Source organism: Spea bombifrons, chromosome 2, assembly GCF_027358695.1.
Source record: "Spea bombifrons isolate aSpeBom1 chromosome 2, aSpeBom1.2.pri, whole genome shotgun sequence".
NCBI classification, from domain to species: Eukaryota; Metazoa; Chordata; class Amphibia; order Anura; family Pelobatidae; genus Spea; species Spea bombifrons.
Window position 1 is genome coordinate 113,976,991 of NC_071088.1, and position 140,226 is coordinate 114,117,216.

At 40.0% G+C, this 140,226-nt stretch overlaps 6 protein-coding genes across 11 annotated transcripts in view; 4 read left to right on the plus strand and 2 right to left on the minus strand.

Annotated features, from left to right (window-relative positions):
- The window catches only part of GLI1 (GLI family zinc finger 1), a 10,506-nt gene extending 1,451 nt beyond the window's left edge, over positions 1 to 9,055 (plus strand). The window contains exons 3-11 of the mRNA XM_053455737.1: positions 531 to 726; positions 1,548 to 1,701; positions 2,145 to 2,252; positions 2,953 to 3,093; positions 3,232 to 3,381; positions 3,630 to 3,794; positions 4,379 to 4,642; positions 4,995 to 5,277; positions 5,725 to 9,055. Coding sequence (XP_053311712.1) covers positions 531 to 726; positions 1,548 to 1,701; positions 2,145 to 2,252; positions 2,953 to 3,093; positions 3,232 to 3,381; positions 3,630 to 3,794; positions 4,379 to 4,642; positions 4,995 to 5,277; positions 5,725 to 8,135 — 3,872 coding nt within the window. The 3' untranslated portion in view covers positions 8,136 to 9,055. The remainder of the gene's footprint in view (positions 1 to 530; positions 727 to 1,547; positions 1,702 to 2,144; positions 2,253 to 2,952; positions 3,094 to 3,231; positions 3,382 to 3,629; positions 3,795 to 4,378; positions 4,643 to 4,994; positions 5,278 to 5,724) is intronic.
- A 14,068-nt stretch (positions 9,056 to 23,123) lies between these two features.
- LOC128475228 (uncharacterized) lies at positions 23,124 to 50,929 on the plus strand. The gene is made up of 5 exons (XM_053457698.1): positions 23,124 to 23,249; positions 45,648 to 45,770; positions 46,156 to 46,292; positions 47,437 to 47,548; positions 49,546 to 50,929. Exons 1-5 carry the CDS (start codon positions 23,192 to 23,194, stop codon positions 50,784 to 50,786), a joined length of 1,671 nt encoding a protein of 556 aa, XP_053313673.1. The 5' UTR covers positions 23,124 to 23,191; the 3' UTR covers positions 50,787 to 50,929.
- Positions 50,930 to 54,858: 3,929 nt separating this feature from the next.
- On the minus strand, positions 54,859 to 98,946 carry ARHGAP9 (Rho GTPase activating protein 9). 4 transcript variants are annotated; one of them, XM_053455738.1, is made up of 18 exons: positions 98,776 to 98,946; positions 92,600 to 92,892; positions 90,359 to 90,609; positions 82,648 to 82,875; positions 77,879 to 78,046; positions 77,074 to 77,184; positions 75,331 to 75,392; positions 74,497 to 74,584; positions 73,946 to 74,041; positions 72,139 to 72,237; positions 70,746 to 70,866; positions 69,642 to 69,761; positions 68,341 to 68,439; positions 66,963 to 67,040; positions 65,657 to 65,710; positions 65,280 to 65,414; positions 64,796 to 64,901; positions 54,859 to 55,945 (listed from the first exon to the last, which is right to left on the minus strand). In XM_053455738.1, the coding sequence occupies exons 2-18, from the start codon at positions 92,880 to 92,882 to the stop codon at positions 55,756 to 55,758; spliced, it is 2,289 nt and encodes a 762-aa protein (XP_053311713.1). In that variant the 5' UTR covers positions 92,883 to 92,892; positions 98,776 to 98,946; the 3' UTR covers positions 54,859 to 55,755. The 4 variants fall into 4 exon arrangements, with proteins under 4 accessions (XP_053311713.1, XP_053311714.1, XP_053311715.1 ...); XM_053455739.1 differs by lacking the exon at positions 65,657 to 65,710 and having other exon boundaries at positions 98,776 to 98,944; XM_053455740.1 differs by lacking the exons at positions 90,359 to 90,609; positions 92,600 to 92,892; positions 98,776 to 98,946 and adding an exon at positions 84,670 to 84,775.
- Positions 98,947 to 101,998: 3,052 nt separating this feature from the next.
- Positions 101,999 to 115,008, plus strand: MARS1 (methionyl-tRNA synthetase 1). 2 transcript variants are annotated; one of them, XM_053455742.1, is made up of 22 exons: positions 101,999 to 102,189; positions 102,502 to 102,592; positions 103,825 to 103,903; positions 104,023 to 104,157; positions 104,936 to 105,011; positions 105,580 to 105,752; positions 106,060 to 106,172; positions 106,565 to 106,681; positions 107,248 to 107,451; positions 107,885 to 108,086; positions 108,268 to 108,342; positions 108,430 to 108,600; positions 108,738 to 108,833; positions 108,971 to 109,088; positions 109,336 to 109,549; positions 110,095 to 110,226; positions 110,383 to 110,487; positions 111,288 to 111,471; positions 111,971 to 112,042; positions 112,361 to 112,387; positions 113,093 to 113,203; positions 114,777 to 115,008. In XM_053455742.1, the coding sequence occupies exons 1-22, from the start codon at positions 102,087 to 102,089 to the stop codon at positions 114,927 to 114,929; spliced, it is 2,751 nt and encodes a 916-aa protein (XP_053311717.1). In that variant the 5' UTR covers positions 101,999 to 102,086; the 3' UTR covers positions 114,930 to 115,008. The 2 variants fall into 2 exon arrangements, with proteins under 2 accessions (XP_053311717.1, XP_053311718.1); XM_053455743.1 differs by lacking the exon at positions 112,361 to 112,387.
- A 2,075-nt stretch (positions 115,009 to 117,083) lies between these two features.
- DDIT3 (DNA damage inducible transcript 3) lies at positions 117,084 to 120,749 on the minus strand. The gene is made up of 4 exons (XM_053457699.1): positions 120,633 to 120,749; positions 119,022 to 119,064; positions 118,334 to 118,508; positions 117,084 to 118,009 (listed from the first exon to the last, which is right to left on the minus strand). Exons 3-4 carry the CDS (start codon positions 118,475 to 118,477, stop codon positions 117,503 to 117,505), a joined length of 651 nt encoding a protein of 216 aa, XP_053313674.1. The 5' UTR covers positions 118,478 to 118,508; positions 119,022 to 119,064; positions 120,633 to 120,749; the 3' UTR covers positions 117,084 to 117,502.
- Positions 120,750 to 134,424: 13,675 nt separating this feature from the next.
- The window catches only part of MBD6 (methyl-CpG binding domain protein 6), a 21,881-nt gene continuing 16,079 nt past the window's right edge, over positions 134,425 to 140,226 (plus strand). Inside the window, exon 1 of one of the 2 annotated variants that reach the window (XM_053455758.1) lies at positions 134,425 to 134,986. The gene's annotated coding sequence lies outside the window, so the exon portion shown is untranslated. The remainder of the gene's footprint in view (positions 134,987 to 140,226) is intronic. The other variant, XM_053455759.1, reaches the window with a different exon arrangement.

The window sequence follows — 140,226 nt, forward strand, 5'->3', positions numbered from 1 at the left end:
CGTTTTCTTTTACATCACGTGGAAGGCCAGGTGCATCTGCCATCACTTACCTGGAGAACGCATGGCACCAGGATACATAAAGGATCTGCTGCAAATGGCTTGGTGCCAGATACCACAGCACACCTTTAGAGGTCTAGTGGAGTCCATGCCTAGATGGGTCAGAGCTGTTCTGGAAGCAAAAGGGAGACCTACACAATATTAGGCAGGTGGTCATAATGTTATGGCTGTTCAGTGTATTCCAGGTAGGTAAACAAAATTTAGATAATTTAAGTGTCTTTCATTGTAGATCCAATCCTGGATTGGATTTATTGTACTATCCAGCTGAAACATTATGTAACCCAAGTATGATCATATGGCACAAAAATCTGATTTTCATTCTGCGGGTTACATTGTATAGTAGTTTATTTAAACTTGTAATGACAATGAGCTGCTTCTATGTTTTTTAATACCTGGAACAATTCATTTGACTTCATATTGTCTTCCTATCTGCTATTTCTTCTTCTTTCGCTAATTTATTATTTTGCTGCCAGGGTCTCGCTTTTCCACCCCTCGAAGTTCTGTAAAACTGAGTAAAAAGAGGGCAATGTCCATCTCACCACTGTCAGATGCCAGCATCGATTTGCAAACCATGATCCGGACATCCCCCAATTCCTTGGTGGCTTTTATCAACTCCCGCTGTTCTTCAGCCACGGGTTCTTATGGTCATTTGTCTATAGGGACCATCAGGTATGTCCATTTTCTATACAAGTCTACTCTGAGTAAGAAATGATGGTATGATTTCCTTCTTTGGATCAGTTAAACATCAGTAAGACAATATAACTTTTAAGTTATACTCAGTTCAGCATTTCCGTATCCAGCTTGTTTTATGATGTTTCTAAAAATGAAATATTTGATCATTAGAACACCAGACTTTTGTTTTTAATCACAGTGCAACTCTGATCCGCTATTGTGTTTCAGAATGGATTATATGTATAACTTAGACAAGATTGTGTTAAATCAATCATTATCACAAAACTGGGCTTGGTTTGATTGTCTTTTTTACTTTTGAAAAATAAAGATATACTTTTCTTTAGACGTAATAGACTAGAGTTCTAAAGTTAACATCCAAAGTTAGTAAAAACGTACTCCAGGTGCAGGACAACAGGCCCAGTTATAGGCATGTAGAACTAATGCTTTCAGAGGTTGCTCAGCATACTCATTGTATAATTAATTTTACCTTTAATTCTACATGGCCAGTTAGCTGTGATATAAATGATTATTCCTACAATGTAATATGTTTAATTCACAGTGGGAGAGTTGCTTCTTTTAGCTGTTAAAGTTAGTAACCAAAAATACCCCTTTTCCCTGTGCAAAGGAGAGTTTTGCAATGACAGTTGAAGAGAATTGCACACACTGCCCAACTTCGGTGTGCATGGTGCATGAGTGAAATCACACAGCAATGTTATAGTAGCAGCCCTAGTCAGGGTAACTAGGCACCTGTAGCAAATCACCCCTCAGGTTAGCTAAATGCTTCACTTCAGTCAATAGGTATTTTCTTCTCTTTCCAGTCCTTCTTTTGGATACCAAAATTGCCTTAACCACCAGAGGCCACAAGGTTCATCTTATGCAAGTAACCCTTTAATGTCTTATAATTCTCACGAGCCAATGTCCTGCAGAGGGGTGGGTGTGCTTCCCTCCCGAAACTCTATCAAGCATTGCCAGGTAAGTCTTAGATATGGAGTTAAGTAATTCAAAGTGAGTATGAAAATATACACTGAATGCATCAATATCAATGTCTAGAACTATCTATAGAATAGTAAAAATTCTCCGAAGCATTCATGTACGTCTTGATTTCCCAGTTGTAGTGTACATACGTGCCACCGTCACACATTATTATTAATGCCATAATTGCTTTCCATTGCATGCACAATTTAGATTTCAAGCTTGCGAGTGAACATTTTTGGTGATCAGTAATTTATTTAATTCACTTTATTTAATGGCATAGTTGCATTTTTCTGTGTTCTCATTGCAAGATGTATGTTATCAAGTTACAACAGACAAATGACTCTTGATTAGGATATATAATTCTAAATCCTGCCATGTAAAAATGTATTTGTGACTTAAACTGTAGAATTTTCCTAAATCTGTCCTGTCCCTTTGCACAGCTGAAGTCCGAGCCTCTGTCAAGCACTAGCCTTGATCCCTTAAGCAGCAAACGACTTGAAGATGGATCTGAAGGTGACATATCTAGCCCGGCGTCTGCTGGGACACAGGTAAACTGTATTGATGTTAATGACCCATAAACATTGTAGTCTCCAGGAAGCATTGGTCCCATCAGCCTATGATGTTCTGGAGGTAAAGCTGACTTAGAAATGGCATTGATTAAATAATGTGGGCCATAGAAATGACTTTGAGTTAGTTATGCAAAGCCTAGCAAAGCAGTTCATTACTAATGGGGCACCAGATAATTCATTTAATTTTGAAATACCTAATGTAGGTTGTGATGTTTTTCTGTGATGCTATGAAGGAAATAAATATGAAATGAAGTACAATATCTATGAACTGAATAGTTCATTGGCTAATTACATGTCAAATACATCCTTAACATGAGTAGCATGTTTTCACACACCAGTACTTGGTGGTTTTAACTTGCTTAGAACTTTTCAGTAGAACACCTTTATTGTTTTGCTTCCCCATGTGTACAAATACAGAGAGGAGGCATCTGGTGCCCTGCTCAAGGTCTAACAAGCCACCAAGGTAGAGAATGGGAGTAATAAGGCAAACCAGGAGTGCAAACAAAATATACCAAAACAGAACACAGACCCAACAGTGACTAGTTACACTACATGAACTCTTTGTAATGCAATGCATAGGACACCATTGTGCCGCAAGAATGTTTAAAAGCAGTTCAGTGACAATTTTCTTTGAGTCTAGTAACACTCATCCATGTCGGCTCTTTTAATGTTTTTTTAGGATCCATTATTGGGTTTACTGGATGGACGCGATGACTTAGAAAAAGAAGATGGAAAACATGAACCTGAAACTGTGTATGAAACTAATTGTCATTGGGAAAGCTGCACAAAAGAGTTTGATACTCAAGAACACCTTGTTCATGTAAGACAAATGAATATTATTTTTTTTCATTGTATATGCAAGATTTATATATTATTATATATATATATTATATGCACCTGGTTGTATTTAAAAATGAGAAACATTCACTCATGCAGCATTTTGGTGTCTTCTCTCCAGCATATTAATAACGAACATATCCATGGGGAAAAAAAGGAGTTTGTATGTCACTGGAAGGACTGCTCACGGGAGCTGAGACCCTTCAAAGCTCAGTACATGCTTGTGGTTCATATGAGGAGACACACAGGGGAGAAACCCCATAAGTGCACAGTGAGTTTGGATAAAGATTGTTTGGTATCAGTATCATTTTATATAGTTATTTACCAACTGCGTCTAGGGATAATTGTATTTCAATGGAATTTTATATCAGATCACAGAGTATCTAGATAGATTGGTAATATCCTTATGCACCTCAATTATATTGATTATGCCACAGGCTGTAATAAAACATATTATATTGTATATATTTGATTAATATTTTGAAACAAAACGTTTGTGTTTGTTTTCTTTTGACGCAGTTTGAGGGATGTAACAAAGCCTACTCTCGGCTAGAGAACCTGAAGACACATTTAAGGTCCCACACAGGAGAGAAACCATATGTCTGCGAGCATGAAGGCTGCAACAAGGCTTTTTCCAATGCCTCAGACAGAGCCAAGCACCAGAACCGTACTCACTCTAATGAGGTATGACATCGCTGGGTGACAACAAGGTGGGCCGACAGCTGACCATTTTTGAGCATCTGAAACGCAATAGATATTAGGATTTTTAATACCTAAATATTCATGCAGCATACATATGTAAGAAAATGCAGTATTCTGTCCCATTTTACACCACTGTGTACTTCAGAAATCCTAACTAAATTGTGACTGCATATATCAGCCATTTGGTCTATGCAGTATGAACAGTTTTCCCATCAGGCTTTATTTGGCCCTTGGCCTTCTTTTACTTTTATTTCAGGTGCAGAAGCATGATGCTTATTCGCTACATATGACATTTGTCCACCACTCATGCATACATAGTTGTATAATAAAAGGTGTATGTCATTATGGAAATCCCTATGCTTAGCTTCATTGTGCTTTAGAGATCATGCATGGCTGACACTTGTTCACACAAGAAAACGACATAATAGTTTCTAAGGAATCTAACCCCCTACACACATACAGCATGAATATTTAAAGGACTCGTCTTTTCAATTTTGTTTTTAAGTCTTGGAAACTTTGCATATCTCTACTGGTCATTAAATTTTCTTTTAATTGTTTTTTTTCAGAAACCTTATGTGTGTAAGATTCCTGGTTGCACTAAGCGGTACACAGATCCCAGCTCTCTCAGGAAGCATGTAAAAACAGTTCATGGTCCAGAAGCTCATATCACCAAGAAGCACCGTGGAGATGGTATGCCCAGAAGTCATGTCACACACGAGGGAGCCAGTACTCAAGGAATTAAAGGTGAAATTCAGCAAGACTTGGAAGCCATTTCTTCTCGAGAAGCCCGGAAGGATGATGGGAGGCTTACTGTACCTGAATTAACCCTGGTAAAAGCACTTACATACTGGAAACAATTTTAATATTTAGAACAAGGCAAAAGGCCTTTGGAAGAGCTCATAGTTCCACAGTACAGTAATTTATTTGGTTCTACTGCAAGAAACATGAAGTTCAGTAGTGTCAAAAAGTCCTGGTAAAGATTAGTGTAGGTGTTATCCACTGATAATAATAAAATGTCCCTATAATTGTGTTTTCACAGTTATAAAATAATACTAAATTAAAATGATAAATAAATCATATGCATGATGATATGTTAGTATCTTTTTACATAGACCATTTGTTATCTACTTTGTTTTCATATCATATTAAGCATCATGATTTTTTCACATTCCTTTTGTCCAGAAGTCCCAGCCAAGTCCTGGTGGACAGTCTTCCTGTAGCAGTGAAAGGTCTCCAATGGGCAGTACCAACAACAATGACAGTGGAGTGGAAATGAATGCCACCACAGGAGGAAGCTTTGAGGATCTCACCAACCTGGAGGACATACCTTCAGTAGAGTCTATTGGTACTGCAGGGGCTTCTACTTTAAAGAAACTTGAAAATCTCAGGATTGACAAACTGAACCAGCTTCGCAAAGCTCCTTCTTCTGGAAGGACAGTCAAACTACCTTCCATTCATGGCACAGGTTTGTATTTGTACAACATCTTAGCTAATATTTGGGATTGCAAGGTAGTGAATATGGCAGTTTTAAGCGGACAAAACAATCAATGTAAGGGCAATGACAGCAACAACCCATGACAGAAATGAAGATTATGGTATGTTAAGTTATACAACACTATATAATATATTTTTAAATGAGTTTATTTCTTAATATATCAAAACACTTTTTAAATATATACAAAAATCTCATAAAGGTGTTTAAAATATGCTTTACAAATGTAGTTGAGGTTGGCTGCATATTATGAAGAAGCATTGAAGGGAATTAAAGCCTGATCAATGTAATAATGTGATACAATGGTATTTATGGGTTGTACAAAACAGCTAAACAATAATGTTTTGGATTTTTTATTTGGCCTATACAAGCTTACCAAACATAATAATTTAATAATAATTAATAATAATTTATTTTTAGGTCATCAAAGTGATTTGGCAAGTGTCTGTGGCACACTCGGAGGGAGTCATTCTCACCAAGCTATGGATCTGTCGGCCAGTGATCATATCAACCAGTTGAATGACAGGAGAAACAGCACTACCAGCACAATGAGCTCAGCCTATACAGTGAGCCGGAGATCTTCAGTTGTATCACCCTATCTTTCCAACCAGAGGCCTGGTGATGGTGGGAGTATGGTGGATACATATGACCAAAGTCCTTCAGAAATGTCAAGGCATTCTGGAGAAGTTGTTCGTGCTACTGGGCTCCCAGGCCTTACTCCAGCACAACAGTATAGGTTAAAGGCAAGATACGCTGCAGCAACTGGTGGACCACCACCTACACCACTTCCTAACATGGAAAGAATGACTGCAAACAATAGGATGGCATTTATTGGCAGTGATTACCGTGGGCTTTCGGCATCTTCTGTGTTAGCAAATAACACTCAAAGAAGGCATAGTAACAATGAATATCACAGCTACGGCACAGGCATAATTCACCCAGCTCAGGCACCAGGTGCCGGCATAAGACGAGCTAGTGATCCTGCAAGAACTGGCGGAGACTCTCAGGCAGTACCTAAAGTGCAGCGTTATAAAAGTATGACAAATATGAATGTATCCATGTTAGGTAGACAGGCAGGTGGGCTGCAGCAAGGGTATGGCGGGTCTGATGCCAACTTACAAAGGCATATTTTTTACCCCCGCCCCCCAAGCATCAGTGAGAATGTATACATGGAGACAACTGGCCAAGATGGAGTCCTTCAAAATAAAGAGCACAATATGATGGTTGGTAATGAGTATATGAACTATCAAGGACAGGGATCTCAACTGGGTACGCCCAATGACCAGCTGAATTTCAACCACCCATTTCAAGGTGTAGATGTACAAAATCAAAATGTCTACACTGGTTCTCAAAGAACAATGAGCAACATCCACTTAAATGCAAATAATAATTCAGGCCATAGCAATGTTTTGGGCCATGCAGATTATAACCAGTGTCAAATGTCAGCCCCCAACCAGCCTTTTCAGAACGCCAGGCAAATGGCCAACAATGCAAACTTACCTGTTCAGTGGAATGAAGTAAGTTCAGGGACAGTGGACATGCAGAGAATGCAACCAAATGTGCCACCTGGAAATCAGTGTCACAACCAGTACCCTAACCCAACAGTAACAGGGCCAACCAAACAAGTTTCTTCTGCAAGCAGTAATTCATGTCAACAGGGCATGTATGCAAATAGTCAAAGGTATAACAATTTGGGTCAGGTGCAGATAAAACCTGAACAACAATTCCACCAGTCTATGCCCTCCATGATGTCTTGTCAAAACATGAAAAATCCCACAATGCACCAGCATACTTTCAGCCAGTCAAACACAATGGCCATGTCCCCTGGAGAGGTCAACTGTGATTACCAGGGACAACAAGACAACCAGCAGAATTCTTCCTTCCACAATGGGCTCAACCCCAGCATGTTGAGCCCCCAGGGTCGTCGGTCTCAGACACCCATGATGCAAGTGAAGGAGATGATGGTTAGAAACTATGTGCAGTCTCAACAAGCACTGATGTGGGAGCAGCACCCAAAAAACGTGCCTATGATGAGCAACACTGGAGAAGATGTGGATACCGGGCAGAGTAGTCACCGGAATACTCCTCATTCCCAAGCATACATGAGCCCAAAGTACATGAATTATCAGAACAAGCCGGCACAGAGCAGCCTAATGAGCCCAAGCTCCCAAGATGGACAATCAAGTCATAGTAAAGTTATGAGAAGCCCGGGCAGTCATTGTTATAACTTAGATGTGGTACCCCATCCACCCTGTGGCCCCAAACCTTTAAACAGGCAGCACAGTATAACCAGCCAGTCAACCTACATGGGAAGTCCACCTCAACTCAGCCCATCTTACCATTCATCTGAATCCAGCCCAAGGAGATTGGTCTGTTTGCCTCCAGTCCAATCTCAACAAGAAACCATTGATAACCCTGGCGTGATGTATTTCTCAGGGCAAGTCGAGATGCATCATGGCAAAGCAGGAATTCACAAACTTGCTCCTCAACTAAGTCATAACCAGTCAAGTTGCGATGGACATCAGCATAGTCAATACAGTCCCAATGTAGGTTTCCTAAAGACAGATCCGTGTCAAACCTCCAATGCTTTAGACAGTCTTGATTTGGAAAATACACAGATTGACTTTGCTGCCATCATTGATGATGCCGATACTTCCCTGATGCCGAGTAACTTGAGTCACAGTGGTTTACCAAGCTCTTCTCAGGTTTCCTCTCATTTGAGTACACCTCACAATCCTGCAGGCTTGGTCCAAAACATGGCTGTAGGAGATTTGAATTCTATGTTGACGTCTTTGACTGATGAAAATAAGTTCCTCAATACAATCTCTTAAACAATAGAGAAATTATTAGGGACATGTATGACAACTGCCCAGGTCAAACTGATCTTACATGGTGCAGAGCTTGTTCACAGTTGTCCGTTTATAGTTAAATATGCTGACATTCAAGTTTTACAGGACCATTAAAAGCACATGTTCACCGTTAATATAGAACATTTATTTCTAGAATAATTATGTTTTCTTTTGTGTTATCATGTCATTTTCTGTTTTGATGATAATTACATTTTCTAGAATTACAGCCCTAAGAAATATTGACAGTTTGACTTCCGGTGGCCCTTTTGTTACATAATTTAGGAAATAAAAATCTTTAGTTTATCCAGTCTTAAGATTGCACAAGTTAATGGTTATTGAAAGGTTTATATAAAAAAGGGTATTACCATGTTATACAATATCCTAAAGGTATAACAGGAATTTAAGATTAACTTAGAGAGCACACTGCAAGAAAAGGCGAGCACTTTAAATCCCTAATCAACTCTAAAGCACCCTGGACAGATCCTAAATTTGGCACATCCCCCCACTTTAAAATACAAAGCACCCACAAAAAATGTAATGTTTACAAGAATATTTACTTACAAATTTGTAAACTTTATCCGAGGATAACTTTATGCAAGGATTTTTTCTCCCTTTCTGTACCCCCAGGACTTGATTACTTTTTTCCTGGTAATCTAGTGGGGTATTTTGATGAGGGGGCAACAAAATGACACTCTACAGAGTCCAGCTAGCTAGCAGTGCACTTGAAGGATAAGCTGAGCGCCGGCTCCTGATGTCATTAGTGCTCAGCGTTTTACCCAGAGTGCTCAGCGCTCCATAGCATCAGCACAGACTTGCCACACATATGGAGCTCAGCGATCCACAGTGGACACGCACAGACCTACGAGTCTGTGACGCAGTGGCATGACTGGAGGTCCCTGTCCTGAGGCTGAAGGCAGGGGCATAACTAGAAACCCCCTCAAGTACAAAAAAGTAAATGTTTTTTGAGCAGTTCATTGCTTCAATTGTAATGGTTATTCCTTTTTGCTTCAAAAAGGATACCTAAGGATGCTAAGTAATTAAAGCATTCTTACACTGCCACATATTTGTGTAGAGGCTGACGTTGTGCCATAAAAAGTATGTTCAAGCACCATATGTCTCAGTGAATCACTAATTCACAGCCTGCTTAACCATATGGTTCACTATCATTGGCCGTCCTACATCTCTCTCTAGATGGTGGTATCTCTAGATGGTGGTATCTGGACCACAAGACTGCCCATTGGACATTAAAGCACAACATAATGAATTTGCAATGATGGTGATAGGTACATCTGCTTGATATCTGCCACTGTATTTTTATCCCGTGTTGCCCCAATTAAGTAATGTTTAAAACCAAAGAACACATCTTTAAAAAGTCACACTTTTTATCTATGTTATATTTAGTTTATATTGTGCTGTAGTTTTGAAAAAGAGTATAAATAAATATATATATATGTATACAATGTAGAAAATATGACTGGTTCCGGAGTCTGAAATATCCTTTGTTTATTAACAATCCACATATGGAAAGTGTAAAAAAATGCCTATTTTTAAACAGCTCAAGGGAAGTTTGTAAATCATATTTTGTGTTTTGTACAGTGTGTATTTTTGTATCTGTAAATTCATTTTTGCTAGTATTTTTCATAATAAGACAATAAAAATAATGTGTCTCATGATTTGATGTTCACTTCAGCTTTATTTTGGAATTACACCAACTTTTGTTTTGAATAAATATGAAAGTCTCATTTGCCTTATAACATATTTATAAAACATTAAAAAACCTGATGATTGTAATGTTATTATATACAGTATATACATAGACTTGATCAAATCACAGGGTAGAATTGCATAAATCCAGGGCCGCCATCAGAAATTTTGAGGCCCCTTACAGAACAAATCGTCTGGGACCTATACCCCAAATAACCCACTCCAAACCACCAGGATTTTCGTTCCTATACATCTTTTTTAATGGCAAATATGGCACAGACAGGCTTTTTGGGGGCACTGACAAGCTGTTTGGGGGCAAAGATGGCACAGACAGGCTGGGCGCACAGGCAAGTTAGGGGACAAAGATGGCACTGACAACCTGTGGGCACAGATGGTACAGACAAGCTTTTTTGGCAGGCACATACTGTACAAGCTCTTTGGGGCAAAGATGGCACATACACGCCTAATGTTTCAGAACTAATATTTCTCAAAAACATGATTTTAGAGTCACATGATATGTAATATTTAATAATATTTAAGCTGAAGCAAAGTGTGTGATATTGTTTGAATATTAATAGCAGGGGATGTTGCATTGAAAGGGTTAAACTTTTGTAATGATTAAAGAACTTTAAAGAATACAGATTCTTTTTTTGAAAGGGTTAACTTTTCCATTGTTTTGTAAGAAGTAATGTTTGGGGCCTCGGAAGATAAAGCAAATATGGCACAGGAAAGCTGGTTGGGGCAAATGTGGCACAGGCAAGCTGGTTGGGGGAAAATGTGGCACAGACAAGCTGCTTGGGGACAAAGATGACCCTGACAAGCAGACATAACACACACACAGTCACACAAACAGACAAACACAGTCACATACACATAGTTACACACACATATCATACACACACAGTGGGTTTACCTGGTGTTGGCTGCATCCTGCACTGAACTCCATGTGAAGGAGGAACACAGCCAGTCTTCTGAATGCTCAATCAGGAGAGTTGAGAAGTATTTCCTGATTCGCTGAGACCTCCTGAATGCAGAGCTCTCATTTCAGAGTATGGCCAAGCTCTTTTTTTAAAAAAAAGAAGGGAGACTTTGCCTAAGCCGGGCTCCCAGGACAACCTGAATGGTTGTACATTTGTTATGGTGGCCCTGCATAAATAAGAGGATCCCACCTGTTCATTCTTGTTAGAATATCTTTGACTAGTACATCAGGCCATATATTCAGTACAATATATGATGAGCAAAAAAGTTAAAAAAAACAACCTCCACTGTACAGCGAGCAAAATGATCACATTTTATTTCTATAGCACCAACAATTTACACAGCACATTTTACAGTACATACATCAAAAGATATGATAAAACTAGAATTTAATCACTAAGATAAACAGATAGATGACTTGAAGAGGGCCCTGCTCGCAAGCTTACATAATAAAATACATTAATGTCACTAGGAGCGTGTCCAAAACCAATGCTTCCCTAAATTCAAAAACATGCAGTTTCCAATGCACTTTAACAATTCTAATGAGAGACATGCAAATTAGGAGAAGTATGTCACGTTTTAGTTCCTAACAAAACAATACATTTGCATACGCCTACTACTTCATACATAGCTTCAAGCACTGCCCAGAATAGAAGTGCATGTGGCAGATATTTTTTTTGTTTTTTATTTCCATTTCAAAAGAATCCATTTACATAAATCACACAATGTACTGACACCGGGCAATTCATGCAGAATACAAACACTACGTCATACAATATGCACATGACAAAATTACAATTACCATGCCAAAGCACACAGAACATAGTTTTTTGATACATCAAGGAAACACCTGGGTAAATTGGAGTATTGGAGTGGTCTAGTGACAGAGTAGATCTTGGGTTGAGGGTGAAGTTCAGTGAATAGAGGTCCTCGTGGACCATAGGAGAATCATCCCAGTGCTACAGTTCCCTTCTCAATACCGAGTGATTCCTGGCAGAACATGTCTAGGGTCTTACACTTGATAGTAATTCCCATAGGTGCCCAGTAGGTACACATACACACCTATGTTGGGGAAACGGTTATACATGACCGCCTCCTTCAGTCCTTCAGTCACATCCATTGCCAAAACCCGCCAGAACTGGTTTTTGTCCTTCAGCCATGTGTTTTGTGGTGGAATGAGAGACATGCTTGTGTCAATGCTACCCTCTACTTCCTACTTTGACAGATGTAAGAGCAAAACAAGACTGCCATCCAGGGTTACTGTCCACTACCCAGCCTCTGGAGGGATCATGGGGCCTCATCCCTAACTTGAATAATACATTCTGGTGCATTGTTTTCATGCTAGGGACTTGTAACATGGGAGCAAGGGGGAATGTACTTTTGTTTTAACATGGGGGGGGCAGGTGGGATATTTTCTTAACCTGTAGGCTGCGCACAGAAAAAAGATATACACAGTTTTCAAATTTTCCAATACACAGTATCTTCCAATAGTTGGGTACATAAAAAACAAAGACAAAAGAAAAGGGAATAGTGTGGTATTGTTAATTTATATAACACATATGGAAGTTTCATATAGATGGACTCTTGCCTTTAGGTAGAGGCAACTTGTAGCCTTCATATAAGGTGGTGCTCCCTTGTGGTGCAGTGTTGTTACTGCATTTAATCCCCAGATATGAAGAGGCTTTGGCACTCATTCAGTTAAGAATGGATTCCCATCCAGTTAAAAGATAAAGATAAAATCAATACATATTTTAATTCTTCAAATAAAGTATAAAAAATCCACTTAGATAGAAGATTCAGTCCATAAGGGTCCATTCTAATGGCTCAAAGCCACTCCCAGCAGTTCAGGACATGCATGCGCACTACGCATTTCGCTGTAGATAGCTTCTTCAAGGTACATTCAACTTGAAGAAGCCTTGTTTGTGTGCCATCTCCAGTTTTAGTTTAAGATAAAATTCTATAAAAACAATAACTACAATAAACAATAAATAGACAGTAAAGCCAGCTAATTATTCTATGCTATCCAGCAGAAAAGTCAGTGGTGACGATAAAGCTAGGCTGTTTGCCCCAGCTTCTTCAATTTTCAAAATTTACACTGGCTAATAGTTCAGACATTTTACCATTTGTGATTTAGCTTTTGCAATCACATCGTTATACGTTTTTGGGATGAACATTAGGTGGCAGGATTGGAATATAAGTATGCTGTAGATGCAACCTATGACATTTGGCGTCCACAGGATTTTTTTTCCTTCCCCTCTCCCACCCCAGTACCTCCTTACCTCATCCCCGTTGCCTACCTTTGTTGGCTCAGGAGAGGGGTTTCCTGGTGGGCAGCAAATGTTAGTTACCCATTAATAGGAAAAATTATATTGCTTGTTATGTCCTGTCCACCCATTGTACAGCGCTACGGAATTTGATGGCGCTATATAAAACAATAAATAATAATAATAATAATATTGCAATCGTAGTAATAGCTAAAAAACCATCACGTACCCGCACAACATTCGTTTGCTGGGTAGTAAAGATTAGCCACAACTACCCCAGCCTAGATTGCAAGTTTACAGGAGCCAGACCCTCTTCTTTTGCACCAGTTTGTGAATGTGTGTGATTTTAAATTATTTTGCTACAGAATCTGCTAGCGCTATATAAATAAAGTAGTAGTGGCGACTCAACTAAATGGATAGCTAAGTATCATGGGATGTGCATTTCACAGCAGCTGCAGTGCTAACCCATAATGATATAAAAAATAACGTTTGACACTCAAGTTGTACTCACTTTCCCATGATGCTTAAAATACCAGATTGGGTGAGAGTCATGGGAGCTGGAGTATTAACTAATCCTAGCTGTAATACATGTTTGAAGTAAAACTACCTTGTGTCTGCAGCCTGCAAACTGTGTCTCTGCTCAGGTAGGGACTACTACTACTATGAAGAAGCAGCTACCAGAGTGATGTGGAGGGACCAGCGTTTTTCCCGACCAGGTGTTTTTTCTGCCTCTATGTCTCTAGTTAACCCACTCTAGACAGCCTACTGTTTCTGCCTCTCCTGCTGCTGCTCCAGTGGGCCTTTTGAATTTGTGGGGCGGGTGAGCAAGTGCCCACTCTTGCCCCCTCAGACGCCCATGACTTTGTTCAGATGACAACAAATAATGGGGACCATGGTGTTTGTGAGAAAACATATCCAATTAGAGAATGACTGTATCTACAGGAAAAGCCTGCAAACAAATCTATATTCTGACTATCCTTCAGCAGAAATGACAGAGGGGTTTCTTAAAAGATGTATCTGTTTTGAAGAGAAATGGTTTCTTGGGCCTTAGGTAAATTGTATATACCGTATTTGCTCGATTATAAGACGAGGTTTTTTTCAGAGCAAATGCTCTGAAAAATACCCCTCGTCTTCTAATCGGGGTCGTCTTCTAATCAGACCTCAAATAGAGGTCTGATTAGGAGACTAAGATCCAGATCCCCCGCACCGCTGCAGGGGACCTGGATCCTCCTGTCTCACCCCCCCCATACACACTTACCGGTGCTTCCTGCTGTGTTGCCGGGGCAGCGGGTTGACGTCTACGCGATCCGCGTAGACAACGTCCGCAGCAGCCGGAAGGAGGTGTGGCTAGCAGCGGGGGTTGTCTGCGTCCGTTGCGTAGACCTTCCCCGACTGTCAGAGATCAGAGCTCCCCGCATCGGTGCGGGGAACTCTGATCTCCGACAGCCGGGGAAAGTATACGCGACGGACGCATACAAACCCCCGCTGCCAACTCCACCTCCTTTCGGCTGCAGCGGAAGGCGACGTCAACCCGCTGCCTCGGCTGGAAGCACCGGTAAGAGAGGGGTGAGAGGGGAGAGAGGGGTGAGAGAGAGAGAGAGTGTGTGTGTGTTAGTTAAATGGGGGTATAGGGTGTGTGTGTGTGTTAAATGGGGGCATAGGGCATTTCTGGAGTGGCGTTAAGGGGGCATTTAATAGAGCACTCTGCCTCCTGAAATGCCTTATACCTCCCTATATGGCACTCTGCCCCATAATATGCCTTTTAACCCCCTAAATGCCAGAATGGCATATAGGGGTATAAGGCATTTCTGGAGGCAGAGTGCTCTATACAATGCCTTTTAACTCCCTTAATGCCACTCTGCCTCCTGAAATGCCTTATACCTCCCTATATGCCACTCTGCCCCATAATATGCATTTTAACCCCCTAAATGCCAGAATGGGATATAGGGGTATAAGGCATTTCTGGAGGCAGAGTGGCACATAGGGGGTCAAAAGGCATACCATGGGGCACAGTGGCATATAGAGGGTTAAAAGGCATATCATGGGCCACAGTGCCATATTGGAGTGGCAAGCCTGGGGGCAGATGTGCGTAACTGGGGGACAGGTTGGAAAATACAAGAAATAAAAACAAAAAAAATATTTTTCTCAATCATAGCTTTTATTACAAAAAATAGTTTACATGAATTAACATTTACTGGTAAAACTTTTTACCGGTAATGCTAAAAATTCTAGGACTGGCCTTAAAAGTGAACCCTCGCCCTGCTTCTTCAAGGTGCTTGTAAACAAATAAAGAAATCCATAATCTTCTCTTGTTAATCATCTATGAAGTATTAGTTATCCTGAGGTTATTTGTATTTTGAGTTATGCTATATTTAAAGAGTAGTTTCAAAATTACTTGGATTTGTTTCAAACATCTTTTTTTTTTGTACATTAAGCAATTTGGCCACTGGGTGGAGACAGAATACCGTGCAATCTCATTCTTAGCATTTACCTACATTTTCCTAGTTATTTTTTCAAATTTATTCGATTTACTGAAGTTGAGGTAGACCATAAATATATATATATATATATATATATATATATATATATATATATATATATATATATATATATATATATAGCTCTAACCTTGATTTTGTAAAGTATTGTTCTGAGGTTTCCCCAATCTTTTGCTCTATACCCACCCTAATGATGTACCTAAAATATGACTAGGTTATTGAATTATGAGGTACTGCTAACTCTAGATATGCTCGGAAAAGGTACAAAATGATGCTACATATATAGATTCATACATATTCCATGAAAGTGGCCTCTCTGGAAGCTCAGATTGGCGCTCTGGTGAAATATTTACAATACTGAGGGATATTGACGGATCTTGAGAGGAGTCTCTGAGCAGAGATTAGGGACACCTACTGTAGCAATGAGGGAGGAGATCAGTCAGAAGGGAACCAGACACATAGTTAGGAGAAGACTTGCACATTCATTTTCATACACATACATTTTCCTGTGGAATTTTATCATTTCATCCATTTGTCCGAATAACGAATGCAACTTTGGACGAAAACAAAATTGTTGGATGAATTTCTTCCGAACAGAAGGCGGAGATAGACGAATTTCGTCATATACGAAGAAAATTTTTCCCCCCAAAAACAAACACAGACTTTCTGCCAGGGCCCAAGTCTTGTTAGGAGATGGTTAGACGTGGTTACAGCAAGGGAGTGAAGAGGAAAAGGGCAGCCAGTCTTACATTTTTCCATCCCAACATGTTTGCTTATTTAAGTGAAGATGTTGAGGAGACTAAGATGTTGGATTGCTGGAGAAAACTATTCGCCCTAACAGCTCATCTAGTGTAGAGGGCAGTAGCGTTCCTAAGGGGGGGAGAGTCCGCCCTGGGTGCCACTCGTCAAGGGGTATATAGCTCAGTATATAGTGATAGGTGTCATGCTGTACCATATCAGTAACTATTGGTAAATGTTATTTAATTAAACTTAAATGTATTTTATTTATAAGTTAATATTTTTTTTTTTCAGATTTCTAGTTTTTTTCCAGTTGACATATAGTTTACAAATTTGTGAAATAAATATTCTTGCCAGCATTATTTTTTTGTGTGTGGGGAGGTGCCACATACAGGACCCAGGTGTCAAATACTCTAGGTATAGCAACACCCGAATACATAGAAAAGACAGAGAAGGCACAAAAGGGGTGGCCCTGTATTGGGAAGATGGCATAAAATCTAACTTAACACAAGTTAGTGATGCAAACATAGAGTCAGTTAGAATTTGGTAATCATACAGTAACTCATGTGGGTGCGATTTATGGACTCCCTGGACAAGCAGAAGTGTTAGATAATCTGCTAATTGAGGCAACAGCTAAAATGTAATTGAAGGGTGAAGCTATAATCATGGATGAAGTTCATCTTCCTGATGCGAACTGGAAAACCTACTAGGATTATTTTTAAAACAAGTAGCTGAGGAGCCAACTTGTAAGGAGGCCATATTAGATTTAGAATTAACATGATAAAGGAGAGTATATTTAAAAGAAGAAAAACTATCACAATATATGGGCATAGTCTTAAATTAGAGGGGCAAATGTTTATTAATAATATTAAGAAAATATTACCGTATTTGCTCGATTATAAGACGACCCTATAGGAAAAAAGTTTTACCAGTAAATAATAATTCATGTCTATTTTTTGTTTTTGTTTTTAATTTCCTTTTATTTACCAACCTGTCCCCCGTTATAATCATCTGCCGCCAGTTATGCACATCTGCCCCCAGGCATGCCTTATACCCTCCTATATGCCACTCTGCCCCATGTTATGCCTTTTAACCCCCTATATGCCACTCTGGCATATAGGGGGTTAAAAGGCATATCATGGGACAGAGTGGCATATAGGGGGACACTTACATACCCAGACACTAATATACCCACTGAGACACTTACCTACCCACTGAGACACTTACCTACCCACTGAGACACTTGCTGAGACACTTACCTACCCACTGAGACACTTCCCACCGAGACACTTACCTACCCACCAAGACACTTACCTACCCACCGAGACACTTACCTACCTACCCAGACACTAATATACTCAGGCACTTCACTCACCGTGATGCCTCAGCAGGCGCTTGCTGCAGCTCCCACGGGATTTCAGCATGACGCTGTGTGACCCCGCTAGGCCCCGCCTCCTCCCGAAAATTGAAGAGGTCTACCGGATCTGGTTTGGGACGGCACAGTGCCGCCGGGTCCCGGTCCTGCAGCAATCTCCACAACCGGCTCTGCTTCCCCGCAGTGGGCAGGCTATCCCGGGAGCAGGAAGGTACGTGTGTATGCAACCTCGGCTGCTGCCGGCACTTTCGCCGGCGCTCGGTGATAGACGCCGGCAGCAGCTGAGGTTACCGCACAGGAGGATCCAGGTCCCCTGCAGCGATGCGGGGGATCTGGATCTTAGTCTAATAGTCAGACCTCATTTGAGGTCTGATTAGAAGACGACCCTGATTACAAGACGAGGGGTATTTTTCAGAGCATTTGCTCTGAAAAAAACCTCGTCTTATAATCGAGCAAATACGGTAATTTACTGAGTGGGTAGTAGATACATGCAATAGCCTTCTAGCAGACGTGTTAGAGGTTAATACAGTGATGGAGGCATTGGAGTATCTACAAGGATCGTAGCCCTTGTTCTTGGCTCCTCATACCGGTTCAAAATAGTTTTGAAAGGGCCCTTCCTACCTGAATCTCACCAGTCCAGGTCGGAAGGGTCCTTTATAAACTATTTTGAACCGGCACGGGGAGACAGGAACGAATGGGGGTCATGTTATGTCACGTGACCCCACGGTAAAACCGAGAGCCCCATCCGTCAGCCAACAGCCTCCACAGTGGAGAAGGAGACCCCCTCCGTCAGGCAACAGCCGCTACAGAGGAGAGGAAGACCCCCGTCCGCCTCCACCCGCCTCTGGTGGTGAATCCTAGAACTGCAGGTGCCTATACTTTTTTTATCCCCATATTTTTTTAATCCATTTTATCACTTGTGTTTCTGATATAAAAATGATGGTCTCAGTGGAAGAGGTAATAGTGGATGAGGACTTTCTACTTCAATGTAACTCTAGTCAGACTCCATCTGGGCCTTTTTTATATTCTAAATATTTTCGGAACCGAGCTTCCTAAAAACATACTGAGTGTATCCAGAATTGGTTAATTTGAGTATTTTGATAAATGTCATTTATAATGAGACTTCACAAGATCCTGAAAATTCCTCTTTAGTCTGTGTACATATGATTGTGTACATTTAAAAGACTGGAAAATAATCTAGTCACAAAACTATTTAAAACAAATAGCCACAATCTGCATTATATTATCAATGGCCTTTAAAAAGGTTAATAGTTGGTAGTGTTTGTTCCTTCTTGCAAATATCTTTATTATAAAGTTGGTAGCTATCGCTAGCCTTGCTAATCTTATGCAACCCTGTCAGGACCCGGGTAGAAGCCCAATCGCATCTGAGGCTCTGTCTGTAATTGGAAGCCCACTGGCAGGGTAGACGGCTTGGAAGCCCACTGGCAGGACACACAGCCTGGAAGCCCACTGGCAGGGCACATAGCTTGGAAGCCCTCAGGCAGGGCACACAGCTTGGAAGATAGGTAAGTTTGGGACACACCAGTGTCTGGCACACAAATCAAGATCGAGAACATAGCCAAGGTCATACATGGGAAATCAGAACAGGAAACAAGATCTTTAGCTGCAGGCAGACTAATAGGGACCCAAGCCACACAAATGCAAAGGCCCATGCTGAATGGCAGAGCAGGTATCTAAAGGCAGGTAACAAGGCTCAGCTGTCCCAAGCAATTGGTTATGGATGCTCCAGAGGTGAAAGGGTGGCCACTAGTGGCTGCAGGTAGACATGACTGGAAATAATTGTTGCATAGTGGACCCTGACAACCCCCTCCCATAACTCACTGGAGTAGGTGGGCTTTTAAATCTTGAGTAGAGCTGAGTGAAACATTCAAAATTGAATCCACAGGTGTCAAAGCAAAGCTGCCTTTTCTGTCTGCTTTCGCAAAAAAATTCAGAAGTAATGTTTATAGATGAAATTAGTTCTATGTAATGTAATGATATTGTATTGTACTGTAAAGAAATGTTAATTTATTGAAATGGTGATAGATAAATGGAACAGCCTCTCATCAGAAGTGGTAGAGGCTAATAGAGTGAAGGAATTTAAACATGCATGGTAGGCATGAGGCTATACTGAATCCAGGACAAGACCAAGGAATGATTAAGGTCTGAGTCTTTACTACAGGAATATTGGCAGACTAGATGGGTCAGAAAATCTTTAAAACTGCAAATTGCTCAAATTACTGAAAAAGTTAATGCTGGATCTGATAGAAAGGTGTCAGAACACACAGTGCATCGCAGTTTGTTGTGTATGGGGCTGCATAGCTGCAGACCAGTCTGGGTGCACATGCTGACCCCTGTCCATTGCCAAAAGCACCTACAATGGGCACGTGAGCATAAGAACTGGACCACAGAGCAATGGAAGAAAGTGGCCTGGTCTGATGACTCACATTTTCTTTTACATCGTGTGGATGGCCGGGTGTATGGCACCCGGATGCGAAAATGGTTCAGGGATGCTTTGAGGAACACAACAATGTGTTCAAGGTGTTGCTAACATCTTGGTATCAGATACCACAACACACCTTCAGAGGTCTAGTGGAGCCCATGCCTCGATGTGTCAGGGCTGTTTTGGCAGCAAAAGGGGGGCCTATACAATATTTGCAGGTGGTCACATTGTTATGGCTCATTGATATTTTTTTATATATATATATATATATATATATATATATCACAACACAAGTACAGAGTACTTCCACTCTACATACCAACCTAAATTTCAAATGGCCAATGAGGTGTGGTTAGGAAGCAGGACCTCTGTAACTGAGTAGTCCATAGTAATACTACTCATCCCAGGCAAAAAATGGAACACCTACAAAAAAGGTACATTGAAGGAGAGAAATGTCTGGCTTATTATATAGTGATAATGGTTATGCTGCACTACCGTTAATGTCTGGCTCAGTGTATATTGATAGTTACACTGTACCACTATTAGTGTCTGGCTCTGTATATAGTGATAGGAGTTATGCTGTACCATATCTGTTCAGTAAATGTTATTTATTTAAACTTAAACTTATAGAGACTTGTTGTGATCACTTGCCTTTGTTGAAAGGCTTTGCCACATTTCCATCTTTTGAGACCTGGTTTGAAAGTGCTTAGAAGTTATCTATACATTGAACTGATGCAAAAAAGCAAATTGTTCTGAGACTTACAATAGCCTTCTTTATATAGTAATTGTGGTTGGTGATCTATTCCTTTGTGAAATATTTAGGTTTATTATTTCTGTTTATCCAAGGGGCACAAAAGTGATTAATGCTGCAACTGTTACATGAAACATAATAGGTAGCAAGTTTAAAATAGTAATGTCTGTAACAGAAACACAGCTGGGTGTTTGTGATATGGGAGAGGTGTTATCTTCTTAGAATGAGCTTAGCATTTATTTGCACAGAAATATAAGTTAAAGCTATAAGACATAAGCGGCCATGGAGGTCTGTCATGGGCCACTTGGGTCATACATGTGTGATTACCAGTATCATTTATGTCCTGCATACTGGTTAATGTAGTGGGTTGTCTCTATGGCTCAATTTGTAGTGCTTTGTGTGACGATGAATAAGAAATGTTCAAACATAAAGCTAGAAGACATAACTTCACTCACTACCATTTTGTGATATTTTAACCCTTTTAGGCCAAAGCATTTTCATAAGCAAAGGACCAAAGTGTCTTTTTTTGGTCCTTTTTTTTTACGGTGTGTTTTATAAACCATGATTCCATTTTTCCTGCACAAATTATACATCGTTTTGTTCAGGAGAACTAAGGCCTAGAAATCGAAATACACAAAACATAATAATTTTTAGATAAAATTGATAAACTAGATTTAAAAAAAACATACAAAAGTTGAAAAAAATTAAATGTTTGCAACCTTACTTACATTTTCTTCTATACTGTAAGTGCCACAGCTAAACAATGCCCAAATTTATGTTCAGCAACATCTCCTGATTACAGTCATACCCCACTTACATACATATATTTTATGTTCTAGACGCCCACATCCATGCTTTACAAATTACCATATATTACATATTTATTAATACTATTGGTTTGGGGGTAGTAATCTTTTTATATAGTTTTTATTTATTTTGTTGATCTTATTATTTAAATTTTTTGCACTGTTCCCAATGTAGTATGGCAGGATCCTTTGGGGATCTCTCATACATTTTTTATGTCAGTGATGTCATGGTTACATTATTGGGTTCCCAATCAATTATATAATTTTTTTTTTTAATCCTTTCATTTATATATTTTTTTCATTTTTGGGGTATTTTGGTCAATTGAACTAGTTTAGAGACAATTATTATAGTCAAATATTTTTAAAAGAATTTTTATTTTTCAAATCATTTCAATATTTTAATGTATTATTCATACTAAATGTTGGACTATACATCTAAAAATGTCTTTGAAAAAAACAATATATTATCTGTGTTGGTGCATAAAATATTACACTTACCTGATTCCAAGCTAGGCTCAAGACAACAAAAGGTCTGCTTTTAATGTGACACAATATATAAATTCGGATGTTAGAATCTATTGATTTATGTAGTGCGTCTATTTGGACTCGTCAAAAAATGCATGACTAGTTAGCAGGAATTTCTTTTTTATGATACTTTGTGACCAATTGACAGCTAATTACGCTGCGTACCCTAGGCCTAGATTGGCACATGGGCCCCTGACAGTGCCCCATACCCTGCAGTGTGCAGAAAACAGCTGGATATGAATGGCAGTGTGCTCTGTGACTATAACACCGTAACGTCTCGCCTCATGTATCCAGCCGGCGGCCGCACGTACATCATTCAGTAGCCGCTGATCTTAAAGTGCCACGGCTGCTTAGTCATGCCCAGTTCAGCCCTGGAGTAAGTCATTTAATAAATAAACAATACGTCTTATTTACGCAATTTATAAACACACTTTCTGGTGTTTATATGGTATTTTGACTTTTAGGACTGCAGGGCATTGTGATAAATTTATACGCACCAAATAGCCTTAGATCAAAGAAAAGATTTTCAGTCCTTTAAAAAGTGACATTTAGGGAGGTATGATTTGTGCTGTCTCACAGCTGAGGAGGTGAGTGGAAAATCTCATACAATAGCTAGCAGAATACACTTTTTAACATTCATTCTTGCAATGTGCATAGTGATGACATATTTTGTTATGTGAACAAGGTTTAATTAAATATCCACTTCTATTAGATTATTTTAAGCAAGACCACTCATCATACTTGCTGGGGGATGCTTTTTAAGTGCAGCAATGCAAGGGGTTAATATGTGTTGGAAAGTACTTTTTAAGTCTACATGTGTGGCTGTGACATCATTCTTAGAGGGAGTTGTGTGGTGCTCATCAGCATGCGTGTGTCAGAGACAGAAAGCCTGACTGCTTCACAAACTATTAGAAGTCAGTGTTACCAGCAGATCAACAGGAGCCTTGAACTTCACTATGTCTGACGACCTCAAGGAGAAGCGCAGAAAGCAGGCACAGCCCAAACGGAGTCATGGTGAGCCCTAGCACCTCATGTATTATTCATAAAGACAAAAAGGGGACACACGGCTGCTGAAAGTGAATACTGAAAGTGAATAGTGATCGTGAGCCTTAATTCAGTTTCTTATTCTTCTTTAACAATCTGAGTGCTGGAGTGACACGAAACCCACGACAGCTCTTATGACTTAAGAATGAAAGGGTTAACAATGTTTGGTGTTGACGGCGACAATGCCAAAGCATAGTGCAGAGCACTGTACTGGGGCAATAACAATTGTGTGAGGTTATCCTAGGTAGTGATTTAAAGTTTTTTAATGTTATTTGGTTAACCGTCACAGGACCTCATATTTGAGCTACATATTTTTAAAAATGTATATCTCATTACATTGCATTGGCATTTCCTAATATACATTTTATTTTGTTCCGCAAAGAAAGTCTATAGAACATGACAGTGCCTTAGTTTGGTATTCCATAGGACTGGCAAAAACATCATACCCATAAGATTATTATTTCTTTTCTTTTTTTTTTTTAAGTCAGAAGAGTTTGATTATAATATACAGTGTTTTATCTGGACAAGACCAAAATGAGGGTAAAATTAGACGTGTACGTTTTGACACAGATGAGTTAAAAGAAAGTACATACGTAAGAAATTTATAGATTAATGATGTATTTCCAGTGCTTATTTGAATCTGTAGGCCTGTCCTAGGAAGACCTTATTTAAGTCGTACAAAGCTGATAATGCAAATACAGATTTGCCTTCATTAAAACAATAATGAAAATATTTGAAATTCATATGTTGACTTGTGAAATTTCTTAAAATTAATTCTGTGCATTTTCATTTTACGCATGTGATAGATATTAAGTATTAATTTATTTTCTTTCATTTGGGGACCACAGGGGTAAAATCTCATAAAAATATTGTTAATGTTTTGGGGGGGGTCACTTTTTTACTAAATAACTATACATGAGAATAAATGCCAATAAACAGCGCCAAAGTGGCATTCTCTTTAAATGTTATCGGGAAGTTCAGTTCCAGAGTAAGTGTTTCTTTGTATTCCCAAATAATAATGCCCTGCAGGTGCAGCGTATGTGAGTTCAACAAGTTAAAAAGTAGCAATTTCTAAACGATACACAAATTGTATCGCCCTGATTACTGAATTCTTACAAACAGTGACTTATTGCAAGTGTAGTAAGCAAATATGCAAATATGAATAATGTAACTTAATAAAACCCACATTTTCAGACAAATATCTAAAAAAGGCAAATACGTTCATGAAATTATGTTATTCAGGTGAATAAAAGCACTTTCAATATTTTATATATGTATCAAACGGTTTTAGATCACCAGGTTTGTAATTGTATTTCTAAATTAAGATTTTACAATAAGATAAAAATGCAAAATTACATATTTCTATAGAGAGAAGGTGTGGGAAAATTTTAAATATATTTATTTAGTTTCATCTTTCCATGAGTATTGGAAAAAATTATATCTGCTTTACTAATCTCCTCAAATCAACCGTTAAACAGTTAAGAATTATTACCGAGACCTTGAATTTCTAAAATGTACAGAGTACGGCCATTCTCCCAATGTTTAACCCTTTAGGCCTGGACAGGAAAAGGCTTAATAAATGTTCAGTAAGAATTGCCGTCAGGCAATAAGATAATTCATGTACATTGTACACTAGAAATAGAAGCCACGCAAACATTTTGAGAGAATCTATTTGTTAATAATTCATTAGTAGCTATGAATACAGATGCAGCGGAGCTGGTAGATAAGCATATAGAGTATTTCATTTTACCAAGAGGGTGGTTGGTAAATGGAATAGCCTCCCACCAGAATTCATTGAGGCTAATACAGTGAGGGAATATAAACATGCATGGGACTATCTCGAATCTAAGACAAAACCAAGGCCTGATTAAGTTTTCAGCCTTATATCAGGAAAAATGGACAGACAAGATGGGCCAAATGGTTGTTATCTGTCCTCAAATTCTATATGTCTATGTAAACTACTGGGTGGTCACCTTATCTCCATCCATTCTACACCCACCTACTTACGGTATTATCATCAGAACATTGCAGGTTGGTGCAGGTACACTGTTTGTGGAAAGACGTATTTAGAGAAGGTGTATGAGACTCTCAGAGAAGATCCAAACTGATTTAATATGAAAATAACATTTAACATACATGCCTGATTGCAGTCTGCATGAGTCCGTGTTTATTAGGAGAAAATGTCTTATTATGTAAATTTCACTATAAACCCAGCTGTCTGCACCTGGAAAGGGATACTGAATTTCCATACAAGTTGCGCTGGACAACCTTAATGGAGACCCCAAGGTCAGATATGGCCCATAAAGTCCCTGTTACCCATTTGTGGGATTTTCCTGGAGAGACTTTTAGTGTGCTGTATTATTCTATTAGACTAAAATGTTTATTAAAATTGTAAAAGCATATTATATATTTATTATTTAAAGGTTTGTATGTCAGTATTGAGGTTTGACGCTTTTTGTTGCAGTTATTCTCGCTCGGTACTTGATGACATAATTAACCCCTTAAGGACAATAGGGGTTTTTACTCGTAGTATATTGTGGGACAATGGCTATTTTAACATTTTTCGGTGTTCCTGTTTAGCTGTGATTTTCTTCTTTCTCATTTCGTGCTCCCACACATATTATATATTGTTTTTTTCAGGACAAACAGGGCTTTCTTTAGATACCATTAATTTTATCATATCATCTAATTTACTATAAAAAAAATGATAAAATATGGGGATTTTTTGTTAAAAAATTACTTTTTCTCACTTTTTAAACAAAAAACTTTTACTCATCTGCAAAAACGAATGAAAAAACCTGCTAAATAGATTCTACTATTTGTCCTGAGTTTAGAAATACCCAATGTTTTTATGTTTTTTTGCTTTTTTCTGCACGTTATGGGGCAATAAGTACAGGTAGCGTTTTGCTATTTCAAAACCTTTTTTTCCAAATCTGGTAATTCTTCCCCCCATGTGCCATTTCGGGTATCTTTGAAGCCGGCCAATGCAATTTACCCCATCAAGTCATATATTTTTAAAAACTAGACACCCCAAGGTATTTCACATGCTGGTAATTTAACCCTTTCCATGCACTAATTTTACCACCAGCCTTTGTGAAACTTTATGATAGTAAATTTTTTTGTATTTTTTTCACACACGTTGTACTTCAGGTATAAATTTATCGCTCCTGGTATATGTCCCTGTTAAACAACACCCCAATATGTGTTCAGTAACATCTCCTGAGCGCAGTGATACCCCACATGCATGGGTTTGTTGGGTTATTTGGGAGGTAAAAGGCCGCCTTTGTGAGGTGTGTATTTTTTGGCCATTTAGACATCTGGTCCTACTGCCCCCATGTCCCATATTTGGGACACCTTTGAACCCGGCCAATTCAATTTATCCCATCCACTCATGCATTTTTTAATACGAGACACCCTATGGGCATTTGTAATGCCAATATTTTTAACTCTTTCCATGCTGGAATTTTTGTAAAGATAAATAATTTTAGGACTTGCTTATTAATTTTTTTTTAATTTTTTTTGGTGACAGTGGGGATTTTTATATGTTACCATATTATTTTTATTTTTTTAAACATTTTTTTTAATTTTTTTTTAATTTTTAATTTTTTTTTTTTTTTTACTAATCACTCATTAGTGAGCTGGGCTCCATTGACCTTGCATGGTTGGATGCAGTACCTGCATTCAACCTGCAGGAGGAGCTCGAGAGTTCACAAGAGGGTCTGGATAGACCCTCTATGAACTAATTTCTATTGTTGATGCCATCCTGTGAATGACGGCAACGTCATTCACAGGATGGCACTTGTGGTTGCTCTTCGGAGCAATCACAAGGTGATCGGGGTAGGGGGGTAGTGTTGCTGATATGCCTCGATATCGAGGCATGTCAGTAACACCATTTATGCTTAGGAAGCGATTCAGATCGCTTCCTAAGCAGTTTTAGCCGGGCGCCGCCGCGATCTTTCATGATCGGTGCGGCGGCGGCCATTTTTCTTCCGGGGAGGGCTGCCAAGGGCTGCCCTCCCCGAATCCACGGTCAGCCTCACTTGTGAGGCTTCCGTGGATGCTGCAAAGCCGCCGATCGCGGCGAAAACGCCGCGATCGCGGCGATGCAGCTATTTAACGGCAGCCCGTACATGTACGGGCGTTGTCGTTAACCCGTTGCACGGCAACCCCGTACATGTACGGGGATTGTCGTTAAGGGGTTAAAGCTCATAGTGTTCATTGACCATGCAGTATTGTGAGCTTTTTCTCCACCTGTTGGCTTTTTTGTAGGTTATATGGAAAGGAGAGGGTTGTCCGCTTTCAGCCAAATGGGGCCAATACTAGCTAAACTTACTTGCAGTGATACGGTCAACGCAGCCACTGCTCATCATCCAGATCTGTCTGACAAACACTAACCATACAAGCCTGCTAAAAAAAAGCATAAAATATGGCATAATGCTGTCTCAAATCATTCATCCTTTTATACCTAAAAATTAACTGATTATGGCCCGAATCTTCAAACCAAATAAGCACCTATGTTTTGCGGGTTAAATAATTAAAAACTACAAATGTTAATGTGTACATTTAATTGATTCTAGATATTCCGCTGCACTGTTTAACACATTTGCTATAATTAGATATATTGCAATACAGTCATTTTACTTTAATTATAACTAACAAAGAGACGTATGAGGTCTTCAAAGCTAAAGTTAACCAACATGCAGTGTAGGAATCGAGAGGGCCATTATGAAATATCCCATATATAGTGATTTTAACATACAATTGTAGTGAGATATGTATATGTCTCTCCCTAAATCATTATCATGCTACGTGACTGTTGCAGTGCTTTATTATTTAGTGACCCAGGCACTTAATTCACTTAACTCATTTAGCAATTTATTAGATCTCAGGCTACAAGATGAAGCAACTAAGGGCTTGGTTAACTTACTGAGCTGTATCAAAAATTCCACTGTGTGGTCAGTGTAATGTCAGCATCTTTATAACACCCACCTTAAAGATCCCCTTGCTTTCAGTAAAGCTCCACTCCCACTCAGTGCAAAAGGTTCCCTTACTTCTATGACTAATCAGGTCCACTGCACATATTATTACATTTCTAGTGATGATTTGCTTATAAGGGACTTTATCATATTGCATAATATTTAATCCTAAGTAAAACCAGCTTCTTCTAAAATTCGAACTGTGCCCTAAGAGGGTTAACCAAGCCAAAAGGCCGCTACCTGGGAATGCCTTGCCGTGGGCCATAGCATGAACCAGAGCTTCATTCCTTCACTGTTGGCCAGGTATACTGTGTAATAATTGTAAGGAGTGCGCCTGATTTGGTATGTTGTCTATGGGGTTGAGTATTATGGGGTTCATATGCCAAGTGACATAATATAACCTATACTTGTATAGGTATAATATTTTGCATTTGAAGCATGATTTATTTCTGTGTATATCCCTGTTTTACATCCTACACTCTTTTAAACAAAATATGAAAACAGATGTATGAATATGGCAAAGAGACGGGCAACAGTTGGAAGTAGCATAACTACAGCTCCCATGATAGTTAGCTGGACACCGGGTTTTACTGCTTGGAGTTCAACAGCTGGTGAGCTACCTCGTGGCTAACCCTGAATTAGTATTCATATCCTGTTAATCCATGAAATGTAGAGATGAGAATGCAATACATTCTATTACAACATACTGCAGACTCTCCTGGAACACAAATTGTGTAACATTTATGCAGACACTTAAAAATGTATCACATATCTGTAATTGTTCTGATACAGCTACAATACTAATACTATAAGCATCCCTCATTACAGGACAAACCTTAAGTGGTCTCTAGAGAAATGACTGGACATCTACTTGGTTAAAGAAATGTTCATAAGACTAGCAAACCTGCAATAAAAAAAACGTTTATCTTGATTATCCTACACAAATATGCACAATTATCTTAAGTACCGGGAAATGAGGTCACTATGCTGCATCAGATCTTGGGATTTTCTTAAATGTGTCTCTGCTGTGAATACATTCCCAACTTGGGCCGGTCCCTGCACTTTCCAGAGCGCGGTATTCATAGCCAGAGGGAACGCATTTCCCCTGATCCAAGAAGGAGTCAAGGAGTCAAAGAGTGGGGACAAGAGAGAAAATGTGATCAAAGAAAAGTGTATAAAAATATACAAATCAAGGTTAATTGCATACCCTGCAAGATTGCATAATATGTCAAAAAGCAAAACACGGTAGGTGTCCACAAAAAGTTAGAACCACCAACAAATCCCAAATAGTAGAGCATTCTTACTAAGAAACTCATTAGAATGGTGGTAATCCATGGTTATCCATGGGTCATATAGATATTCCTTACTATAAGCACAGTTTGAGTGCTTGTTCCAAAGTATGTAAGTGTTTTATACATTGCTATCATTTTCCACAGTGCTGGACAATGGGCAAACAGGACAAAACAAGCAGTGCATCACATGGCAATTTGGACTCACAGAACGAAAAGGCTAGAAGTAGCCAGAAGTACCCAGCTCAAGTGTACAAGGTCATGGGGCCTACTACAGTAAATGTACATTTTAATAAACAATATACCTCGCCATACGTATAGAATGACTCAGGGAGGATGACGGCTGGGTCAGTTTGCAAGTTCGGGCCTATATTGAATAACAGTAAGAGCGTATGGTGGTAGACACCTGACAGCAGGAATGATGTTGGGAAAGGAGAGGCAGTCATAGGTTAGAGGAGGGAAGTTAGTTGAAAGGATTTCCCTGTGGTGTAACTATGTAGTGACCATTTCTTTAAGAGTGGAGCTTTGTTGAATTAAACAGCAGAGGGGTAATCAAAGTAAAAGAGACCATTAATGTATCATGCAGTTCCAGATGAGATGGGTGGACGGAATCACAAGTCATTGCGATTGTGCGTGAAGAATTGCTTCATTTAAAAAGCCCAGTGCCAGAGCTGTAATCAGGGATCTTTACGCCAGGTGCAAGGTTAATGAGGGCCAGACAAGTGTGTCTGTGTAACTGTTTGTGTGTAAGCGTGTAAGTGTGTGCGTTATTAATGATGGGAGGGATTCCAGAGGCACTTTGCTTCACATGCCCCAGGACCAGAAGGTGCAGAGTGCCAAACCTCCCCTGGAAATGGCACCCCAGGCTGATGTTACATCATTTTCCAGAAGCAAAATAAGGCACAGGGGCATTGCAGCCAGGCCGCTTGAATGTGCCCCTCTCCTTGTCGCACCCGTTTGACCCATGGAAGTTGCAACCATGATCACTGCTGGGCCATGGTCCACATATCCTATTGCCGCTTTTTTCCCTGGATGAGGATCTAGACTGCTATATTCGAGTTCATATTATTCAGATCAGTACTGTTTCAACACTTAAATATTTTTTAAAGTACTACTTTAATATTTAATTTAATATTTAATATGTATGTAATCAGCAGCATTACAAAAACAGATTAAATTTTTTTAACCAATCACAATATCGCAACATATTTATTTAAGGATCCTCAGTAAGTTTCTCATTCGAAAAAGAGACCACATGCTTAGTTAGTCCAGTAAATGTTTCATCTCACCTCATCTACAATTTTCTCATGTTTTCATGTTTATGTAACATAGACCCTGGAAAACGAATCACGTTATATTTTCTTTTCCAAACATGTATCTAAGAGGTTTCGGTGTAGGTCATTTTTTTTTTTTACTTTCTGATATTTAAGGGAGGCCTTCTTGTAGATACAAATGTAGGAATAATTATTGTTGTTATTAGTAATTATTAAAATAAATGAAATACATAAATTCTATATAAACAGTATTCTGCACTGTATTGCGGTGCCGGCACATGGGAAATTTAATCTAGGTTAATTTATCTGTGTTAAAGTGTATTTGGACTCTTCTGCAAACGTGCTGAGTTTTGCTTTTGCATTAATTAAGTTGAGACACGTCTACACAGTCCTAGATGTGGTTTTTGATTTTTAGAATATCAGACTAAAATCAATTGTCAATTTAACATGCGCTAACTTTCTGTAGACCTCATTGACTCATACAGATGTTTCTATTAACATTCAATGTAGCATTTTTAGAGGTCGTTGCCTACATTCTACCCCTGAGAATATGATTTTAGTCAGATTGTTAAATCTCAAACCATGCATTTTTCACCTGCGTAAAAACTAATGAATTTTTAGGTTGGCCGTTCAATTGGAGTCCCTTGTTTTTTATCCATCAGTTTTTTGTCTGGGCTGGCAATGTGATTCGTTTTACCAAGAAATGATGGAGGATAAAGGAAATACTGGAATAAATTATGATTACACATCTGATTAAACACTTTTAATTATATATTTTTTATTATGAACTCTTATTTGAAATTTGCATTTTACTCAAATTCACCCTCTCAGTCAAATCTTGGAGGGATTTTATTGCACGTTTCGGCATCTCACGATGTAAAACCATATTCTCAAATATAATGAGATGGTATTTTTTACCCATACATTATACAGGCCCATTTCTATAAATGTATACGGGGAATCCCTGGTTAAGATGAGTCACTAAATCTTGTCTTTAATTCCTGGCAACTAGGGGTTCCAGGTGGCTGGTTAGGCAAGCTAAACCTCATCATGAATAATTTGTAATCGCTTTCTAAGGTTTATTTTTAATTTTCCCTTATTTAAAAGTAATAATTTAATGACCATATTGATTTACATTATATTTACTTACAAGCAATTTTGTTTGCACTTTATAGACTTCAGGTTTTTTTTAGGTTTCTTTTTGCACTAATTCTTTTTTGTTTGTTATGCAAGAGTAAAATCATATACACGCCAATTTGAAATAACCAATTTTGTAGAGAAAAAGATTAAGAGAAAAGGAAATGGCACAGTGAGGGCATAGAGGGATTAGGAGAAGTGGGGAAAGAGTAAAATGAGGTGCTAGACATAATAACAGTTTCAACCTGGAGCAAGCAATCTATATGCCGTAAAACAGAACCCACTAACAATATGGCCTATGTTCCAATGATGGCCACATTGGCTGCCTGCAAAATAAGGAGATGTGGAACTTGGAAGGGTTTGTGGGTGTGAGGAGAGAGGGAGTAGAGATCGCCTCCATAAGATTGTGTTGTGGACCAGCTCAGGGAATACCTGTCAAGTGCATGTTTCAAATGAAATCGGTTTTGGGCCTGGTATTTTAGACAGTTCTGTCTTATTTGTCACAGACCGGAACTGAATGATCACATCTTTAGGAGAGTTCAGTGGGGCATTTGGGGTTTGGCCACTAGAAAATATTGCCAAGATGTATAGACTTACTTGGTCTATTAGGAAGGAGCTGGGCCAATGGCCTTCTAATGAAATGAAGTAGGTCTTGTGTATTAATGTTGGTGTAATGGTCCGGTGTCCCAATACTTTTATCCATATAGTGTATATGAGGGAACCAGGCAATAATTTGGAAATATTGATAAATTTATAGTTATAGTTTAGTATATATGGTAAGAGACAATTTTGGTATATCTATTCAATACACATTCATTAATGAATTAAGTGTATAGAAGCAGCGGGTTGTTATGTTTCAAAGCTTTTATTAATGTAATACAAAACCATGGGTTTTAAAGGTCTGTTAAACAATTGAAAATGGAGCAATTATTGGACAACATACTAAATATTTTAGCGTTAACCGAATTACCTTGCTGATTTCTGTAATTTAGTAAATAGGTCCAGAATTGCTGTTGTAAACAGAAATGTGTTGTAAACAACATTGTGTAAATGTCTTTAATCATATGAGTGGGTTAAAGTGGATGCTATGTATACTTGGGAATTTGCCAAGGCTGCCCCTAGAGTTCTTCCTCTGCTTCTCCAATAGGAGGGTGGGAGGTAATATGGCTGAGCTAGATGTGGCTATATTTCAATAAACTTAAAGGGATGGGACCTGGTTAGGGCCAAATGGCACTCCACCCACATGGAGAATAAACTATGATCTGGAGCATTCAGGTGAAATCCATCCTACCGTGTAAAAATAGGCAAAAATCAGTACATATAAATAAATAGCTCACAATTCTTATTTGTAATTGTGCTCCTATTTTTACAGTTTCATGAATACAGTGTATCGTAAGGTGTGTCCAGAACAAAACAGCATACTTTTGTGAGTTTTGTAAACTTCCACATTGACCTTGAACATTGGTGTGCTTGTTTTTTTTAATGAGGTACCTGCGTGAGACAGGTACATGGGATCATATCTCTACCTGTGGAACATTGCAAATCTCTTACACATACTGACTCCCAGAACAGTTTAATATGTAAGCATAAAAGTATGTAGAAGAAATACTCTGGAGCCACAAAAGTCATGCCCTTAAAACATTTCTCCGTATTTTTTTAAAGCAGCTGCTCATTCATAGATATTAGGGCAATTGTACAAAAATATAGACGCTATTATTTGTATTTGTATGTTTTATAATATTTGTTAATTACATAAACCCATTAACAGACTGGGGTGCTATTTGGATACAATTTTGTTTTGTTTCTGATGTGTACCCCCTTACCTTTGTTGACCTACAACTGACCAGCCTTTACCACTAATCACTACCACACCAGCAGGAGGTAAGCACCAACATTGCTCATGGTGGACATCTATGATCTGTGGTGGACAATTTAATGATGTTCTATGCAACTTCACAAACCTTGCCACGGACACTGGGTCCCTGAACGGACACCTTGCCTATCCCTGCACACCAGTTGGGATAAGTATCCATAGGTTGGAGACAGGTGACTGGACCTAAAACAGCATCTCCTAGCTGTTGCCTGAAACAAAAGTATTCCCAGTAGGATTGTCTCATATGCATGGCTGAGACTGTTTGAAATGTAATTCCCTAAGCAACACATAGATTTTTCCTCTTCGCTAATCTTTATAGTTCAGATAAATAACAAGATGCATTTGAGACTCTATCTGAGAATGTACAGGTACACCTTAGAACCATCTCCTCCCCAGCACATTCACTGATAAATACCTGATCGCACAAATTCACATACCTGTTCCTCCTACACTGGGCTCACCTCTATAATCTGTGTCCAACTGTTCTTATTCCAGATGACTGCCTACAAAATGATGTGAAATAAATTTCATAAATCATCATTTGGAGTATTATAATAAATATTGCAATGAAGGAGTTACTTTGTGATGTTGGCATATGACTAACTAAAGATAAGTCTTTATTATTGCTTAACTCCAGATAGATTTGCAGAATAGGACATATATATTGTGAACATAGTAACTGGTTCTCACAACAAGACTGGAAATCTAGGTTGTAAGTGTAATATATATATATTTAGTGTACTAAAACCAGTATTTATTTATGCTGTATAAAGTAAGAAAGGCAAGCTTGTATAGCAAAGTGTGAACATTCAAACGTATTTATTAATGGTCTTCTAGACCCTCGTGTGTGCTCACCCTTGTTATATTTGTGATGCTCACACATACCGTATATTTGGTTCATAAACTAACAAGTTTTAATGCATTATCATACAGACTGTCAGCATTGAAAGAATGGGCAGAGAAGGATTTAAGATTAAACCTAACTTTTCACCCACGGTGTATAAGTGAAAATGTACCCTCCTTTTCAATGACATGCACTTTAAAGGTTATGTTCCACTTAGGCAAACCATTAATCACATACTATGATATGTTAAGTAACTATACCTTAGATGTGTAATTGTATTAATTCCTCTGAGGTTCCATCTGGACATACTCCACAAAAGCAGCACACATGCATTTTAGATTCAAAGGCAATAACCTATCAGTGTCTGCTTTTGTGTCACATGACAATCCGGCGTTCCCTGTAAAATGATGACATGATATGATATTATGTGATTAAAAGATTACTTGTGGGATAGGTTTGGACATCCAACAGTACTAAGGCTGATGTTGCCAATCCTAAATCTAGTTACAATTGTTGAATTCAGCAGTGTAGGCGGGAGAGACCCTATAAATCGTAAAATGCTTAAATACAATCCAAGATTATTTACATATGTGTGTCTCTTTTTTACATCTACATTTCTCTGCCACCGTCAAAACCATCTTCCTCTGAAACCCAAGGCTTCCTGTGTCATCAAACCCATACATATAAGGTAACACTGACCCTTTAAAGACAAGAAAGTCAGATGTGTTATATTTATGGTAATGTACGTGTGGGGTGTTATGTTTCCTTTGCACCTTACAGCATTCTTCTTCAGAGAACACAGAGCATATCCATTATTAAAAGAAAATCTGAAGGAGTGGTAACCTCTAGGGTTATGCTGGTAGAAATAGTTTCTCTCCAAATATTGAGGAAAAACAAATCAGAGAAAGACTTGGAAACCAAATTCTGAAATCTTTACAAGCTTCCCATAAAGTTGTTATCAATAAAAGTAATATACCGTAAAATACTAAGCCCTTGGCTGGGTTTCTCCGTCATCCCCTTTTGAATGATGATTAAGATATTTAGCCAGTTATGGATGCTGTTGGTTTTATAATGAAGTAAAGCAACTGATAAATCTGTTTTATTTGTTGGTAGTGCAAGTGCTAAAAATGCTGCATACCTTCGGTTTAATACTTGGGTCCTATTTATCAATCCCCATTTTGTAAGATAGATCAGTTATAGAAAGCACCCACTGTAAGAGAGGTCATTTCTATATCAGACTAGACAGCATACCTAAGTATGCTTTGTGAAGCCTTGTGAAGCTGTGCCGTAATCATATTAAAGCCAAGCCAATTCCACTTTTTGTTACACTTGCACTTTTAACATGAGTACATCATGGTCATATAAGCTTTCAAGACCTCAGTGTTACCTTCTTTAGAAGTAATTCTCCCTTCCTTGTTTTTCCATTTTCTTCCCATATTATTTACTGTTTTAATGCCCGTAAGCACCAGTATAAACCTTACTGACTGCTTAGTTTTCGAACACAAGCATGCACTACGTTTCACAGTGTTTTGGAGCAATTCTTCATATAGCCACCAAGGTGTCTCGAGTACGAGTGATTTTAGATAGCATTTCCGTTATGACTGGCAGGGGAGAGATGGAAGCTTTTGCCCCAGGGCAGGTATACCTCAACCCCCCCAAAAGATAGCCATGTGCAGCATGACCCATAAAACCTGTAAAAAATAGTGTTATTTAAACTATTGCACTTACAGAAAATACTGTATGAAAAAGTGACTAAAGACATAATAATGGGCACACAAGAAAAGCACCAGTTATGATGTGGGGCTACATATTTGCACTTGAGCAGGACCTCAATGTCCTTAAAAGAACAATAATTATTGGATAACAGTGTAATTAAAACTTGTAATAGCCGAAATCCACAATAAGAGATTCAGCAAAGCAGCCAATAAAAGTCCTGTGAAAATACGAGGAGTATATGGCGTCGGGTCACATTGCAGTCCCGCAGTCCTTTTTTGTCAGAGCGCTCAGACTGTTAGGATGCACTTGCACACATGCTCTCCATCACTTGCATAAGTTCTCAGACTGTTTTCAACAGTTTTCTATACATATATTCTGTAAATGAGTTTTGGACAGAGTTGGATATTTCAGATTGAACAAGTTCTCTGCCAAAATGGTTTTGGGGTGCTTTGGACATGCCCCTGGGCTAAATGCCATCAGCTTTCCCCTGGTTGCAGATGAAGAAGGCCAACGTATTAAAGTCATAGGATGTGAATTTAGAGGAGCTTGGCTTGAGTTGAGTACCATGACTAGCAGTGACATCAAGGTGGCCAAGCCAAATGCAAAGGGTATGTTGTGTGGATTTTAGCTACAAGAAAGAGGAATTTATCCAAAAGAATCAATATTCACGAGATTACTTTGCAACATATTTGGTGTTTATTGTCCAGCAGATGCAAGTATTTTTCAATCGTACAATTGAGCAAGTAATGTGCGAGTAATTCAAGGAGACATAAAAAGCATTTATTATGTTAACCACAGTATCCATGAGAAGCAACGCAGTATATGTAATACAAAGGGGGTGATATCATACATACTGTAACATTTTCTGTCAAAGGAATCTCCACCCAGATGAATGGTCTTCATATAGTCTAGTGACATGAACACAACGTACCAAGTTAATTCACCCATTATTGAAACTTCCTCATGCAACATGCAAGCACAAAAGGTCCTTTTTGAATCATGCCCACTGGCTGGCCATGCTTAAACAGGAAAGCTCTTTAAAGGCATGTTATTAATAGTCGTGTCCATGAATTATTCTGTTTGCATCTCAGATGTGGCTGGGGGTCTGGGAATAACTATGCAATGAGAGCATTTCATAGCGGAGTCCAGAAGACTAAGGCCTTTGTCACTTTTAAGAAGATAACACATTGGACTCCACAGCTGCAGTTTCCCCCGGGGCGTGGACATAGAAGAAGCCCTGGTTTTGAAACACGTGAATCTACAATTGCTAGATATTTCGTTTGAACTGTTGTTTGCCCAAGTAATAGTCTTTGAGCTAGCTTGATTTTGTACATATATGAATGGTTACTGTTGATGTGCTAAATTCCTTCTGAATTGTTCTGGTTCAGGTCTGGTACAACCAACTAGATATGTTTCTTCATCAACTGATCAACGGATCGGCTTGCCATATTAAAAATAAATAAATAAAGTATTAAAGTAGCGCCGGCCGTCAGCATCAGCACCCAGCGGCTGTTTAGATTCAATTTCCAACAATCTGATGGCCGCATAGTGATGGGAGCAGCGTGAGGAGTGAAAGGTGAGTGCGAGGGGGCGGAGCTTTCACCCCTCACGCTGCTCCCATCACTTGGCGGCCATCGCATACGGCCGCTGGGTGCTGATGCCGCCGGCCGGCGCTGCTTTAATACTATTTTTTTTTCATTTAATAGCCGATCCGGCTTGCCATATTACATTTTAAAAAACGTATTAAAGTAGCGCCGGCCGGCGGCATCAGCACCCAGCGGCCGTTTAGATTATATTTCGGGCGGCCTGGGGGGCGATTGCCCCCCGGCCCAGCCCGCCCCTGCATCAAGGTCATATTTTGCAAAGATGAACAATGGCATGAATTCACTCAAACCCTAATGTGTTGGGATTCATAAATGTATAAAGGGAAAGTTCACATCATGCTGCATACAAATAGCGACCAAAAGTCCACATTTATCAATTGATTTAATTTGATCATTACTTAAAAAGTAGTAAAATATTGTAATGCGTTGATTATCGGGAATACATTAAGGAGACTCTCCAGTCATCATATGTAATTATAGAACAATACACTTGTATAGCGTACCTGTAGAATGCTAATGCTCAAAACTGCACAAGGGGCTATTTTTGCAGCATGTCTCCCTTGTAGCATGCCAGCGAAATACAGATTGTCAAAGGAAACCACAAATTACTTCTTAAGATTGCAATGTTAGATAATTGGTGAATGTTATTTCAAAGGTAAATATGAACACAAAACTGTAACATTCTATTCCTTGCAATGCATTTTTTATAATACTGCCTTGGGGTACCAGTGACCTTTGGGCAAGACATGCATTAGTCGGCAACCATCCAATTTGAATAAGGAACCTATCTCCACAGAATAAAACATATACATATAAATCAGATTACACATTTCACCCTGGACTCCATATCTGTCAGTATTTATGCTTATATATATATATATATATATATATATATATATATATATATATATATATATATATGTGTGTATTCTAGTGCTTTTGAAGTACAGTGTTACCGTATCTTACTTTGGCAGACACCTCCTTAACCTTGGGTGTCTCTAAGAAACCAATTGCTCCAAGCCAAAAATGAGCTCCTTAGAGCTATAGGCAGGCCTTATTTAGGAGAAGTAATAGGAAAGATGTGGTTAGCCTGCTTTGGTAAGGGCAATCTGGATTAGATGTTGGGTGAAGTTAGGTTAGGCAATATGGGAGGATCCATAGTCACAATTATGATTTGAATAGTGTGTACCCAACCCATGGGGTTGAGGCTATAGAGATTCAATTTTTTTGTTTTAGGTTCCCCAAAAGAATGACTTTTAAGAGAGTTATTGGCTTTATCATGTCTAGAAAGCTCTTGGAGATCAGGAAATATTAATTCATATCGCAGATCAAGCTGGGCATACACCCAGTAAATTACGGTAAATACAATATGAGAAAGATACAGAATACTATATTCCCAGTTCGGATGATGATGTCAGGCAGCTGGTCTCTTCTGATCTCAGCAGATACCAGATAGGCCCCTTTTAGAACAGAAGACGTTCCCAGTAATCAGGAGCAGAGAGAAATATTTTCCTGTGGTTGCCAATATGAACACATCCAATGCGTATTGGTGGCTAAAAATAAAAAGCTTGTCAGCTCCTCTCTGTCTTGCGTGAGATTCCTAAGGGTCCTAACAAGACCCCCTCCCTAGTGTATGCCTAGAAAGTGCTTCTATTGATCTCAAAGTGAGCCCCTTCTTGCCAATGGCAGACAAAACTGGAATGAATTATGGAGCGCAGAGGGTGTAGTGCATCTCTAAAGGCAATTCATGTTTTCCTTCCTTACTTTAAAATACTTCATAATGCATATTTTTAATTGAGGGGCTGCATGGGACACTTAAGCCACCTGTATTCTATTAGGGTTGACATGGCAGCTAAGAAATGCACCAATTAGAATTCTCGGATGTCATTAATAAAATAGTAGACTATGAAGGATTCGGCTCTAGGAACCCCCCCCCCCCCCGAAACGCTAAGATTGTGGCAAAAATCCTTGAGACTGAAGTTTCATGTGTCCTAGGTTTTCTTCCCATTCATCTCTGAACAAGTTTGTCACAAATTCTGCCACTTTCAAGGTGATGAAAGGCACAAACTGGTCAGTAGGAGCTTACAGAGCAGCAAACATTTGTCATATTGCAGCGGTGGCTTTTAGATGTGGCATCAATGACTCATAGCAAAAACTCCAAACACCCACTTTAATTTGATATTCATCAAGACAGCATTTCATTTTGAACTTATTTTGCATCTGATTTTTTTTTTATTTCACTTTGTCTGGAGTGCAGGTAGCACCTGCCTTCCTTATAGTTCTCAGTTTTACATAAAGTGTATTAATGTTTACTATACAGTATATTAATTTTACTGTTGGTGTAATATTAGATTCATCTTCTATTAAATTCTAACTACAAGGTCCCCTGCTGCCTCCAAGTATATTCCTTACAGCATCTGAACAACAACTAGCTGATTTTAATATAGTTCTGCACTGTGTTATCCATGTCGGACCCTTCAGAACGCAAAACCTATGTTTTAAATGTATCTTGTTGCTTGAAACTAAATGGAGAAATATCATATAACCCCTAATACTTAAATAAGACGGGGAAAAGCGCCCGTTAAATTGTAGAGGAGATTCAATATTGATAAATGAAAGAGCACTCAAACTAATTAGGAACTTTAAGACTGGTGGACCTCAGCAACCATACGTAAAGAGTCCTTTTAAATGGGTTTGCTAAAAGGAATGGAAAATGTGATTATACTTCTATAATAATGAATACTTTTTGTTGAAAAAGATGTAATCTAAAAGATCTCTTCTTCAGTTGGATTCCATCTTTGATTCCATAAGAATCAGAGACCTCAGGCCCCACGAGTTTATGTACGCTTTCTATGTTAGATCAATAAAAAGGTATTAAATTAAACTATAGACTCAATTTCCTATCTGGCTTATATAGGTAAATCTATTTTTCTTTTTACCATGCCGCCATACAAAATATTACACATGATTTGGAATATTCAATTCAATTTTAAGCATCGGTTGTTGTTAAGAAGGACGTTACTTAAACTGGAAGGGTACGGTACAAAGAACAGCTACAAAATGAATGAGGGGGAATGTGAGGTTTCAAATATGAGGATCAATGCAACAAGGGATCATTTGTACAAGATGTAGAAGAATGATGTACAAGATGTAGAAGAATGATGTACAAGATGTAGAAGAATGATGTACAAGATGTAGAAGAATGATGTATATCTTTGTTCAAACTTATAATGTAACTATACAACAGGTAAAAGATGAAGTTCTAGCTTTTGTCAGCTGTGATAATTTACAATGTTTAGAACTAGTCAATCCAGCTCAGGTGCAACAGAACACAAAACCATAAAGTTCTAAAAATCCTCTAATATATGGAATAACACATTATTCTGTACTAATTATTTTGAATATAATGTGCTTTCTTATGCTTCAGTTGTCTCATTTCTTATTATTTTTGTTTAGTTTGTTATTGTGTTCTAAGGCTATGTAATAGATTTGAGCAGTAGGAACTTTTAGCAGAGTAGATATAAAAGTTCATTTTATGTAGACTGCACTAACAAAATCTTTTGAAATGTAGTTTATAATGCTAAGATACTCATACCTGAGTACTTTCTTAATGAACTAACACTTAGACTCTTTAGTCGCCAAATGTATTAACCAAATGGCTCTAATACAGGTTGACACGGAAATCTTGACTTGACATGTTTTAAAGATACACCTGCATTCAGGCAAGAATATTAAGCACAACGTACTGGTAGGTAGCAAAAGTACCAATTGGGAGTCTTTCATATGATCACAGCAGTGTGTAATATGAAGAAGTCAGTTGCAGACCCTGCAAATCTGCCCCTTCACCCATAGATTGGGCCAAAAACCCTGAGACTCAAGGTCAAACCCTGAGAGTCCCTCATATTAAAAGGAGTTGCAAATCAATTTTCCATTACATTGTATTTTTTCTGTGGACAACTTCAATAGATTTTTAGAAAAAAAATGTTTCTGAATGTCAGCATATGATGACCAGATTTTATTTTTTTGAACTTCAGGGAGATCGCATAGCTTAGATGGGGCATGACTTTAATGGTGGGACCACACCAGTCAAGTGCAACAGCGTGACTACTTAACGGAATGTATATTTATAAAGCATAAATATATAACTTAGATTGCAGAACTTGGTTTGCATTTTTCTCACACTTGTCTATTTGTGGTTAGTTACAAGCATGGCCCTCCACCCAAATGTGAATATGCCATTTCTTTGAAGTGTACTATAATTATATCTAATAATATATCAAGTGCAGTGAAAGGTGTCAATTTACAAAGGTTATGGATGAGATTAAGTTCTTGATTCGGTGTTACTACTAAGCTTTCTTTCTTAATTACCATTAAGTCAACACTCACACAAATTCTACACATATGTACCCTACACTAAAGAGTACAATACTTTCCACTGCTCGGTTGTCAGGCCTGCAGAGAGTGACCGTGAGTCTATGCCAGGTGTAGTGTGGTTTTGCTCCCACTCGATGAGTATAGGAGGTGTGCATGTTTTCCACTCGAGTCCCAGGAGTTCATGGCCTTGCACTGTAGCACCTGCCCTGTTTGTTAAGGATTTTGTCCTACGTGTATAGACAAATTATTTCATGCATGCACAAATGTGTGAGGAAGACACCCAGGTTTTCTTGGCGTTTTGCAGCTTGCAATGTAATAAAGGTAGGAATATCAGTATCCTTTATCTTCTTCACGACACCTTACAAACATTAGAGGACTGTTATTTTAACATCTATACGTTCAATGGCTTCACTTATCATAAAATGCACTTTTTAACAGTCATGCTGAAAATGCATAACAATTTTTATAAAAGATTGGGGTTAATATTACTGAGCATGTAGATAGAGCCGGTCTTCAGTGAGTGATAAGGCTTCCCATTGGTTAGGGAGGAACGGAAACTTGATTCTTTATATCAGTGTGACCACTTTGTCTGTGTGATATGGTGCAAGCTACTGGATGTGTTGGCACTTGAGGGGACTAAGGAGGAGGTGATAAGAAAGGGGTAACCACAATACTAAGCAACTTTTAGGTGCAATGTAACCACAACACTTATATCAGCTGTGTGTAGTTTAAAGAAAACCTGCCATAAAAGAAATATATTTGTATTAATCACTAGAACATTAATAAGGATTTATTCACTAAAGGAAGAGTTGTTAGTGGAGTGGTGTTTTAGCTCCTTGAGTTCACTATACATTATGAAGGGCCGACCCCAATAAGATTTTGCTGCAGATGAATTCTTGGAAGTTTCCTCACACATTGAATTATACATTATACAGGGCCAGCTCAGCCTTCACACTGAAAATACTTGGTAGAGCTGTAAACACCACAACTCTCCTACAAACTCTCCTGCCAGTTCTCTGTTTAGTGAATACATTTTGATAATGTATTTATTTGCGTATTGTGTTATTTTATTTCTATTTACCCACTACTTTTTCAAAAATGAATGGTAGCAAAGTCAGTGTTTGGCAGTGACGCAGGAACAATGTCGAAGCACAGGGATATGCTTGGTTCAGCTGCACCACAAAAGCAGTTTTATGTGGCTGTTATGCTATATAAATAATATTTCAGTTTTTGACTCATTCCCTTTTCACAAAACAATAATTGATCTAGTATTTTAAATAAACCTTAACATATCTGTCATTGTTTCCTTTAAAGGTTCAATGTCATAAAAATAACACAAAACGCTGTTTTTAAATTAAAAAATCAGTGCCTAATTTTGCATGAAAATTAAGTGTTCGCAAAAAATATAAATAGGGCAAATTTTACTTGGTTTTAGAATTTCTGGGAAGAGTTTCAATAGTACTTGCAAATTCACTATATACTTGTCCATAAGTCTCTTTGGAGACTTTTGGACAAGTATATAGTGTTTTGGATTTTTACATGATTTTTCAAATACAAAAAATACAATACAGAAAATTATTAAGAAATATACTAGCTTTATAATATTACATAGGTAGATGGAAACATGTTCTAATTTTATTTTGAATACTAGAAATTGATAATATCTGTAATACAGAATATAGAAACATAGACTTTGCCGGCAGTTAAGAACCATTCAGCCCATCTAGTCTGCCTGTTTTCCTTAATGTAAAGACTCAAACCTTTATCGGTTGTTAATCTTGTCTTAGATTCACAGTAGCCATATCCCTATCCTACACATGTTTATGTTCCCACACTGTATTAGCCTTTACAATTTCTGGTGTAGGGGCAAAATGGCCCAAGGGGAGTGTGTGTTAGCATGAGTGTGTATGTGAAAGTGTGTGTTAGAGTGAGTGCATTAGTGTTTGTTAGTGCATTAGTGCAAAAGTGTGTTTTAGAGCAGGTGTCTAGGTGTGTGTTAGTTTGGAATGTTTGTCAGCATGAGTGTGTATGCATTAAGTAAGTTAGCATGCATGTGTATGTCTAGCATGAGTGTGTACGTGTTATTGTGAGAGTGTGTGTGTAAATATGATGCCAATGTGTATGTTAGTTACCCGGAGGTGTTAAGGGGTATGCTTGTCTATACCAGAAGGTGACAGTCCTCCCCTGTTCTGGTGGGAGGCTGTTCCACTTATCTACGACCCTCTCAGTAAAGTAAAAGTTATTTAAATTACATGTAATATACCACCAGTGAGTAAACTTACAATCTATGACACTCTTGTATGTGAGGATGTACAGCAAGTCATTTGAAGTGACAGCATGGGTGTAATGTCCATGCAAAATGCTAATTGCTCTGTGAATTGGTTCTCATACAGTAACTAGCACCAGGATAGAGCTAGAGGTTCATTTTATATCTAGCTGTGTGGGGGATGCACCTTCTAGAGACCTAGATTCCAAATGACTTGCTTAACTTCATAGCAATGCCACAAAGTTTCACTTGGGAGTATACGAAACAAGCACTTTTTCTGTTTATGTGACTAAGCAAAACAACATTGAAACTATGATAGACTCATCTGTCCATAGTAAGAAACTTGATTTTCATTAATTTCAAAACGAACATACCCTTTTTATAATATAATACCAAATCTTTCCTACTGAACATTTCCTCAAACCTGATTACAATTGGCAGGAACCCTATCTTGAAACATATTGCTATATTTGTAAATAATGGTCTTGGAGTAAAATTCTAACCAGGACAGGATCACAGTGGATCACAGCACATTAGGAATAATACTAGCAAACGTTGAATACAGAGTAGCATCTGATATATATTTTTTATACATCACGTTGAAGCACTGAGAGGAATTGATGATCAGCACATTATTAGATACTTCATGGCATCAGTCCTGTTTGCTAGAATCTACAAATGTGCTCTCAGAAACGCAAGAGCATAAAGAAATGTCTTGTGCTCACAAAATCTAAACATTGCAAAAGAGAATATAGAAGCCTCTGAAAATGGGGCACAAAGGAGGAGGAAAAGAGCATGATCAAAACTTCATAGACATTGGTGGAACCGGGCAAAGCCAATGGTTGCTCATTCTTCTTGACTTCTCCAGAGCTCTTAACAATAGTGTGTTGTGTATTTGTAAATTAGTGCCCAATACATTAGATGGAACTAAGCTTGTTACTGCTTTGCACAACACAATTGTATACAAACATATGTATCTTTTCCCTTACCTTTTGTAGTAATGTTTCTACATTAGGTGGAATGGAGTTGGACTTTTCAGCCACACCAGATGCAGATGGAGATGTTAGAACACGGACAATCCAGACAACAAAGCCAACTGCTCTGCGCAGGACCAATGACTATGAAAATGCTTTAGAAAGTGAGTCTCTCTTATACTTCATTGCAGCATATGATTAGTGGACTTATTCCGTCAAAAGTATGACCTCTAAGTCTTCCAGTGTTGCTACATATTCATTTTGCTCCTTGGTTAAATGGCTTAATATGTAAGATCCAAGATGGAAGTGTTTGCAAAATGTGTAGTTTAACCTAAGTAGCAAAAATATTGTCTTGATCGCCATCCCACTTTGTCCTATAGCACCTGTTATCCTTCACGGCTTACATTCAGTGTTCCATGGAATACTGAATGAATATTATCTTATCAGTCATCATTTTTTCTAGTCATAATTTACTTTTCTAGAGAACGTATGGGCAGGTTCATATATGTAAACAATTTTCCATTGATAATGTACCATATTATGTTTAAGAAACAGACATAAAGCCATGTGAACTCTGTGGTAGGGTTTACAGAAGACATGTGTTCCAAAGAGATTCCTGTGACTTGGGAAGTGAGGTGCCTCTCCAGCTGTGTGCTTGCTCTGTTCCAGATCTTGGTGACTTGCAGGTATTTAAGATGTATTCTAACAAAATAAATTGCATTCTTTGCTTTTCAACAATTTCAGAAATTCAGTGATCTTGTAATGCTCTTATTATATTATATTAATGTCAGTGTAGTCCTTTGCTTTTTTTCGCCTAATGCTTATAGGCATTTTTTCACTAAGATCTCAGCAGCTTCAAGAAAATAACATGAACTGGAGATATTCACAGTTACGGATCATGGATTTAAACATGTTTTTTTTTAAAGAAACTAAACCAAATACCAACCACTCTCAACTGCCTTATACAATATTTCATCAAGCTACAAAATAAACGGGTAAAATGGTCTTTTTTTTATTCATGTGCCCAAAGTGGATAAAATTTGGAGTGCACCCTTAAAGACATATCTGTATTCATTTTTTATGAATGTTCCTCTCTTTAGCTGTAATATTGTAAAAGTAATTAAAATGTAGTGCGTTTTAGTAAACATTTTTACAACAGTCAGTAAAGTAATTTAAAACAACACACAATAACAAACTGGTACAAAAGGGTCCTTGTTTTGCAAGCTTACAATCTAGTTGGTGGTTGAGGGGGAAGAGAAACAGTAGGAGAAGACTGGATGAGGATGAGTTGATAGGGTCTGGATGATATGTAGAGGTTGTTGGTGATTCAGATCGCTTGATTATGATGATGGCTGAGAGTCTTAGAAGAAATGTATGCTTATTGAAAAGGGTGGGTTTTCAGAGAGCTTTTGAAATTCACATACGAGGGAGAAAGTCTGACGGAATAGGGTAAGAAAATCCAGAGATGGGCTACAGCACAGGTGAAATCTTGAATACGGGAGTGGGTAATGATGCTAGAAGAGAGATGCAGGTCAAAGATGGGGCTTAGGGGTGTATTTAGATAAAAGGGTAGATATGTAGAGAGTCGGAGTCTGTACTACCTTAAAAGGCGTGTTGTGCCTTTAGGACACGTAGTGCCTGCATATGACACCATAGTGTAAATGGGCCGGTTGATGAGATCACAGATCCCCCTGTAACCGGCCCTTTGACCTGCCGCCCTAGGTAGGCCAGAATACGTCACTGCATCCACCCATACCACAAGTGTGCAATATATATACTGATGAGACCAACACAGTGTGCTTGGTGTAAATAACATTCTCTCTGTCTTAGCCAACACTCAAGAATACGTCAGAAAAAGACAACAGGAAATATAAGTGTGCAGAATGCGGAAAGGCTTTTAAATTTAAACATCATTTAAAAGAACATGTTCGTATACATAGTGGTAAGTAAACATGTATAATGGCTGTGTGGCTCTAACTGCGGAAGCACACATTACCCAAGGGGCATTATTTTAACTGATCAGGGCCTACTTACCCATATAGGTTGGTAGAAAGCACAACAACAAAGTTCTATCCTATGTTGGCAACCATTGTTCATCTAGGAAGCTAGAAAAAGCTAGAGAGCTTCCGAGATTACATGTTTGGACTCCAGCCTTTCTGGGAAATATAAAGTTTTTTATCTTCTTCCACTAATAATGGGATATCCTCCATCCTGTAGCTAGAGGTGAGTGAGATGGCCATTATGAAGTACATTATGAAACTCCTGTTTCTGGCTTGGTGAGCCAATTCGTTCCATCTTATAATTTTCTTTTCAGGAGCTGGAACCAAACCAAAGCTCAGGCCAGCCTTACGCCAACACCTGTTCACCAAGCTATACCCTTAGCTAGCACCCCAAATGGAATATAATTCCTATAGTTAGTAACTACTTAAATTACAGTGATATAAATCACAATGAAAGTCAAAGACGTATATGTATAATGCTACTAATATAGTTTTATATATTTATATTGTTATATTAAACAGACAAATGGTGTGCAGTAGCGTACCTAGCGGGGGGCGGGGGGGGCGGTCCGCACCGGGTGCCGCTCATCAGGGGGGTGCCAACTTGCCGGCACCCGGCACCCCTCCAGAGACGGACAGTAATGTCCGCCGCTGGAGGAGCAGGCTCGCAAGGGAGCAGTATCGGAGGTCTTTAACAGACCACCGGCTCCCTTGAGTGATTTTAAGCCGGTTCAAGGATCTCCCTTGAACCCGGCTTAAAATCACTCAAGGGAGCCGGAGGTCTGTTAAAGACCTCCGATACCGCTCCCTTGCGATCTGCGCGGCAACAGCTGTTGTGCGCCGGGGCTTGTTGTCAGATCCCGGCGCACAACACTGAAGCCGCGCCCACCGCTGTCCGTGCCCTCTGACCCGGAAGAAGACAGAAGAACTGAAGAAGAGGAGAGAAGAGCAGGAAAAAGAGGCTGTAAGGAGAAAAGAGGAAAGGTAGGAAAGCATACAGTGAGAGTGGATTGGTGTATGTGTGTGGATTGGTATGTGTGTGTGGATTGGTATGTGTGTGTGGATTGGTATGTGTGTGGATTAGTATATGTGTGTGGATTGGTGTATGTGTGTGGATTGGTATGTGTGTGTGGATTGGTATGTGTGTGTGGATTGGTATGTGTGTGGATTGGTGTATGTGTGTGGATTGGTATGTGTGGGGATTGGTATGTGTTTGTGGATTGGTATGCGTGTGGATTGGTATGCGTGTGGATTGGTAAGTGTGTGAGAGTGATGGGTGTTATGCTGTACCATTTCCAATGTATTTTTCATTATATAATCATGCTCTAAAGTACATCATAACTCCCATCACTCTATACTGTTCCATACAGTGGCAGAGCTGGGAGGCAGAGGCCTTGCACCCCCACCGCAGGACTCCTGAAAGGTAAGTGAACTTCAAAGAGGGAGAGGGTAGATAGTTAGGAGGGGTAGATAGGGAGAAGGGAGTGAGAAGGGGTAGATAGGGCAGAAGGGAGCGAGAAGGGGTAGATAGGGCAATCATACTCCTATCATGCCAAGTCTGCGAGTGCCTCCTGGAATCTGGGTATGCCTGGGCATGATAGGAATGTGATTGCTGTTAACAATTATATATATATATATATATATATATATATATATATATATTGTTATTTAATAGTTTTGTCCTATTTTGGTGTGTTACTTACTTTAAATTTAAATAAAAGTGTTATATTTTTTATGGTGTGTGGGGGGGGGGTCATATTCAGTTTCGGCCAGGTAGTTTTAAAGTGTGTGTGTGGGGGGGGGTGCCACATACAGGATCCGCCCCGGGTGCCAAATACTCTAGGTACGCCCCTGATGGTGTGTTAGTGAAAATCACATGATTTAAAAAATAAGTGAAATCCAAATGAAAAAAAACATTTTTGTGTTTTTTTATTATTAGGTGAAAAGCCTTATGAATGTTCAAAGTGCAAAAGGAGATTTTCCCACTCAGGATCATATAGTTCCCACCTTAATAACAGAAAGTGTATTCCAATCGACAGCTTGTCACACAGAAGAATCAATAAAGATGAAACACAAAAGGGTCAAAATAGCTCACAAGGTCCATATGACCCTAAAAATAAAAAATGGCTTATTTACAGTCCAGTTTCGGGATCCTTCACTCAGTCACAGTTGGCGTATCTTGCCCATGACATAGATAGTCTTTATAAATCAGATGAAAGGTTTTCTATTGATACAAGACTGTGTACATTGAATACAAATTTGGAGCAGGCTCCAGACTCTTTGGATCCCACTAGTGGCTGGTGGAACAGTTTACAACACATTCAGGTGGATGCTAATGGAAGATCGGGAGGAGATCAGGTTATAGAATTTAGTTCTCCATATCCAATCTGCCTACAGAGACCTATAATGCAGACAAGTGACAGTCAAGGTGCTGTATACTCAACAGAAGCATTGTTGTTCCGGCATCGGAGCCAAAGTTCGATGACGAGGAACAATACTATTTTGTCAGCTTTACACCAAAGACAACTGCATAATGACAACTCAGTGGGGACAACGGCCAGTGCTTTAATATGGTGCCCTGATGCTTCACCCAGAAAATGCTTTAAAGAAACATTTCCAAGTAATCGTAATTCAGAAACAAAACAAGACAATGATATGGGTATATCTTCATTACCAAATTTGTCAGAAAGTCTAGAAATAGTAAAATGCCCTGGAATGCCTGGGTCCTGTCCTTCAAATGAACTCTGTGGCTGTGAGATGCGGATGCTGCCAAGTTGCAACCAATTTGTTTTCTCTCCTTTCCAAAGAGATGTCCAAATTGAGCCTCTGGATCTGTCAGTGCCAAAACAAAGCAAAACTACAACAGTTTTTGACATTGAACCTCTCAGAGATGAACACAACAAATTTAACCAGCAACATTCCATTTCAGTTCTGAGGTACGATGAGCTACAAGCTAAGGCACTGAATATGCCGTATTTTCTACCTAGTGTACCACACAGTGTCTTCGAGAGTCACCATCCCTTACCTTATATGAGCCATAATTTCCATGGCCTATACCTGTACCCTCTTGTAAACTATATGAATGGAAACAAAGTTCCTGAGATGCCAATGATGAAAAAAGACTTCATGTCAGTGGTAAGTAGTCTGCATTTTTTTTATGATGAAGAAAAGTCTAACTAAATAACTAAAGATGTTTTGGTCAATCATAGCAAAAGAAAGTCATAAAACAGTATATGCGGATCACTGGTTTGTGAACTCCCATGAATATAACCTGTGGACTGTGTATGAACAATGTGGCCTAAAATTTGAGTTGTGTGCTAAAATTCCATTCCACTTTCTACATATCAAGAGTTAATATTGTGGCAAAATACCTATCGACTTTTTACCTGCAGTACTAATAGGAACAGGTTACCTATGTAAGAAAATATAGTTTTTTCTCAACTCTTGTCTACCCCAGTTACACCTGGATAGCTATAACATTATTTTCAATAATGCTCAATCGGATATAAACATAAAGTCATAATCACCAACCATGCTCTATATTAGCAGACCAAATATTTAGATCAGAGTTCCTGTATAGCATTCGATAAACATTTCTTAACATTAAAGGTTAACAAGACCACTACCTGTTAAGAGCAGTTAAGTGATGAAGATCTGTCACAAAGACTGAGACATTGATCTTGTGCTTACGTAAGGACATGATAAAAATCTATACATTTGGGGATGATTAAAAATGGAAACTAAAGAAGTAGTACACAGCAACAGTAATAGAAACTCAAACTAATTTTAATTTTATCTAATGTTTTAATGGGTCAAATATTTCAGACTACATCAGAAGAGGATGAAAAGAACACAGGAAGGAGAAAAGCAAAGAAGACAGAAAATGGATTATATACCTGTGATCAATGTAATAAAACATTTCAGAAGAGTAGCTCCCTTTTACGTCACAAGTATGAGCATACGGGTAAGGATGAGCACATTAAGACATTCTGAACAGATTTTAATTGTATGTTTTTGGTACGTCATGTCCTGGAACACAGAGGATGCAAAGAGCGGGTCCCTCCTAGAGTTGGGTCCAAGGGGGTGGCAGCCTGGACAGCCTTAGAGCCATGGACTCCATTGGTTGTGGAGGTTTCCATTTATTAACTGGAATGGTGACTAAGCTCACAAACTGGACAAACACGGCATATTTAAGTATTATAGCTCATACCCCTGCTCCTTGGATAAGTACAGCATAACAACCTGGTTTACAATTAACCTAGTTAATGCCCATTTTTATCTTTAATGTAGGAAATAGGCCACATCAATGTGAAATCTGCGCCAAGGCCTTCAAGCACAAACATCACCTCATTGAGCACGTGAGATTACATTCTGGAGAGAAACCTTACTCCTGTGACAAATGTGGCAAGAGGTTCTCCCATTCTGGGTCGTTCTCTCAGCACATGAACCACCGATATTCTTACTGTAATAAAGAGCTTGCAGATCTTGCAGAAAAAGAAGAAGTGGTTTGTGAAGAAATCAACAGCCAGGCTGGGAGCAGGCAGGCAACTGGAGAAGCAGGAGCTGTCGTAGAACACTGATAAAAGCTACCACACACAAAAATATTGTTCCTAGCTTTAAATGATTAATTTATACTATATCTACAGTATACTATATCTACAGTAATAATAACTTAACTTTTACTATAATTTCAATAAGTTAGGTGATTTTATATTGATTCAGTGCCCCTCTTTTCTAGGACCTCAGAATGTTTCCTGGATATGAGTGTATGACTGTTCTAGAGCCCTGAAAGACATATAATGCACTGGTGCACCACTGCAACCCTTTCTTCCTGTCCAAAACAGCTTAGAAATCGCACCAATCCAGGTCAGAAGGGCCCTTTCTGAACTATTTTTAACCGGCACAGTGAGACAGGCGCGTATCAGGGTCACGTGACATCACGTGACCCCGCAGTGAAACCGAGGCTGCGCGCATACTGTGTGCGAGCAGTCAGAGAGAAAGCTGCAAGAACGGTACCAGGTACAGTAAGCGGGGCGGGAGGTGGGATATATGTATATGTGTTTGTATATACGTATGTATGTATGTGTACTTGTGTGTGTGAGAGCATGAATGTGTACTTGTGTGTGTGAGCATGGGTGTGTACTTGTGTGTGTGAGCATGGGTGTGTACTTGTGTGTGTGTGAGCATGAATGTGCAATGATGGCACAGATTAGCTGTTGAAGTTGGGGGCTTGGGACAATTTCCGCACCAGGGCCCTGTGCTTTCTAGTTACTCACTTCCACTTAGTGGGCGCTCATAATGATAGGGAAAAAGGGAAAACATATATAACGGTGTAGCCAATATCAACACTTGTAATCTATCAAAACAGTGGTAAGTATTGCACTCACAATATTCTTCTGATATTCAGGCTTTTCTCAATCTCTTTATATCTAGAGTGATATATAAAGAGATAAATATAGAGATATTTAGAAATTTAGTTTTTTAAGTTTATTGGGGCCAACAGCCCATTAAAATATATCAGGGAATATGTATAAAATTGATCTAAAAATAGAACAGTCCAAAAAAAATGCTCTATTTATATTTATTAATGTGATCTATCAATTGGTTCCTTTTTATACTCCATATAAGTATACTCCAGAAAAGCTTGAATATCAGAAGAATATCATGAATTCAATACTTACCACTGTTAGATTACAAGTGTTGTTATTTGCTACACCATATATTTTTTCCCTATCGTTACGAGCGCTCCTAAGTGGAAGTGTGTTTGTTGATACCAGCATCTGGAGAATGCTGTTCTAGGGCAGCGGCTGTAAGATAGGGGAAGTATTACTTTTGTTGCTGTTTTTTCACTTATTGGTAGAGAATGATCCACTAGGAGTCGCTTGTATATTAATTTAGCACTTTACGGTTTGAACTGGTACCCTTATCATTTATTCTATACACGTTTCTAGTCACTCCCCTGGGTACGTCTTAGGTATGCTGTGCTGATGCTTATATACCTTCCTCTTAATTTGGGAACTAGGAATGGGCAGAGGTAGGCTGGTGGAGGCTACTTAGGGCACATCTGGACATAGGGCACATCTGGACATCATTTAACACATAGTGTAGCTATAAGGCATATTTTGCTAATAGGTTATTCAGAAATACCACTGCTCTAGTACGGAGCTTACAAGAAGTATTTGGTTCTAGGCTCAGATGTAGAGCTTAGGCTATCTCTTTTAAATTCAGAATTTCATAAATTATTATTGGTTAGTGACCTATAAGAATTCTTTCTGGCTTCTGAATTTTATTAACACAACTCACAATATATATTGGAGGTTCTAAGGGGCCGACACCAAACAGAACTTCTTATTTCTACATACCAATTGCTTCCTTATGCCACCTTCTGGTAAGATATTGGATAAAGAAGGATCTTGAGATTCCTTTTTTTTCACATAAAGAGCTCCATTACAACAGTTTCTAGTTTGGATTGGTTTGGATTCTACTTTATATTGATAAGGTCCAAAATATCAAACGCTTTCCTTATGTCCAAAGCTTGTCTCAGTGTTTTAGACCTATTACATTTAGAAAAACAAAATTATACGTAATTTAACATATTATTGTATTTAATAAAATATCAGGTCGCTCTCGCGGAATCTATCACCTACCAACACATACCAATGTGCCTTATGAGAGCCTCAGTGATTAATAATCCAATAGCAGTATATTTGTGAATAATTGGACTCCAGGTAAAACATATTATATTTCAGTGCTTACTTTTTATATTTTGTAATATTTTTATGCGCACTACAGTAATTAACACTGTATCGGCAACATTTATTGCAAATGCTAATTAAATATGCAATATTCTATAACATTTGTCAGCTTTACATTTTTTTTTATTATTTGTATGAAATAATTTTTTTCTGAGCTGTGAAATTTGATTTTAAAGTACATTATATTAGCACATCCTATTTCTTATGATCCTACAAACAAGTTGGTTTACAAAATGCATTATATACTGTATATACAGTACTGTGCAAATATTTTAGGCAGGTGTGAAAAAATGCTGTAAGAATGTTTTTAAACATAGACATGTTAAGAGTTTGCATTTTGTTAAATGATAAAAGTAAAGTGAGTGAACAGAAAAAAAATCTAAATTAATTCGATATTTAGTGTGCCCACCCTCGTCGTCAAAACAGCATCAACTGTTCTAGGTACGCTTGTTTAGGCATATAGTTTGGTGTATGATTAAACAATTATACCAAAAATGTGCTTATGATCATCAATTTAATATGAAGTTGAAACAATCATTAAAAGGAAGCAGGAGGAGGAATAAAACTAGGTGAGGGTGTTGAAGACAGTTAAATGTCACAAGTTATACACCATGGCAAGACTGGGCACAGCAACAAGACACAAGGTAGTTATACTACATCAGCAAGGTTGCTCCCAGGCAGACATTTCAAGGCAGACAGTGGTTTCCAGATGATCTGTTGAAGCTCTTTTGAAGAAGCACAAAGAAACGGGCATTGTTGATGACCGTAGACGCAGTGGTTGGCCTAGGAAACTTGCACCAGATGAAAGACACATCAAGCTAACGTTCCTTTGCAATCTGAAGATATCCAACAGCACCGTTATCTCAGCAATGGCAGAAAACAGTGGGACCCTGGTACATCCATTTACCGTCTGGAGAAGTCTAGTCAGAAGTGGTAAAAAATGCCATCCCTTCGACGTGGAAACCAGGCAAAGCAACTTAACTATTCACAACAACACAGGACATGGGGAACAAAACACATGAGGTATTACACTGTGTCAAGATTTATTTAACAAAGATAAGCCTACAATGCTTTCAATCTTATTTTTTCCGTTGGCCAAGTCTTTAAAAAAATATATCATCCAAGTACAAATTTCATAGTATGTACATGACTGGATTTCCAGTTTATAGACTTCCTCCACTGTCCTGTCATCTTGATGCTTCCAGGGTTAGCTCAACACTTCTTGATGGTTTGTATGCTTGACAAATTTCACCATAATCATTGCGGTCGCAAGTCCCATTTTAGAAATGAAAACGTACATTAAAAAAAAATATATTTATATATAAATATTAGTTCAACTATTGAGCAATCCTTCCAGTATCTACAAATCTGAATTCTGAGGACTAAATGTAGTCCTATTCTTCTGGACCAGATGAGAAGATCTCCTGGTAGTAAGTAAGAAAGTGTTCTACCACTTGATTCTGGTAAACCATATTTGCAGCAATGTTAGAGAACAGTTCTTTTTCTGGTCTCATCAGGGTTGGCCCAAAGACTATGCCAATATTCTGAGTTGTCATGCGATTCGACTCGGAACGTTCCATCACACTGTATAGGAAACAATAAACAAGTGTCAGATATAGAGTTCTTTATATAATCATCCCGACCTCATGATCTAAGATGCTATTTCACAAAACTTTTATTTCACTTCCTAGAATAAACCTTACAATATATAATTTCAAGTTTCCTTCTGAAAGTTTACTCATATAAAAACAAAAATTTTTATATTTTATATCACACCGTTAATTAAACAAAATCTCAATGCGCGCTGTTTACATCACTGTCAATCATTTAAATGCACAAGATGCAAACTTACTGTGCTTGATGGTTCTTCGTTAACATATATATCAGCTTTTTTGTATATACATTATGTTTTCAATATATATTTGACACCTGTCCCCAACGGCATTTGGTGGCATATCCAATTGCATTTATTTTTTGTATGCCTCTAATTTAAGAGGAAGCGTGGTTAATGTTAATATGTTAAGATTATGTGATATACTTGAATCAGCGTGAGACCCTGACACGAAGTCTGAAAATCATTGTCACAGCCCCAGAACATCTCATATTCACCACCCCTGAATCATACAGGTCCTGAGCCAATGTGGCCACTAGGGGTTTCGCTATAGCAGCTGTTCTCAAACAAATGAGAAATAAGAATGCAATTGAGGGAGTCAGGAAATGGACTAAAAATGACTCAGTGCAGAAAAATATAAATAGAATAATAATCAGAGTACCAGGAACATAACTATTTGTCCGGTAATTTACCTTGAAACATGATTTGCTAAAAAGGTCTGTATACATTTACTGATGATCTCATAAAAATTGGCTACACCCTTGTCTACATTAGATTGGATTTTAAAGGCGGTGGTCTCCACATAAACACTTTCAAAAGTGTTTTAGAAAACCCTGGCAGAAATACACAGAGATCTGATTTTAATCTTCAATGGATTTCCGGATTGAAAGAATCCCATTTTACGAAAAATACATTTGCATAGCACTAGCATAGTGTACATGCCTACATGACCATAGAGAGTTAAAGGGGATCTCTCTCTCCCTCTCTCTCTCTCTCTCTCATTTGCCCGAATATAGGCCACACTTCTTGCCCCACTTGAAGTCTTTAAAGTGGGGGTGTGGCCTATAATCTGAGTTTAGCACAGGGATGCTCCACAGCGCTGCAGGGGACCTAGAGCACGGCGTGACATAACCTTCCAGTGCTCCACCATAGAAGCCCAGGCAGAAGTGCCGGCAGCGGAGGTTGTCTTCGTGCATCGCCGCAGCCGGTGACAAGCCGGCCGCGCTAGACACCAGGGAGTCTTGGGATGCATTGTTAAGTCTGGGGGGTGGCATATCTAGGGAGCAGAGTGCTATTTCTAGGGGGGATTAAGTATATCTGGGGGGACAAAGCATATCTGGGGGCATAAAGCATATCGGGGGCAGAGTGGCATATCTGGCCTTAGTGGGAGGCATATCTATAAGTAAGGTGAATTATGAATTAAGGGGGGACCTTGAAATTGCTATTGGTTTTCCATATTTCTGTTTATATATAACATATGCTGACTAACTGCATAATAGATACCACAAAAAAAACATTTTAAAATGTTAAAATACATGTATTCTTGTTTATTAGGTAAAATACTGTTTTACCATTCCACTAATGTGTATTTTTTCTTTAAAAATAAATGTTTTCTTTAAAATAGCACCAAACTTTTATGGTGCGGTCTATATTGAGCCAATACAATGTACTGTATATAGCATTCCCATGGAATGGTATATATGGTTTTGTTTTTTTCAGCAGAGTTCAGCTTTTCATTGGTAGCTGACAAAGTGAATCTTGCATTGTAGGACAAGATATAAAGTGTTAAGTACACAAAAATTACATATTCCCATACTATATGATCTTATAAAACTAACAAAGTTTATGAAATTGGTTCAAATAAATGTGTTTTTCTTAAAACTACAACATCCATTTTATATTATAATATATTATATTTTATTAAATATCTGGAGATTTAAGTACCGTATTGTCCCGATTATAGGCCGCACCCCCCCACACACACACACACTTTATGTTCTGGGGGGCATAAAGCATATCAGGAGAGCAGAGTGACATATCAGGAGAGCAGAGTGACATATCAATAGAGCAGAGTGGCATATCAGGAGGCAGAGTGGCATATCAGGAGGCAGAGTGGCATATCAGGAGAGCAGAGGGGCATATCTATAAGCAAGGTGCATAATGAATTAAGGGGGGGACCTTAAAATAGATATTGGTTTTCTGTTTGTAGATAAAATACTGTTTTACCATTCCACTAATGTGTTTTTCTTTTTTTAAATAGCACCAAACTTTAAGGGTGCTGCCTATAATCGGGTGCGGCCTATAATCGAGCCAATACAGTATATTGTTCTCAAACATATGCTGAAATTTGATCATAACACAAAATTGTCTTTTATAATGTTTTTAAGGTATCTAAGTTATAAATTCCAAGATAAAACTGGTATAGAGTGTTATTATAAACAAAAGTATATATTTCCTGAAAGACCACATTAAAGGCAATAACACAAGCACAAGGTTTTCTTCTTTTTCAAACAACTGAAATGTTTTTTAGTCATAACTTGATCCTTAACCATGGGTGTGCAAAGAGGTTTCAAGCCAATACACTTTCATGGTTGAATCAACAAAACTTGTGATTTGGAGGGGATAATTAATCATACACATTACAATAATCACAAGTATATATTGCTTGAAAGCATACCTATTGAAGACTGTAGTTTATTTTGGGGGAACTACTGAAAGCACATTGTCTAAGGACCATAAATACACTTACCTTGCTAAGTGGACTGCCACAACCACAAATCTAATGGAAAGCATAATACCCTGGGTTTAGGGCAATTTTTTGTATCTTTCTTTCCTGCATTTATATCGATTTGTTTTTGTTTTAGAGTCTCAAAGCTAACTAGCACATACATTTAAATAACAAAACAACTTAGTGATTATATCTAAGGGTTAAGGGATAGTGCAAGGGGTAGTGTTGGGATTCTGTTAGTGGATGGTAAAAGTGTTAGGTACGGTTATACGTTAAGTTAGAGTTAGTGCATAGTGTTAGTGATGGGGCTGATGATTACATTAGGTCACTGGCTATTGATCAGTGAGAGTCAAAAAAAGAGTCACTAATCAGTGACCATGACATGTTAAAAGTAAAATTAATGTTGTAATAGATATTCAACCACACAAGACAAGTTTAGTTTAATGACATTGATCAGAAAGACAGCTCAATGACCCAAAGAGTCACTAATAATTGGTCAGATAGTAATTAGTAATGTAATAAAATATGAATAAAAGTAAAAACTTTTTATTTTTTGTACAATGTGTTTTTTTACTGGATGACCTCTTATCATAATGATCAGATCACTCAGAAAGCTGCCTATGGCAACTGGGATGTAATCGCCGTTAAATTGGCAATCACAGGGTTAACTCTTCAATGGATTGTGCAGTTTTTGTCAAGAAAAAAGTTGCAATGTAATGAGGGAACATCTTCTCTCCGTGCTGGACAGAGTTTTCAACATCTAAAACCAGCTGATCGGGCAAAGAAGGGGTAAAAGTGCTGCTATGTACAACGTATATAGCTGGCATTCGAAAGGTTACAAAAGTTTTTAGTTTTCAAGTAGTTACATATTAATCATATTATTATTGCTTTTGGTAAACAATAGAATACCTCAGTATTAATTAGCAGGACACTCTGACTAATGGAAGTCTATTGAGGACTTTATTGGCATTTACATAAAAAGTCAGCTCAGTGTTGTGTTTGAGCAGGGAAAGTTACCCAAAATATCTTGACTGACAACAAGTGCAGCCTCCAGGTTTGCAGATAAAGAAAGTTTACTGAAACAAAACGTGATAATGCTAGATAATGCTGGTCAAAGCTAATATACTGTACAAAACACTGTATATTTACGATCAAAGAGAATAAATATTTTTTCATGGAACGTCCTCTTTACTAAGAGTAGTGGTAATAGCAGTCACATCCTTTTCATTACACCAAATCATCTCATCAGGGGCGTAACTAGAAACCACAGGGCCATGGTGCGAAAATTCCCTGGGCCCCCCCACTTCATCAACATGTCCTAGGGTGCCTTCTTTGCCCCCAAACAGCTTGTGGGTGCCCCAAAAAGCTTATCAGTGACATCTTAGCCCTCAAACGCCATTTACGCTGCAATCTTAGCCCCAATGGCCTGCTTGTGCCATCTTTGCCCTAAATAGCTTGTCAGTGCTACCAAACAGTCTGCCTGTGCCGTCGTTTCCCCCCAAATGCTGACACAAACACAAATGCTTACAAATACATTCATGCTCACGTACACATTCATGTTAACACACACTTATACATACATACATTGTCATTCTAACATACATACATACTCCCTCTCCTTTGCAACCCCTTCCCTCACCCGCAGCTTTTCCCTAGGGGGCACAGGCAACCCCTGTGACCACTTGTCTCTGATGCCCCAGCAGCCTTGTTTCTACTGCTGGGTCATGTAACTTAACGTGACACCGCTGCATTCCTGACCCACTGTGCCAGTTCAAAATTGGGCTAGTCCGACCACAGGGAGACAGGAACACAGTGAGGCCACATCACGTTACATGAACCATGATAGAAACAAGGCTCCTTGCATAGTGTGCCGAGTGCCAGAGACAAGCGAGCACATGGGTCGCCCTGGCTACCTAGAGAGGCGGGCCCTGTTACAGAGGCGACCATGGTTGTTACGCCACTGGCACCACACTGACCAATATTTCAGGTGGGCATTTTGGTATTTTCAGGTGTGGCTTGAAAAGTTGTCTTGATGAGGGCTGTTGACTAATCTATGCAGACATTGAAAGAGTCTCAGATTACAACTTTTGACATTTGGGTTTTGGAATAGAATGATGTGACTTCATAAAGGGCATATAATGTACAAATCTGGAAATCTGGACTCTGAAATTAACATTTTATATGCCACAGAGGTAGCTCAGACTCCTAGCACTTACATCGTCTGATAAAAAAAAACATTATGGACAGAGCCATAACCGTCTGACATCATAAGATTTTACTACCATTCATTTACTGGGTAAAGGCAGACATGACAGGATACTTGCAGCAGTGGGGAAGTACGCGTGTTGCCAAGGAACATTTTCTACGGAAAACATAATTCTTATCATCAAGCATTAAACATAACCTGTCATTTCCGGATTGTGACACAAAATACATTCTGGTAGCATGAGAATGTATGTGAGTTATCCAGCAGCTGGGGGAGGAACCAGCCCGCTGCTCTAAATTAATATCACCTGGGCTTTTGGTTAATAGTTTCTCATTTCTAGAATCTCTGTGGGACTGCAGTGGGCGGTCTGCTGTAGATGTGTTTATTTAGAAATCCCCCCATCCGGCTGAGTCATATTCTTAAAAAACATTTCAATAATCTATTGCATTGATTCAGTCTCTTTTACCACTAACATGAGTTAAACACGTGTTACACATACTGCCCAAGCACACTGTCAGAAAGTAACAGCTCTTCTAACTACATATAAATGTATTACATTTGTTACAGATGGAAGTAACCATGATACAAGAGAAACCACAGTGTGCTCATTTTCTAGGCAATTTTGTCCTGGGTCATAGAAGTTTTAAAACTCAGGTGGGTGGCTCCTTTTAACCTTTTTGGTGCTAGATTAGGGTGAATAACTCAGCAGTCTGGATTCAGTTTTATGGGCACCATTGCAGGACTAAATCCATCCCTGATTACAGTAAATAATCAGGTGTACAAATAATATACCTATGCAACTTTAGAAACACATTGACCCAGGAGGATTAACAGTGGGGTAAAGAGGTGTTAGGCGCAGAGTTTGCTGCATAGCAAAGCAGAAACACAGTTCTTGTTGTTGCTCTTTGATGAAGAGATAGACCCTTTTTCTTCATCAGGGTTATTTGCAGATACCAGAGCCTTAGCTAGCTCCTTTTGTGCCTAAAGAGTTTATTTTGAGTAAAGTAGATAAATAAATAAGGAAATGAATAATATTAAAACTGCGGAGATTTAAGAAATACCATTAAAACAAATTTCACCAAACCCAGTGATTTATTCAGATTTTGTGATCTGATACCGTGCAGCTCATAGTGAGCAACAGCACTTAGCTAGCCTGACATATGTGATACAGCATACATATCATTACCATATATTGAGTCAGACACTGATGGATCCACTGTATAACTCCCATCATTATATATTGAGCCAGGCAATGACAGTGGTACAGTATAACTCCCATTATATAACAAGCCAGACACTGACGATAGTACAGCATAACTCCCATCATTAAATAGTAAGCCAGACACTGAGGGTGGTATAGCTTGATGCAACAATATATACTGTGCTTGAAATTGGTACTCCACAACTCCAATCATTATATAGTGAGCCAGACACAGACAGTGGTACAGAACAAGATATACTGACACTTATGGTGGTACAGTATAACACCCATCATTATATAGCAATTCAGACACAAACAGTGCTACATGACTCCTATAATTATATAGTGAGCCAAACACTGAGTGGTACAGCATAACTCCCATCACTATATGCTGAGCTAGGCACTAGCAGTGGTACATCATAAAGCCAGACATTGACATTCTGAGCTCTCTGCTTTGTTTTTGTTTGTTTCGTTGGGGTCCCCTCCTTCCAAATTAACGAAACGGACAAATTTGGTTAAAATTAAAATTTATATGAATCCAAATGCAAATGTCTAATGAATATTCCACTGTGCGTCTATGAATGCTTGTGTAGCACCATAGATAAAGATGCAATATTTCTGCTTTCGTAACATATGTAAATATTTTTTGTATGACGTTTAGTTAGCTGTTATAGCTTTCATGCAGCATCATAGGAATAAAAATGTGCTTTGCAAGAGGGCCTTCCAATACTAGGCTGAATTATGGTCTAACTGAATAACAGAATTGTAGAAGGAAAATATAGTTATCATACTGACCAGGCAAGGGCTTTTTAATGCACTGGCACTGTGGAGGATGCATCTATTTTATATATCTTGTAGCACTGCTGCCCCAGAGCCTCACTTGATCTTGATCATCACCTGATGTCAGGCAGTGAGGTTTACTGAATGTTTTTATAGTTTTGGTGCCACCTACAGTCTAAAGTGAGAAATTGGGTCTCTAACATAAAAGGAACAGCAAGCAAGAAGAAAACTTTTACATTGTAACTTCTTGAAAACCTGACCTCATACACCGGGAAACAAAATGTCCAAAACTACCGCTAGGATGTAATAGTGTGTCCTGAGGATTTGTTTAATGACAGCATCAATCCAAAAACTTTGGATTGCCCTAGCTTCTGCAAAAACCTACAAATCCATAAAAAAACGATACACAACGGTAATCTGTGCGAGTACACTACACAAGAAAAAAAAAGAAATCTGAATAAACATACATATGGTTACAATTACAAAAACAAACCTCCTATATTTAGGGTATGAAATACCCTGTGTTATGGAAGCTTAGTATGTACTCCGAACCAACATCTAAATCTTCTGTCTTTGAATATCAGTGAGCAGGGCCAGACTGGCATTCACTTGGCGGCCATGGTACTTTAGGTCCAGCTGGCACCTGACTTTTTTATGGTACTTTAAGTCAATACTGGTGCCCAATGGCTGAAAGCAGTTGGGCATATAGAGCTTCTGCATCCAGTCTGCCGCTGGAGCCTAAAGACTTGTTTTTCCGTCAGAAATCCTATAGTGCTGTGAATTATGGGTAGGTATATGCAAATCAGTTTAACAACAAACAATACCGTATTTGCTCGATTATAAGACGACCCTGATTATAAGACGACCCCCCAAATCTGAATGTTAATTTAGGAAAAAAAAGAAAAAGCCTTAATATAAGATGACCCTATAGGAAAAAAGTTTTACCAGTAAATGTTAATTCATGTAAACTATTTTTTTTTTAATAAAAGCTATGATTGAGAAAAATATTTTGGTTTTATTTCCTTCTATTTTCTAACCTGCCTCCCCCCCCCAGTTATGCACATCTGCCCCAGAAATGCCTTATACCCCCTATATGCCACTGTGCCCCATGATATGCCTTTTAACCCTATATGCCACTGTGCCCCGTGATATGCCTTTTGACCCCCTATGTGCCACTCTGCCTCCAGAAATGCCTTATACCCCTATATGCCACTGTGGCATTAAGGGGGTTAAAAGGCATATTATGGGGCAGAGTGGCATAAAGGGAGGTTTAAGGCATTTCAGGAGGCAGAGTGGCATTAAGGGGGTTAAAAGGCATTTCATAGAACACTCTGCCTCCAGAAATGCCTTATGCCCCCATTTAACACTCCCTCCCCTCCCTCCTCCAAACTTACCGGAGCTTCTGACTACCCTGTCAGGTAGCTGGGGCAGCGTGTAGAGCTCTACACACCGGTGCGGGGAACTCTGATCTCTGACAGCCAGGGAAGGTCTGTGCGATGGACGCAGACAACCCCCGCTGCTAGCCACACCTCCTTCCGGCTGCAGCGTAAGTTGTCTACGCGAATCGCGTAAACATCTACACGCTGCCCCGACTACACACCGGGGACTCAGAAGCACCGGTAAGTGGGGCGGGGGGGGGGGATCTGGATCTTAGTCGTCTCATAGTCAGACCTATTTGAGGTCTGATTATAAGATGACCCCGATTATAAGACGAGGGGTATTTTTCAGAGCAAATACGGTATATTTGAGCCACATTCCTCAAACAATGTTTCTCTGACCTTTTACAGAGTTAAACTGGACCTGACCATTTCACTTTTTATATTAGTATTCAGTATTCATTAGTACATTTACATGAAAAATATGTGTTTTGAGCACACTGGGTCCAGTACTTAACCCCAAACACTCACCCTTTCAGATGACATGTTATGTATTTCAAAGTGTCATGATTAGCCTCTGGGAGATTCTTCACCAGATTTTTTATTATCTCTATCCTCTCTGTTGCGTCAGTAATTTCTATGGGGGGAAAAATTGCAGATATATCAGGTTTTGATTTAAAAAAATAAAATAAATATCTATTAAAAGTCATATGATACAAAAAGATTTACCATTTTCTGCTATAAAAGTGCTTTGCTCATGGAGCCCACTTAATCCCATTAATAATTTAAAGATGAAAATGGAAAATTTAACACTGGATCTTCATTTCCAGACACCTTGGACCAGCCCAGCCTAGGGGTGCGCTAGTAGAATGTTTTGCACATGGACAAAGATTAGGTTTATGTGAAGATGAAAATCCATCCTTATGTATAACATCATAGATCTGTATAGAAGGAAAACAATGTCCTGCAGGTAACAGACCATGGAAGAGGCTCTGGAAATAGCATGTCTACTTACTCACAGCAGCTACAAACTCATCAAACATGCTGAATGGGATAAGTGGCTCAGGGAGTTCACGGAAAAACATTTTGAGTGCGCCGGTGATTACGTGAATGTCTTCCCACTCACTGCTGTTTAAGTCCAGTTTTTCTTCTGGGTGTCCCAAAACCAAAGAAAAATATGGTTATGAACCCTTCATAACTCATTAAAGACTCAGCCCAAGTCAACACGAATTACACATACAGATGTTATTTGACTCAACAAGGTTAGGTGTAACACAACAATTTAGGCACATGGATGGAGCTTGGCGTAGCAGGAAGCAAAGGAGGTTATTGGGTACACTAGACGCGAAATACCACGTAGCCAGAGCACAAACAGAAATGCTTAATGGCTACCTTGGGACAGCTGCTCCGGAAATAGGTATCGTCCATCTGTTGTTACTGCCCTCTCTGTAAGATAAGAGGTCATTCTAGTGGTGGATTGGAAAGGTTAGCTAGTGTAGAAGGTGGAGGTATTTTTGTTTCCTATGTAATATCCCTGAATCCTTGGTACCAGAAACATATCTGCCTCTTGTCCATTTCCCAGTACCAATGGGGCAGTGAAACACCTATATCTTAATATCACATAGCACCGGAATGTTTAACTTTTTATACTTATTAGGGTTATTATAAGTTGAGGAAGAGTCAATGAAGTGACCCTCACCATATGTGTTCTGCAAAGAAATCAGGGTGGTAGCACAAGCTCGTTAGGAAAAAAAAAAAAAATCGAAAATGTTAGGGAGCTCCTTTCAGTTCACAGGCCAAGTTTGTGACATGACTGTCGCATACTTTCTTAACAAAACCATTTTTGCATTGGTACAGATGCAGTTATATGCTCCCCCCTGTTTTTGCACCTGTGACATGTTTATGAATAACCCCAATTACTTCATAAACCACCATGTACTATCTCCCTAGAAATAATTTTGGTAAGCTTCAGGCTTCCCATTATGTACAGCATTGTAGTCAGATCTGAATAATCTGAATAAGAGCCAGAAAGTGTAGAAGTGATTATGTACACGTATTTCCCGCATCACTATACTGATATAAAATGTACACATCTGTCATCTCTGGGGCAATATTAATATGGTGGGCAGAGCATATAAAATGATCTATACATTGTGTTAACAGGATTGTAAATTATTCAGAAATCCCATTCAGAGACCCAGAGATCATTAGATTATTAATACGGATTGAGGCGACAAGGCCACTAACCAACCAATGATCAGATCACTCAACACCAACGTCTTCCTACTTCCCAGTATTGCCAGTTGATATGCTGGCGTGGTTGGAGTAAGATTGCTCCACCCGTCCTGCCCCTTACACACATCTTTCTTTTTGTTATAAGCAAGTTTCTTTTTTGAAATACAAGAGCAATGAGTGTTTTGGTTCCCTTCACAACTACTTATCTCTGTGATTCCCTGCATCATTGAACCTGAAATCAAAGTGGAGGAATTGACTTGATATGTCAGATGACATGCAAGTAACATAATCAGTCCCTGATCAAGACGAGGCAGGGTTAGAATTTGTTTGCATTGCCCCCACGGCACTGGAGTATAGTTATTTACACATTGGACCGTGCAGTGGTGCACCATGATGGGGATCGGTTAAGCTCCTACATATTACATTTGCTATACCAAATGACAGAAAGCCATGAGCCGCTTACCTCTGTCTACAACGAATCGCAGTTTCTGTATGGTGGCCAAGTTCCCGTTCACTCTGTAAATCCCATCAGCATCAAGTCCTAGGATACACAGAAATTAGAAACATTTTGCCTCATGTTGCATTTCATCTGCTTGCTGTTTATAATGTCACGCATCACTGTGCTTCTGTTGCTTCAGCAGAGACACATTTATATAAATATCAATGGCAAGAAAAAAGGCTTTGCTAATGCCAAACTTAATTTTTCACCCAAATGGATACAGTTCACCCAAAAGATACAGTTCTTCAAAATTACGGTTGCTCCCACCATGTGCTTTTGCTAATGACATCAGATATGATGTAACAAACGACATCCTTAATGACATAGTAATTGCATCACAAATTCATCAACTACCTTACTCACGGCATCACTAGTGACAGCACAAATCAAATCAATTATATCACAAATCACCTTATTAGTGGCATCACTAGATCAAGATCAAGCCCCAGTACTACCTAGCACCATCGCACATCATCTCTAACACTAACTTTACACTTAAAGCTCTTGGGTCACTGACTTTGTTCCAATTATGTAAATGTACCAATCCATGCACTGACTCTTTGTGTTCTGGCAATATGACTCATAATCCAGAATTAACCCTAATTCTAAAGATTAATATGTAAAATTGTACTTTTAACAACTCATTTTTTATGTCATCACCATGTCAATGATGAACTAATTTGTGATGTCATTCTTTGTGGTGTTCATCCATTCACAGGGTTTGGCTGTAGGTCTGGCGCTAGTTCTCATAGCATCACATGGAAAAAATATTTCTTTGGGCTTGCCGTTCTGACCAGGAATCCAAAATACTTGTGGACATGTGTATTTAGTAATAAAAGTGTTTCTTTAGTATAATCATGGGATTTAATCCCTTCTTATGTATGCCTACCCTGCAAAATATGTGTACTATACAGGCCCGATTGGCCATCTGGCACACAGGGCAAATGCTGGAAATGCCTGGGCACGAGCATAAAAATGTAGTTTGCAGCTGTGCATATCCAGCTGTCGGTCGCATCATTAGGCGGCTGCCAGACTTAAGTTCCTGGGTAGTCCGACCACTGCCAGTCCTCCCTGGTATTGTGACCTACATCTAACTCCCTAGTTAAAGTGTAAACTGTTTCTAAGCCTGTCACCAAAATGTAACTAACAAACAAAATGGCCCAACCTCCCCAAAATGTGTCTCTGTAACGTGTAAATAGTGCTTAAACACAATCCTAAATTTGAATCATAAATGCTAACTAAAACAAGATCCAGAGGGATACATTCTTCCGTTTTGAGCCAAATATTGCACAGTGTACTTTGTTAAATATAGGCTCATATCATGCAATTATTTTAAATGTACCTCGCTCATTCACAGCTTCAATGCAAAGTCTTACAAACTTTGGAACTCTACCCCCCTCTCGATGACAAAGCGCATCCAGCCGACACCCAAAAACTTGGTCTGTGGAAGAGAAAACACAGTTAATATGCTGAAAACGTGGACTATAAAATAGTTTAAGCGTTTTCTAATTAACACATAATTGATTTCTTCTGCAATTGTTTTATAAACCATTGCTTGTTAAATGTGTTCCCCGAGATTTGGAGTCATGCTCTCTGTGGTTAAAATAACTGGGAAATCTTTAGAAAAGCACCAAATAATTATCTGTAAGGGCAATGGGTGCCGGATCAGGTAGGAGTCTCGATGCAGGGGCAGCCTCAGATTCAGACCATGGCCAAAAGCACGCTGGCGATGGATCCGGTTCAGGGCTACTGCCCACTTTAGCCCTAGTCTTCCTCTAGGGTGCCATCTATAGGTGTTCTGGGCACAAGCAGGATATAAACTTGGGGTGACAAGCTTAATACAGGCAGGAAACAGACTTGGAATAAGAAGCTCTCAGTGGCCAGGTTGGTGGGGTCCTGGAAGCGCACTGGCAGGGCATAAGGCAGGAGCGCGGCTGGAAGCCCTCTGCCAGGGCACGAGGCAGGAGTGCGGCTGGAAGCCCTCTGGTAGGGCACGAGGCAGGAGTGCGGCTGGAAGCAGTCTGGCAGGGCAGGAGCGTGGCTGGAAGCACACCGGCAGGGAACTTGGAAGCCCACTGGCAGGGCACGAAGCAGGAGCGTGGCTGGAAGCGCACATGGCAGGAGCTATGAGTAGGACAATGTCACAACAGACTGGCTCTTTATTGGCTGCACATGCACAGTGCATATTTTACAGCGAAAAAATGGTTTGCACATGTGCAGTGGCCAGGCCATATATTAGGTGCGACATAATATGATGCCAATACTTGGAATAATGTGAACAGGGTGTGACATCATGAAGGAATGTACAGAAATTGTCAAGGAGCTGTTTATGTTTTATTTTACATTCATTGTTTTATTTGTGTAAAGGTACTCCAGAGCCCCAAACTCCTTAATTTGGCTATGCTCACGACGTAACCTTGACTTGGCCTCATCATGCACCCCGACCGTGGCTTGGCTACATCAAGTACATTTAGCGTAGCATACCAGACATTGAAAATAAAAGACTGAGCAACCACTCAGTGACAATGGACCTTAGCAAGGCCATTTTCTGTACACTTAGGGTAAGCTATGTAATGCACATTGCTTCCCGAACCTACCATGCATAAATGTTTAATATTTGACACAATTCTCCTCAGTATTTACCTTTAATAAGTCCTTTCTCTTGGAGAGTCTGAAGTGGAGGCCTCCTCACCAAAAGATTCTTCAGCCTGTTTTTGACATTCTTTCGGTCAGGTCCACCTACGCCGGAGCTCACCCAAGACACTATGAATAATAATGAAAATAGCAATAAAAATTGGAAAATAATCTGTTGTGCAGTCACTGAAACTCCACACGGATAACACAGCCATATATACAGAAGACATACAAAAAAAACGCATATAAGCCTACATAGTAAATCTACAGGTCTCACTTTACAAAGAAGTGCAATTACATGTGTGTTAAGGGATGTGTAGAGGACATATATGTGAAGGACATGTCACTTTCATAAGCTCTGTATAAAACCACGTCGCCAGAGCATACGCATTGGAGCTCGGGGTGCCTTAAGCACCATCGGGCATATGAGTGATAAGGAGGGTGGGGAAAATCGGACAGATGGTTTTCCCCTTTTGACGTTCCTGCACGAAGTATCTTTCGGCACAGGACTACGAAAGGCAGATGAGTGAGAGACCGCTTCCTCTTCCTGTGTGAGAGCTATCAAGAAATGTCCCCCTCCCCACACTAAGTTGGGTTTTTCTCCATTAGTCTTTAACAATTTTAGGGTTGCTTTGTCTGCGGGGGTTTTTTGGCGTCACCTTTTTGTTTCTCGTTGCATTGTTGTCACAACAGCGGTTGTTTGCCTTGTCAGCCTGGCCTGAGCAGCGCATGAAGAAGAATGTGTCATTATTTGGGGGAGGTGGGTGGTTTCTAGGGTGGTGGGCAGCTGTTGGGAAATTCTTTTTGACACATGACATTTGTCAGTCTTTTCCATGTCATACTTACCGTGAGTTCCAACTGTGCTCTGCTGCCCACTTGTGGTCACAAAGGGAAGTTGACGAAATCAGCCACAACAAACAGGTTAAACTCATTACAAGGCACAGTGACAGAGAAGGAAGATATCCAATCCACCATATCACCAATACAAACCACATTGCCTTTTGGAAGATACTGATCTGGGGCCTATTGTTATTTGTTCTACAGAGCATCGAGTATAGAAAATTGACATGTTTGATATCTACAGCATAGGAAAAACAAATCTTTGATACATACATGAGAACTTCCAACTGTCTTTAGACTTTAAAAAGGATTCTTCTTCTCCAGCACTCCCATCCAAACCCTCCATACTGCATGTTCGTCTCAAAATGATGTCATCTAGGGGATTTTCTCGATCCTTTTTTGGGAATTAAAATTATTAAAATTAAACGTATTTATCCCCAAATCCCCTATACAATGGACAGACTAGATGGACCGAATGGTTGTTATATACCTTTAAACTCTATGTTTCTAAATAATATGACAACCTAAGATTTAATGAATAAGGATTATTTGACACTACTATAAATATACAAGAAACAAAAACTGTCTGCGCTTCTTACCCTAATAAAGTTGGCAACAAATATATAAACATAATATAAATGAGAGGTTTTGGTTATATGAATTGGCCAAAGCATTATTAAGCTCACCCGCCACATCAAGGCACACTCTCAATAGGGTGAGAACCTGCTCTCACCTCCTACATAGTGGGCACACAAAGCAGTTTATACTGCTACCAAAACCTTATGAATGTGTTGGGGGAGGTGCAATTAAACCTCCTCCCTATTAACCCCTGGACAGCAAGCTGCAACCAGACTGATGAGGAGCCAACAACCTCAAATATGTGCAAACAGGGAAAAGAAAAAATGTCGGTGCGCTAAGCTAGTCACAGGCTCAAATAATACAAATGTGTAATACGAGGCCTACCAAACAGGTGTAAGCATGCTGCAAAAACAGTGTATTGGCTGTACAATGTATACAAGAAACAAAAACTGTCTGTTGCCAACTTTATTAGGGTAAGAAGCGCAGACAGTTTTTGTTTCTTGTATACATTGTACAGCCAATACACTGTTTCTTGCAGCATGCTTACACCTGTTTGGTAGGCCTCGTATTACACATTTGTATTATTTGAGCCTGTGACTAGCTTAGCGCACCGACATTTTTTCTTTTCACTACTATAAATATGTAGGGCCTTTTGCTTCCCAAAAAGAGAGTAGAACTTCTTGACTATAATTCCCATGACACCCAGGCTTGTAAGTTTGGAATGCGCATGCACGGTAGTGCTGCTTCCCACGCTTTGCACTTCGGTGCCCTGATTAACTGGGAGTAGAAGTTGGGAGGTGTACCAGTTGGCCAGTGCAAGATGGCACAGGTCACTAACCGTTATTGTGACGGATGCAGCAGATCCGGTACTTTAATGTGTGGCCAATGGCCGGATACACATGGCTGCATACTGTCCAAATGTAAAAGCATAATGTGCGGCCGTGTGTATCCAGCAGGTTGCTGTGGTTAACTCATTTATTGGCCGTTGGCCTTAAAGTGCCAGGGCTCATTTTAATCCCCACTATATGATGGGAACTCACCAATAGCCTAAATGGTGACTCAAATACTATTATACAAGATCTCTTACCAGCCTCTCAATGATCCTCTGCAAAGCATCATACCATTCTTGGATCACAGACTCTTTGTCAGATTGCAAAAGGAACTCATTCCCTGTCACCATGCGCAGCTGAAAAACACACACATATGAGGTTAAGTTAAATTCCATTTGTGGCTAAAGAATTAAAAGAGTGGTTTCACTTACACAAAACAATAATAATAATAATAATAATTAATTATTATTATTATTGTGTTTCTTATCCTTCAGTGCTCTTTTGCATGTTAAGCAAACTATGGCACATATGTAATTTTATTTTTTCATCTGAAGGATTAATCATATAACAACACAGAAACCTTTTTTTCAGTTTGTACTGCAGCAATCTATCGGTGTCCGTTCTTCGCGCGTCATGATCTAATGGTTAGATATATCCCGCATCCCAATAAAAGAATGTTTTCCATACGCTATGTTTCAACAGCTCTAACAAACAGATCTGAAATCTGTTCACTGTTTTTAAAGCTACAGAATAAAAGATGAAGTGCAATAATTGTTACTTTTAATGGGTTTTTTTTTCAGATTGAATTTAAGACACATTTCCCAGTAGAAAGACTAGGCGTTAACTTAGAAGAATAGTTGAGAGTGTGACATCTTCAGTTTATTGTTGATTAATGTATACAAATGCCATTAGAGGCTGTGCTGTCAGTGACAACAGAAGAGAGGGACTAAGGAGTAATTATTTCTGAGAAAGCATCAGAAAAAGCAAGCTGGGCCGTATAGCGAGAGGGATTAGTAGAAGGAAGAGGGAGGTGGTTCTGCCACTTTACAGATCTCTGGTCAGATCTCATCTAGTGTAAAGTTCTGGAGATCTCCATAATTAGATTCACATTCTAGAGAGAATTCAAAGAAGGGCTACTAAAATGATACCGTAGCACAGTTATTTTTCGAGTCTTTGTCATGGGAAAGCTGACTGAGGTGCCAAGGTCTTCACTAAAGGTTGCTGTTGTTTAAATGAGAAAGTTTTTAAATGAGAATTGTTTTTAAATGAGAAAGGGACTGAGGCATCTTTCGAGATATAAGGATTATACGATCAATGAAAATGTAAAAAGCAATCAGGTTAGCTAAAGTGAAGAATGAGAGATTGATTGTAAAAGACAGTATAACAAATCCTAAAAGTTCTTCAAATATTTCAATGGCAGTAAAAACTGCAATGGAGAAGAGACCACTAATTGCTGATTACAAGCTAAAAGCAGAAGTGCTTAATTTATTTCTGTTAACGATATATTCCAGTAAAAAGCAAATAGATGCAGGGGAGGTTAATAAAGCACCTGGACCAGATGGGATTCATCCTCAGAGACTTTGGGAGCTTAGTTCTGTAACTGACAGATCCTTATTTTAATTTTTTTTTAATTATTTTGCATCTGGAGTTGTTACACAAGATTGGCAAAATGTGATGTGGCTTCTAGGTCACATCAAACTAACTTGATTGCTTTTATGAAACTGTAAGCCACAATATGGAGCAGGGAGAAGCAGTGGATGTGGTCTACCTGGATTTTGTAAAGGCTTTTGGTTTCACGCCACACAAGAGGAAAGAAAAGGACAATACAAAGACCTTACTGGGGAGCTTTCATTTATAGAAGTTTGCAAACAACTGTGGGGCATCCAAAGAAAATCTAATTGCCTTGGAGACAAGATCATTTTTTGTTTTTACCTTAATCTACTTAACTATGTAACTGTAACTATGTATTACTGGGTACATGATCACCCCCCCCCCCCATTGCATGTGGTCGTAAGGCTGTATTAATATCTCAGATATTTATGAAAAAGTTTGTTTATGACTTACATGAATCACGTTCTTCTTGCTTGACATTTCCTGTGCCCAGTCAATGTTGGCTCCCCTGAGGTCCACACTGCTCTCAGGCTTACTGTTGGACGGTTTCTGCGAATCAAAATCAATAATGTCTTAGTCACTTGAGTATTTGTATAAATTACGTTTTACAACCCCTATAGTATACCCAGTCTACGCAAAAAAGGGATAGCAATTCCCTAAAACATAATAGGCAGGCACTTTACTATTCAAGTCACACAGATCAAGTAACAGACATAGAGTGGATCTGAAGGAAATTGCCAAGACTAACCCAAAATTTAGCTCAATAAATCTTAATATATATATCTCCCCATTTACCATGTATAATGCAGGATCATTCTTAATGTAGGAGAAACTCACTGAGTTTGTTCCATCAAAATGCATAATGAGATGAAATGCTTAACTATTCTGCAAACTACCGCGCTTCACTACATTGAGACCCGATTCGTCCCTTTTTGCTCTTAGAACAGAAAGTCGGGTGAGCTTGGCCTTCATCTAGTGGCCAGCAAACCAGCTTTAGTTCTTACCCAGCCTGAAGGAGCCTGTACTTTCGGATCCTTGTAGAATACCAAACTGTTACCAGTCAGAACCACCAGAGCTGACGTCCAGTTTTTCCTGGAGGAGACATTTGTAAAAGTTACAGAGTGACTGCATTTTCACAGCTCTGTGACGTTACACTTCTTAAAATTCTTTTTACACTCTATAGTTTGTTAAGCAAATCGACTTCTGCAGATATCCGAAAATGTTATTGTTTGCTCTGAAAGTTTCATCATTTAAAAACAACATGTTTAAGAATTGTGCACAAAACTGATGCAAATGGTGGCGCAAATAGAGGGTGTTCAGCTGTAGCACTGAAGCTCCAGCTTGTTCAGAAGGTAAATGGCTTAAAAATAACATATTTTTGAATGCATGAATACTAAGTACTTGCATGCATAGTGAGGCTGATTAAGGGAAGCATATTGTCCCCTTAAAGACCACCCTTATATTTAGATCAGCCCGGGACTGGTAATCTGACAGATCCATCTGTGTTCATATGAGTATTTCCTCAAACCAGGATCTTCAATGCAGCATGGTCTTATTCCTCTGCTCTTTCTCCTTCATGCAGTATGTGTGTATGGACATCTTTGAGCACCATGTCCAAACATAACACAATGTATATAATAATAATAATAATAATAATGATGATGATGTCATGGCCTGGTTCAGGGGGACTACTCTGAGCTGCATATTACAAAATGAAATTGAAACCATTAATTATAATTATGTATCAGCAATATGATATAATTAATAAGGATACTGAACAAATTAGCCAATGTGTATGCCTGCCGTACAAATACAATTAAAGATATTTTTTATCTTACTTCAGCTTCCGTCCACCTTCAGCTATCTTTGTCTTGTTTAACTGGTCAGCCTTTTCGACCTCCTGGAAAATAAAGCGTAGCTGTATTTATTGAGCTCATATAATCTTCCTTATGTTTGATGCCATGGTGGTGGAAGATTTTAAAGATGCCGATCCACTTAGACAAAACATTATGCACGCTCTAGAATAAGGTTTAACCCGCAAACAGTATGATTCACACAACCCCTCATTTTAAGTAACACATGATCTCCACTCTCTGCCCCCCCCAATAATAATCAGAAATATTAAACTTTTTTATACATAAATCATTTTTTTCCAAATAAAATAAAATCTTTAGATTATTCTGTGACAATGTTGCAGCTCACAGTCATTATTTTCTCTTAGCTTTGTGGCAGTTCACAGTATAACATCGATAAATCACTTAAAGACCTTCAGTCAAACAGATCCAATAACTGTACCGATCGCTACAAGGCTTTGCAGAATAATAACTATATTATTAAACACAGGGATGTAGGATTAAAGTACTAAATGAGAACATATATGTTGTTTTATGAAAATTTTAGAGTGCTGTACAAATAATAGGAAAGAGATTTCCACGTTGTAGATAGAACATTACTACTCACGAGCCTGTGACACTTTGGTTTATATATACAGTCGTGGCTAAGCTTGTAAGCTCTATAACCTGTTCATAAGTTGAAGGTGGCTGTGTAGAATTACTATATCTATGTCTATATCAGTTGATGTGCTGTGATCTAACCAATCAATATATGTTTAATATATTTAAATAATGTCTGCATCAATACTTTACTATATGAGGAAAAGGAGAACTCATGACTCCCCTCCCAACTGTCCCTTTATGCAACGCCAATCCCTCTGCTCGTCATTCCACCCCTGATGTCCCTCTTTTCTAGATGTTTAGAATGTTTGGTGAGAAAGAGTATAGCACAGTGTTCTATAATCACTATACTGTGTATGGAAAAAGCAGTGTTACATTTTTAAATTATGGAAATAAATAAACTTCTAAATGCTTTACTCAACTTCATAACTAACACTTGATTTACAACAGTACTTAAAATATGTCTTGCCTGCCACCGCCAGCCATACCCCTAACCACAGACCGTAAAATAAAATGTTGGGAAGTATGTCATGCGATAACCTGCGTGATTACATATCTAGAAGCTGTCTCTGTAATGGCAACCATTATAACAGAGCTCAGTGTCTGTGGGTGGCATGTATCATTACAGAGATATACTATATAGATGTCTGAGCTAGCAGAGGTACAGTCTCCCTCATGCTCTTCCATTATGGGATTGGTTGGCGGGAGGTCGCTGGTCTCGCCAACCAGCCCTGACATGGTGCCATCTAGTGGTGCCTGAGCACAGTGCACCCTGTTCACTAGCCACAGATCAACGCCTCCGGATTGCAGTTACAGGCTGACACCTTCCCCAGGCTCTTCTAGGCCAGGCAAGCCTAGGCCAAAACAAGCCATAGTTTGCCTATATAATAGTGTGGTCCTGCGCTATAAATCATGCCAATAAAACTTTTAGTATCTCGGGTTTTGAAAATAACACAAACCACTACAGCTGTGTTGGCAGCAAGAAGGGACTATGTAACCTGTCACAATTTTCCCTGAGATGCGGTGGTTTCTGTGAGAAAAATATGCTAATATTAGTATGTAATGATACAGGCAAAATACTGATTTTTGTAGCTCGAGGCTAGCAGATATTTTTGAAATCAGGCTTACATATGGCACATCCAGTACTGTGACCACGGGAATATGAGGGACATCTGTGATGGGGTTTGGATTACCATAACTTTCAAATTGATGGTGAGAGAGGTTCCGCCTATGGTTTACCTGTAAAGAATTCAGAGTTCCCAATGAAAATTGGTTACTTTCTAATAATGTCATATGGACAATCAACAGTATGCTATTCTTTCATTTAAAAAACAGATTTTTGAAGAAGAGAGGATTACAATACTAAATAGTTACATACATCTCGCTAGCATGTACTGGCAAAATGAAGAGAAGAGATGTGTGCTAACAATGGCAAATACCTCTCTTGGTAGACCACCAAGATATGAGTCCACCCTGATCTACTACCTTGTGCAGTCAAATAAAGATTTGGCGGGGGCAGTATATAGCTTATGGGCTTTGGGGTATTCCTAGAGGGTGGCTAATAGGGATAAATACCCGAGTGCTTTAGGAAAAGTCCTGAGTCAGAAATATCAGATAGATTGGTACATATATTTTATAGCAAAATACATTAACAAGAAAATAAATAGTGTATTAGCTGCATGAGTGGTGTGTTAAATCTGCATATGTGTGTGGATATTAATAGTTCACATGCATATGTGCCCTTTACTAAAAATACGTGCTAAAACACTATTTATGCTTCTCTACACATCATGACGTAATGTGTCGCCACTCCCTACACACTATAATGTACGATCTCTCCCTACGCTACAAAATAGTACGTGACAGAGCAAGGATCAGCAATCATATAGAGTCTATAACACTTTTATGCTACCACTATGACTTTTAGATTTACCCTGGGTCCACGAGAATTGGACAAGATCATGGATTTGGTATAGCTGAGTCTCTGCACTGGAGGATCTGGATCGTGAACCTGGTCATCGCTGCTGGGGCCATATAAACTACTAGAAGATGAAGAGCTGCTCGGGGAAAATTGGGTTTGCTCCTCCAAAGAATCACAGATCTGAAAGACAACGAGATGAAGAAGCTGTACAGTCTGTTCTTAAAAAAAGGAGTAGGATCTTAAGCAATAATATTTGACGTACCATGTAACCACAAACCCCTGTGTTCTTTGCAACTTTGCACTTGCTATATTTACCTCTTTCCTTGTTTCCTGTTAGCTCATGTTATCAGGTTACAGTTTTATATTCAATGCACTTCACATTCATGACTACATTTCAGAAGCTCTATAAAATAGCTCTATAAAAAGGAGGCACATTTAATTCAAAGTTTGAAAAACCAATGCTACTGCCATAGCAACCAGTGCTACGGTATATTCTCGCTGCTTTGACTATTCCAGTCGGCTCTTATTTATCTCCACCATCCAAACAGTGCTTTCGAACTTATCTTTATAAATAGCCCCAAATTACTACTTTGTAGTTCATTAGATCGACCAATTTGGCATGGATAAACTATTACATAAGGATCCCAACCAGACTATATTATTAGTAATGTTAGGTTCTTCTTCTGTAATGGGAGCTAATGGGAACTGAAAATCTGCTTAGTAAATTAAGCATTTGTTTAAGTAACTAATTAAGTACGGGTTTTTTTTACATATCCGGTGGCAAGAAAATTAAAATAACCCTTTGGAATTACCAGCATTGATGTCTTAAAATATGATCTTCATCTAAGTTACAATAGCAAACACAATCTGTTTTAACAAATAACACACAAATGATTGTATTGTTCTTGCCCACATTGAATATATCATTCAAACCTTCACAGTGTGGACTGGAAAAAGTATGTGAACCCCTAGTTAGCAAACCTTGAGTCCAATCAAGGAAACAGGATCGGAGATGTGTTTTCCAACTACTTTGACATTTTAAGCTTGCTATTCTGAAGAGGCATCTGCCGATGGGAACCATGCCTCACACAAAATAAATCTCAGAAGAGCTACAATCAATAATTGTTTATCTGCATGAAGCTAGAAAGGGTTAAATATTAATCAGTCCACAGTTAGACAACTTGTTTATAAATGGAGACTATTTAGTACTGTTGCACTAGCCCTAGAAGTGGGCACCCAGCCAAGATGAATTCAAGATAACAATGCAGGATGCTTTAACAAAAAAAGGTAAAAAAGAACCCTAAAGTAACAGATAAAGGCTTGAAGGAATCCTTGGAACTGGTTAACATCTCTGTTTACCAGTCTACCAGATGGAAAACATTGAACCAATTGGTTGATGCCAGAGGAGGCTCCTGCTGGCGACCAATAGAGTCGCTCGCACGAACCTTTAACTCCTTGCGCAAACCTAGGGATTTCTGCTCCCATTAACCCCTGCGATGCTGCATAGATAAAGTAGACTAGATGGGACAGTGAGATTACATTCGTCGTGTTGCGTGTCTTCTTCTTCGTGTACGTTTTGCCGCTACCACGTTCGTTTCTTCGTATTCGGGCTGAACATCAAAAATGCACCCTTCGTGTTCATTTTCATGTTCGCCCGAATAGGAATGCACAAGTCTAGTTATTAGCATAAGTGCATTGTGATTGTTTTATACTTTTGACTAAATGACATTTAATGAACAGTTAATCCAGAAAAACAGGTAATTCCAAATGTTTCATTTACATTTTCTGGCCACTGTATACTTGAACCATCTGAGCATGACATTGTTTAGTTATATGAAGATCATTTTTCATCTAAGCATTGTGCCTGGAAAATAGCACTGATCAAAATGTCTTTGCGCACAGATGAAGTATTGTTGGATGACACCATTCCTACAATTCTACTTTTCCAACATAGAGACTTTAACATTTTTAGATTACCTCTTAAATTTTCATAAGAAGACATTTCTCTAAGGACGAAGACTTTCTTAGCAACACAAATCTTGTCATACAAATGAGGAAAATAAGTATTAAATCCTCTAATTAACATCTCAACTGTGATTATTTCAGATAAATCATTAGTAAGGGACAGAAAAACAGAGAAATGAAAGATTTTAAGACTTACAAATCCAGGCTGTGAGTTGCAAAATACATCTGAGTAGGAAGAATCGTCTTGACTATGTTGGGATCTCTTAGTACATACTCCTTGCTCCATAGCCAGGCAGCAGTATAAGGAAGAACTAAATTCTAGCTGCAGCACTATCCCAGCATAACTAGAAATGCAGCATTTCAAACATTTGAAGGCAGAAAGAAGAGAACTAAGGTATCAGAGAAATGACGGGGTAGGACTGAGCAGGTGTTTGTGTATTACATTACATACTTAACCCTTTGAGAACTGGTGGTTAGGAACCATTTTTTTTTCACAGGGAAACCTATGTTTTTCCAGGACAAGTTAACCTTATCCAGTGATCTATTCTGGTCTAGGTCAACTAGGCCAAAGCATAGGGTGGCAAATCCAGGGGGTGCCAGTCCCCAATTGCAAAACTAGGGAGCAGATCACAATCTTGGACAATCAGGTCTCCTATCGTCCTGCGGCTTAATGAGTTGGTTACAAGGTTGCAATTTCTTAATTATTATTATTATTATTATTATATAATCTGTTTTATTTATTAAAAAAGGGGCTGGAACTGAAATGGCCACAGAGGCCAAAGATTAGGTAACTGGTGAAACCCACAGCTAAAAAGATGGATTTTTTCCCAACATATATTTCCTGCTTTGATGCCAGCGGACCATAAAAAAAGTGTAGCTGTTATGATTACGTCTGCTGATCTGCTGATTAAGAACCCTTTCAAATCTAAATCAGAGACTGTCAATGTCATTTCCTAACACTTAATGCACCAGTATATTCCAAAGTTCATTACTTGTAATCTGTGAAGTTTACTCCTGTTGTATTCGTTCTGTATAACAGGGCTCCTTTATTTTCTCCATTGTCACATGATGCAAAAACATTTTAAGCTCCGAAGTCCCTCACTTGGTTTGCGCTTGGGCTTTTAGGGCTACACTCCTGTACACTTTTATCAGTACAATCACTTCTGCATCATTTTCAAAATATTGTTTCTTTTGTCAAATAAGGGCTATGGCTTTTTATGTGACATATTATTTTGCTGATACATTATTGAGATTTGTAGGGCTGATACACTTATACCCACCAAACATACAGAGATTAAAAAAAAAGAGGGAGATGAGAGAAGCAAATAGAGGCCAACTTGCATTAAAGGGACACTCCAGCCATCATTTACACGTAAATGCATATGATATTACATTTTCCTGATGTTGCCTTTCCCCACCCCATGCTTTTTTTCTGTGCAGGAGATATGTTCGGTCGAACACATCTTCTGGCATGTGATATATTTAGGTCTAATCTGCAGGGAGGGTTTAAGGGGACCCTCTCCACCATGTGCATGCTTAGAATGAGCTCCCCTATTAAAGTGGGAGCTCTTTCCTGCCACTGATTGGCAGCCTTAAACAGCCAATCAAAGGCGAGGATCGACTGACAATGGACAAGGCAGGAAACTGCAGTTCTGCAGTTGCAGTTTCTTGCTAATCAGTACTTACTCAATACAGCTCAGAAAACACTTTAATGTGCATTATTCTTTGGAATAAACTATCCATTTAATGATGCGTATCCAGCTCCTAAACCAATATAGATTATTTAAGTCTCAGAGTTGATTATAACTCAGAAGCTAAAATAAAGTCTATCAATACCCTCCATTTATTTCACACACATTTAACACGTATACATTTCACATATTTCACAACCATTGCATGTCTTTAGCCTGTGTGACGTATTATGTGTAGATGTTATCACAACACAGAAAAAGTCATGATATATACTGAAGGCAGAAAAACATTGGTAGCGAAACCTGTCGAGCTACTCTCCATTGTGACAAACCAGCAATAAACAAAACTAATTCAGTAGTAAAAAATTACACCTGACGCCACAGGGGAACGCAGACATAATTTACACAAAGGGGAACATCGATTAAGTCGCCTATTCACACAGCAAATCATATTGAGAAACCACATACATGTACCAAAAAGGACTGCGTAGTATAGAGGCCACAAAATTAGAACACAATAAATAACCAGACATAGGACAAGTGCTGCATAAAACAGGGGGCAACAGCCCTCGAGGGGATGATTGTCCTCCTTCCCAGTCCCCCTTGATATGCAAGAAGGACATTTGATTTATGTAGGGCAAGAGTCATATTAAATCAGGTTAGTTCAGGGCTGGACTGACGATAACGAGGCAGCCCTGACCACTTTAATGCCAGCAGCCATCTGATGACATAAGTATAGCCAATGGCTGAATATGAGCATAAAAACATAGTGTGCAGTACCCAACAGGCCGCTGGATCTGCAGATCGGGTGTGTGGTGCTGTTGGTCACTGGCCCACTGTGCATTTGCCCATGGGCATGGTACTTTATAGCATCTCTGAAGGTGCATTACGATCTATGCATATAGTCACTGTTTTATTATTTTTTTATTTTTTTTACCAACTGCATCTGAAAGCAAACTTGGGAGTTGAAACAAAGCTTTTGAAGTCACCAATTTTACTTTGCTGTGCATTATGAAGTTTCTCAAAGGGCACAGATTGCTAGTGCAGATTGCTAGTGACCTCGTGAGATGACATTTAAAAAACAATTGGACAATATAAATAAAAAGAAAGGTAGCCAAAATATACCTGCACAGATATCCTGTCCTTAGATCTTCTGGGGGGCTTCCAGGTTTTCTCTCTCGTCTCTGTGTTAACGAAGAAATGCCTGCCTGTTACTGGGTCCAAATGACATTCCCAGTTCTCCAGTATCTGGACAGGGCTACAGGTCGGGCTGGGGGGAGTACCCTTCGCTTTTTTCATCTCCTCCAGGTTACTGTAGACTGGAGTCTCCTGCATGGCAGTAGCTAAACTCAGCTTTCCCAAAAAGCAAAAAAAGATAACATAAGTATAGATTTACTATTTTACTCTACAATATATATATATAATATTATATATATATATATATATATATATATATATATATATACACACACACATACTCACTGGCCACTTTATTAGGTACACCTTGCTAGTACCGGGTTGGACCCCCTTTTGCCTTCAGAACTGCCTTCATGCTTTGTGGCAGACTTTCTACAAAGTTCTGGAAACATTTGTGCCAAGAAAATGTTCCTCACACCATTACAACACCATTGATATAAGGCAGGATGGATCCATGGTTTCATGTTGTTTCATGTCGGACCCCGCCATCTAAATGTCGCAACTGGAATCGAGACTCATCAGAACAGTCAACGTTCTTCCAGTCTTCCATTGTCCAATTTTGGTGAGCCTGTGTGAATTGTAGCCTTAGTTTCCTGTTCTTAGCTGACAAGAGTGGCACCCGATGTGGTCTTCTGCTACTGTAGGCCATCTGCTTCAAGGTTCGACCTGCTGTCCGTTCAGAGATGGTATTCTGCATACCTTGGTTGTAACGAGTGGTTATTTGAGTTACTGTTGCCTTTCTGTCATCTGCCCATTCTCCTCTGACGTCAACCAGGCATTTTCGTCCACACAACTGCCGCTCACTGGATATTTTCTCTTTTTTGACTGTTCTCTGTAAACCCTAGAGATGGTTGTGCGTGAAAGTGCCAGTAGATGAAAATTTTGTAAAATACTCAGACCAGCCCATCTGGCACCAACAACCATGCTACGTCACTTAAATCCTCTTTCTTCCCCATTCTGATGCTCGGTTTGAATTTAAGCAAGTTGTCTTGACCAAGTCTACATGCCTAAATGCATTTAGTTGCTGCCATGTGATTGGCTGATGAGCTATTTGTGTTAACAAGCAATTGAACAGGTGTACCTAAAAAAGTGGCCAGTGAGTATATATATATATATATATACACACATACATATATATATATAAATATATATATATATATATATATATATATATATATATATATATATATATATATATATATATATATATATATATATATATATATATACATGCACACAATATAAACTGAATCACTCACTGGAAAATGCAGTAGTCACAAAATTCAAACCTACATGCCAATAGGACCTTGTACACAAAGCTAGTCAGAAATTGTTATCCTTCAAAATATTAGTTATATCTGTGATTACCTAGGCACCCCCAAATGCTTTATTATAATCATTATTTAGAACCACTCAGTTTAGGTAATTTAATGTATGTTACAAACAATTAATTTTTTTTCTTTTTGCTTTTAATATATTTCTCATAGTCAATAGCATTATTAAGATCCTCACTGGTTAATTTTTTGTATAGAAATGAACATCAGTAATTTTTGTGATAAATTAAGTTATGTGTATATATATATACATACAATCTGCTTCTTTACCTAAAACTTGTGGCTATAATGCCAGTAAAGCATGTTCCTGTGCCAATGGCACAGCACAAAGAATGTGTTCATATGTGTAGAGCGTTGACAGGCGAACGGAGAGTAGGAGAACGCTGGTAACTGTCAGCTTGGGGGGCAAGTCCACCCTGGTGGCACAAAATATATATACCACTGTTCCCCTAGATAGACCTTCCCTGGCTGAAGGAAAAATTATCAGTGACGCAAAGGTAGCAAGCATTTTCCTTGTATGAGTCACGATTAATAAACAGTTAACAGTGAGCATTATTATAGTCTGTTGTGTATGATTTTGAAAGCGTCCAAGTTGTATAGTTGCGGTTGTACTTACATAGATGAAATTATGGGAGAACATTGTAGTTGTATTCTTGAAAGCAGAGCCAGAAGAAACTTCCTTCAGTAAGAGTCTTATTTAAATAGCGAAAGCTGTAACCAGCAGTCACTATAATAGTAAAGTATAGTAAAGTGAAAGTATATACACGCCATAGTGGCATTATCTATGTAATAAAAATTAATTAGCTATGTGTTACTGTCATTGGAGGATCTTATCACGTGTACCGAGGTGTGTTTTCAAGCTGAAGCTAACCCTTTGACTACTGTTGCCATTTTCCAGACTATATTAGAGATAGTATTTACATTTTTTTTTTTTCAATTCACCGTTTATTAAAAAACAGACACAACCATACATCCAAGGTACATAGCACAAAAGGCGATGATACATGAACATACAGAGAGATAATACAATATGCAAGAGATCACAGTGGATACATGGCAGATAACAAAACCCCTTGAAAAAAGAGAAACAAGGAGCCCAAAGCAAAGGTCCCAGGGGTCAGGGCCAAAAGTACAATAGTACAGCAGTAGCCCACATCTAGGTAGTATTTACATTTTACAACAGTTTAAAGAGAAAGCCTATGACACATTTCAATGTAAAACATCTATAATGTATTTTTTTCAAGGGGTATTATTGTTTTAAGCCTCTTAAGCCTCCTAACCTTTCAGATTGCGAAGAGGGGGCTTTGGGGTTTCTGGTTATAGGTGGCTGAGAGCACGGCTTTATTAAGAATTTTTACATATCTTTCAGCATTTCAGGTGTCCAACCCATGATGTCTTTGTTGGAGGATGCATGGCCAGGGTATCTGCTGTACCATGGTCAGGTAATGGAACGGAACACCAGATTTTGACGTCACATTCTGACACACAGCTTCACTACAATTTAAGGAGGTCACAAATCTCTATTTCCCAGCTCAGAAGATTCCACAAACATCACCAGTAGCATGATGCAATTGGTTGATGCCAGAGGAGGCCCCTGCAGGCGACCAATAGAGTCGTTCGCATGGCCCTTTAAACCCTGATGTCGAAACTACGGATTTCCACTTCTGTTAACCCCTGCAATGCTGCGTAGATAAGGTAGGCTAGATGGGGAAGTGACCAGGGAGATTAGTAGACGAAGACAAAGATTCTTTGTGTTGTGCGTCTCCTCGTCTTCGCCTATGTTTTGCCGCCGCCATGTTCGTATGTTCGGTATTCGGGCTGAACAACGAAAACGCACCCTTTGTGTTCGTTTTCATGTTCGCCCGAATACAAATGCACAAGTCTACTTATAATGTTCTCTTTGCAAAAATTAACAAATCCGGTCTGCTGACCATACCTTGTGGGATCAGCTACAGAAATGCTTTTTTTAGAGATTCATCAGAGTGTGTATGAAACCGTGCAGGCTGTCTCATACACCAAACGATTCCTCTTGCGTTGTCATGGCTTACACAGAAACATTGGCAGATTATTTCAATTCCATTACTCTGTGTGAACGCAGTTACATTGTATCCATCAGCAAGGAGCCAGTAACACGGTGGTGTATACTTTCATAGTCTGACTAGGCCTAAGGTGACAGTTCCAAGAAGCAGCCCATCGTCTGCTACATAAGTGAGGGCAGAATACCCCATTAGAGGACAAGGCTCCCTGGCACACCAATTCTCCATGGGCCAGTTAGGGAGTTCAGAGATCTCCCTTGTAACCAGGCCATATATGTCATGGACCACTGTGCCTAATTGGCACAGTTTCCATTGTAAACTTACTTTACACCATGCATGCAGTATAGTGGATGGCAGCCATAAAGGTAAGTGGTGTGGCCCGGTTTGGCTGATGTCCTGATCTTCCAAAGCATTTAGAATGCACCATTTATAGGAGTTTTACTTGTCATCTCAATTCACTGACCTCACTTCTTATTGTGAAGGACCAACCCCAATGACCCTTTGCTGCTAGAATAGCTTGGACACCCCTGCATAAATACACTATAAAGTCACCTCACTGACTGAACTATGCAATATTCAGGGCAAATCCTCGCAGGTTTCTCCTGCAAGAAAATATTAAGTAGTCTGTACAATGCATAATTCAGACATGAGTGTAACTCTTACTGACTTTATTCTGCAATACAGGGACAGCCAAATGCTTCTTGCAAAGGAGGCTAACTTGATTTGACCCTTCATAGTGCAGAATGAAGCTGTGTAATTAAGGATTAAGTGAACAAACCCTAGTGTCTCATTCTGCCTCCTGCCAACGGTTATAAAGAAGACAGATCTCTGCATGAGACGCAGAAACTTCAGCTAGCGTTTAAACTTTGTGAGTCACACTTTTAGATTTTATGTATTGAATCACCCATCACTTATGTGACGTTACATTAAATGATGGGAAAAACAGCTGTGGGACCACAATATATTCTAGATATAGTATCCCCTGCAAACAAAGAAATCTATTCCAAATGGTTAATCTTCAGCAGAATGTTTTGTTAATCTTGTTTGATGTATGGTAATTTGGTCAGTTGATGAGTTACACAATTTCCACTTGTTGCAATAATTTTGTGGGCAAATATTTGAAAAATGTCAGTTGATTGGTTTTCTAGTCCAATATCCCAGAAAATAAATGTACGGTACTTTTTTGGGGGTTGAGGGTAAATAATCTCTAAAAAAAATCTCTATTTTCTAAAAGTATCCAAGTATACCCATGGTGCAGAGGCTCGTACTCTACACAACTTCAACTAATAAGAGAGTGACTATTGTTGGGCAGCATGCAGTGCTCCACCTGATTCTGAACTATAACTCCATCACCCTCAGCCATCCGCATACTAAAAGTGGTAATAGTCTTAGCCAAGCAACAGCAGAGACATATGATATCAATACCTTCAAATTCGCAAACTTAGAGCATTGTGTTTGGCTGGTAGACTCTTAGCTTAATTTACAAATGATGGTACACTTAAGCTCATTAATGGTACACAACAGTCCATCCTCACATGTAACGGGCATTGTTAATCAACAATTAAGTGTTCACCCTTACTCTCCCTCCCTGTTGGATGGTAGGCAAGAAGAAGCTATTTACCTTTACGGTACAAAGAACGTGCCTTGATATTGGTGAATGGGTGCTCTTTCACCGAAATGTTTCAAGCTCAGCTTTCACCCGTGCCTCACTCCCTTAACACCACTTGTCTACAACAGCCTTTCTATATCCTGTTCCCCTCTGAGAAAAGAGGAACTTTACTGTGCAAGACTTTTAAAGCGACATCTTCCAGCCTTGTGTTTAGTACAATGTTGCACAATTATCCCCATGATACACTGTATTTTATTTAACAAAAAACATTTGTGGGTTCACGTATACAGGTATGTGCTGATTTTAATTGGTGGGGGGAGGGGGGTCATCAACCATGTCATATAGTAATAGAGTAATGCCAGCAATACATTTAGCTACAGAATCTGCTGACGCTGTATATAGAGAAATGTAATGTAATAGTATGATACTGAGTCTCAAGTACAAGTTCCTTGCAGTATTACCTTTACAAGGAAGTCTTTATAACCTGGTGAAAGGGCAGCAAGCACAGGGACTGCCGCTACTGGTTCTTGTGTCTGGCTAACGTGGATTGAGGGGAAGGCAAATGGGTTTAGATGGATTAAAACATACTAACATAGTAGGGGATGATACCAATGCCACTTATAGCCAGAGAAGCTTGGGAAACTTATAGGGTGAATTAGATGGCAGAACCAGTCGGTCTATGTATTCAATTCATGAGCCCCAGCTACTATGCAAACACTGACTTCTTTATCCGGTGGTCTCGTGGCAAAGCAGAGATTTCTGTGTCTATGAGCTAAGAACTGGACCGGGCTTTCAGGATAGTAGTGGGTAGTAGTCGGGGGTCAGCCTCCAGTGCAGCTTGATGATGGTGCAGTATAAAGGGGAATATTAACCTTTATGGTGCAGTATAAAGGAATTGCAGAACACATGTGATGATGCAGTATTTACAACTGTGTACATATATGAAGTGGTATGAGTCACGTAATCATATGGGAGGAATCCCATTACACCGGGAAGTTAGTTATTTTATTTATTTAGCTTATTATTAGTATGTGGTTGGATGTGTTTTTATAGCAACGGGGAAGAATGTTATTTTTTTATGTGGGAATAGGGTATCAGTTTCCATATGTTGTGGTTGGGGGGATTTTAATTGTGCCGTTATGGCCACATTCTGTTTTGAGGAATTGATAAAGTAAGCCATATTTGTTTCAGAGATCATATAAAGAGTGGTGTTTCGCTTGTTAACATTACTTTGAGACACAAAAACATACAATTTGTGGGCAGATAATAACCAGTTGGCAAATCTTGTCTCCCATTTTTTATGATCTTAAGACCTTAATCAGTCATTGGTCTCATCTCAGGTTCAGAACAGCTTTATACCTACGCCTTGCATGTTTTAGTCTTTACCACTTCCTCTGGAAGGAGGTTCCACTTATCTACCAAGGTAGATAAAACTTTAGATATATATATATATATAAGTGCATAGATTACAAAGTGACTAAACCCATGCCAATCTGGTTCAATGTGATAACGCTCAAGCCTAAGGAATTTTAACATGTATCAAAACCAAAAAGAGAAGCATTGGGGAAGGGTGACGGGACTGGACAGGGAATAAAACTGGAACTGGAAAAAAACATGAGCTTTTAGGTCAGCAGCCAAATAATCACTGGTGTGGTGGTTTGATACATGCAGTAACATTTACATTAAATCACTAGTAAATTGGCATATCCTTGAAGGTGAAACTCTGTATATTGGGAAGAGCCAACTAAATGCAAAATCACTATTCATAAAGATAGTGAATAGTTGTCTAATGATATTTTATGAACATATCTTCAGTTCCACTAGAGATAGACCTAAGAGGCCAATCTTTGGAGGTGAAGGTGTCACTGATCCGACTCCCGGCGTTGGCGGGCGGACTGCCGCTCGCAAATGTCGGGTGCCCGATACTCCGGCGGCCGGATCGCCGCTCGCGGACGTTTCTGGTTGGCGCCGGCTTTAAAAAGCCGGAAATCTGTTTCTCCTGCACCCTGTTGTGGTCCTTAACCTCGTATTTTGTTGTACTCCTGATCTTCGTTATTTTGACCCTCTGCCTGCCTGATTACTCTTTTGGATTGTGTTTCTGTACCTCTGCTTGGTGACCTGAGTACCATTTTGGCTCGTCTGACTACCCGCTCCGTGTCTCGACCCCTGGCTTGTTTGACTACCTGCTCTGTGTACCAGTTTGGCTCGTCCGGAGATTCCTTCACCTGTCTACTCAGTACCTATATCTACCTGCCCGTACTTGGCCTCCTTACTGTTGGGATCCTCTAAGTCCTGGTTCTCTGTTACTTGGGGCTTCTCCCTTTGTATCAGGGGGCTGGGCAGAATAATTCCTGCGGTAAGTGCCATTGTACGGGTAGTCCAGACAGAAGGTAGACAGTGGCTGTAGAATGTATGGAGATAAGGCAGTAATCCCCTGCCTTAGATGCACAAAACTAAGCTATGAATCTCCAGTACCCAAGTACATAATATAATATCTTGAAAGGTACTTTTTCCTTTTCCATAATGTATTATTTTACATTTTTGTAAGGAAAAATTTGACCCTGAAAAATAATACTTTGATTTTCTTTCCAACTTCCCCACTATCATTATTCTTTTTCATAATTTAATAAAAGAGATAAGTGCAATTGTTAGTAACTCACCCTTTCAGATATACTTTTATGAATCTTCTGCTTTTCACTCTTTGGAAACTGCCCATGCCAGGAAGAACTCAGAGAAAAGCTGGCTGATTTCTTGTGCTTGCTAGCAGAATGTGTGGCTACCCTCTGCATATTAGGTTCATCATGAGGAGAAGCCTCATTATGTACATTATGAAAGTTTTCATGCTCCATCACAGAGGGGTTCAAGTGTGAAACCAACAAGTTACCTTGAGATCTATGTAATGGTTTGGTTCCTGTAGAGAATAAAAGGTTATTGACACATAATATATTAGATTTGGTTGAAGCAAATAACTACCGTGTTTCCCCGAAAGTAAGACAGTGTCTTACTTTCTTTTTATCCCTAAAAGCCCCACTATGTCTTACTTTCGGGGTATGTCTTATATTGGGAAAAAATTGAGAGTGATGGGAGTTATGATGTACTTTTAGAGCATAATTAGATCATGAAAAAGACATTGGAAATGGTACAGCATAACACCCATCACTCTCACACACTTACCAATCAACACACCTACCAATCCACACGTATACCAATCCACACACATATACACCAATCCACACGTATACACAAATCCACACACATATACACTAATCCACACACATATACACTAATCCACACACATATACACTAATCCACACACATATACCAATCCACACACATATACACCAATCCACACACATATACACCAATCCACACACATATACACCAATCCACACACACATACACCAATCCACACACACATATACACCAATCCACTCTCACTTAATGCTTTCCTACCTTTCCTTTCTTCTTTCAGCTTCTTTTCCTCCTCTTCGCTCCTCTTCTTCAGTTCTTGTCTCCTTCCGAGTCAGAGGGCACGGACAGCGGTGGGCACGGCTTCAGTGTTGTGCGCCGGGATCTGACAAGAAACCCCGGCGCACAACAGCTGTTGCCGCGCAGATCACAAGGGAGCGGTATCGGAGGTCATTAACAGACCTCCGGCTCCCTTGAGTGATTTTAAGCCGGGTTCAACCCGGCTTAAAATCACTCAAGGGAGCCGGAGGTCTGTTAAAGACCTCCGATACCGCTCCCTTGCGAGCCTGCTCCTCCAGCGGCGGACATTACTGTCCGTCTCTGGAGGGGTGCCGGGTGCCGCAGGTTGGCACCCCCTGGAGTGTGGCGCCCTGTGCGGTCGCACACCCCAAAGGTCGGCCCTGCTCTAAGGGGCCGGCCTTAGGGGTCTGCGGCCGCACAGGGTTTAAATAAAAACATCGGGGTTTTTTTTCAACTTTATTTAACATCCTCCATGTTAAATAAAGTTAAAAAAACTTTATTTAACATGGAGGATGTTAAATAAAGTTAAAAAAAAACCCCGATGTTTTAATTTAAATCCTGTGCGGCCGCAGACACGTAAGGCCGGCCTTGGTGGGGACTTCCCGGCCCCTTAGAGTGGCGGACCCGGCAAATCCCCCGTGTTTCCCCGAAAGTAAGACATATGTCTTACTTTCGGGGTACGGCTTATATTAGCCGACCCCTCTGAAACCCCCGATACGTCTTACAATCGGGGGTGTCTTACTATCGGGGAAACACGGTATCAGTTACAATAGTTCTTGGCTATTGTGATGGTACTTATAGATGGTATTTAAAGTACTTTCCACCAGCACTGTGTGCCAGAAGTCTGTAGCAACAGTGCCCAAAGGCTACATTCCCAGCTACTGCTGAACTGTCCTGGACCAAGTCCTACTCCATGATCCTAAGCAGATCTTTGAAATTGCAGAGAATCATGGTAGATTTAGTCAACAGAAGCTGGAAATCATATTGTGGGTACTAGTAGGCAAGGCTATGTAACAGGGCTGTCATTGGAAAGCTTGGGGTCCAATACAAACCTAAAGACAAGGCACCCCATATTCCTCTCACCATCTTTTCCCATGCTTTTCCTACTGCCTTGCCCTGGGCTCACAATGGGGCCACCAGGCCCGAATCCCCAGAAAGGGGACACCAAAGCCTACACGGGCTCAGAAAAGTCCCATGCAGCAGGCATTTAGACCCCAGTCCCAAGGCGGCATGCTGAGAGGGTAAATGAGGGCTTTGACAGATCATGGAGGTTGGGCCCCACTGCTTGCTCGGGTCCCATGCATAGGTACAGCTTGTACCCTCTGATGGTGTGTAAATGCAATTGGTATCTACAATATAATCTTTTCCATGAACAATAATGGAATGCCATATAATAAGAGTTTAATATTTACCTTTTCTGCATCCTGTATTTCTTCCGGAGATCAGCTCGTTTATGTATGTATTGGGAACACTGAAAGGAGTGGTGCTTTCAGTGTCTCCTATTTTCCTGACCTGCCACCATTCATTGTCATCTTTGCTTAGCAATACAAGGATGTCCCCTTCTTTCAAAGAGATGGTATTCCCATTAGGAGCGTGGAATGTGTAGCTTTTGTGAACATTAAGAATCAATGGTTTGGCTGACGGGCTAGACCTTTTCCAGCTGTGACCATCAAGCTTCCAAAGTCCTGAGAACATTTCAGGAAGCCTAGAACAAAAATATGGGAGGAATTAACATCATCTGATACATATGACCTTCCAAGACAATTATGGAAACTAAACTTCCTGTCTTTTGAATCTGGAAAATGTTTATAGCAACGTCCTCCATTTTAGCTGGAAGATTCCATAGTTTAGATTGTTAAATCAATCTGGTAATGGTTTGATTTTATTTTTTTTTAATTAGCCTTTTTATAAAAAAAATACATGACTTTGGTAGATATTTATTTTTTAGCCATTGTGTATATTCAGCATATTGTATTTATTTTGCAGAGTTGTATTTAGCACTTTAAAGTTAAAGGTTAATAAAAAGGAGGTACCAGTGCACCAAGTGCAGCACCACTAGCCGTGACTGCTGTCTTTACTGTTGAGCACTGAGATACAACATCATACTCCGGCCCTACGCATCTTAAAGACGTGTATTATGATGTACATCATGCTATGGAGGCTGTGCTGGCTTGGCCCAGTGCATTGTGGTATCAATGGTTTGGATGGGGAGATAAGAGATCTCCCTTGTAACTATGCAATTGAACAGCAGCACAGGTATAGTATTTAATCACAATTTGCACCTGTAATTTTCAGCATGCCCTCTGGTCCCAAGGACAATAAGCCCCCAAGAAGTTTTTTGGGACCACATTAGCAACATGTCATTAATTTGGCAATGGTGGACATATGCATCCAGGTTTGTGACATTTACTGAGAAGTTTACAAGTTTAATTTAGTTTGAAAAAAGACCATCAAGATTAAAAAAAAAAAAATTAATCCAGCCCATATATAAAAGCATCAATTGAAACCCCTGTAGGTAATGCATTTCACATCTTTATTGTTTTTACTGTAAAGAACCCTTTTTGCAGATTTATGTGATAACTCTGAATGGATAACCTTTTGTTCTTTGTACAGTCCTATAAATGAACTGGTCATCACAGATTGGGTTATATTGTGCCAGTATGTAAGACAATATCTAAGGCACCTCTTTTCTAGTACAGACAACTAAGGCGTTCCATTCCTCTTATAAACTTTGTAGCCCACCTCTGTTCCATCTTGTCCTTTTTAAGAACAGGTGCCAGCCTTGCACTACATATTCAAGGTACACCATTGTATCATGCACCATTGTACAGAGGCAAAATCATATTTTCCCCACTTGTGCCAATACCCCTTTTTATACATGTCAATATCTACATAAGTGGCCCTTGCAGCAGGTGATTGACATTGAACACAGTTTGTCTAAAATTATTCCCAAGTCTTCCTCGCATAACAATTTACCAAACACAACCCCATTTAAAGTATTAATTGTCACTGTATATATTTTTCCAAAATCTATAACATTGTCAATATTGCATCTCATCTACAACTTGACTGACCAGTCCTCCAAGCTGGCCAAATCTCCTTTCAAGGAAGAAACATTTAATTAAAATCCTATTTATAAGGAATGTTCATTCTATTAACTGATTAACGCTGATACAGTGAACCATGGAGTGCAACAAAAATTTCTTGGCTTGATGTCAGATTATAAAACTATAGGAGGAAGAGAGTCCACGTGAATCCAACAGAGATAAATGCAATTATAGATTTACAGTATATTGCAATCAATCACGGTGACAAGTATCTGTGTTCAAATACTTGATTCTCCTGAAATCCTTTAATCAATGATTACACAAACACATGACACGCACAAAATCCTCAGTAAATCAGATCACTGCTTCAAACTAATTCATCAATATCAAAAAGTCCAAAAACCAATGGTGCACAGGTGTCCCACCCCATCAATTAGTAAATACTGTCCCAAAAAATAACAATCAATCATTTATTGTCCAAAGGTCAATTAATTAGTTCATCAATGTTCTAGGTCAAACAAAATAGTGAACAACGACCAAAAAAGGGGAAAAAATAAAATTTCCGTAATTCATCCCAATGTGCGGCAATCTCACTCCATAGGGAACAGACCCACATGCTATGACATAATTCATTTTTTTCTGTTACCAAAGAGCACATGCCTATAGGTGTATTTTATTAATGTTAATTAGAAAATATTCCACTTATCTTCTGTGTGTCTTCCTGAGAACAGTTCATTCCTGGTGATGAGCTCCAGGGTGACCTTAGCCTGTTCAAGTTCATCTTCCTGAAGTTTATTGTTCTGTGGAGCCCTCCTGGTTTGATTTTGTGAATTGTGAATATGGAGTGTCACCATTTTATGGATAATATTCCTCAAATGCTCCTTTATTTGAAAGGTCTACATTGTTCACCAGATCCAGACAGGTGTCATTTCTATTTCCCTTTGCTGAACTACTTGTTCCTGTATTCTAGTCAATGTCTGGATAATGAAAATAGATTTGACGGCAGATAAGAACTATTCAAACCATCTAGCCTCCTCATAAAAATCTCCCATGTTTAATACCTGGGCCAATGTTCTACTTTTTCATTTTGTAATTTGAGAATCATCCATATTTCCACAATGCCAATAGTGTCATACTGTTCATCATTTTCAGCAGCACTCCAGAATCTGAATGTGTATGCTTTTATTGCTGTACTTCTCTTTCTGTATTTTGTGCATATTTGGAGGTTCTGACCATAAATTAGGATTAAGCACAACACCTACCATACAGGTGCCTCATTAATGGTGTCCAGAGAAGGCTTTAAATTGCATGAAGGTCTTGGTGGGATAAAATGCAGTGTAGTCTCACTAATTCAAATTGGGGTACTTTGACACAGTGGTGGGCTAAGCAATATATGACCATAGAGTGTGATAGAATCCCCAATATTTATGACTCAGATAGGTGCGTATTTGTTGTGCATGCGCTGACCTTTTGCTTTGTTGTATCTACATGTTGGTCATTTCAGCAGCAACCTGGAATCTGAATGCTTAGTGTGTTTAGAAAACTTCATCTATTTGCTAGCAGACATATCAGGCTACTACAAGTGAATATGTTTTTGTGTTAAGCAACTTTTAACTATCTTTAGCTATTTGTGCTGATACCGCCATTACCTTCTCCTAAAGCTAAGCCCTGCCATAAATCTACACTAGCTACCTCTTTAATTAAATCTTTACCCCACACATATCCTAGTTTAAAATTTCCTCCAACCTTCTACCCCACCAGGTACAGAAGCCTCACCCCAACATTTAGGTGAAGCCCATCCAGACAACAGATGTTGGCTTAATACAGAAAAGCCATTGATTCAATGTATTCATCTACTTATATAGTAAGAAACCAGACATTGCAGTTCCCTAACAATAAGTGCCAGGTTCTTCCCATTACTATGAAGTGAGACAAGAGGGACTTTTTGTCACTAGGTAATTACCAACTATTAATACATATACCCAAGTACTAATAAAGCACAGAGGCTTTCACATTTTATTAAAAAATAATTTATATATAAATGTATGTATATGTGTGTATATATATATATATATACACGTGTGCATATAATAGTAAACATAAACATCTTAGTGATTTGTAAATACAATCATCATTGTGAGAAACCATGATTGACCTAATTGTCAGGATTTCACCCAAAACGAGTAGCTGACACTTACAATGTTCCTTAAACTGTGTGATTATAGGTAATAATTACTTAAACATTTTCTAGGTACGATATATAAGACAGATAAAATTGCTCAAGGACTCCAACCCGAACATATCACAGAGGAGCAGTAATCAGCAGCATCTGTGGTGGGTTACTCATGGCTTGGGCACTTTAAGGCCAGTGGCCGCCAAGTGATGTACGCATATACAGGCGTTTACATTACAGCCAGTGGCTACATGTTACCTTTATTATACCCATACAATGTACCACTCTGCATATCCAGCTGGCAGCCGCTAACTGCAAAAACTAATTTGTCTACTAGAGAAGCAGATAGCGTAACTATGGGGAACTATTGGCCAGCGGCCACAAGATGGTCAGTTTGGGTCTGGTGCAAACATATATCTTGACAACTATTCTACACTGAGCATCAAAAACTATTATTTTTGAGAGCGAGATCTTTAGACGCCTTACAAGACCCCTTTATTTTAAAGAGATAGGCAAAGGCACATATGGAGGGCTATCTGTTGGTTTATGGAAGTGGCACACTTGATGTGCCATATCTTCAATACTAGTATCTTTTAAGTTGTTTAAATTGACTGCAAGTCAGAAGTTACATCTCAGGTCCCTTTTACTCAACTCAGAATATATCATTAAAAATAAAGGGCTTCTTGAGGAGCCTCCTGCTGTGGCCAAAACATTGGACCTCTAAGTGCGTATACTTCATGGAAAATGTACTCAATAGAGACAGGCGTCTGCACATAAACTTCTATTGTTAACTCTGTTCCACACCAAATGAATGTTCATATTCTGTAAAGTTACAAGGCTCCTCCTCACAAGAACTACATCCTGTCAGTTATAACCACATGTTCGCATTAGCTTGACAGGAACTTCCAACAAAAAGTGCAAACATTCTTGAGAATTACCTTAAAATAATTGGTAGTTTCCAATGGACCCAAGTTTATTTATTTAGATACCATAAATGATTTTATACCTTCTGAGACTTTTTTCTACACCTCTTCACAAAAGCATGGGGCTTACGGCATATGAATCGTACTCATACTGTTGTATGTTGTGTTGAACTACTCATATAGTTTCTTTGCTCCAGCGCTCTAGATGTCTTCTGCACGATGGCTTTTAATGAGTCCACACTCACTAAGTAACTTGCTGCCTTTGCAAATTGTAAACATCATGGCTGAGCATAGTTTGTATACCCAGGTAACATATTTTAAGGACAAAAATAACCAATTTGTATACACCCATTACAAACACACCCCATTTTGAATGCTAAAACCTCTAAATATGTGGTCCTTGCAAACAGTGATTTAAATGACCAGATGTTTTAGACCGTTCCAACACGTTGTTCTTCCTTCAAGTTGGTAAAGCGGCTTATAGAACTCCTATTTGAACCTATTAAGTTCTCTATCCACCCTTTTCCATATTACACTATACCAAACTAAATGTAGGTCATACCTAATTTTTGAGTTGTCTTAAAAATTCTTATAAACACAAAATTATTTGCCCTTAAACATGTCCTTTTACTCACTACTTTAACAGACACGATCACGAGAGGGCACAGGAAATAAACCCCTACCCCCCCAGCTTCTATATATATAAGGAAACCCGGGGCCTATCAAGGTTGACTGAAACCATCACAACCACAAAATTCGATATGTCACTGCCACATTGTATCGACTATAAAATCTAAAGCAGCGATAAAACACGCTACACTTCTAGCATAAGAAAACACAATGAAAAAAAGGAACATTTTGTACGTTTGTGGTTTATACCACAGTCACCTCAATAGTATCATTCAGTTTGAGTGGACAATAAAATTAACTGTGAAACACCGTCTAGTTTCATTTAATTAAATTAAACAATGTTCTACAGTCCTACTTAGGTAATAGTTATGGGGAAACTATCTAAAAAGGAATCGTGAAATAAGTTACAAACTCTTGTTTTACTGTAAAGGAGTTAATGTATTGCCTTTCCAGATAATATAACTCGTCTCATTAAACACATTTTAAGTGTATTTGACAAATGGCTTAAGCTTTTAAAGCTCATACTTTTAATTAATTAAAGATGGAAAAATAGAATTGCATTGTTACTGATCTACTGGTAAAATTCAGGCTATACCAACCCTTAGCCTCAGGCCATCAAAAGGTCATAATGTAATTTACAGCCAACAAGCAGTGATTAGTAGAAGAAAATGAAGATGGGTGAAAAGAAACGGTAGAAAAATATATTTACATTCTCAAGTGTATTTAGATAAGCTTCCGTGCAAAGGAAGACCTCCCAAAAACCTCAAGTCTCCTCCAAAGACCTCCAACTTTTGAAGGGTAGAATTTTTACTCACCAAGTATAGTTCGAGAAGGGAAGTTAATGATCAGCACGTTGATCAGTGTTCCATTGCTGATACCTTAATAAATGTCTCTTTTTTATACGCTTCGATGTCTTTTTCACGACAGATCTCACCACCAAGCATCAAGGGGAAAGAACGTACTCTGTGTGAGACTGATAGAGGTTTGTTAAGTGACTATCGTCGACACTTCCTGCTTTTTAACACTTGTCTCATCACTTCTCTTCTTGTACTTTCAGCTTTCCCCACACCCACTATATACCACTGCTGGCATCCTTAAAATCACTTCTCTCAGCTGCCACAGACCAAGTGTATCATGCAGTGATGAAAATTTCCTTACGACGATGACCTCGGAAGCATCAAGAATAATATCCACAAAACGTGGTAATTGGAACATAGTTTGTGAATTAATAGTGATAATGTATCTCTTATATAAAAACAGTCTACTCGATTTTGTACGGACTATGTGCCTTTATTCCCATAAAGAATTCATAGACTAAATGTTTTAAATTTCTGAAGTACAGGGAGTTCTTCTGACTGGCACGATGACAGCTGATCATGGGATTGTAGCCGAGCTCAGATGCATTAACCACAATATAACCACACAGACACAGCGCTCCTCCCTTTACCCCAATTCTACTAAGGAAGAATCATCATTATTTGCTTCTCTCGTCTGAAGAGAATGTATGCATGTACACACACAAGTATAAATACAAAGTAAATAACATTATGCTGAACAAGAATGGGCAGACCCCTAAATATTATACAAAGGAAATTGACTGAGCTGCTGGAGGAGGACCGTATTACTCAAGGGTATAGGACCCCCTGCTCCACCTTACATCACTGCTAAAGATTACCCTGTAGATATGATGCTAGTTTTCTATTCTGCGTCTTAGTTTAATGGTAAAACTTTAAAGGGTCATTCCAGTCATCATGCATACAGTAGTTGAGAGGTGCCTTCTGCCTAATCCCCATGCTTCACACTTCTGTGTTTGACTCTCTGGTCGGGGTTTGGCCGATGCCAGGAGAACGTTAGCTGCCTGACTGCTTTGCGCCAAGTTTGGTGGAGGAGGGATAATGGTATAGAGCTGTTTTTCAAAGGCTGGGTCGCTTACTTCCAGTGAAGGGAAATCTTAATGCTTCAGCATTCCAAGACCTTTTGGACAATGCTATGCTTCCAACCTTGTGGGAACAGTTTGGGGAAGACCCTTTTCTATTCCAGCATGACTGTGCCTCAGAGCACAAAGCATGGTCCATAAAGACACGGTTGGATGAGTTTGGCGTGGAAGAACTTGACTGGCCGTACACAGCCCTGACCTCAACCCCATCGAATAAACTTTGGGATAAACTGAAACGGAGATTGCGAGCCAGATCTTCTCGTCCAACATCAGTGCCTGACCTCACAAATGCTCTACTGGATGAGTGGGCAAAAATTCCCACTGACACACTCCAAAATCTTGTACAATGCCTTCCCAGAAGAGTGGAAGCTGTTATGTATGTATGTATGTATGTATATTTTACATTTTTGAGGCTGCAGGGTATGTCATGTATAACTGAGGATGGATTCCATATCGCCCTTGACTTAAGTGGTTCATGCCATGGGCACTTTCAGCTTGGGCATTTAAGCAACAATAACAGGGTGGGTGGGTGTCTGTATTAAGTGAATAAGTACAGCAGTCTACAGACATTTTGATCAGGGTACAGTTGGCAAAATACATTAGGACACGAGGTCCCTGGCTAAGTAGCAGTAGTAGATGATGGGCAGGCCTACAGGTACAATTAGGATATCAGTAAGATATGAATATTGTATTATTAGTAAACATTAGTAAGAAACAAAACAAAACAAACATGCGCCACATAAAATACATAAATATATTTATACACAAACGCATCTGTATATAGTGTGCTTTGCTGTCAAATTCAAATATCAAATTCCGTGAACTCGTTAGCGTAGTATGCGTTAGGGTGAGTTGCCGTATTAAACTGGATTTAATGCGATCACACGAGCATGTATTGCTCACCAACAAAAAATGTTTTGTATATGTTTCGGATCAATAACATAGGGCCCATGACCAATGTTCCATCTAATTTTTCTTAGTTGGCGTGCGCAGAAAATTTCTCTTGTTTTAAAAAAAATATTTTTTTCTTTTTTGGGGAAAAACTGTTGTGTGCACAATTTTTGGACATGTGCGCTCTCTTAAAAAGCTATGTGCGCGCGCACAAGCGCACAGCTTAGAGGGAACACTGCCCATGACAATAAAAGACAACCATGCATTTAATCCATATGGTGACACGCGACTGGACCCACCAAAAGTAATAAAGCTCCATCGGCTTCTGTAAACCTTTTCTGAGGTTTCTGGCGACGCTTTGGCCCCGGAAATGTTAATTGTGGGGTATGTAACGAACATGTTTATTCTCCATACCTCCGACTGTTTTACATGGTTAGCACTGGCGTAACTACAGGGGTTGCAGGGGGCCCGGCGCGACCCCTGCTTCCTGTTCCGGTTAAAAATTGTTTAGAAAGGGCCCTTCCGAACTCGACTGCACCAATCCAGGTCGGAAGACCCTTTCTAAACTATTTCAAACTGGCACGGGGAGACAGGAGCGTATCGGGTCACGTGACCCTGCAGTGAAACTGAGGCTGCCTGCACATTGTATGAAGGTAAGCAGGGGTAGGATGTATGTGTGTGTGTGTATATATATATATGGATGCATGTATGTAAACGTGGATGTGTAATCGTGTGTATGAGTACAGACATGTAGTTGTGTGAGCATGGATATGTAAGTGGGGTGAGATGGAGCGTAGGTTGGTGAGTATTAGTAAATGTCTGTAATTTGCGTGTTTTATGTTAGAACTAGGGGGGCAATGACGGCACAGACTAGCTTTTGAAGTTGGGGGGACTGGGGAGAATTTTCGCATCAGGCCCGGTGGCTCCTAGTTACGCCCCTCATTGCTAGGAAAGCCCGCCTGAAGTTGTTATTATTATTATTCTCGGTAGACATGGTCTTTCCAAACCCGGTGACACACAAATGCATTGCAAAACCCTTCCCCAGGAAACCACTCGCTCCAGTCAACAGATGGTCCGCTAGGAGCGCACACCCACATGCGCAAAGCACGTTTACGTACGTATTGCGCACTGGGAATTGTAGTTCTTCCATTGCTGCCATTTGCGTTGTCGGGCTGTTACTTGACACTACATGTCCCAGTATCCATTGCGGCCCACGTGCGTGATGCTTTCCTATGCGTTGCATCAGCTGTGAATGAAAGTGTAGGTGCCGGGTGATCGTACTTTATTCCTTTAGCCGACATGAAGCTCGTTGTTAGTGAGGGAAACCCGCATGGGGTTAAGGTGCTGGCAGCTGCCGCTCTCTGGGCCACAAATGTTGAGGTCCAAAGGCTGCAACAAGAAGGTAAGCGAACCACGTAGTGAGAACGTAAACTACACATGATGGATTACAAAAAATCTAGGTTGTTACAAAGGGGTGATGATGTTAGAATTCTATAATAGTCTAGATGGTCAGAAGATAATTGTTCTGAGTTTTTTATTGATTAATAGAAATAAATGATGAAGCTCTTATGTGAATTCGCCTGGCAGTTTCTTTAATTTTTGTTATATTTGCTGTGAAATACTTGTTGGCTTACTTGGCAAATGGTGTCTGAAGAATTTTCATATCTATCTTGGCAATTTATCTAATCTGCAGTCGCATTTTATTCCCCATCAGAAAAGGTTGTGCCCTTTCTGTCACAGCCGAAACTGCCAGCCCTGCAACTAGACAATGGAAACTTCCTCTTTACATCCAACGCGATCTGTAGGTAAGTAGATCTAACTATGATCATCCCTGTTGAGCAATGCATGCAAAATGGATCACTGATTTGGCACGGCTCTGGACCGCACTGTGTTAGTGGTCCCCACACAATGGATGCTGTCAACCCATATCTCCTGTCAACAGCCCACTCTGCGGCCATGTGCCCCTTATGTCCTGCTTTATATAGGGGCCTATGTCCTGGGGAAGTGGGGGATTCTGTGATTGGTGCAACAAGCCTTATTGTTCGTATTCCATCACCACAGCTGTTTCCAAAGCCTAACCAAAGAGCCCTTGGTACTGCTGTTGGGTAAAACGCAAGGCTTGGTTATGGTGCAGGTTGTAAAGTATACAATAGGGCGTTAAATGCCCCCTACATTCCTCTTTATTGGGAGTTTAAATACTCTCCAAGAGATGAGTATAGTCCTCGGCCTCAAGCCCTATTTGAATCGCAAAACAACAAAACTACAAATCCTGTCTGGTCATCCCCTGTTGGCCTCGACTCTTTCTAGAGCTTGTGATAATGTAAGGCCTGTTTACAATTTATACCACAGTAGTCTTTGCAGAAGGAGAAACGGGTAGCATTCACATCTACCGATATATAGAACCATTCTCCCAAGATAGCTCACCTGGGCTGAACAGAACAGCTCTGCTTGCCTGAAATTCTTTGTATAGAAATGCCAAATGTGTTACAGTGTATATCACACCCGATGTAAAATCTTGTTTTAATGGCGGGTGTTCTTGTGTTGCAACATCTCTCATCATCATGAAGCAGGTGCATTGGTCATTATTTATGGCCTTTAGTCTATGGAACCTGAGGTGTGGACCTTCTACACATTGTAATGAGGAAGCAGTGTCCAAGATGTGGGCTCTTAACAAATGGTTACAACACGTTTTTCAGCGGGCTGGCAAAATCACAGAAAATAATCTAAAATCACATTAAATTCCAGTGCCTCATATCTTCAGCTGTCCAATAGAGTAAAATCTGTACTCCTATACAAACTGACAAACCAGTTCGTACTTGGAGTTAAATTTTAATGTAATTAAATTAAATGTTCTGGACCACATATGTAAATCACTAAAGAATTGTGTTCATTATATGTGGATTTGTTCTTCTTCTTCAGAGAGTAAAATAATAAATCCTCTAAGGGTGCGGTTGGCTGGAATTTTCTCATCTATAAATTGTTTGACCATTGTCCCAAAGTGAAATTAAGGTCATATCTTTTGGTTTTTCCCCCATAGGTACTTTTTCTTGTCATCTGGGAAGGACCTTACTGACCTAAACAATCAGTGGCTGGAATGGGAGTCCATGGAGCTACAAGTAGGTTCTATAAAATACGTCAGTCGCTGGGTACATTGTGATGAATGCATTCTCTAACTGGCAGTTCAATTATGTTATTATGGTTTTAAAATGTCATTGATCCTTGTCTCTACCTCTAGCCGTTGTTACTTGCCGCCCTACATTCTCATGTAGTTCAAGGAAAGAAAAAGGAAGAAGCCATAGGAACCATCCGCAAGGCATTTGTCCAACTTGACCAGAGCCTTGCGCAGAAGAATAGTGTCTATCTTGTTGATGTAAGTACTTAGATATTGCACCTTGGCTTGCACAATCAAACAGATGTGATTTATAACGGCATGTGTGGGTTTTCTTTCTCCTTTTGATTCTCAGTTTAGGGATCTTGCCAACTTGGCACTGGCATGGAAATATGTATTCCTAAAATAGTCTTTTTAAAAAAAAATATGTATTTCAATAATTTTATGTGATCTTAATCTTTAAATGCATGGCATACCAAAATAGTAGTTTTGTATGTGTAGCTCCTACATCCCACATTTTATTGCCTTCTCATCCTTCTCTAGCAATACTTAATTGTTCCAAGAAAGCACAGAGTACTGTGGAAGGTCATTATAAAACCTCCAGCTAATCAGTGAATGGCTAAAATGGAAGCCATTTGTGCGAATCTACTAATAAAACATACTGGATATAAGCCATTGACAGGTGGAGGGCTGTAGCCTGAGCAAAGGTCCTCTTGTCTCTGTAAGAGTGGTGTTTTGACAAATCTCTTTAACCCCAAGCTACAGAGCATATCGTGTCTGATGCAGCCTGGCAAATGTATTATTCTGACTTAAGCAAAAGACTTCCAGAATGCAATGGAGCTCGGTTAATCGGAGGCTCAGGTTTCCACCCAAATCCATGGATTGTAGCTCAGTTTCATAATTTGCTAGGCCAGACTAAAGACTTGCCGTAAAATAGATATGACCCGTTACATTTCTTGCCAAGTAGAATAAGCTAAATTGTATTCTTAATATTCAGATTTGTGTTGCTATAATACCTTGCCATTATTCTGTCTTCTAGAATGCTTTGTCTCTCGCTGATATTGTTGTATGGGGCGCCATCTACCCTCTTGTCTCAGATGTGGCAAATCTACCAGGTGAGGCTTGTGTAGCGTATTGAGGAAAACACTAGTAACCTGAAATCGGTAGCTTCTGGCTTATTTTCGTTTTGCCTATAGATCATAAATTATCTTTACTAAATTCATTAATTTTGTGACGTTTAGTGCTTTTGCCCTTTCTTGCCACCCATGGACCTCTTCTATATCACACCTTTTAATGTTAATTTACTAAATAGAGAGTTTACATGAGAGTTGTGCTTTCAGCTCCCTCCCCTCACTGTTCATTGTGAAGGGCCAACATTGGCATGTTTCTTCAATGTGAAGGGCGTAGCTGGCCCTGCATAATCCACAATTAATTGGGTAAGGATGCTTTGAGCACATTTCAGGACCAACCAAGGTCTCCCTGCAAAAGAACGTCACTGTGGCTGGTCCTTCATAATGCACAGTGACGTGTAGAAGTCGGAACCAAAACCCTCCCTTTAGTGAATAGAGCCCGTTGTCCACAACAATAGGGATTTTTTCTTTTCATTTTTACAAATAGGGGGAACCACAAGCAATAAGGAGAAGTGCTGCCATTTGAAACTTTTGTTTTTTTTCTTCATAATAGAAGAGCTAGCTGCTTTGAAGAGATGGTTTAGCAACATAAGTCAGCTGGATGAGTGTAAGAAGGCTGCTGAATCTCTGCTAAAGGGACAGGGCTCCTTGGCCTTCAAGCTGTACCTCCAGAAACTGCCTACACCGGTGAACCCAACTGACAAGCCTGCCTGCAATGAACAAGAGGTAGCATCTTCTCATGGGGAAACGGCCAATGTTTAGTTGTAAAAGATCTGTAATCGCAATATACATTAACCATGGTAACACAAAGCATCTTCGCTTTAATATTAAATATGAATGATTATATTAATAAAATATTATTTTATAATCTGCTCTGTTTGCTGATGTCATTCTTTGTGTTTCAGGTCTGTTTGCATTTGCGGCAAAAGTCTTGTTACTCTTAATTCTGGCGTGCACATCCTAAATCCGCTGGCGTTTGGAATGTTGGTTATAGGACTTCTTAATTTTATTTTTACTTTATTTATTTTTAAAGGGTGAAGACTCTGCAGTCCAGAACCTGTCTGAGGAGGAAATTGCTGCAGCTGCTGAAATTTGGGCCAAAGGCCTTGTTGATGCTCCTAAGCCGAAAGAAAGATCACACCCTATGTAAGTGAGAGCTGGATTGTATTTGAATCAATTAACTGATTGTTACGAACATGGCGCTGCTCATTAAGAGTAATGCCTATAGTGATCTATAGTGGTATGTATAAACAGATCTACCAGTCTTTATACATAGCTCTGTTGTGTAAGTGTTTCCTAACACCATTCTGAATGTAGCTGTTTACTTTGTAGGTTATTTACAAAAAGCCAACAAATATGAATACATAGGATACATCACATCTTATATGATTTTGTACACTTTTTGGTGTGACAATCTTAATCCAGAATATTTTACCATGGAACAGTTCATACCCCTGCTGTTTTACTCCAGTTACCGCTTTTTGCATGGCCCTCATTGTCTTTTAATTCTCGTGTGGACACTATATTCTTATTTCCAGACTTCCTTTAGAGGGCGAGAAGAACGTATTGATCACGAGTGCTCTGCCCTATGTGAACAATGTCCCTCATCTTGGGAACATCATTGGCTCTGTGCTGAGTGCGGATGTCTTTGCCAGGTAGAAAAACAACACCTTACCATCACCTTGGTTTTCATCTTTTTACAAAAAAAATCACCTTTTCCAGAAGTAAATTGCAATTTGTAACTTTTTTGGCTGAAATACAGTTTTTGTTGTGTGCAAATTGTTAGATGTTTTAAAACTAGGATTATTGCTTTTCTTCAACCAGAGATAAAGTTTCACTTATTATCTCAAAATTTCAACTGCAGTCTTTAGGGCAATTGACGTCATCTAAATTACGGGGATACATTTTTTATCTTTCTTGTACAGATAGGATTTCAAAGTTTGACAGTGTTCCTTGGACCTGTTATTCTTTAAAGACTTTTTTGTGAGAAAGTTGAAGTTTTATATCACTAAAATTATTAGAATGAGCCCCCCCCCCCCCGGCAATTTACCCATGCAAGAAGAGGTTGAGCTGGTCCTGAGTAATTCATAGTTCAATTAGTGATTTTCAGGAAGAGATGAATAACTATCCACTATAATTGGCCAACCAAGTTCATTTTGCTGGAGAAGCTCTCTGGAGTAAGCACTTCATAAAAAATTTTTTTTTTGTCTTGTTTTTGCAGGTACTGTCGTCTTCGGAACTGGAATACTCTGTATATATGCGGGACGGATGAATACGGCACGGCTACGGAGACCAAAGCTATGGAGGAAGGGCTGACCCCACAACAGATTTGTGACAAGTACAATGCTGTCCACACTTCTATTTACCAATGGTTCAATGTATCCTTTGACTACTTTGGCAGAACGACCACTCAACACCAGACAACGTAAGTAACCACAAACAATCCTTTCGGTATAAGGTGGATGCTGGAACGTATATGATCAATTTGCAGTGCAGTGAAATATACAGAATGTGTTCAATTGGATTAAATGCTAATAAGCTTTGAATGTCACAAAACATGCCATGCACCGTTAGTGTTCTCCGTTTGTAGTTCTTGAGTTTTAAATGTAGTTTTGCCTTTACCCCCTCATAACTTCAGTAATGTTGAAGAAAGATATGACATAGAAGTGACTAGTGTCCTATATTGTTGGAGCCTTTCAACCTATTGGAAGCAATGGTTCTCCCAAGCTGTGCACTGTGGTGTGTGACTCTCCTATAAATGCCATAGTAGGAGCAAATATATTGAGAATCTGATGTGAGGATAATGGAGTAAAACGTATACCTTAGTGCTTATGAACTGTTTTTAATACTCCTCATAGTATTGCCCAGGACATCTTTAATCGCCTCCGCGAGCGGAACTGTTTGCTGACTGACACAGTAGAGCAGCTCCGCTGTGAGAAGTGCCAGAGGTTCTTGGCTGATCGATTTGTGGAAGGAACCTGCCCTTTCTGCAATTACGAGGAAGCCAGGGGCGACCAATGTGACAAATGTGGAAAGCTCATCAATGCAGTAGAGTTAAAGGTCTGGTATACTAATAAAGCTCCTATATTAGCGCATACTCTTAGTTAAGTTACAGTTGTTGGCAGATGGGGGTTGTTTTTACCAAAATATTGAAAGAGTTTTTTCATAAACCTGATAAAGTGCCTTTGTGCCGGGAGAAAGATAAATGCTCCATACCATCGTAATTTTCCATTATTTGTAGAGACCCCAGTGTAAAGTGTGCAAGCAAGCTCCAGTCGTCAAATCTTCCAAGCATCTGTTTTTGGATCTTCCCAAGGTTTGTAACCATTAGCAATGTTTTCCGGTGCTGGGATATCATATGCTTTAACGTGGAATTTATAAACCCTTTACGTTTCTCTTATAGTTAGAGGAACGCCTTGAGAAATGGCTGGACCAATCTTTTGCCACAGGAGACTGGACTGCAAATGCTCGCTTTATAACACGCTCCTGGATCCGTGATGGCTTAAAACCACGGTGCATTACTAGGGATCTAAAGTGGGGCACTCCCGTACCGTTGGATGGTTTTAGAGACAAGGTGATTCTTAAGAAATAGTGTATCTATATGAAATAAGGTGTTTCAGTCCATCAAGATACTAATTTTACAATACTGCCAATAAAAAAGGTTCTTATAAAGGCCATGAGCGTATGTTGTAATAATTTTGTTTTTAACAGGTGTTTTATGTGTGGTTTGATGCTCCAATTGGATATATTTCTATAACAGCCAACTATACGGATCAGTGGGAGAAATGGTGGAAAAATCCTCAGCAGGTAACTCCTCACATTTTCCTAAAGTTATTAAGCAGCCATTTAATGACTCCATTCTTATAAGGTAGTGATGAGTCTACAATTTCCACATATTCCTCTTCATTCCTTACTTTTTTTTTTTTTTTTTTTTCTTTTTGTAGGTCCAGCTTTATAATTTCATGGCAAAGGATAATGTTCCTTTTCATAGTGTGATCTTTCCATCGTGTCTCCTTGGTGTTGAGGATAATTATACGTTGGTCAACCATCTCGTAGCAACAGGTGATGTTTAATCGAAGGTTCTTTGACCACAAGTTTTTGTATTCTCAAACTGTTTATTATGTGTTTTTGTTTTGTTGAACCCTGTAGTTCATTAAGAAAAAAATCCTTTATATCCAAGTGAGAGTAAATGTATAGGTTTATATTTATGCATAGAATGAAATGAGTGAAGTGGTGCTTCTCAGCGAGGCGGAGTGTCTGCAATGTGCGGTACAGTGTCTAAAATCCATATATATCCCATTCTGAACAGAATACTTGAACTATGAAGATGGGAAGTTCTCAAAGAGCCGAGGTGTAGGAGTCTTTGGAGACATGGCCAAAGATACCGGTATTCCTGCTGATATCTGGAGGTTCTACTTGCTGTATGTGCGGCCAGAGGGACAGGACAGCGCCTTCAGCTGGAATGACCTGATGCTTAAGAACAACTCTGAGCTTCTTAACAACTTGGGCAACTTTGTCAACAGGTATAAATAGGCAAATCAGAATGTGGGCACAAAACATGGATTTAGGCATGGCCCAACTATAAAGAAATTATATCTGCTTATCTAATGTTTACCTGATGTTTGCTGTTGCATCAAGAATGCTTACAAGATCTCCTGCAAACTGAAATCATAATTCACTTATGGTCAACTGTTCAGTTTTGTAATTTCTTTTGATCAGAATATCATGGAATGGTCTATTTAACCAACCTTGGTAACACTTCTTTAATAACTACATACATCATTACAAAGTACTAGTAGTATTGCATTTCCAAACTCTCCCCAGAATTCCACAACCAAGTACAATTGACATGTGAAGCAAAAGGATCTTCTGATAGACACTCGAAAAAACAGCCTAATGCTCCATCTATTACACGTGTGTTGTGCATATTGCAGAACACGTGTAATATAGCAAGGTTTAGACTGGTATACTTCCGTTTTTAATGTCTGATAGCATTTTGGAATCTGAATTATTTGATAAATCATGAATACAAACGTTTGATTGGAAAACGATCTTGTATCCACTACAGGGCTGGCATGTTTGTACACAAGTTTTTTGAAGGGCGCGTCCCAGCCATGGAACTTCTGGCAGAGGATAAGAGGCTTCTCGCCCAAGTAAACGCCGAGCTTCATCAATACAACCGTCTCCTGGAAAAAGTCCGGTATGCCCACTTGAGAGAGTGACCTAGTATATTATGTACACCGAGATTAATTGTTATTTTATAGCGTGTAGCAGTGTAATCTTTTTTTCTTTAACACATTTTCTTCTGTATAGTTTTTCTTTTATCCTATTGAATGTATTTGTGTTACCTCTTCAGCATCCGCGATGCTCTGCGTTGTATTCTGAACATTTCTCGACATGGAAACCAATACATCCAAGTAAATGAGCCATGGAAATGCATCAAGGGAACCAAAGATGAGCAGTAAGTTATATGTTTATTTTCTTTCTCTAACAGAATTAATTTAGCTCAGTTTCACTTGAGTACAGACTGTCTTGCTAGGAGGTGCTGACTGTTTGCATCATCAATCATAATAGCTCTTTTAACTTATGTGCCAAGTCTTATCAAGTTTTAACCCCTTCAAGACTGGGACGTACCTGGTACTTCCGGGTCATAGGTTACTGCCAGACCGGGACGTACCAGGTACGTCATGGATGATGCGCGATCCAGCGTCTCTATGAACAATGGGATCGCGAGGAGCGGCTGCTACTGACCGCTGGGTGTCCCCAGCGATCCGTAGCAGCCACTCCCCCTCAATTCCGTGCACGTGATCGATTTGAAGCGAATCACGACAACGGAATTAAAATATTTTTTTTTTTTTTAAAACTGCGGTCTTCAAGGGAAGACGCAGTACGCAAACGCCAGCCCTGAAGGAGTTAAACCAAGCCACTTTCGGCGTATCCTATATTTTACTGTTCCATACACTGAATACACGTTAACGCTGTTAAACAAATGAACTTTATTCTAAATTTATGCCACCATTAAATCATTTTACATTCCTTTTCTTAGGACTTGCACAAATACCTCAATTATATTATCTGTACTGTTAAGTTACTGATTGTTGTTGATTGGTTCAAGCAGTCTTTATAAATGTAGAATGTGGATCTCAAACAATTACACTGATTATACAATTACACTGATTATAAGCACAAGCTAATTAATAATTTTAAAGGATTTAGTTATGCAAAAAAACTCAAACTTCTTAAACTTCATTCCCACTACAGAAAGCGTGCAGGCACAGTAACTGGGGTGGCTGTAAATATGGCTGCTCTGCTGTCAGTCATGCTCCAGCCGTATATGCCAACAGTTGGCAGCACTATTCAGGAGCAGCTACTGATGCCACGAGAAGCCAAAGTACTGACCAGCGACTTCTTCTGTTCTCTGTCTAGCGGGCATCAGATTGGCACCGTGAGTACCTAGCATGTCTTGGGAAATATCAGTGTGGAATGTTATAAAGAATTGCACCTTTTGGCAAAAATATTGACTAATGAGCCACTTTATACATGTTGAATGTCTTAACTGTGACAGTGGTCTGTACATTTAATTAATACAAAACCGAGTCTTAATCCATTGCTGGTGGTGTAAATATATAACCAAACAATTGCACCACCACCAAGCTATATAACAAATCAGTTTTGAGACCTTGATTTTTCTTTTCTTTAGGACATATTGGGAGCTGTATATTATTTTTATTACCTTTTAACTGTTTGTGTATTGCTGAATTGACAATGCTGCGTTGCCGTTCTTGTGTTGCTGTTGCCGAACCGTGTTTTTCCACTCTTTGTATTCCCGATGGGCATTGTTCCATCCACACGCTGCATGCCTTGCTTTAGTCCTGTGTTTGTTGCAGCATCTTGTACTAGGAATTACACCGGTTTTTTTCTTTTTTTAATGTGTAACCCCTCAGGTGAGTCCATTGTTCCAGAAGCTGGAGAGTGACCAAATCGAATCCCTGAGAAAACGCTTTGGAGGTGGACAGGTGAGGTTATTTGGGTGGCTACTAGACGTGTACAGCTTTTTGTCGGGCAATACCTGCAGTTTTAAACCTGTGTAATATTAGCCTGATCTAAATCCCATAACAAAGCCAGATGTATTTACTATATCAGATAAACCTCAATATCCTGTATAAAGAACTGCATGCTGGGATATGGTGAAGACCCAAGTTATACGTTTTTGGGAGCCATTTACAGTGTTTGTGTTGCAACGTCTGGAACAATTTGGGATCATTTCCACTCTTTTTGTTGGTGCTTACTGGGCGTCTTTACTTTTCTTTCTATGTCCCTTTCCTTCTTATCAGCTGAATGGTGATAATCCTGAGCTCCAGGTAATCTGTCTACTGCATGTTCAGTTTACACTACAGGGCTGATTCAGCATTTTTTACAGTGGACATTTTTTTTTTGTTTGCTGTTCCTAGTGTGCTTTTATTCACTAAGGAAGGTGTTGACGAGAGTTGCAGGCTTATCTCGCTTCACCTTCCATTATGAATGGCCCACCCAAGGGGGCTTCTGCTCCTGGCTTAGCTTGACTGTTCCTGTCTGAAGCATATTTCAATCGGGTTTCTTGAAGGTTAGCTTACTGATTGAAGTACACATGATGCAGGGCCAAGTCTGTCTTTCTTGCTGAGAAATCTCCCAGTGAATGGCCCTTTATAGTTCATAGTGAATTCATGAGGTTTGAGGCACAACTCTCCTGCCAACTCCCGCTTTAGTAAATAAACCACATGGTCATGTTTGTTGTTTTTTTTTTCTTATGTAGTTATCATATCATGGCTACACTAAACAATTATATAAGTGTTGTGCATCTTTCCTTCCATCTTATTCAGCCGAAAGCAATAAGTCCTAACATCTCTGTGTTGTGCTTTCCCCGATCCACTCGTAAACATAGTGACTGAGCCAAATCACACGTACTTTCATTAGCTTCTAAAGTTTTGAATACATAGAATGCGGAATCCCGCACGCAGCAGCACTTTGTTGTATTCTAATCCCTGTCAGGTTTCCAGAAGAGAACTGACATTTTGTAATCCCTGCAGGTGAAACCAGAGACAAAGAAAGCTGAGCCCACTGCTGGCCCTGTGATTGAATCTACAAAGGCTGGTGACCCACAAAAACTGAAGGAGCTCCTGCAGGAGATAGAGAAACAGGTACGTTTATTCATCAGTCAATGTAAAGGTATAGTTACTCTATATTGTTTTTCACATGATGGTCCTTTAATTATGGGTCATACCCACTCTACTAAATATTTATAAATGAAACGCTCTCCTGAGCTGTAAGGTCTCATCCCTTTCAATGTACAGTACTAGTATATAGGACACCCATATAGAAGGCTAGCGTGCAAATGGCTGGTTTCAATGTGTTGGAAACACATGAATATGTTTCCCAGATGCATGGGCATGCTGTCTGATTAAAACGGCTTCTCGTGTAATTTGCACATTGGCTACTTTGGCTATGACGGGGATCCCCAGGATCGGCTTCATACATACAATAAACAGATAATATTTAGGAGGCTGAATTTGGTTACATATACTTTACTGACATTTAAGGAAATTGTGAACCAAATAGGTTACACTTACAGTTCTGTAAAAAATGATTTGTCCTCTTCCCGATTTCTTCTGTTTGCATATTTGTTTCACTTCCGTGAAGATAACATGAGTACACACACAATACAGTTTTTAAATGATTTCATTTATAAAAGAATAAACTATCCAACCCTGCTTAGCCCTATGTGAAAAAGTAATTCCCTCCTTTATTAAATCAACCAATTAACCACATTGAATTGGTAATTGGACTCAATTTCACTGTACACACACCAGACATGGTTACTGCCAGCCCTGGTGTAGCCAAACATCAATTAAATAGAACCTGTCTTGAAATGTAATGTATGCTAAGAGGCCTTAAAAAGCAGCAAGATGCCCCTGTCTAAAGAAATTCAAGAACAGATGAGAATCAGTGTCATTGACTTCGATCAGTCTGGAAAGGGTTACAAAGCTATTTCTGAGGCTCCGGAACTCCAGTGAACCATGATGAGCAGCTATCTACAAATGGAGAAAACTTGGAAACAGTGGTGAACCTTCCCAGGTTCACCACTGCTTCACGATGTTTGGCATCTTGTCACAATTGATGGAACCATGAATTTTGCTCGGTTGAGTTATGCAGCAGGACAATGATCTGAATCACACAAGCAAGTCCACCTCTGAATGGTTCAAAGGAAACAAAATGAAGGTTTTGGAGTGGCCTAACCAAAGTCCTGACATGAATATGATTTGAATGCTGTGTAATGACCGTAAAAAGGCAGTTCATGCTCAAACTCACCCATGTGGCTGAATGAAAGCAACTCTGCCAAGAAGAATGTACCAAAATTCCACCAGAATGATGTAAAAAGACTCATTGGCAGCTTTTGCAAAAATTTGATTGCAGTTGTTGACAAGGGTGTCACAAACGGTTATTAGGTTTGGGGGCAATTACGTTTTCATATGGGCAATATAAGTTTTGGTTAATGCTTTAATAAATTAAATTATTTGAATCACATATTAAAATTAGCTGGATGATCTGAAATGGTTAAATGTGACAGTCAGAAATCAGGAAGGGGTAAATACTTTATAAGAGCACTGTAAGTAGGGCTTGAATTATTATAGTATCTGTATCTATGGTTTATTAGGTGATGTGGAGGACAAAGGGATAGAGCTAGAATAACTTATTAAATGTTTTGTTTTTTAGGGCAACCATGTCCGAGAGCTGAAAAGTAAGAAAGCTGAAAAATCTACAATTGATGCTGAGGTTCAGAAGCTTCTTGGCCTAAAGAAAGAGTTGGCCCTGGCGGAAGGGAAGTCTCCGGACCCCCCTGCTCAGAAGGGCAAGAAAAAGAAGTAACATCCGCTTGTGAGATCTATCGGTTACAGCAGAAACTTAAAACCGGGAACATGATTTTAAATAAACATATTTGTGGATATTCGCTGACTTGGGTTTATTTACAGTGTTACGATGTTGGGTGCCTTCCGTGAGGTTGAACGATGGCTGCTGTGCAATCTGTAATATGTTGCAAGCGATTGCATGACTTGCCGAGTGCCTCAGTGTGTTTTTGACCAGGGAAAGATGCGAGAAGTGTACTTCCACCAACAGCGTGCAGAAGACAAATAGAACAGTGTCATGGTAACACCAGTTACCTACTCGCAGTAATTACCCCCTGGGATCTTGCCTAAAGGTCAACTTGCATACACAATGCTTGGGGTTGGCGTATGAAAGCATCATATAAACCTTTTTATAGTTGTGTACAGGCTAGATGACCTAAATAGTGATATGTCCATATGCAGGTGCTATACATCAAGTCCCATACCTTTTACTTTAAGAAAAAGGTGCCTTTTATATGTGAAACGATGAACAAAACACAGCAATAGTAACCTGTGTTCATTAATGAGCTCATAGAATGACAGGAGGTTTTTTTACTGTAATATGGCAGAACAATTCACCCCTCTAATTGGTTTTCTTGCTCTAAAGATGCACAGCTTAGGCACAGGTGTGTTGCCTTGCATTCGGGGGGTGGGTGGGTGTGCAGCAATTCACTTCCTAGAGAGGTTGTGCTATCATTCAATTAATGCATAAGAATTGGGATTTATTTCTTGCCAAAAAGAAAATACAGGAATGTAAATGTTAGTATAGAGGATTAATTAGAGCTTGTTATGCCCCTGGGAAATATTCACTGTTTGAAGTACAATTGGGAATCACTGTAGACCATACTGGATCAACAGCTGATACAGGGTTAAACAGAAGCCTGTACTTGATAGGCTTTTATTAACCAACCTGGGAGTACCATATATGTGAGCTGAGAATGTAGAACTTATTCCAAAGCCTACATTAATGTAAAACAGAATGCTGCGGTATGTCTGGATTGATCTGCCAGCTGAAAATGTGCATTATCACCAAAGTTTAAAGGGCTGAAAAAAACTGTATTGCTACCTCAATATAAATATTACCTCTTACCGTGCAAGGTTATGGAGAGAACCTATATAGTGTGCGATATAGAACTACTTGGCCAAGCATATCTACTGCACAGCAACTAGCAGCGGGAAGGGGGATTGCAAAATTCTCAAAAGTTAATGCAGCTCTCAGTCAAAGTGCATTGGATGGCTGGAGTCACCCAAATTCACAATAGATCTGCTTTGCCAGGGGAAAATAAATCACATAAAGACCTGAAAGTTCTTAATTTACTTTTAATTCATTTAGGGCAAGCCAATTTAAACTACAGGTGGTGGGCCATTTAGCTTATATGAAATAATTTTCCACATTCTGCTACTAGATTCTCCAGTGTGCCACTAGCACAAATTTGCCCCTAGGGAGACACACTGCAAGTATATAAAATGTAAGCATGCTGCGGAGACCCAACGGTGCTGCATCACCAAAGGCACCAGACAGCCACTAGGAAAGTAAACACGTGCTGTTCCTCAGTCATGCCGTTGAAAGAATTGCATCAGTGATGTACACAGTTTGCTTCACCGATCTAGAGGACTGCATCGGGATGCAGGTCCCGTGGGACTCGTCAAAAAAACTTGCGGGCGGTTTTTTTTAGACGTTGTAGGCGGTCAGACAATATACCTGCAGGTCCCGGTAACCCTGTGTACTCCCGCAAGGCTACCTTCCCATTGCTCCCACACAGCGTCTCTTCTCTTGTTCCACCCAGGAACCCAGCAGAGTCACGTGAAGTGATGTAAATTTATGTGACTCCCACCCAGAAACCTAGCGAAGAAGAGAAGGCAGTGTTGTGGGAGCAGGCAGGATATAATAAAAAAAAAAAAAAGCACAGGGTTCTACACTGATCCATGAGATGAAGAGCTGCACTTGGTCACCCCTCCTTGTAAGGAGATTACTGCTGGAATAGTACCTGGACTGTGCCAGCCACCCTATGTTGAGATGTGAATCCAACACAAAAAAAAACTGCATCTGCTGTATGGATTGATAATCAGAATATATCAAACTCAGATACTGGTTTGTATTTTATTAAAATAAAAATTGTGACTATATGAAATTGTCACAGTACAGTGGTATATGCAGTAATGTTCTGCAGAACTTTAGATAGCTTAAGTAGTTTTTGCCTTGGGTACAAGTGGTTATGGAAGGCAGATATAGAAGTAACTTAATACTAGGCTTTTGAGACATGCAGATAAGTTTAATATGCATTATATCAGGTATACACAAAAGAGCAGCAGCCTTTATATTAATATAAAAATAAAACACAAAAAAAAAGTTAAAGTTTAGCTTCGTCCTTACTTAAATCACATCTATATCCATACAGGAACATAAACATACTATAAGAAGGGCTACGCACAAACCAGCCAAGTTAAGACTAAAGTAACATGAATTCAAGGGAAATCCCACCGTCATTTGGTATGTACACAGTTCAAAACACCTCATTGTAAGATAGCATTCCTTTTGCAAAGTCTTTCAAAAGGTTAAACCTTGTTAAGGTTCACCATCCTTTCTATTAGATCCTTTCTGGTCTTCTCCACCTCTATACTCAGGCGCTCAATTTCTCCTTTTAACCGTTCATTCTCCGATACTAAATGGGCAACTTTCTTTTCGTTTTCTAGTTCCCGTTCCTTCACCCGAACCTTCCCTCCTCTTGGTTGACTTCTCCTCTTTCTCTTTGTGCCAGATGAGCCAGCACTAGATTCCTCATCTTCTGTAAGCGTATGTGTTGGAGAGCTGCTGTAACATTCCTGCTCTAGAGTTCCAGTCTGTTGAATAGTTCCAGCATCCACAGCGTCCAATGAAGCACTGCAACTAGCAGGTGTCCCGGTGCTAAGAAAATCTAAGACTTCAGAAGGAAGTTGGTCTACATCAGCCTCCAACGCAACGACATCTTCATGGCTAAGCTCCACAGGTAAAGAAGAACTCATGGGTTCAAGCGTCCAGAAGTATGTTAAGTCATCTGTTGTATCCATTTGCACAAACCCATTCTGAAAAAGGAGTGGTGTTAGAAATGCATTAGTAAATATATGAAGATTGAGTTTTAGCAACCATAAAACCCCAACAAGATGTCCTTGCCAATTGCTTCACACCAGAGCACCTCTGAAGGATGGACCATTGTGAACATGAGGACAAGATCTGCAGGACTAAGCTAATGCTGACGCCTGGTCCCTCAGTCTCCATTATTTACAACTAAACATTAGGTATGCTGAAACACACAGGAATAAGTAACTTTCACAACCAGTCTTATTCTATGAGCTAAGCAACAGTGGCAGATAGAGGTTTTAGTTTCCTCTATATGTACATCAACATACCTGCTTATTGCGCTCTGTTTGGAAGCAGTCTGCGTTCTGTGTGTCTGAGCACAAGATGTCCTCTAGATCTTTGTACCACGCTTCCAACTCCCACCCAGCTAGCGTGCCTGCGGGGCCACAGTACGGCAGAGATTCCGCCATCATTGTGTATGTTTGTTTTGGTCACAACAGACGCCTAAAAAATAAAATGGAGATGCACATCAATAAGAGCATACTTTGAAACTGTTGCACTCCATCTAGGCAGCTATATATTTCTACAAGTCTCAGAACCAACAGAATGAGTGTTCTGCATTTGTGCTACCAAATAAGACATTTAATGCATAAAATACCCTTTAAAAGTCTATGGAAGATGTTGGCGAGAACAAAGATCTCCCTTGTTACTATTGTGCATTATGTTAATCAGGAGATGTTGAACATAAATTGGGTCAATGTTCAGAGGTTAGTTTTACAACACTTTTTTTTGCCTATTATCACAAATTATGTAGTTACACTAGTTATGCATTTCTATGATTTTAAAAGAAGTCTCTACTTGTCCTGGACAAATCTATATATATTCTAACATTTGGACACTAGTCCCAGCATATGAAAACCACCCAGTCCTGAAAACACTGAATAGCCATTGATGTTGATCACTCAAAATTGCGGGAGTTCTCTCGCTTGAAATAAGAAAAATAAATAAAGTGCTTACCTCAGGTGTGGTGATGAATGAAACTCGTCTTTCTCTTCCAACACTGTAACAAAGTTCAGATCAGTCATTTTCACAACAGCATTCAAACAACTCAAAGGCAGAAGCGTCGTCAATACATTTGTATATATGAGGCAAAGACACGTCACATTAGGAGCAGAAGACTAATAGTAATGGTGCTGTACGGCATATTCCAGAAAAAAGGGACAGCGTCAAGGAACAGCAAAGCCTTAAGGCATAGGTAATGGTCAAATAATGTCATCTCCGAGTTATGTTAACATCATTAACCGTAAACAATCTTTTAACTCAAGGGAGAGTCTACATTAGATGTGTTATTTGGGGAACCCTCATGTCACTTATTGTTTAAATAACCCAATCCTAAAACCTACAAAAAAAATAAAAGCCTACAAGAGACCTAGTCGCTGAAGCATCCATTAAATGCTTTAACAAACCAAGCAATGATTTTGGATGTATTAGAAAAACATTGATTAAATAGTAACCAAACTCTTGAAGAGAGACAATTGGGGCCCATTATTATTGAGATAGTTGGTGAGGTGTCTTAAGACACGTGGTTCAAAACTTATGCAACCGACACAAGTCACACCAGTTTGTACGAGAATCAGGGAATAATTAACAGGAAATGATAGAGGCACTAGACAGGTCAGGTCATGTCTGCTGCATTTTTTTCTGATTTTTCAACAGTAACCGGCAAATTAACATTAAGCATCCCAGCTCCACCGTGTACGAAGTCACTAGTTGAGGCTATCAAAGCAGCATCTGTGAGTTAGGTCAAGATCCTCTTGGCACCCAGCATGGCCATTGACCTTGGCACCTATTTGTATATTGAGCCATCTAACAAAAGAAGATCATATGATGGGCATGGGGGATATTATTGAGAGTGCCCAAGGTCAGATTCTGCTTTACATCACAACTTTTACTGCTCTTTGCCCTAAATCAGCTTTAAAGGACACACAAACACCAATCTAAAACATTCTTTACAATATTTCACCATCTTACAACTTGACGGACATTCACACACAGACACCCTTGGAATTGGTTCCGTTTGCCGACAGACCCATCAGACTCCAAGATGCTTAACACACAAAGCAATCAAAAACCCAACAGACATACAGAACAAATTTTAGTTGCTGTTCCACTCAGACAAAACATCATCTCAGCAACCTAGCCTATTAAACTATTAAGGCTTTACAGATCTGTCATTTTCTTTTTAACCATATAAAAAAAGTTTACATTCCCATGACAACCAGCAAATGCTTGTTCCATAATACTAATAATGAAGTGGTTATAGCTGACATGTTTAAAGAACTTGGGAATTCAGTGGTAACTGGGAGGACAACCCTAAGACTACATTTAATTAAGACAAAGTACATAGAACAGAAGCGCTAACGATCCAAGTGCTCATAGAGGTAAACATGTACAAAGAGGTTTAAAATCCTAATCAATAGGACAGACGTCTTGGCACTGATGAGCCGAGGTACCAGTCCAACCAGAGGTATATTACATTAAAGCGCTTGATGTAGTGATGATGAGGATGATGGTGATGATGCCATGTACACACTTATGCAACAGTAACGTTTTTGCTATGATATTCACCTTTCTCCACGTGGGATCTGTTCGCTGATGACAAGGACGGCGACAACGGGTGCGCAGGGTGCTATCTTGCTGATCGTTAAGAGACCTTGGGCTCATGTTAAACATCGTCTGCGTCCTCAGCAAAACGACTAAACACAAAACCGGTGAAATCGCCCTTATATATGAAGGATCTCAGCCAATAACAACGCGAGATGGTACAGCCAATGAGGCAGCTCCTAGACCTCTCCCTTGAGTCCCTTCTAAACGATTTCAGCAAAGGTCATCTGTTGAGACGCAAGGACGTATATGCGAAGACCAATCAAGTGCGGAGGTCTGACAGTGGAACGCGTCTTGGATCGCAGGGTGGGCGTTAACAGGACGTAGGAGCGGCATGGGGCGGGATTTGCGATACTGTCGCTCATATGATGTGATGCGGAAGTGTCTAGTTGGAAGTCACGCGCTAAGCCTGAGTCAGAGAGGATGATGCAAGAGCTGGCAAGCACTAGCCAAGCCTGATTGCGTCTGAGGAGATTGATGGCTGCGCCAGGGGATTTTGGGGGATTTACCTATTATACAGTGTTTACTGATATAGATTTGAATTGGTGATCTATAAATGGGTGTGCTATATTTTATTCAATTTTAGTATTTAGTATTTTTTTTATTTTAGTTTTTAAAGATCTCTCATGTTGTTTCACTTCCTCCTCAATCACAACTAGATTGTCAAGAGCAGGGCCGCCCTCTCCTTTTGTACAACTTTATTATTCCAGACCCGGGTCCTCCTGACCTTCTTTATTCTTAGACTCTTAGAGTGCATACCTAGGAACTTTTGGGGTCTTGCTACCAAGAGCCTACCCTTACGGGAAGTGGCCAGGATTGCCCGCTGCTGTTGGTGGGCGCTCCAGCTGACGTTGTGGGAAACACCCCTGTTAAAAGGGGAAATGGCTGGGGAGGGGGGCATGTCAAGACGCCACTCCCGCAGCCCGGAGGATTCAAGTGTTGACATCGCAGTAATGTGTAAAATCAGAAAGTCAGTTTATGTGTTAAATTGAGTGAATATACATTTTTTCATTTAGTTGACTTTGTCAAATATATATCTATGGACAGGTCCTCAATATACATAAAAAGGGCTTGGTAAAGCTCTGCTCCCTAGGTGTGCCTCTGACCGCGTCCCTTGGCCACTTTAAGTGTTGTTGGGAGCCTTCGTGACTTTGTGAGGGTTTTTCTATAGACTGAATCTCGTTTGCCACGATTCGCCTTTCTTGTTGGGTGGGCCCACACAAGTATATGCAAACTGGGAAAAGGTTTCAATCAAACCACATTATGCATAAGTTTATTGGCCATTCTAGTACAAGATAGGTGGCAATCTACCACCCCCAGCCCCCACAAAAAATGTTTATGTTCAAAAACATTCTTCACTAAAATAATACCCTACATACATTATTATTATTGTTATCTTTTATTTATAAAGCGCAAACAGTTTACCAGTTTGATCCGTAAGGTTATCAGAGCCGAGGGCATTTCAGGCCTCCCTGCTGCCACAATCATGACTGTATGGACTAATGTGGCATTAAGTGCACTGGCCAACAGACATAAGGACATTGCATAGATGACCATTCAGAGAGGAGTTCCCCTAAGGACAGTTATGCGTGTCAGGGGCTGGAGCTTAAACTCAAGGACTCTATTGAGACAAAGCACCTGTCCTACCATTGTATACTTTACAGATTTTTTCAAGAACATACAGTGAAGGTGCCATTGATGATGCCTGGTGCTTAATGTGTGGCGCAAAGTACACTTTATGGTTTGCCAGGAATAATCTGGTGTTGAGAAGGGAGCAGGTTTCAGTCAAAGACTGCTACAGGCTCATCCACAGCCTGCTGATGGACTACTCTTGTATATACTAGGGGAGGAAAACTAGTCCCACTCCCCCCTGGCCCACTCCATGCTTCAACCTTCACATTTCCTGATATCCCAACCTGAAAAAAGTCATTTTAGGGAAGCCTCCTGCCACCAAACATGTATGATGATCCTCTGGCCCCAGGTACCTGTGCCCTGACACGCGAGTTAAATAGCGCCCGTACTGATTGGTCTCTTGTGCTAGCTAACCTATCAGTTTTCTCAATATGCAGGCTTTACAGGGAACCCCTATTAAATTGCAGGAGACTCCCTGACCTTCGAGGAGAGTTGGGATGTCTGCATTTACCTCTCCTTGCCCCAAAGTCCACACCTCACATCAGCCTGTCACACAACCCTATTCTCCCAGATCTATTTCTTTTACATGCAAGGGCAAGAGCCGAGTTAGGACCACAAGTGGAGCAGGCAGGAGACTGGTCAGTATGGAAGCCAAGGTCAGTACACCAGCAAAGACAGATCAGCAAAGCTTAGTGATAAAAGAGGAGGTCATGTGAACTGAACCTATGTGAAAAATTGCTGGGGCAACAGCCAGTTGGTACACAGATAACTCCATGCACTGGTAGAGGTATAGTGTCACCTGGTGGTCACACATGGAGCTATAGCATTAAACACTTGGCAGGTGTTGTGATGGCTAAGTTGCCTCACTCACATGCCAAGCACAATGTGTTTGAATCCTGCTGCAACTCACATCATAGGCATCTGTAAAATATATGTCATACCCTGTGTCTAGAAATGTTATTGTACTCTATAGAGTACTTGGATTGTTGTAAATATATATTTTTTAAATGTATTTATATTAATTCAAAGAACGAAAACCCCTGCATTCCCTTTACTAACATTGATTTTCTTGTTTACTCTCCTGCTCTGTGACAGAGGAGTCATCAGAGATCCCCATCAGAGTCTGAAGGATCCTTCCTGCGGTGTTTTGTTAAAGCTCTGTTTGTTCCATATCTGTCTCACCAGCTGACAATTGCCTCTTCAACACAACAGGGATGCTGTACAGGGATTCAATTATTCAATAGCATTAGTGTTGTATGACAGAAATTTTTACTCTGTATTGGCAAAACCGAGCAAACGTTTGAGACATATGACCAAGAATAGACTTACCACTGAACTAGAATTTAATGGGAAACTCCCTGTAACAGATTCTGGTCCCTCATCTTAGGAAGATTATTGGGACTGCTATTTTATATTGACTTGAAAGGGTTAAACTGTAATATTTTGTATTTTTCTATGCGTATTAAGAATGACTCACGGTCTAATCTATGTTTTCCCCTAATCCCTTTTCGTTTGTTGTGTATTCACCATTGTTGTAATAAGTCGTGCTGATATTTGTGCAATTCCTTGGAAGCAACTTTGTCACCTGTGATGTAATCATGGTCCGTGTTCTCATCTCCAAGAGGCTTCGAGTTTGTGGTCCAAATAACAGAGCGCCGTATAATAAATTATACGATGTGCAACATAATTACGTAAATACTGACACACAGTTTATAAATCTGTATAGATAATTAGCCAACTTTACTTTAGTAAAGTTTAATTGAACAGCTTTACTCACGACACATATTATAGCAAAAATAGCCAAAATGCTTCTGTTGTCATATACGGAGCTTCTAGTGTTAGCTTAGGCTAGTACGCTCCTTTGAGGCTGAAGTTTGGCTAGGAAAGGCACAAAAATGTAGCAAACACTGGATTTTATTAAGACACGGAGGCTTCGTATTATGCTATACTCTTTCTTTAATTCCCAACAGCAGCAAAGAGATATAAACAAAAAAAACAAATAACATCAGCCAATAAGCAGGTAGCGCCTCCAATATCATCACGCCCAGTCCCATAATCCTCCTCTTTCTTTGCTGCTCCCTCAGACAGCTAAGTACCAATTTTTTGCTCTCACTGTATTGTATTATTATATTGTATTATTCATAATTTTTTTTTTTTTATTCTAGTTATTATTTGGTGTTATCAATGTATTTTGTCTTATGTTTTTTTGTGGATTTCTGGTTTTCCTTTTCAGTTAGTATTGTATTTCTTTCCGTTATTTATATTTTTTTTTTCTTAAGTTTTGCCCTCTTCTCGGTGTTCTTACCTTGTGTTTTCCTTTGTATTTCTCCTGTCAGCGTCTCTTCTGAGGTGCTGTTGTCCTCTTCTGCCCGTTCGCGGCATTTTTAATCCTGTTGCGGCTCTTCGGCGTGTCATTCTCGTCTACGCCGTTGCGTCTTCTTTCTTTTTGCGGCCCGCTGAGGCGGCCGCGCATGCGCGGTTGTGCCGCGGCGGCCATCTTTGTGTCTGGCAATAGGTCTTACGCAGTTTTTTCTCTTTGATCTCCCGTAACGGCCTTTTTCTTCTTACGCGGCGGCCATTTTAGGTTCGTTTCGCGCAGTTTTTTGCTGACAGTGGTTCTCTGGCTCTGCCTCTCCGTGTGTGCTGTTGTTTTAAGGGTTATTTCACCCTTCTACATTCTCCATACCTTTTTCTTTCAGGTTTGTTACTGGTTATTTTATTATGCAGAGTTCTGGTGGCGATCTCCCTTATGGGGCTAATGCTTCCACTGCTGTCCCTACTGGCAATGTGGCCAGGGATGATCATTTGGTTTCCTCTGAGGAATTCCAATTAATGATGGACACTACTATGTCCAAGTCCATTAATCAGGCCTTAGTTCAGGCTGTGGGGGCTATGTCATCCTCCATATCTCAATCTATTGCCCAGGCTTTTGCTCAAGCCCAGGGCCCCGGCCTTATTCAGCCTTGGGTTTCGTCTGCAGGACATTCTGTGCCCCGTTTGACAGGGCGTAAAGCCTCTGCCAAGACAAAGCACTTGTCTCCCTCACTGATTGATGTCAGGGTCTCCCCTGCTGTTATGGACAGTTCTCATGCTGTCACAGATGGCGCGTATGCACCGCGCAATAGTGCCTCTGACCGGGCTAAATCGGTCAGGAAATGGAAAAGGGCGCGTGCCCTGGTTGAGTCCTCTGATTCAGAGGCCAGTGATGGTGAGGATGTCCAGTCTATGGATTCTTACAGGGATCCTTTGGACGGTGCTGACTCCGAGGAGTCTGATATCTCCCCTCCAATTTCAGATACCCTTCCTACCGTGCCTGTTAAGCAGGCTTTGGGTGTTAGAGGTTTAGAGGCTCAGGGTCCTCTACTAGATCCTCAAGGTTTGCCCCTATTTGATCCGGATGATCTTCGCCATCCTCGTTCTGCGGAGTGGGAGCCCCCCGCTCACATTGCTAATTACCTGGCTGCTCGTATTCGTACTCCTTTATCTAAGGAGACTAGGAATAAACTGAGAGCCGAATGCCCACGGCCGATTGTTCCCGATGGGGTCTGTAAGACTCCCGAGGTAGACCCTCAGATTATTCAATTTCTTGGGAAGACTGGATGGAAACCCCGTAAGGGTCTTAAGTTTTCCCTTAAAAATTGCCAGGACAGGGTTTTGGATTCTCTTAGGCCCGTCACCAAGTTGTACGAGCTATTGGAGGCCGCCAAAATGGGTGATCAGCCTTTGGACGTTGATACCGCTTTAGGGTGGGTTCAACGTTTGGTGTGCCTGCTGGGGAACGCTAATTCCTCCCTGGCGATTGAGCGTAGGAAGGCCATTCTCCTCAAAATAGAGCCTAAATTGGTGAATATGGCTGATAATGAGCCTGGCCCTTCGGCCAAGGGTATGTTATTCGGTGATTCTTTTATCAAGAATCTGGGGTCTTTTGTGAAGACTTTCACAGCCTTGGATAAGGCTCAAAGCTCTATGAAGCGTGTTTTTACGCCTAAGGTTTTTGGCGGGGCCGGCAGAGCTAGGGGCCGTCTGTCCGGCCGTGGATTTCGCGGTTCATTCCGCCAGAATCGAGGCTCCTTCCCCAGTAGAGCGGTGTATGCCGAACCCAAGACCACTCCGTTCTTCCCCTCCAGAGGACGACCATGGCAGTCTCGCGCTTCCAGAGGAACCTTTCCAGGGAAGAGACCCTACGGTAAGTACCTGGTTTCACCGTTTTTCCCATGTAAAAGTGGGGGGGAGGTTGGCTCTGTTTGCTCACGTATGGCATGTTGTGACACAAGATGCTTGGGTTTTGGAAGCCGTGCAGGCTTATCGTTTGGAATGGGCAACCATTCCTTTCCAGGTGGCTCCTGCGAGGCCTTTTGTGTTTCCGGCAAAGGATCGAGAGCTGATCTCTGCAGAGGTTGCAGAAATGGTGGACAAAGGGGCCATTCAGGAGGTTCCCTGGGATACCCCAGGATTCGTCAGCAACCTTTTTCTTGTTCCCAAGAAAGGAGGTGGAGTACGTCCTGTGATCAATCTACGGCCTTTGAATTCCTTCCTAGTGTATCGTCACTTCAAGATGGAAGGTATCCATTGTCTTCGGGATCTGTTGCTCCCGTCAGATTGGATGGTCAAGTTGGACCTAAAGGACGCATACTTTTTGATCCCCATAGCCGTCGACGGCAGGGATTTTCTTCAGTTCACATGGCTCGGGAAGAAGTGGAGGTTCACGTGCCTCCCGTTCGGCCTCTCATCCGCCCCGTGGTGTTTTACCAAAGTTCTGAAACCAGTGGTGTTGTTTCTGCGAAGTCGAGGTGTTCGGCTTATCATATACCTCGACGATATTCTGATCATGTCCCATTCGGAGGCACTCCTCAAGATTCATCTCGGTTGGACGGTATCCTTACTGCAGAATCTGGGTTTCCTGATCAATTGGGAAAAATCCATCCTGACTCCCGCTCAATCCATCGAATTCCTGGGTTTTCGTGTGGATGCAGTCCTGCAGACGTTGCAGCTTCTTCGTGCAAAGGTGGTAGCTATCAAGAAGGAGACTCGAGGAATACTGCGTCTTCCATTGATTTCCCTGCGGCTCCTGGCTCACATGTTAGGGCTTCTTTCCTCGTCCATTCAAGCCATCTTCCCAGGACCGTTGCATTACAGAGCGCTGCAACGTGTGAAGGCGGCTCATCTGAAACAGGGCTTCTCTTACGAAACCAAGATAGCGCTGGATGCGGAGGCCAAGGAGGAATTGATGTGGTGGCTTCTTCATATGGACGCGTGGAATGGGAGAGCGATATGCGGACCGGTACCAGACCTGGTCATAGAGTCAGACGCAAGCTTACGCGGTTGGGGCGCGCGTTGCGGGAACGTCTCTACAGGTGGGCGATGGTCTCCAGACGAGTCCTTCCTCCACATCAACTGCCTGGAATTGTTGGCGGGTTCATTTGCGGTACGCAGCCTGTCTCCCGCTCAGGCTTCTTGTTCCATCCTCCTCAAGATGGACAACATCTCTGAGGTTCGTTACATCAACCATCTGGGAGGTACCAAATCGAGGGCTTTGGCGATTCTGGCACGGGATTTTTGGCACTTTTGCCTTCGCAACAACATCTCTGTTGTAGCAGAATATATTCCCGGTCTCTCCAATACCACGGCGGATTGGAATTCCAGGTATCTTCGGGATGCGAGCGATTGGCGTCTTCATCCGGATCTGTTCTATCGGATCAACGACATTTGGGGTCCCTTACATACCGATCTTTTTGCATCCCGTCTCAATGCCCAACTTCCTCGGTTCATCAGTTGGAGACCGGATCCGGACGCCCTGGCTACGGATGCGTTCCTTCAAGACTGGTCTCAGGGCAGGCATTATGCATTTCCGCCTTTCAACATGATTGCCAGGACCCTTCTTCATCTCCGGACCCGAGGGGACACTCTGGTGTTGATCACCCCGTTTTGGCAGTTCCCTCAATTGCTGGAGATGTCCATAGACGCGCCTCGGTTGCTCCCGACCGTCCGGACATTCTGAGGGACCCGGAGGGGAATCTGCACGGCTTGGTGTGCTCCGGTTCTCTTCGTCTGATGGTTTGGCTACTTTCCCGGGACCGTGGTCTTTCCCTGGTGTTCCGCAATCAACTCTCCGCCTTATGGCGAATGCATGGGCGCCTGGTACCAGAAGAGCTTATTGTTCGGCATGGGGTTCCTGGTCTAAGTGGTGCGTGGGAAGACATGTGGATCCCGTATCTGCTCCTTTGAATGATATCCTTGGATTCCTCACTATGCTCTTTGAAGAAGGGAAAGCGTATCGTACAGTGAATGTGTTTAGGTCGGCTATTTCGGCTGGCCATGTTCCTTTTGAGGGTGTTCCCATTGGGCATCACCCATTTGTTTGTCGGCTTCTTAAGGGTATTCGTTTTTCTCGTCCTCCTGCTTCACGCTATACTTCCTTCTGGGATGTTAATTTGGTCTTGGATTTCTTGGATCAGTGGGGTCCTGATGAGGATTTATCTTTGCAGCAGTTGTCGGCTAAATTGGTTACTTTATTTTGTTTGATCTCGTGCAAGCGGGTTTCCGATGTTAGGGCATTGGATATCACTGCTCGTTCCTTTGTGCCGGAGGGTGTACGGTTTGATATTTCTCGCCGTACCAAGACTTCTATTTCGTCAGTTTTTTATCCGGCCTTTCCTGATCGTCCCCGGCTTTGTCCTGTGAGGTGTCTCCGTGCTTATGAGGATCGTACTGCTTCTCTTAGGGGTGTCGATGTTGCTCCTTTGTTCCTATCGCTTCGTTCACCTCGTTCCTGTTTCTACTGTCTCTCTCGCTCGCTGGGTCAAGTGGTTACTGGCTCAGGCTGGTGTAGATGTCTCTGTTTTCGCACCTCATTCTGTCCGAGGTGCTATGGCTTCTAAAGCTTCCTCTTTAGGGTGTCGTTTGGAGGATATTATGAAGGCGGCTGACTGGTCATCTGAATCTACATTCCGTAATTTTTATTTTCGGCCCGTTCAACATTTTGCTTTACGTGTAGTTCATCAGCTTTGAACTAGCATAATACGAAGCCTCCGTGTCTTAATAAAATTACCAGATTTTACTATTTCATGACGTAAAGTCATGATTTTATTAATGACACGGAGGCGAGTATTATTCCCTCCCTCCGATTCCCTTGTGTTTTTTTCCAGGGGTTTATGTGGTATCTCTCATGAGGTAAGTCTATTGTTTGACGGTAGTGAGTTCTTTCTAATGATGTGTATTATTTCCTTTATTGCAGTGTGTTATTATTAGTATTTTACATTCCTGCATTTGTTTCATTCTTTTTAGACCTGGATTGTGTTTGGGACCTGTTTTACCGTATGTTTTTCCATTTTTCAGCCTGAAGCATCTGTATGGAGTTTTCTTCTGTTCCTGTTTTGCGGTTGTGGAGGAGTTGTTCGTGTTTTTCGTCTTCGGGATCTTCGGTTCCAGCAAGAAAGAGGAGGATTATGGGACTGGGCGTGATGATATTGGAGGCGCTACCTGCTTATTGGCTGATGTTATTTGGTTTTTTTGTTTATATCTCTTTGCTGCTGTTGGGAATTAAAGAAAGAGTATAGCATAATACTCGCCTCCGTGTCATTAATAAAATCATGACTTTACGTCATGAAATAGTAAAATCTGGTAATTTGTTGCCTGTAAATCACACAGGAACAGTGGCATAACTACTGTTCTCACAGTGAAGCTCCTGTCTCCCCGTACCAGTCCAAAATAGTTTAGAAAGGGCCCTTCCAACCTGGACTTGTGCAGTTTGGCATGGATGTGTAGGTGTTTGTGTGTGAGCATGTATGTGTAAGTGGGTGAAATAGAGTATTTATTAGAGAGCACGAGTGTATGTAATTTGTTTGTTTGTTTCCATATGTGTGCCAGATTGTATGTTGGAAGAGGTACAAGGGGCAAAGAATTCACCGACAAGTTATTTCGGGGGCAAAGATTGCACAGGCCAGCTCTGAAGTTTGGGGGCCCTGGGGCAATTTTCGCACCAGGGCCCTGTGGTTTCTAGTTAAGCACCTGCACAGGAGCTAAAAAATACCAATGCAAAACATAATGTATGTGTTCCTGCTTGTATGCTTGAAATAACTTGCTTAGCCCACATTGATTGGTATCTTACTGACAATATAAATATGCCACACACAGAAAAAAGGTGCATTTTACCATGAAGAAATGCATGTTCTTGCTCCTTTACATGTCTCCTTTGCATGACAGCTCCTCTTATACTTGGTTTCTCTCCCCTAGCATGGAGTGCTGCTACCCTTTAAGGATATATAAGTATATCTGCTCAGCTGTCAAATCTGACCTTAAAAACCTTAGAAAAAAATGACTTAAAAATGAATCTATGAAGGAAGTGTTCCAACAAATCCCTTGGGTTGCTAAAGCATTAAAAATGGGGCTCTACTATTCCTTTAATTCACTTCCCTATAACATTAATCATGGGAATTGCAACTACTGGAGATCTACTCTTTGGCCTTCTTTTCAGCGAATTATCTTTTCAAAATACCCTCCAATATTTATTATGGTGTCATATGGGGTAGCCAGGATGTACTTTCCCTGCAGGCTGACAATATTTGAAGGTCTGAAATTAGGAGGATACAGGACATTTGTTACTAAAGCATAAAATCTGCTTATGTGTTTTAATACACTGCATTTTAATACACCATATGGTACATATTGTTCAATATTTGGAATAAATGAATAACTGTGTTTACAGATTAAAATAAACAATATATACACTATATTACCAAAAGTATGTGGACATCCCTCCTAATTATTGAGTTTGGCAGTTTCAGCCACATCTCTTGCTAAAAGGTATATACAATGAAGCACATACAGTAGGCAGCCATTTCCATGACCAAACATTGGCAGTAGAATGAGTCGTACTGAAGCGCTCAGTCACTTTAAATGCGGCACAGTCATAGAATGCCATCTTTGCCACAAGTTAGTTTGTGAAATTTCTACCTACTGTAAGTTCTATTATTGTGAAATTGAAGCAAAAGCTGAGCCACGAAGAGACTGCCTCTGGAAACAACATGAGCACAAGCATTGTGTGTGAGGAGCTTCGTGAAATGTGTTCCCGTGCAAGAGCCGCTGTACACAAGCCAAACATCACTGGAATGGCGTAAAACACGTTGCCACTGGACTCTGAAGCAGTGGAAATATGTTCTCTGTAGTGACAAATCACACTTCACTGTCTGGAAGTCTGAGGGACAAATCTGGGTTTGGTGGTGGCCAGGAGAACACTACTTACAGGAATGCATAGTGTAAAGTTTGATGAATGATGGATTACGGTATAGTACTGCCTTTCAGGGTTTGGTCTAGGCCCCTTATTTGCAGTGAAGGGTAATGTTAATGTTACTGCATACAAAGACATTTTTAGACAATGGTATGCATTCAACTTAGTGGCACCATTTTGGCTAAGGCTCTTTACTGTTCCAGAATGACTGCCCCTGGGCATAAACAAAATTAATAAACACATGGCTTGACAAATTTGGTGGAGGAACTCAAGTGGTTTTCACGGAGCCCTGTCTTTAATCCCATTGAACACCTTTGGGATGAATTGGAACTTCAATTGCTAGCCAGGACATCAGTGCATGAACTCACAAATGCTCTTTTGACACTCTGATAGGGTGTCCACTCTACCACAAGTCTGTCCATGAAATTTCTACCTTGCTAGATTTGACCTGGTCCACTGTAAGTGCTATTATTGTGAATTGGAATTATCTAAGCGTAGCAACATCTCTGCTACTAAGTGGTAGACCACCCACACTCAGCGGGCCGCCAACTGCTGAAGCACATAGAACATAAAAGTAGCTTGTCCTCTGTATCATCAATAACTACAGATTTCCAAACTGCCTCTGGAAGCAACATTCTGGAATCAATGTGAGTCGGGATCTTTATGAAAAGGCTTCAATGGCCAAGCAGCTGCAGACAGTTTGAAGATCATATGTCCAATACCAAGCGACGGCTGGAGTGGTGTAAAGCACAATGCCACTGGACCAGTGGAAACGTGTTCTCTAGAATAATAAATCACGTCTCTTTATCTAGAAATTTGTGTTTGGAGGATTCTATCAACCAGAATGCATAGTGTTTACTTTAAAGTTTGATAGAGGAGGGATAATAGCCTGTGGCAGTTTTTTAGGTCCCTTAATTCCAGTGAATGGTAATGTTAGTGCTACAGGCCTTCTCGTCCAACATCAGTCCCCAACCTTACAAATGCTCTTTTGACTAAATGTGAATAAATGCTCATGGTTTTGGAATGGGATGCCCAACTAGCTCAAATAGGTGTGATGGTCAGGTGTCAACATACTTTGGTCATATAGTGTACCTTTTAACTCTTATGACCAAGGATATTTGGTACTAGGGTGACAGATCAGGTGAGTGTGTGAACTGTTGGCTCGCTGGGAATGTATCCAGTGTGCAGGATGGCCAATCTGGGCCTGCTCATTACACCAGACAAGCCAACTTTATGTCGCAGGACTGGGATTAAACTTTATTAATTCTCAATTGGGCTTTTAATAAATCTGTCACTGTGGTAGATTTTCCAAACATCTCTTAAAACCATGTGTTTGTATCGAAATGAAGAACTGCTCGAGCATAAACGAACGCTGTATGTAACAAACCTGGACCAGTGAAAATGAGCGTATCAAATAGATTGACCAAACCAAGGTTTTTTCGAATGCACTCAGAACCTGACAGAGGCAATTTCATAACCAATGGTAGTTGGTGCCTCACTTATTGTTTGATATGTATAGGTGTTTTTGAAGCCAGCATATTCCAGTCGTAGGAAACTTATTGTGTAGCAAAGCAGCTAAATGTACCTGGGGGAAAAAACTGTTGATCCAAATATAACAAAGTATATGTTGAGGAATCTTTTATCCAATCTACCACAAAACAATAAATTCAAAATTACCCCAACCACCGCTTCTCCGGGTCACCCCTCAAGGTTGCAGCAGCGGGGTCTTGACACGTCCCACTACCTGCCATTTCCTCTTTAAATTGGGGTGTTTCCTGTAATGTCAGCAGGACCCCCCTTCCCCTATGTCAGTGGGTAGTCCACAAGTTCCCAGGTATGGATATCTAGTAGAAAAGGCATTAACTAGGAGTTGTATATATGATCACACCAGTGTTGAAGAGGAAGGAGTCACTTCCAGACTCTGTGCCCCTAAAAATCTGACCCTTCACCTTAGGATTGGGGTAAAACCCTGAGGCCCAAGGTGAAAAACAGAGTTCTCATGAATATCATATTTATGGGGCATGCAATAAAATATTACTCATACAAAAAATATCATCCTTGCTAAGCAGTGAGTTGATGTTTAGTACTCCGGTATAGGCAAAGTGACTGCTTGATGACAACCGTGAAGGTTTACAGAAAATTAGTTATAAAAAACGTGTCCACCACAAACCCCAGTAAAGGACCACCATGAGCAATGTTGGTGCCTAACCCTGTTAGTACTGTGATTATGTATTTAATATATGCCTGGTTCTGGTAGGGGAGTTGGTTTGTAATGCATGTCCCCTTTGAAGAGGCCCCAGTAGTTTATGGCCAGGTTTCATACTGACAGCTCTTTCCTCTCTCCCTCTGAGTCCCTCACCCTGCAGACAGAGGAGCAAAAGGATGGATATTTCTGGCACTGATCCCTAACCCCATCTCAAAATGGACACCACATAAACATAAGTGAAGCCACATAGAGAGACCGAGCCAGAATTGTTTACTTATTTTAATCAGAGGAATGACACGAATTCCACGGAGATGGAATCTGCGACACAAGCAGTAAAGGATCATCTCCATTTTTGTTTAGGGCATTTCCAGCACTGAGCAGCCGCACTCCCGCCTGTTAGTTGGTCTACTGTCTCATATCATACTCAAATCTACGTAGATTGCAACCACACTTTATTTATAGCTGATATATTAAAGTATACGGTTTATAATTAAACAAAAATCCAGAGTAATGTCTGAATCTTCCGCAACCACCAGTAATAAATAAACGTATGGGTCCCATGACGGAGTAGCAATATATTCTTTTCACCAAAAAGAGACAAGAAAAAAAAATTGGATGAAAAATATTCATAGTCGTTTGTCGACATGCACCACCAAAGACGCGTCGCCCTTCTCGGCTCCCGTAGTACGGCTTTTCACATTGTGGGCATGGAATCCCCAAGGCTGCCCCTTGAGCGTCACTGCGCATGCGTAACAGGAAACTCCATGATCTTCTGGCATAGGAGTCCAGGGAAGGAAAACAGCCACTGAAAAGAGAGAGACAGGGGAAGCTGGGAAATCTAGCAGCAAGCACAGGCCTGCGCCAGCCAACTCTATAACCTGTCCCCTTTCTTTCTTCAAAAGGGACCTCCAGGGGGTAAACAGGTTCCCAGGACATTGCAATCATTTTTCAGGCACCCAAATACTTAGCCACCAGTAAAATAAATAATAACAACACTGCCTGCTCTGGAGAGAACTAAGGAGGGGCTGCTGCAAGATCAACAACATCTAGCAAAACAACAACAAAAACAATGAGGGGGGAGCAATAAGAAGGAGCAGGTTTTTTATTGCTCTTTGTTGTTTCACTTATTTTCCCCACTGCTACAGAGAGGCCTCCGAGGAAGGGATCTGCTGGAGGTGAGGAGGGGATCCAGTGTCAGTGCTGCTTGTCAACGTTTCTGTGCTTCCCAGGAAAAACAAAGTTGATCTGGTGGAGGTGAGTAGAGAGATCTGAAGAACTCCTCTTTATTCCCCCACATGGCAGTGTGTATGTGTGAGAGAGCGAGCAGCTGGCGGCTGTCTGTAACCGAAATGACAAGAACATGTCAGATATCCAGGTGTAGGGGGAAGGGTGATGCTTGTTTACACGCCTGTGACGTTATTTGTACCTTTTTAAAAATAATATTCAGCGCCGATGATATCCAGGAAGCATTTGTATGTTCTTTGGGGAAGCGCGCGTGAAATGTTTGTGAATGTGATCCTGTTTTGGGAATACTTTACCGTAGGAATCGGGTTTTAAGTTTGTAAATTTTACTTTACTGAGTGTGTGGTAGATAAGTGGAACAACCTCCCAGCAGAAGCGGTAGAGAGTAAAACAGTGAGGGAATTTAAACGTGTATGGGATAGGCATAACGATGTCCCGAATCTAAGACGAGGCTACGGTATGATTAAGGTCTGAGTCAAGACAGAATAGATGGGCGAATGGTTCTTTTCTGCCGTCACATACTATATTTCTAACTGGTTTTTAGTTAATAACATAGGCTTTTAGATATTTCCTGAATGCCAAATAGAGATGTCTCTATGGTTGCTATGGTGTTGGGAAAATTCGAAGACCCAATCGTTAAAAGTCATATCGCTGTTCTTCTGGGACTATGGCGTCAATTGTCCACATAATTGATTCTCTTCGTTTTTTTAAATATTGTTTTTAAAGTAATGAGTAACTTGTATATATTAAAATATACATATTAAGCACACCTGGGCACTTTCCGGCTACCCGGAGCGCCCCCTTGTGCGATGCGGGTGGGCGGTCCCGTGGATGTCGGTTGGTGGTCCCGCTATTGTTGGACAGGGAGGGGGGGGTGTTGCGACGTCGCTCCCGGAGTTTCCCCAGAGACCCGGAGAAGTGCGGCTTCACCCAGAGTCTCCGGCCGAAAACCAGAGACTCCCCATTGGCTATTTAAATTTACAGGAGCCAAGGGCGCCTACCTTCTTGTCCATCGTAACCTGTGTAGAGCGGAACAGAACGCCATGTATTTGCTGTACTAACAATGAAAAATATTATTACATCAAACGTATGCGCAATACTTTACCTGTGATTGGCAACAGCAGATTCCACAATATTATTTGTGCATTGTAGGCTGAAATCTTAACGTTTAAATGGTATTGTCGATCCAGAGGTTTTTAGTTACAGTGACCAGGAATCTATTTGGAAACAGTACTACGTAATAGTACCCTGGTTAGAAAGTAAAAGTATTCCTTGATGTATTCCACAGAGTATCTCATCTAGGTGAAGTCAAACTCTTTAGGGTTTATTCACTAGAAGGGAGAGTTGTGGTTTCAACTCCCGCTCTTCACTATTCATTATTAAGGGCCAGCACTGGCAGATTCCTCCAAATTGAAGTGCAGTGCCGGCCCTGTATAATGTATGATCCAGGGCACAATGAGACTTTGGAGAAGTCTTACTTATGTAACTATACATTATACAGGGTCAGCCAAGCGCTTTCTTCAGCAGAAGCTCAGTTGGCCCTTCATAATGTGTAGTCAAGGAGTTGGCCAGCTCTTCCTTTATTGATTAAACCCATTTGACCGGTATGTTCTCAACTCTAAAATCTGATGTTTACATCAGTCAATCAGTTTGGAAAGTTATTTAGATAATAATTTTCCGCCAATGGAGCAAATTATTGTAAGACCCAAAATTACCCGAAATTCTACCCGAGCTTGGATTTTAATGTGCAGTCGCCGTGAGTTTATATCTTACTATGGAAAGGTTTAAATTCTGGTGTAAAGTCTGAATTCATACATTCCACAAAATATTTCAGGACGTGAAATGGGTGCTAGTTTAATTTCTGCTTTAGCCAGTGGATCATTCTAGAAGGTTTTATGACGTCACTGGAATAAGTCATATTCTTGGGAGGCTGGAATGGAGGTTTATTAAACTGAAATAATGCCCTGTGCGTGCAGCCAATATATTTAAATGCTAAAGTCTTGTCATGTGTTGTCAACTATTTTCATAGTTGCTGTCATGCGCAAGCAGGAGTTATGAGAGCTTGTACAAGATACATATGTCATATCAACACTTACAACCCTGTATATCGTGGTGTGTTACGTGTTTGCCGTGGGTCACACTGGTGAGTGGATGTAGTGTTTGCACACTGTTGGGTTTAACTTTGTGTGAATCTTTTTGGTTGTGTACCAGGTTCACATGGCACAGAAGCTAATTATTGAAATATTGTGATCTTGTTACCGTCAAGAACATTTTGCGCAATGATTTCACTCCATCACGGAACACTCGTGCCCGTTTTGTTGTGCTAACTTTATGAACCTGTGAAAAAGTTACACACTGACTCTGACACTACAGGATAAACCGATCAGCCATAACATTATGACCACTGCCAGGTGAAGCGAATAACACTGATAAATTTGTTATCATGGCACCTGTCAGTGGGTGGGATATATTGAGCAGCAAATTAACGGTTTGTCCTTAAAGTTCATGTTTTAGAAGCAGAAAATGGGCATGCATAAATATCTGAGCGACTTTGATAAGGGCAAGATTGTGATGGCTAGACAACTGGATCAGAGCATCTCCAACACCACAGCTCATGTGGGGCAGTCTGCAGTGGTCAGTACCTATCAAAAGTGGTCCAAGGAAGGAAACGTGGTGAACCAACGACAGGTTCATGGGCTCATTGATGCACGTGGGGTGGCAAAGGCTGCCCCGCGTGGTCACATCCAACAGACGAGCTGTTCTGATGGAAAGGTGTATGGGGCTGCGTAGCTGCAAACCAGTCAGGGTGCCCATGCTGATCCTTGTCTATTGCTGAAAGCGCCTACAATCGGTATGTGAGTGAGAACTGGACCACGGAGCAATGGAAGAAGGCGGCCTGATCTCATGAATCACATTTTACATCACGAGGATGGCCGGGTTAATTTATGGAGGCCCCACTTTGCAACTTACAGGACTTAAAGGATCTGCTGCTAACGTCTTGGTGCCAGATACCACAGCACACCTTCAGAGGGCTAGTGGAGTCCATGCCTCGACGGGTCAGGGCTATTTTGGGGGCAAAAGGGGGGGCTACACATTATTAGGCAGGTGGTCATAATGTTATGGCTGAACGATGTACATGCACACTGACCCTAGCATTATACATATACACACATACACACTGACCCTAGCACTATACATATACACACATACACACTGACCCTAGCACTATACATATACACACATACACACTGGCCCTAGCACTATACATATACACACATACACACTGGCCCTAGCACTATACATATATACACACACATACACACTGGCCCTAGCACTATACATATATACACACACATACACACTGGCCCTAGCACTATACATATACACACACATACACACTGACCCTAGCACTATACATATACACACACATACACACTGGCCCTAGCACTATACATATACACACACATACACACTGGCCCTAGCACTATACATATATACACACACATACACACTGGCCCTAGCACTATACATATACACACACATACACACTGACCCTAGCACTATACATATACACACTTGGAGCAGTTTATTTTGCGCTACTCGTAAATGGAAGTTGTCCCTATTTATCCCAGTCAGCTAAACGATATTTTCCACTCTGTCATGTCCGAGTGAGAGACACACAGTGTTTCAGTGAGAAATGCTGTTACAGCTTCATGACATCACGGATTTGTTTACTACACTCTGTTACATATGAGTATGGGTGAACTGTATGGTTGCATGTATTCCCTTTGGCATTCAGTTTCAAGATGGTCCCCAATGGCACCCTGTCTGTACCACGGGCACGGAAACTTGCCGAGAGGCTTGGCTATTTACATGAGCGCAAAAGAGGGGTCTGTGACTTATGGATGAGACGGGGTCTTTTGGGTAAATTTCAGGCAAATTTTATTCAGGATGAGGGATACGTTTGGGTTCCTGAGTTTATAGACTGAGTAATCCCTGGGTCACCTGCTTATTTCACTTGCTTTGCTAGAAATATACCCACCATATTTCGAAATGTTTCTGCAGTCACTGCTTGTCCATTCCATGTTGTAAATAAATTACTTCTTTATTTAAAAGTCCCTTTTTGAATTGCTTAGAGGGTGGAATGGGAAATGCCTCCTTAGACTCCTCTATGTTCAGAACGTTTCATGATGTCCCCGTTGCCAATGTGTGGGGAACTTCTACAGAATCAGTGTCATGAAATGCCGGGCCACAGAGGGGGCAGGGAGCTGCAGCTTCCTCCTAAGAGAAGTACAAAGTACTTCCAATTGCTTTTATTTAATGATACGTGATGTCTTGCACCATGGGCCGCAAATTAGTGAATGTCTACCATATTAGAGGATTGGAAAACCGAAACCATATGAAAGAAACCAGGAATATTATGTCAGATTAGGTGCGTTTTCTCAGGATTTGAAAGGGGGATGTCCCATGGAAAGCATATTTTCTTTGAGCATGTACAGTAATACATGTTACAGTTGGCATTTTCTTTTGTTTTACGATAAATAGACCTGAAGGCTGCCATTGTTTTTGCTCATGTGATATTTTGGGTGATTTTCTGTGCTGCACTGAGTTTATTCTTAATAGCAAGCCTAAATAAGTCCTTCTTGTCCAAAATCCTTTCTTTTCTAGAATGTCAGGCTGGGTGATTGAGACTGAGCATTTCTGTTACTAGTGTGATAAGGAGGCAAGGTGTTATACCAGGCTATGTAACAACCTCTTATCACATAGCAATGTTTTGCTGCACAATGTTGTTGAATACGCAGCTGATGCGAGGTCTGGTACGCTGATACAGTATGCTTACCAGCACGGATGCCAAAGGAGGAGAAATGTTAGCACAAGAGGTCATAGTCTAAAACTAGCGGGTCAGAGGTTTAGATGGACTGTAAGGACGTTTTACTTTACTGAGAGAGTGGTAGATCACCATAAGCGGTAAAGGCTAAAACAATAAGGGAATGTACACAGAATAGGCATAAAGCCACCCCAAATCTTAAGACTAAGGTCTGAGTCTTTACATCAAGAGAAAGGAGCAGACTAGATGGACCAAATGGGCCTTCTCTGCCGTCAAATTCTAGCTACTCATTTTTTCAGGTCCTGATTGTAACACTGTATCGCTATAATTTACATTATTCTCAAAGGCTGGCTTACGTACGTGTGTAAGGATGAAAATCATTAATGCTGAAGTACAAAACAGGTTCCTTACCAGCTTTAAATAA

What these genes read in the sequence shown, in the direction of transcription:
- LOC128475228 (XM_053457698.1), top strand. Translation starts at nt 23,192, where the DNA reads ATGTCTGACGACCTCAAGGAGAAGCGCAGAAAGCAGGCACAGCCCAAA. An exon ending in ACAGCCCAAACGGAGTCATG is followed by an intron (nt 23,250 to 45,647) that starts GTGAGCCCTAGC and finishes TTTCTACATTAG; the next exon opens with GTGGAATGGAGTTGGACTTT. An exon ending in CAGATCTTGGTGACTTGCAG is followed by an intron (nt 46,293 to 47,436) that starts GTATTTAAGATG and finishes TCTCTGTCTTAG; the next exon opens with CCAACACTCAAGAATACGTC.
- ARHGAP9 (XM_053455738.1), bottom strand. Translation starts at nt 92,882, where the DNA reads ATGTTCTCAGGACTTTGGAAGCTTGATGGTCACAGCTGGAAAAGGTCT. An exon ending in CCAATTCTCGTGGACCCAGG is followed by an intron (nt 77,185 to 77,878) that starts GTAAATCTAAAA and finishes AATTCTTTACAG; the next exon opens with GTAAACCATAGGCGGAACCT. An exon ending in GCAAGAAGAACGTGATTCAT is followed by an intron (nt 72,238 to 73,945) that starts GTAAGTCATAAA and finishes TGTGTTTTTCAG; the next exon opens with CTGCGCATGGTGACAGGGAA.
- MARS1 (XM_053455742.1), top strand. Translation starts at nt 102,087, where the DNA reads ATGAAGCTCGTTGTTAGTGAGGGAAACCCGCATGGGGTTAAGGTGCTG. An exon ending in CAACCATCTCGTAGCAACAG is followed by an intron (nt 109,089 to 109,335) that starts GTGATGTTTAAT and finishes CATTCTGAACAG; the next exon opens with AATACTTGAACTATGAAGAT. An exon ending in AACGCTTTGGAGGTGGACAG is followed by an intron (nt 112,043 to 112,360) that starts GTGAGGTTATTT and finishes CCTTCTTATCAG; the next exon opens with CTGAATGGTGATAATCCTGA.
- DDIT3 (XM_053457699.1), bottom strand. Translation starts at nt 118,477, where the DNA reads ATGATGGCGGAATCTCTGCCGTACTGTGGCCCCGCAGGCACGCTAGCT. An exon ending in AAACAGAGCGCAATAAGCAG is followed by an intron (nt 118,010 to 118,333) that starts GTATGTTGATGT and finishes CTCCTTTTTCAG; the next exon opens with AATGGGTTTGTGCAAATGGA.